The sequence below is a fragment of the Taudactylus pleione genome, unplaced genomic scaffold (assembly GCF_031769625.1).
Source record: "Taudactylus pleione unplaced genomic scaffold, aTauple2 ptg000037l, whole genome shotgun sequence".
NCBI classification, from domain to species: domain Eukaryota; kingdom Metazoa; phylum Chordata; class Amphibia; order Anura; family Myobatrachidae; genus Taudactylus; species Taudactylus pleione.
Window position 1 is genome coordinate 21,838,626 of NW_028284439.1, and position 144,179 is coordinate 21,982,804.

At 43.8% G+C, this 144,179-nt stretch overlaps 1 protein-coding gene across 2 annotated transcripts; it reads left to right on the top strand.

Annotated features, from left to right (window-relative positions):
• Window positions 1–21,635: 21,635 nt before the first annotated feature.
• FXR1 (FMR1 autosomal homolog 1) lies at window positions 21,636–80,579 on the top strand. 2 transcript variants are annotated; one of them, XM_088452447.1, is made up of 17 exons: window positions 21,636–21,782; window positions 40,347–40,399; window positions 40,479–40,572; window positions 43,894–43,965; window positions 52,155–52,303; window positions 53,624–53,717; window positions 57,391–57,507; window positions 57,839–58,009; window positions 67,301–67,379; window positions 67,526–67,635; window positions 67,753–67,839; window positions 67,926–68,133; window positions 73,770–73,973; window positions 74,754–74,954; window positions 77,123–77,203; window positions 77,710–77,801; window positions 79,134–80,579. In XM_088452447.1, the coding sequence occupies exons 1-17, from the start codon at window positions 21,732–21,734 to the stop codon at window positions 79,299–79,301; spliced, it is 2,031 nt and encodes a 676-aa protein (XP_088308573.1). In that variant the 5' UTR covers window positions 21,636–21,731; the 3' UTR covers window positions 79,302–80,579. The 2 variants fall into 2 exon arrangements, with proteins under 2 accessions (XP_088308573.1, XP_088308574.1); XM_088452448.1 differs by lacking the exon at window positions 77,123–77,203.
• Window positions 80,580–144,179: the final 63,600 nt, after the last annotated feature.

Consider the following 144,179-nt stretch of genomic DNA (forward strand, 5'->3'; position numbering starts at 1 on the left):
CTCCACCATCTGTAGGATGCACTGCAGTCAGCATGGCTCCAGATACCTAAGCCAACCTACCAGCACCTTATTGAGTCATTCCCAGCCCATCTAGCTGCTGTCCGTGCTGCACACGGCGGTTACTCTGGCTATTAGCTGGTGGTCATAATAATGTGACTTGACTGTGTCATTTCTTATTGCTGAGAATAGCAGCTATAAGAAATTACAATTATCGTGTCTAAAACCCGATAATTGATAAATATGCACCTTAGCCAAATGTAATTATAAACCCACTGCCCCTTCCAATGCCTGCATGCAGGTTCCCCAACATAACTCAGGGCCTGATTCATTACAGAATGCTATTGCAATCGCGGCTGCGATTACGCATGCAGATCTGCTGCGAAAATATGCTAATGACTGCAATCGCAAACCCATCAGAGACGACCACTACCACTATCTCACATCCGTAATACCTTGCAGTCCTGCATATACATCTGGAACATAGAGTAACATCGGCCCCTCACACACAATTAGGTCAGATCTTACTCAGACATGGCTAACCTTGTCGCACGCAGTGAGTACTCAAACTGCGTATGCCGTCGCAGTGGCTAATTTATGCACGCCCATGCAACGGCGTTCAAATGGACAGGCACGCCTGCGTTTCTCCGAGCACTCCTCCGTCACCACCCCCCAAACAATGACTACCTGTCACTCACTCTGCGCTGGCTTTCCATGTCTGCGTGATCGCAAATGCCGCCCCGCAGTACGCAACAATCGGCCATCTGCAAACACTATCACAATAGTGATCCATTCTGAATCAGGTCCTCAGTTTAGTCATTTCCATGTAACAGTGAGTGTGGTCCATACTTGCCAACTCTCCCTCATTGTCAGGGAGACTCCCTGAAATAGCAGCAATCTCCCTGTCTCCCTGAAGAGTCTACCAATCGCCCTCATTTCACCTTACCCCCATTATGACACTGTTATATAAAAGAAAAAACAGAGATATATACATTCAAATGGGATGATTAATATTATTACACTGCATTGGTTATAAGGCACAATGATCCCTATGGCTACATGTATTTTCTGAGAAGTATCAGTGTGTTTTCATCAACAAGTAGATCTCACTAACTGCTTTGGGGCTCATTTACATGTGGATGTAAATCAGTTTTATGACACGCCTCTCAGATGTAGCAGTACACGCCCACTTTACAGCCGCGCTCATAGGTGCTGCTGTCACAATCTCCCTGAAATGCTTTTTCAAAAGTAGGCAAGTATGGTTTGTTCCAGAGCCATGTGACAGAACTCATCAATTAACATATCATTACCTCTAGTTTATAACACATTTTATTTTTCCAAATTTACAGATTGTCAAAAAGTAATTAAAAGAATTTACAAAATTCAAATATTGTAGGCCTAATTATAAAAGTTCCCATATGACTTTATTAACTAAAAACAATGAATAATGCTTGCAAGAAAATAAATAATGATCTTCAATAATATATATCATAGTTGCCTACTTTTTAAAAAGCATTTCAGGGAGATTGTAAAAGCAACAACTATGAGTGCGCGTTAAAGTGGGCGTGTACTGCTACATCTGAGAGGCGTGTCATAAAACTGATTTGCATCCAAATGTAAATGAGCCCAAAAGCTGTTAGTAGGATCTACTTGTTGACGAAAACACACTGATACTTTTCAGAACATGCATGTAGCCATAGGAATCTTTATGCCTAGTAACCAATGCAGGGAAATTATACTAATGATCCCATTTTAATGTATATAATATGAGATATGGTAAGAACTTACCCTTGTTATCTCTATTTCTACGAAGTCCATAGGGTTCCACAGGATACCTTGGGGTATAGGTGTGACGTCAGTCGCAGGGCACCAAAGAGTTAAGCTTTCAGCCTCCCAGGATGCACTAGGTCCCCCTCCTATACCCCGCCCCCAGGCCAAGGCACCTCAGTTAGTTACCAAGCCATAGGCCGGAGGAGGAGAAGGAAGAGAGAGAACAAAGATCTGGACACATACAAGAATCACATTCTCACCAGAGGGAGACGGAAAACCGGTGACCAGAGCAAAGCCCATCTGCAGCACAGGTGCGACAGGGCGGGAGTCCTGTGGAACCCTATGGACTTCGTAGAAATAGAGATAACAAGGGTAAGTTCTTACCATATCTCATATTTTCTACTTCAGGGTCCATAGGGTATCCACAGGATACCTTGGGGATGTCCCAAAGCAGTATCCTTTAAGGGTGGGGACGCTCCTGTGCAGAAAGGAGAATCCGCCGCCCGAAGGAAGCATCCTGAGAGGCGAAGGTGTCAAACCTGTAATACCTCACGAAGGTATGGACAGAAGACCACGTAGCAGCCTTGCAGATCTGAACTGCCGAGGCACCACGTCAAGCTGCCCACGAAGGACCCACAGACCTAGTGGAATGAGCCTTCAGAGAAGGAGGGACCGGTAGGCCTTCATGAAGATAAGCTTCAGAAATAGCCATACGGATCCAGGCTGCCAAAGTTTGCTTTGAAGCAGGCCAACCCTTTTTACAGAAGCCATAGAGGACAACAAAGCGTCCGACTTCCTAAACAAAGAAGTGTGGTCCACATAAGTCCTTAAGGCCCGCACAACATCCAAAGAGGCCTCACCCACGGAAAGACCCGGTGAGTTAAAGGCCGGAACAACTATTTCCTCGTTAACATGAAACTGGGAAACAACTTTGGGAAGAAACTTGGGCCGAGTGCGGAGCACTGCCCTGTTCCCATGAAAAACCAAGAAAGGGGGTCTACAAGAAAGAGCCCCTAACTCAGAAACACGTCTGGCTGAAGCAACGGCCAGAAGGAAAACAGTCTTAGCTGTTAGCCATTTAATATCCACTGAGCCCAGTGGTTCAAACGGCGGTCCTTGGAGAGCCCTCAGGACCACAGCCAAATCCCAAGGCGCCACAGGTGGAACAAAGGGCGGCTGAATACGGAGAACACCTTGCATAAAGGTGCGCACATCCGGGATTGTAGCAATCCTACGGTGAAACCAGACAGATAGGGCCGAAACCTGTACCTTCAAAGAAACAAGGCGAAGCCCATGATCTAGTCCCGCTTGCAGGAAGGCGAGAATCCGAGACAGACGAAACTCCCGCGGTGCATAACCTCTCGGTCGACACCACTGGAAGAACATATGCCACACGCGATGGTATATCCTCGCGGAAGACGGTTTCCGAGCTCGTAACATGGTACGCACCACAGAGCTGGAAAACCCCCGGGACCTCAGCATGGCCGTCTCAATAGCCACGCCGCCAAAGACAGCCGAGTCAGGTCCGGGTGAAGACAAGGACCCTGAGACAGAATGTCCGGTCGTAGCGGCAACCGCAGAGGACTGTCCACGGACAGACCCTGAAGGTCTGAGAACCAGTGCCGTCTGGGCCACGCGGGAGCTATCAACAGGAGCATCCCTCCTTCCTGTTTGAATTTCCGGACTACCCGTGGAAGAAGGGAGACCGGAGGGAACAGGTATGTGAACCTGAACGTCCACCGGACGGACAGAGCATCCACCAGAGACGCCCCTTCGTCTCTTGTGCGAGACCCGTACACCGGCAACTTGTTGTTGTGCCGGGACGCCATGAGGTCGATTTCTGGAAGACCCCACCTGTCCACCAGTAGTTGAAAAACGTCCGGGTGCAGGGACCATTCCCCTGGATGAACGTCCTGGCGACTTAGAAAGTCCGCCTGCCAATTTAGCACTCCCGGGATGAAGACCGCTGATATGGCCGGAAGATTGCGCTCCGCCCAAACCAGGATCCGAGAGACCTCTACGAGAGCCTCCCGACTGCGAGTTCCTCCTTGCCTGTTTATGTAGGCCACGGTGGTAGCATTGTCCGACTGGACCTGCACCGGGTGACCCTGGAGAAACCGCTGTGCCTGCAGGAGAGCATTGAAGACCGCACGGAGTTCCAAGATATTTATTGGAAGCTCCGCTTCTGTCGGCGTCCACCTGCCCTGGAACAAGTGTGGACCCGAAACTGCTCCCCAGCCCCGAAGACTGGCGTCCGTTGTCAACAGGACCCAATTTGGAACCCAGAACGGACGTCCCTTGTTGAGGTGGGTCGTCTTTAACCACCACGCAAGGGACAGGCGAACCTCCGGGGTGAGCACAATCGTCTGGAACTTCAGAGACTGAGGCAGCCCGTTCCACTTGGACAGGATCAGGTGCTGCAGAGGTCTGGAGTGAAACAGGGCGTATTCCACCATGTCGAACACCGACACCATGGAGCCCAGTAACCTCATCGCCGAGTGTAAGGACACCCGGCGGCTGTGCAGACAACTGCGCACCCTTGACTGTAAAGCAGAGATCTTGTCCTCCGTCACGAAGATCCTTTGCTGTCCCGAGTTCAATAAGGCTCCAAGATGCAGAATCCTCCGAGACGGGATTAGAGTGGACTTCTGCCAGTTGATTAGCCAGCCGTGCCGTTGCAGCAGTGCAATGGTCAGGTCCAAGTGGTGTAACAGGAGCTCTGGAGATCCTGTCACCAATAACAGGTCGTCCAAGTACGGCAACATGCGGACTCCTTGCAGCCGCAGAGAAGCCGCCATGACCGTCATCACCTTGGTGAAACACGTGGTGCTGTCGCCAGGCCAAAAGGTAACGCCCGAAACTGGAAATGGTCGCTGCGGTTGCAAACCGAAAGAACTCTTGATGGCGCAAAAGAATAGGGACATGCAGGTAAGCGTCCTGTATGTCCAATGACACCATGTAGTCCCCAGGTTCCAGCGCCAGAATGATGGACCGTAGGGTCTCCATCCGAAACTTCGGGACCCGCAAAGACTTGTTGAGTGCTTTGAGGTTGAGAATCGGACGATATGACCCATTGGGTTTCTGTACCAAAAATAGATTTGAATAGAAACCCTGGCCCCTCTGGGAGAATGGAACAGGCACTATAACTCCAGCCTGGAGCATAGTGTGCAATACCTTCCGCAGCTCCGTAGCCTTGTTCCGGTCTGATGGTAGACCCGTGGTGAAGAATCGAGCCGGGGGTCTGTGCCGGAAGGAGAGGGCGTACCCGTGAGAGACCACCTCCAGAACCCAAGTGTCTGTCGTAGTGAACGACCAACACCGGGAGAACTGCAGCAGGCGGCCTCCCACCCTGGGATCCCCCAAGGGGAGACCCGGACCGTCAGGCCGCAGGCTTGTCATCTGGCTTGGGGGCCGGACGTCTGGTACTCCATGCCTGTTTCCGGGGCTTGCCCGATTTCTTAGGGCCAGCCTGTCGAGGAAACGACTGTGGTTTGGGCCTGCCCTGGGCCCTAGATGACCGAAAGGACGATGGTCCAGAACCAGAAGGAGCAGCGGCCGACGGGAGACAAGCAGATTTGGCTGCCGCCAGCGTGGCCACAATCTTATCCAGATCCGGACCGAAGAGAACTTCTCCGGTAAACGGCAACGCTTCCAGACCTTTCTTGGATCTGCGTCCGCCTTCCAGGATCGCAGCCACAAGGTGCGACGAGCAGCTACCGCTGCTGAAGAAATTCTAGACACCAGAGTACTAATGTCTAGAGCCGCCTCGTTGATGTAGGTGGCCGAATCACGGAGATTGCCAATCAACTCCGCTTGTTCGGCCGGACAGTCGGATTCAAAAGAAGCCTCTAATGAATCCGCCCAGCGCTCCATCGCTCTGGCAACCCAGCAAATGGCCATAGCCGGCCGTGCTGCCCCCCCTGCAAGGGAATAAGCGGACTTCAGGCAGATTTCTACCTTGCAGTCCGTAGCATCCTTAAGGGAGGACATGGATGGCATCGGCAATGTGGCACTACGGACAAGACGGGTCACGTGAGAATCCACCTGTGGAGGGGATTCACACTTAGCAAAATAATTATCCGCGAACGGATAAGCCACCGCCAGGCGTCTCTGCGGCTGGTATCTTTTGCCAGGTTGTTTCCACGCCTCCTCTAAATGGTCCACCAACTGACCCGAAAGAGGAAAGACTGTGGCATCGCCCTTCACATCTTTGAAAAAGGCATACTTAGATTTAGCCGCTGGGGGAACTTCGTCCTCAATCACCAAGGCTGTGCGGACCGCCCGAATAAGTCCAGGAATATATACTTTGGACTTAGCATCAGCGTCCTTAGTATGGAAAGGTTCCTGATCGTAAGGATCCAGATTCTCCCCATCATCAGACGTCCCTTCGTCATCCTCATAAGGAGCGGACAGAGACGCCACCGGCCTTTTATGAGGCCGCATCACAGACTCCCCTTGCAATACATCCGACAAGTGCTGTAAAGAACTCGTCAGGGAGTTAACCCACGCTGGCTCCTGAGAACCCGGGTGCGGGGAAATAGGGAGACTGTGGGGTACCACCAATTGTCGTGGGAACCCCTGCATGGGTGACGACACCACAGACTGCTGGGACAAACCCATCGGAGTAAACGCGGGCTGCGGAGCTAACTGGCCCACTAAAGCTGTTAACGCCTGAGCGAAACAAGCCCAGGGCGGCTCCTGTACCGGTGCTGTAACCGTAATAGGCCGCGCCATGGACAACACTGCCGGCAAAGGCCCTCCGCGCTACCCTCCCCCTCCGCTAACGGTACTTTGCACGTGGTACACTGTAGCCGGAGGGGAAAATCACTTTCAGACATGATGGCACCACGTATGTGACCTCTCTCACCAATTAAGTATTAAATAGGCGAGAGACCACCCTGCAGCACCGCACCGCAAGGGCTTTAGCAGAAAGAACAGGGACAGTAATAAAGCTGACAGTTTAGTGAAGAATAGTTACAGGCAGCGCTAGCACAGTCACATACAATGCAGAGAAATAACAATTCCTGCACTAACAGCGCTGATCACTCAACTACACAGACACAGGGCCTGGTAGGACACAGCGCTGCATACACAGACCTGAGCCACAGCGGAGGAGAGGTATGCGGGGGGACCCAGACCACGATGCTTCCTTCCAGACTTCCAGCAGCGTTCACCATGCGTTGCAGAGAAGATGGCCGCCGAGGAGCAGAGAGAAGCTGGCCTGGGGGAGGAGCGCTGACACAGGACCAGTCAGCACAGTGCAGAGAGGGCTGTGTGCAGCGGGGGAGGCGCCGGCTGTGAGACAGGGAAGGCGCGCTCCCCTGGCATGCATTTAACCCCTGGGACGCCGCAGCGCTACCGCTCTGCTGCGGTCCGCTGTCCCAGGGGGTAGTGGAAGCGCAGGTTGGTCGCCTGGCTCCACGCTGCAGCCAGTCCCCAGGGAGCCCCCTGCCTGGGGACTTAGGACCATGTGATCAGCGGGGACCCACCGCGGGACCCCGCTGCTTACCTCTGTCCCCCTTGAATCCGGCCATGGTCCGGAGCATCTGGGGTCACCGCTAGCTGTGACCCCAGACGCCCACCAGCATCCCCGGATCAGTACCGGCGTTCTGGTACCGGCGGGGTGTAGGGAAGACAGCATGGACGTCAGGACTGACTGTCCATGCTGTTCATCCAGTTGTGCAGCCACAGCTGCATGAAGAATAAGCTTCAGGGGCTCTTCTAGCCCCCACTCCAACAGGTGCACCCGACTCCGGCCGGGCACCAAACTAAACTGAGGTGCCTTGGCCTGGGGGCGGGGTATAGGAGGGGGACCTAGTGCATCCTGGGAGGCTGAAAGCTTAACTCTTTGGTGCCCTGCGACTGACGTCACACCTATACCCCAAGGTATCCTGTGGATACCCTATGGACCCTGAAGTAGAAAGTTGTTTTTTAATATATATATAATAATTCAGAATGGGGGTAGGGTGCAATCAGGGAGATTACTACACACTTCAAGGAGATTGCAACTATTTCAGGGAGTCTCCCTGACAATCAGGGAGAGTTGGCAAGTACTGTATGTGTTAATGCATTGTTCTCATGAATCAATGGTCAGTATAGAAGGACAGTTTGTAGCATGTCTGTGCAAACTCTTGACAAGTTATGGCACTACACCCAGTATTCTAGAAGAGGCTTTTGAAGAAAACCTCATAGAAAAGGTCAACTTTCGCCAATGGGTATCTGTTGATAGATGCAACCTTGAAACTTTAAAGAAATCGTCAGAAGATTTTATAAATCTATTTTGTGACAGATTGGCTCTCCTAGCCAGACATGATTTTATTGCAAAGCAGTAATCATCATTCATCAATAACTTGAAAGTAAATTTGAAAGGGTCTGAGTATGTAGTAAATTTAGATTTTTTCATAAAATTACACAATTGTTGTACAGGACGAAGCCCAGAGTTACCATTGGGCTAGTGAACATGTCACAATACACCCCTTTGTAGTTTATTACAAGGGAGAGAAAAAGGTGGAACACTTCAGTTTTGTTGTAATATCTCACTGCCTAGAGCAGGGCTTGACAAATTTTTCTAAAACCTACGAGCAAGGATGAAAGTGTAGGAGCCAGACCCCAGCATTACTGAGCACCTATGCCATGGGCAACCAACCCCCATGGCCACACTACTAACGAGGTACCCCAGGTACCCTCCCACAGCCACATTACTGAGCAGCTAACCCTCCTCTCCAGGCAACCAACCCCCAGAAAGGCCACCCCTCCGCAGCCAAAAAAACCCCGGGCAAGCAAAGCCACCGCCGGCAGTGGCCGAACTAGAGAGTGGTTGACCCAGATGCAAGAATATGCTTTGGGCACCCCTCTGCAGTACCCCCAGTAGTGGTCCACTTCTGCAGTGCCCCCAGTAGTAGTCCCACCTCTGCAGTGCCCCCAGTAGTAGTCTCCACTATGCATTGCCCTTAGTTGCGCCCACCTATGCAGTGCCCTAGTAACACCCCCCTCTTATACAGTGCCCCAGTAGTGGTCCCCATATACAGTGCCCCCAGCAGTGGTCCCCCTGTGTAGTGTCCCTTTAATCAGTGCCCCCAGAAGTGGTCACCCCTATGCATTGCCCCCAGTAGCTGTCCCTCTAGTAGTCCCCCCTATACAGTGCCCCCAGTAGTAGTCCCCACTATGCATTGCCCCTAGTAGTGGCCCCACCCTGTACAGTGCCCCAGTAGTGGCCCCCCAGGTACCCTCCCACAGCCACATTACTGAGCAGCTAACCCCCCTCCCCCCTCACGGTCTGCACTACAGGGTCTGGGGGTTGCTGAAATACTGGTCGCCAGGCAACCAAATCTGGTCGCCATGGCGACCTGGCCCCCGGATTTTGTCGAGCCCTGGCCTAGAGCATAACACTGTCGCTGTTTACACCTTCCAAAATAAACTCATTGACTTCTTAAAAACAACATTTCAAAAAATTCCAAAAATATTTTTTATTTCTCTGATGGGTCTGCTGCCCAATACAAAAATAACAAAAACTTCACAAACTTGTGTTGTCACAAGCTAGACTTCGATGTTGAGGCCGAGTGCCATTTTTCGGGCCACAGCGCATGGGAAAGGCCCCTGTGTTGGAGTTGGCGGCTCAGTCAGGAGACTGGCAGCTGGAGCCAGCCTAACATGTCCATATGAGAACCAAATCCTCACACCTCTCCAACTTTATGAATGGGCAGTAGAAAATATATCTCGAATTAATTTGACGTTGACAACACAAGAAGACTATATTGAGTCTGAAACATTTTTGAATGTTTGTTTCAGCCAGTCAGTAACTATTCAGGGAACACAACAGTATCATGCTTTTATACCTGTTGATTCAAGTACATCTAAAATATCTGTGAAAACCTTTTCTAACGGTACAACATCATCTACAGTATTTGTTACAAAGTCTCTAGACAAATTCCAGTTAACACAAATGGCTATATATCCGTTGTGTATAACAAGAAAGAGTGGCTTGCTTATGTGATGGACAAGAATGAAGATGAAGACAAATTAAGAGTGACCTTCCTTCATCCAGCTGGACCTTCACCATCATTTTTCGATCCAAGGAAGCCTCATAGATGTCTTATACAAAGTCGACCCTATAACTCTAACTGGAAGAATTTATGTCATGTCTCCTGATGACACTTTAAAAATCACTGAGGCATTGTCAAACTATCTTCAGCTAACATTGTTGACTGACTAATACTGTACAATGTCAAGTATTTCTATTCAACTTGATTTATATAATTAGACTAATGAAGCCATCAAATCTATTATTACCTATTACTACTTGTAATACACCTGGTTTTTTGAATAAACTACCTTGCTTTAAAATAAATGTTAACTATGAACCCATTATTCTCCCATTTTTAAATTTTGAAAAACATTTAACATTAGTATAGACTATTTCCATAAATGTTTTAAACTTTTTTGTCGACTCACTTTTTGAGATAATCATGATCAAAAATTTCAGTTTGAAATTGTTAAAAGTTTTTCCTCAGAAAGCCTATTGTGTTGTATATCATAGGAAAGGGCATAAAAAACAAACTAAAATGATACCACTCCCACCTCTCTAGCTTAATAAGGAGAGCTGCTATGGTGATTTGAAAATATGCTGGTTGTGCGTTTTTGACACATTTTTGAAAACTTTACATGATATATTTAAATATTTTGTATTTTTATTAGACTTCATATATACTCTCTATATACCAAATTTTAACAAAATCTGAGCTGGTGAGGTAAAATCAGTGTGTTGATTTTATACGGAATGACCCCATGCCATTAGTCACAATAAAACATGGAACACTGATGTATACTCATCATGTCACAGGGTACAGCAATCATGAATCATTCACATAGTACAGCAGATGACCACTGGGCCATTAGGGACGATATGTCGACATTCAATTATGTAGACATTTCTTTAGTGTCTTCATGATGAAAATCGACATGGTCATTGTTGACATTATGAATGTCAACATATAATACCTCACCCGAGAGGTTATATATTTGTACTTGAAAAGCACAGCCCTAACTATTTATTGTAATGTCTCACTAGGTAAGCACTTAGGGCCTGATTCAGACCCTTTCGCTAGGATGCATTCGCACGCAGCCGTCAGCAACCTGAGTATGCAAATCCCGCGATCGCTAGCAAAGTATTAGCACGCCCACTATGTCTTGCTGTGCGATCGCGGTATTTAGATGCGCACCAGCAGACACAAGACGCCCACTTTCCCTTAGTAACATACATCATCTCCAGGAAGTATATTAAGCAATCGGTAACATCAAGTAACATCAGACCCATACGCAGCACTTATGGCTGACCATACCCTACCGCAAGCACTGCGAGTACTGCAGTGTTTAATTCAGCCATGTGACCTGTATGCTGACACTGCGTCTCAATTATGCACGCCCCTGAAATGGCGTTCAGACGCACAGACACGCCTGCGTTCGCACCACCACACCCACATTACCATCGACCAACCCATCACCACCCACAAACGGCCCGTCCGGTCACTCATGCTTGCGGAGCATCTGTGTACAGGGTGCAAACGCTTCCCGATTGCATGGACTAGTTCGCACACTGCGTCTTGCACGCATGCACAGATTGCAAACATTGGCAGGCTACGTAGGAATGCAGCCTAGCGAACGGGTCTGAATCAGGCCCTTAATGCCTTCAGAATGCTGCAATTTTCCAGTTGAATACACATGGATTCTGAAAATGCCTGTCTAATATGACAATGCAGCCTGAAATAAAGTTCTGAAATGTAAGCTCTCACGAGCAGGGACCTCTTCCCTCATGTGCTTCTCTTTACATTTTCTTCTACTCTTTACTCCCCCATAAGTGCACCTTACACATGACTGCCAACTCCCGGCTGCTTATTGTGAGTGCTTTAATCGCTATTGCAGCAATGTATATAAATCGTGTCCTTGTCCTGCACTGTAAGTTACTTGTTTCTTGTTCACTTATTAGTTCTATGTACTATGTAAGGCGCTGTGGAACACTTGTGGCGCCACATAAATAAAGGATAATAATAATAATAGTCAGGAGGTATAACATTGTGTAGGTTTATTTTAGAAACATGAATATTCATTTATGTCTCACAAAGCATATGAACAGAGCATCTTATAACTAATTATAATGAATCACAATATTACAGATATATCTATCATAGTTAAAGACTCCACCATTAGGCACTGAACAGATGAAATATCTTGATGACTACAGAGCTAGATATACAGGTTGAGTCTCCGATATCCGAAATCCTTGGGACCAGGGATATTTTGGATAACGGAATATTCTGTATTTGGGAATATTTGCATATCATAATGAAATATTTTAGGAATGGGATCCTAATATACACTCAGGATGCATTTATGTGTTATATACACCTTATACACACAGTCTGCAGGTAATTTTATACAATATTTTCAATAATTTTGTGGCTCAAAACAAAGTTTGTGTATATACATGAAATTCAGTTATGTTTCATATACACCCTATACACAAAGCCTGAAGGTAATTTTATACAATTTTTTAATAATTTGTCCCTTAGACAAAGTTTGTGTACATTGAATCAAAAATCAAAGGTTTCATTATCTCAGTCAAGCCAAAAAAATTTCGTATTTCGGAATATTTGGATATGGAAGACTCAACCTGTACTGTATATTTCAATGACAATTATAGCAGGTGCACCAAATAACCAAAAGGAAAATATTGGATGGCTGTTCCCAAGGGTAAATTACGAATCCCCTTAAAACTAAGCAAAACTTAGTACACAAAATAAGAGGAGAGCCTAATTATCCAATATTAAAACATGTAATACTACTCACGGTTTTCTAATCAACATTTAATGTTACTAAAATTAGTCACAATATAAAAATCAGGTACATATAATTCCTTTTACAAGTTAAGCTAGTAAACCAAATATAAATTGCAACAGTTACAAACAAGTAGCTAAATATTTGAACTGAACGGTTCACTGTATAAAATCATGTAGAAAATAAAATTTAATTATTTGCGCTTTGTGTAGATTTAAAGCAGCTCAGTTTAAGGTAGTAACCAGATATTGTATGTGAAACGAGCGCTAACTAGAATACTATGTAAAAATGTATCTGCAATGCATGTATTGAAACTAAAAAAAAAAATATATATATATATTATATACAGAAAAAAGAAATAGAAGCTTAAAAGCCGATATTTTCCAAAGGAAACTGTGCAAGTCTCCTTGTTTATGTCTATAGCCCTTTTTGGGGTTTTAAATTAGAGTCCCGGTACAGCATAACAGAATGTTATTGTTATTCCTCGGAGTGCTGTTTTCTGGAGGATCTACCTTTCCCTATTGGACTGGCCCCATCTTACCTCCTGGCATCCGCAGCTGTGTGGTGGTGTAGCAGGTCTTCTTAACAGTGCTGCCGCTGCGTTCTTCCCTGGTGAGTCTGGCTGGTACTAGACACTCGCGGCTATGGATGACGTCACTCGGGGATCTCTTCAGAGGCACGGGGAAGCACTTCTATCTCCAACGCGTTTCGTATCACACTGGATACTTTTTCAATGATGATACAGTATTCAAAGGAGGCCGTATTTATTTAAAATCAAGTGGCAAAAACTTTATTGATTTTGTTAAAAATGGACACATAGGTCCAGAAGTTGAAAACATTTTTGGTAGTAACCTCATGGTTCTGGTTACATGCATTGCTTTATAGTGTGAGTGAGTAAAATAAATTAATGAATGTGATGCAAATATTCTCTGCAGCTAGCTTCAATATAATAATAATTAGTGGGGCTTCAGTAAATATGTGTATTAGGATTATTAAAAGGTTCACAAATATCTAAGAATTTGTATTTAAATGTAAAATCTATGTGCATTAAAAAATTGCATTGTGTTCAAAAAATTATTAACACTATAGGGCTATAAACATAAAAAAGGAGACTTGCACAGTTTCCTTTGGAAAATATCAGCTTTTAAGCTTTTATTTATTTTTTCTGTGTTATATATTTATATATTGCATCGCAGATACATTTTTACATAGTATTCTAATTAGCGCTCGTTTCACACTGTATAAAATCAGACACAAAAGCTGAATATCCTGAATAAACATCTTTCAGAAAGCTCCACTTGCTGTAGAGATATATAGCCTAAGTTGTTATTGCACTACACAGTAAAGTTCTGGGACTATTAAAAGCCTTGGTTCATGTCTAATATGTTAAATAAAATATGAAGCAGTCTCCAAATGTACATACAACTCCAGAGGTATATAGGTGGGTGGTCTGTGAGTATTAATGAGGGCCATGGCAGAGTAGAATGGTAAGCTTGCTGCTGACATATGCCGGCTATGTGCTACTTTACCCTGCTACAGCTCCATCAGCTCCTCATTCCCAGATAACACGCACCAAATAACCACAATTAAAAGTTACTGCAGAGTGGGAATTTAAAGTTCTAAGAAATGCCGATTCCTTGTGCGGGACGTACTAACAGTAGAATGTGGGCCCAAACCTCCGAAAACTGCTATTTTGAAGGATAGCACATCCCCATTTGTATCGAGCTCCGGAAAGTGAAACTCTACGGAGCTTGTAACCGATAGGCAACACCATCTATAGATGGTGTTGCCTATAGAAGCCTATGTGTTCCATTCCAAACAGATCCATTTCTGTCCCCCCTGCGGCTTGCTCATGTGCAGGCCGAGCATGTGCAATAGGACTCCTGGGTCATAAACCCGTAAGTCCTCACAACACAAAAGGACAGCTCTTATCGGAAGTGCTGTCCTTTGTGTAATTATTCATGCATACGGCATTAATAAATGCAACTATGCATGAGATAAGTGTTGGGATTTATCACATAGAATATGGGATGCATGATACATCCCGCCCCTTGTCTGCCAACATTAAGGGACAGATTTAAATGTCAGATGTTCAAAACTGCTGATGATCGGTGGCTTTGAGTGATGTTTTTTAAACTGCAATAATAATTAATACTAACTCAGGCTTGTATTGCATTAATTACTATTGCAATTTGAAAAACATTTGTGAAAGCCGACAATCATAGGTGGTCTTGAAAATCTCCCCACATAAAAAGATTGTTGGGATCCTTAACATTACTAATACAAACATTATGTCAATTTATAAATGACTTGCCATAATAGACATATGTAGACAACAATGCAGAAACCAAGCAGAAATAAGTCTCCATATTCATGTGTACTTTATATACACAGATATAGCAGAAAGAGGGATAGGTTTTAAATATTAGAAGAGGTGCTACCATGCTGAGACTTGCAGTGCCATGCAGTAAATACAATGCTGTTGCAAACTCTTAAGCACTAAAAACACTAAAGGGCATGATTCTGATTGGACACTGCAGTGTGTGTTTGTGACTTTTACCCATATTGCTTCTACAACTTCATACAAGTCCTTCCATTGTGTACATAAGTGCGTCTGCAAGTGCAAGGACTGAAACTTCCACTTTGAGCATCTTTAGACCCAACCATTGGTCACACCATCAAACATTTGCATCAGCCCCATGCTAAGTGCAGTCTCCATCAGAGTATGGCCTCCAATGTAAGCGATTATGTGTCTGACTTTTCAACCACTTCAGTGACATATGCCTGCGACACTTCCATAAGACAGGCCATCCCAGTGCTTCCACATAGCCACCTAACAGGAATGCCCAATACATGTTCAAAGCATTTCTGAGAACGTGTCTCAATTGCAACTGCGACTACGGGGATGATTTATCAAGGATCGCAATTGCAAAGCTGCACACAGGCAGCTTTGCAAATCCGTCCTTGCTATTATGCAAATGCAACAGGAGGTGTATGACACCCCCTGCTGCATTTGCGATCCCAGCACTGCGATGGAGATCGCAGGTTGGGATCACCATAACCGCCATCGGTGGTCAATGGTCGCGATGGTTTACAGCGCTGGGCCACCAGCTATCTGAGTAAGACTCAGCTTACTCAGGCTGGCCCGCTTGCGAGGCCAGGACACTGTGTTGTTCAACGCAGGCCCTGGTCTTGCCACTCCAAGAAAACGGGGTGAACACGTCCCTGTTTCCCGGGAACGCCGGCCACCCCAGCAACGCCCCTTAAATGCCTCTGCCTGTCAAATCAGGCAGAGGCACAGAAGGGGCTGCGTGCGACTACGGGAATCTGCAATCAGCAGTGCACTGCTGAATCAGCCCCATGTGCGCACGGACACATGCGCAGAAGAAACGTTCAACTGAGTACGACATCCACATTTTGTCACTCATAATCAGGCCCTAATGGGAGAAACGCTGTATATAACCACATCAGATGGGTCCCTAACATTACTCATACTGGTAATACTAGCATTTTAAATGCAAGATTTTTGTACTAATATTAGCTAGTTTAGAAATTGGGGAAATGCTAGCCCCTGCTGTACTCTGTGTTTTACTGTATGCAGGGCTGATGTGGCTCAGTAATGTATATACCATCTTGAACATTGTGCTGTGTGTCATCTGAACTTCTAAAAACATTTGTCATTTGTGATATTCCTACAACTCTGAATAGACTGTCTTTTTAAGGACATTTTATTGTAGCTAATAAACATCTTCTAATTTCAAGATGCTTGCATTTACTTGTATCCTGTGATTACCAAATAAAACGCTTATCCGTCTGTTCTGCGGTTGAGCAGTGTCTCCAAGCTCAAACCCTCAGCCTTATACCAAGCGCAGCACTGGACCATAGTTAGCAGCCAGTGGGGAATTAGCTGACATCAATCAGGTGGTGTTGCAACACTGTATCCACACATACAAATGTGTCCTCATACATCTAGGCTGCAGTCGCACTAAAAAGCCCCTCTCAGCGCACCAGGTCCTGTGAGATTCTGCTAGCGCCAGGCGTCTTTTTTTTACAGATAATGTGAGAGCACTGAGGAGGACAGGTAATAATACAATGTAAAAAATATGGTAGTTGCTCAATCAGCTTAATATACTACAGGTGCTTGTAAAGGACGGGGTTTACACTGAACACAGAAAAAAGAAAATTGGCCTCCAGCACACTGCAGATAAATCAAAAATACTTGAATCCTACATGATAATAGAAATTCAGATGTATTGGTTTACATACATTTGTAAATATATGAATAAGCGCTGGGCCGTCGTCAAGGCTCCTCTATACCAGCGTCCCTAAAATTAAGGGGTTCACGTCCGAGAAGCAAGGCACCCCAAAAAATTCCAGCTAAGGACCACCCCCAGGGCATCACACGAAAAGGGGAAAAAAGGTGATAGTGAAGTGTTAAAGGATAGGTGTGTAAAGATAAATCAATAAGTGTTAATGAGATGTAAAAGAATTAAAATGACATAAATAATACACAAACGCATAGAAAAAAGTGAAAAAATATTCTATGTGAATTAAGTGGTGATGCCATGAGCAAGGTCCAGCCAGAACAATCCCGGGGGCCCCACTCCCAAACGCTCACCCCAAAATAATTATTGCTACATAATAGTAGCACCCATTCTGGGTCATATAATAACAAATTGATGTACTGCATAATAACAGTACATGTATGAGCTGAGAGCTAACTTACCTTGGAGGTACCCCAAAAAACTTCCACATGGCACTATAAGGATCAGCACCTCCTCCTAATGCTGACTCCTTTCATGCCTCCAAACTGCAAGCAAAAAATATGGTAGTTGCTCAATCAGCTTAATATACTACAGGTGCTTGTAAAGGGCAGGGTTTACACTGAACACAGAAAAAAGAAAATAGCCCTCCAACACACTGCAGATAAATCAAAAATACTTGAATCCTACATGATAATAGAAATTCAGAGGTATTGGTTTACATACATTTGCAAATATATGAATAAGCGCTGGGCCGTCGTCAAGGCTCCTCTATACCAGCGTCCCTAAAATTAAAGGGTTCACGTCCGAGAAGCAAGGCACCCCACAAAATTCCAGCCAAGGACCACCCCCAGGGCATCACACGAAAAGGGGAAAAAAGGTGATAGTGAAGTGTTAAAGGATAGGTGTGTAAAGATAAATCAATAAGTGTTAATGAGATGTAAAAGAATTAAAATGACATAAATAATACACAAACGCATAGAAAAGTGAAAAAATATTCTATGTGAATTAAGTGGTGATGCCATGAGGGCTGATGTGGCTCAGTAATGTATATACCATCTTGAACATTGTGCTGTGTGTCATCTGAACTTCTAAAAACATTTGTCATTTGTGATGTTCCTACAACTCTGAACTGTGAATAGACTGTCTTTTTAAGGACATTTTATTGTAGCTAATAAACATCTCCTAATTTCAAGATGCTTGCATTTACTTGTATCCTGTGATTACCAAATAAAACGCTTATCCGTCTGTTCTGCGGTTGAGCAGTGTCTCCAAGCTCAAACCCTCAGCCTTATACCAAGCGCAGCACTGGACCATAGTTAGTGGCCAGTGGGGAATTAGCCGACATCAATCAGGTGGTGTTGCAACACTGTATCCACACATACAAATGTGTCCTCATACATCTAGGCATACATCTAGGCTGCAGTCGCACTAAAAAGCCCCTCTCAGCGCACCAGGTCCTGTGAGATTCTGCTAGCGCCAGGCGTCTTTTTTTGCAGATAATGTGAGAGCACTGAGGAGGACAGGTAATAATACAGTGTATGCAGTAATGTGAGGTGACACGGAGTTACAGAGCACTGAGGGGGACAGGTAATAATACAGTATATGCAGTAATGTGAGGTGACACGGAGTTACAGAGCACTGACGGGGACAGGTAATAATAGTGTATGCAGTAATGTGAGGTGGCACGGAGTTACAGAGCACTGAGGGGGACAGGTAATAATACAGTGTATGCAGTAATGTGAGGTGACACGGAGTTACAGAGCACTGAGGGGGACAGGTAATAATACAGTGTATGCAGTAATGTGAGGTGACACGGAGTTACAGAGCACTGAGGGGGACAGGTAATAATACAGTGTATGCAGTAATGTGAGGTGGCACGGAGTTACAGAGCACTGAGGGGACAGGTAATAATACAGTGTATGCAGTAATGTGAGGTGGCACGGAGTTACAGAGCACTGAGGGGGACAGGTAATAATACAGTGTATGCAGTAATGTGAGGTGACACTGAGTTACAGAGCACTGAGGGGGACAGGTAATCATACAGTGTATGCAGTAATGTGAGGTGACACTGAGTTACAGAGCACTGAGGGGGACAGGTAATCATACAGTGTATGCAGTAATGTGAGGTGACACGGAGTTACAGAGCACTGAGGGGGACAGGTAATAATACAGTGTATGCAGTAATGTGAGGTGACACGGAGTTACAGAGCACTGAGGGGGACAGGTAATAATACAGTGTATGCAGTAATGTGAGGTGACACGGAGTTACAGAGCACTGACGGGGACAGGTAATAATACATTGTATGCAGTAATGTGAGGTGGCACAGAGTTACAGAGCACTGAGGGGGACAGGTAATAATACAGTATATGCAGTAACGTAAGGTGGCACGGAGTTACAGAGCACTGACGGGGACAGGTAATAATACAGTGTATGCAGTAACGTAAGGTGGCACGGAGTTACAGAGCACTGAGGGGGACAGGTAATAATACAGTATATGCAGTAATGTGAGGTGGCACGGAGTTACAGAGCACTGAGGGGGACAGGTAATAATACAGTATATGCAGTAATGTGAGGTGGCACGGAGTTACAGAGCACTGAGGGGGACAGGTAATAATACAGTGTATGCAGTAATGTGAGGTGACACAGAGTTACAGAGCACTGACGGGGACAGGTAATCATACAGTGTATGCAGTAATGTGAGGTGACACGGAGTAAAGCCACGTATCCACTTGCAGATTAAACATAGCGATTGAACGATTATGACATCGTAATCGTTCATTAATTGTGCATAAATTGGGCAGTATAATGTCGGAAACGACTAGCGATGCACGCTCCCACTGGTCGTTTCCGACATCAATCATCGCCTGAACATGACGGTCGATTTGCCAATAACGACAGATTGGCCATGTTCAGTGATGAGGGAGGGTGCCTGCACTGAACAACATATCGCTCAGTGTGGGCACCTACAGGATGAGGAACGACTGAACGATTACGATGTCGTAATCGTTCAAACGTTCCTCAGTCAGCAAGTGGATAGGCAGCGGCATTATAGAGCACTGAGGACAGGTAATAATACAGTGTATGCAGTAATGTGAGGTGACAGTTAAGCTGGCCACACATCTAAAGATTATGGGCCCCATTTACAAACTAAGGGAAATACCAGCAGCAATTTTCGTTTAGGATCACTGTGATACAAACGAAAATTGCACTGGTATTTAGTAATATTTACCCCTCCAGCGAGGTCCCGCGAAATCCTCGTTCTCGGTGAGGTCCTCAGCTGGGCTGCTGGCAGCCTAACGCTGCCAGCAACTGGGCTCCAGTGTCATGTGCATGACAGGGAAACCCGGCAGTACCTGGAAGGCTTCTCTGAAGCCGGAAAGGTACTGCCGAATCTCCATTGCCTGCAATGGGGCCTTCATCGCTCTCGCCATCTAAAAGATAGTGAGAGCGATGCTGTAAAACAGCGGTAAGCCAAGATTACCGCTGTTTACTGAATACAGAAAAGCGGCATAACCCCTTTAGCGAGCGCTAAAGGGGTTACTTTTTGTTTGTAAATGGGGCCCTAGCTATCCAACCAGCCAACTACTTGATTGGTTGACATTAAAATCTGGTAACGTATGTGAATAAATGATGATCAGCAATTTGCTCCTAAATATCAAAAAACAGATGAAAATGGTCGTTCAGACAAGTTTGTTAAATGTTTTATCTAAACAATTTGTTCAAGCAACAGTTTTTGTCCATTTTCCGGCGTTTGGGAGCAAATTGCTGATTGTCATTTGCTGTCATACCTTACCAGTTTTCATTCCAACCAAGCAACCAGTTGGCTGGTTGGACAGGTAATCTTTAGATGTGTGGCCAGCTTTACAGGACACTACAGTAACCGCACTCTACCTACCCTCCAAAATGACCTGTTCCATTAGGTACAAACAGAGCCGTAACTAGACTTTAGGATCCCTGTGCCAGAAAGAGCATTGGCTCGCCCCTCATTTTTCAAAGGAACATAATGCACACAAAAAAGGGCCATGCCTTCATGGGGAAGGGCCAGGGAAGAGATAGGGGAGGCCAGGAGATGCTGGGGATGAAATAAGAGTAAGCTACAAGCAGGAATGATAATAAACAGAAATTTGACAGGCCCAAACAGCGCCCCCTGACCTGTGGTGCCCTATGGGATGGCACCGGCAGCACTACCCTAGCTACAGCCCTGGGTACAAAACACTATGCTCCTGGACTTCCCATCTAATTTACGAATGTAGTCATCTGTGTTGAACTAGGTAATTGATGAGAAAGGTGTTTCAGCACAGGTGTCTGCAATCAGAGAGTAAGAGGGAAGTCCAGTAGCAGAGCACTTTTGTACCTAATGGAATGGGTCATGTAGGAGGGTCTGCACTCTATAGTATGACACCAGTTACAAAGACGGAAGTGTGTGTCATACACTGACATGTAGCAGGGCTGTAGGGTGAGTGATGCGATCTCTATTTCGGGCCGGAACACCAGTGGGCTATATTTAGGAGACAGCACATGGACTGTACTTAATGGGAAACTGATGCCCGCCCTACTCTTCCTTTTAGGGCAGAAGATCACATAGAAGATATGGGCCTTCAGCAGGGCCCCCTAACATGTCCCCTCCAGGCTCCCTCCTGTCACACTGCCCTCCTAAGGAGACATCCCGTTACCCGGCGCTGCTGGGTATACCCGCATCCTCCCTCTTTCCTGCTGCTGCAGTGCTGCCCTGTGTGTGCTGAGTGCTCTGCTGCGCCTGCGGTCCCCTCCCCTTCCTCTCCATCTCCCGCCCCCGGCTCTCTCCCTCCCTCCTTGGGTGACGCAGAAACTTTCTAGAAATCCTTCCCATCGCCCTTTGCGTTTCCAACATGGAGGACCTGACGGTGGAAGTGCGCGGCTCTAACGGAGCTTTCTACAAGGTAACACGGGCGCCCAGGCCCAGCCCCGTGGTGACAGGGATCGGGGCCTAGGCCTAGTGAGAGGGACCGGGACATAGGGGGCGGCTAGCGGCTGCAGGCAGGCTGGGATGTGGCAGCACGGATGACGGCCGGAGGAGGCCGCGGCTTTGCGGCGTAGAGGAAGCATTGTCGTGCGGAGCCTGGAAGGTCTCCAAGGGGAGAGGTTTCTGGGCAAGTAACCTGTCGGTGGGCCGTGCTGTTTGTATTGGGAGCACCTGCGTATGGTGGGATTACTGTAGGAACCCTCAGGAGATGTTCCTCGTTGCACACCCTGGTGATCATGTGTTACTGGCTGCATCTGGTGATCAGCACCTTTGCCATTGTCGCTTCCTCTCTGTGCTCTGCCTAGTAGCCCAGTACGTTGCTCCACAGGGCCATTGTGAGAATGAGGCTGCAGACTGCTTCCCCTTTCCTCCTGCGAGGCATGGGCTGCAGACTATTTCATCCCCCGGTGAGGTCGGGTTTGCAAAGTCCTGTAAAATGTGGGGAGTTAGTTTTGGAGGTGATGATGTATTGCCAGTGGCCTCCCTGCATCTCTCAGGGACTTTGGAGTATACAGTTATTGGCAAGATGTATTAATATGGTCTTTATATGCAGCAGTATCACATAATAAGGTATCATATCCATATTAAGCCTGAAACTGTATTTTCCTTACAATGTAAATTATAAAAAGAAACATGATCGTTGCCAATTTCCACTGCATAAAATGACTGCTGATGTACGTTCCCAGTGTACCATTGGGTGCTCTCTGATGCAGCCGTGCTCGGAGACCAGTCAGTTTGTAAACACTAACTTTCCATAATGGTCCTTAAATGCAGACTTGGTTATAGTTAAACAGTGGTTAATAATTAGGAAAACATGCTACTTTTATAACTCAACTATGATTATGTGGACTTTAAAGAGTTTTTGCTCGTTCAGTGTGTGTGCTCAGTAGGACTAGCTGTCTCAGCAGATGTTACCTTATTTTTGTCTGAAGTGTTCAGTATCTATAGCTTTAACAATCAAGCAAACGCGTATAGAACTGTTATATTTGGTACTGTAATTTTCCTTTGTTACTCTTACATTGAAGTGTTACATATTAAGTTCAAAACTAGTAACAGTCCAAGATGGTGATTAGGAACATATCACTGCTAATATGTTACAAGAAAGACCCCTGAAGTATGTTGCCAGGGAGGTGAAAGTTTCAGTACAGGGTATTTCAGCTGTTCCCGTCACTCTCAAATCTCAGGCGCATTGTCAGCTATTTAAAACATGTTAGCCTTTCTATTTATAATCAGGCTTCCCTTCATGTGGTGGTGTATTTAGTTTAATAGATACGTTTCCAAGTTATTTGGAATTAGTAGTGTCTTAATTTGTTTCCAGAGTAACCTGTAGCTTCAATAAGTTTTTTTTCAGAATGACAACTAATATGTTATCCTTTAATATCATATTCTTTTGTGTTATAGGTACACAATTTACTGCCACAGTTTATTCACTTCAACTTGGTTGTAAACCGCATAAAATATCAGTATGTCTTTGGACATTGGGAATAAGTCCACTTGTACTTGGTCGTAACATGAAAACACCAAGCATATAGCATCCTAGTTGGAAGTAGGCTGAAGGGCCCAACTTCATACAATATTTGTTAGGGGTTTTTTATTTTTTTTTCTATCCTAAACACAATATTTTCTTATCTCTTCTGATGGAGGTATAAAATATTTAGGGCTCGCCTACACTGATCAGTTTTTAGTGTGCTTTTTACGCATTAATAAATGCATGAATAGTGCATTAAAAGGGAGTCAAAGAAGTCAGTGGTGTCTTTCTGAAAATGTATATACTGCTCCTTTACAAATGTTATTTTGTAGCTCTCCATGTAATGTATGTGTGTGCTACCAGTACAATAGATTGTTTTAGTAAAAGTATATTTAAAACGTATTATTGAAAATACATGCCTTTTCTTGAATAGCTCCGGGAGCTCATTCCCGACGCTACTCAATTTGCGTTGAATTGAATCGAGCCCAATGAGACCTTGATTCTCAAAAGCAGAATATTTTCTAAAAGTTTTTTTTTTTCCTCTTTATAATACCTTTGACGAAAGACCATTTTAACTGCTGTAGCTTAGCTTTCTGTATTTCAATATAACAGATCTTGTAACGAAGCAGTAACTCCTAACACAAGTGTTATAAATAAGGCATAGGATGGTCTCGATGTTCAATCTAGATGAATAACCACAGGTGCAAGAGCACACTTGACCAGAGATATTTTGGCTAACTGGATACAGCTGGTAAAATAGAAGTTCTTAAAGCTAGATACACACTACCACGATTTTTTTTTTTTTTTTTTCCCGATCGATCAAACTGTACGATTTTTCTGCTAGTGGATGGTCCCAGTATCAGTGCTACACACTAATCATTTTGGTAGAAAATCTGCTGATTTTTCACAGTGTATTTGCATTTGTACACCAACAAGGTGGATGACCTAAAAAGTTTGGATAATTGAAACTGAGCAGTTCTGACCGTTTTATCGACATTGCCTACACCAGGGGTTCCCAACCGCGGTCCTCAAGGCACACTAATAGAGCATACACACGGTCAGATCTGTCAGATGAACGATTTTACCATAGATTTGAATGATTTTTGACTGCATTAAAATGAGTGGAATCGTCCAAGTCTGACTGCAAACACATCAGATGTCAGATACTGTTATCTGTCCATTGGGAACGCTCATCGTTCAAATCGTTCATCTGACAGATATGTCAGATTTTCCTTCAGACATGAACGATTGAACGACTTTTTAAATCGTTATAGTTCAGATCTGAAGAAAAATCTGACCGTGTATATGCACCATTACAGTCAAGGTTTTGAGGATAGCCATACTGGAGCACAGGTTACTTAATTAGTACCTCAGTTATTTTTATATAACCATCTGTGCTCAAGCCTGGATATCACCAAAACCAGGACTATTAGTGTGCCTTGAGGACCGAGGTTGGGAATCACTGGCCTACACACTACACCAAAAAACAGCCCAATCACCCTATAATTGGCATATCAGCCAGATTGTATAGTGTGTACCTAGCTAATGTTTAGATATTTGGTTTTGCCCATATCTTTTCTATATTGTGTTGAGACCTTTCAGCATTCTAGTTCTGCTTTTACATCACTGGTCATTTGCATAACAAATTTAAGTGCAAATGTAGATGCCCACTCATTTTATACGTTATGCATCTTTACAATATGGCCCATCTGGTGGCTGTATCACCAAAATGTCACCAATGTCCGCAATTCAACAGCTTTTACATTTGTGCAATGAACCATTTACCTTGTGTCTGTTTTTGCAATATACTTCCAGTTGATGCATGTTCAGGTAATAACTTTTGTTTTTGCCAGTGAAAGCAGACTGCACTAAGCAGTTTGAATTTTCTCAACTACAGTGAGAGCCATGTCCAATACTTTATACTGATTAGCTGTCCCATTGTTATTACCTGCGTTAACACTGGTTTGTGGCATACAGTATTATGACTGTTTTTAATGCAACAAAATGTAGGCCTGCTTCCTAACAAAGTTTTTTTTATTTTTTTCTTTTGTTCACCTAAACTGAAAATTCCTTGACTGACCTTTTAATGGACCATTAAGACTTTGCTGATCTACTTTGTAGTCCACACTGTTTCTAGTTGTGTTGGGCTCCTTTCATAATGACAACACAACCGCTAGGTTCATGACTTACATAATGTACATGTTCAGTGTTACTGTGCAACGCTGAGTAGTGTCAATGCCAGTTTATCTGAAATAATTCTGTAAATCTGAAAGCTGGACAGTGGCATTATTAGAACAGAAGATGAAGGGAAAAATAGAAGGATTATCCTTTACTGCATTTTATTTCAGATAAAATATCTCTTTGAATGAAACTAGTGAGGGCAGTAACGTTTTCATTTTTTGGGATGGTAAAATGTACTTTGCTAAAATAGTGTTGTTTTTTTTTTATCTCATGGAGCATACACACGGTCAGATTTTTCGTTTGAACGATTTTTTTTTTTTGAACGATATCTGAAGAAAAAGAGCGATATCTGACATGTCTGCAGTCAGATTTCGTTCTAACAAACGTGAACGCGCATCGTTCATCGTCCATCGTTCATGCTTGTACACATGAACGATTTTTTCATCAGATTTGAACGACTGAACGATTTTTAAAATCGTTATCGTTCAAATCTGATGAAAAATCTGACCGTGTGTATGCACCATTAACGTTGAAGTTTACTAAAGTTCTGTTGCTGGTATTTAAATCCTTGACTTAGATTTTCAACTGTTGCTCCGTTTGTGCGCGCATAGCCGCAGGGAGACACGTTTCTGCTCGCAGCCTCCTGAGGTTGTGAGCAGAAATGTGCAAGGAGTTGGCACTTTGGATGCCCAAACTCTTTGCTCGGCTAAACCCAGTGCTGTGGGTCATGCACATGCGGCATGGGTGCCTGAACAGAGCAACAGTTGTGTTGTTTCGTCATGTGCCCAGTAGTTTAGGCGCATATAATTTATTATTATTTTTTTTTCCATTGGTTTGTCTGTCCGGTTATGCATTCGGATACCCCTGCACAGATTGGGATGAAACCAATGCAAGGTGGTCCAGTTGGATCCTGGCCAGGTTTCAGTAGGGTTAGGGTCCTGGTCGGTCCTCCCGTTGGTGTATGCTGGGCAGAACTTTGACCCAGGGAGCCGTTCCAGGCCTTGCACTGGATGGATTTTGATGAACACTTCAGAGGGGTGGCAATTGGCCTGGGATGCCTAATGGAGTGGTTGGGGTGCCGGTCGGACTTCATGGTGGAGTGCGCCGGCCAGAGCTTGACTCATGGGTGTTTTGGAAGAGCTGCTAATTATTTTTTAAATGTTGACAGTTACATCCAATTCAGTGATAACTTAATAACTTGAAGATTTAAACCTGGGCAACGCCGGTACTTCACAGTTCTCTAATATCTTGATGGACTTATAGGCGGCATTTCAGTTTTGTCGCTACTGTCTAAAGTGAAAAGGAGCTATAATTTGTTTTGGCTGCACTTATCGCAAATTTCTACTAGCACACTCCTGAGATGCATCCAGAAATCTGCGTAAAGTAGGGCTTTGGGGCTGGTCGTCTGTTCCAGGAGCACCTTAACTGCCGCACACCTGGCGCTTAGCACAGGAGAACGTGCTTAATTAGCTAACCTCATGAATTAGGGTGCGAATATGTGACATTCAATGAGCAGCGCGGGGCTGGTTGCACAAACAATTGAACAGCGTTTGGTCACTTTAGGCAGGAGCTGTTAAACAAATAAATTGCCCCATTGAGAGTTTTGTGCTTTGCCCACCATGCACTTACTTTCACCCATCTGCAGCAGGCTTCATTTTACGCTGGAAATTCTTCTCTAACATGATGGACTAGGCCAGGGATGGGGAACCCCCTGCCTGGGGGCCGTATAAGGCCCACGGAATCATTTGGTCTGGCCCTCTGAGCTTTTTTCTGCTAGCCTCGTCTGGCACCCTGCCTTGAATGGCGAACTGCAGCCAGAATCTATGCATCAATGCCGCCTGGAGCGCCCTTAGGGCGCTTCAGACGGTCACAGCACTGCTCTTACAGCTCCCTGGAGCATCCTCAGGATGCTCTGGGCATTGGTTGTAATCATCGGCGATTGTGGCCCTGCCCCCGTGTGATGTCACACAGAGGCGCGGTCTGCACTGAGCCCGCAAATAATGTTATATATATCAAAATGGCCCTCTGCAGAAAAAAGGTTCCCACCCCTGGACTAGGCTAACCTAGTAAACTTGTTTTTAACATCACTCTTTCCTGTCTGGGGTGTTGCTTTCTACTCTGGTCTGCATCTCAGCAGTTTGTTGCATCAGCTGAGTGTGCTAGAAGCACCAGAGAGCAACATCTCAGACAGAAAAGAGGGACTGTAGGGGTTGTGACAGGTGGGGTTGTGACAGGTGCAGGGTGCTAGAAATGTGTGATAAGTACTGGTTTTGGGCACCCAAACTGCTGTTCGGGTGCTCTATCCAGGACTTTAAACTGGTTTAACCACTTTACGAGGCTAAATTCTGTCTCTTTGGGTGTGACATGTGCGATAAATCATGGGCACCCAAAAACAATTGAATATCGCCCCCCAATCTCCTATCAGGAGACGGGAGATAGTGAATCGTCCCCTTGGAATGCATCAGTGGTCTGCATCTTCAGTTCTGTACAAGATTTACTGAACATGCCTAGAATTTTGCTTAGTAATCCTTCATATAGATATGTATGGAATTAGACAGAAAATTAATTGTGGTCTTTCTAGCACTTGGTGTGAGGCCATGATCATGTCAGCCCATGAGAAAGAGTGTGCAGCCTATGTTGCTATTTGTTTGGAAGGCATTCTACCTTCATAGAAGTGAAATAAACTTTGTAGTGGGGGTTATTCTTCAAGGGGACCTGTGGATATAGGGTTGAGTGGTAATGTTACTGGGAAATCTATTGCCTCTAGTCGTGTAGGGGGTAATTTTACAGTGATGACCTCTGGACAATGGGGCAAGGTGCTTGATACCCTGAGAAATATATATATATTTTTTTCAAATTTGTTTTTGACCTTCATTTGATGTCCCTTTTGGAAAAAAAAACTTTGGTAATTGGAACACAGACTGCCAGCCAGGCCTTATTGTCCAACCTCACTAATGCTCTTGTGGCTGAATGGATGTGAATCCCTGTAGCCAATTTCCAAAATGTAATGAAAAGCCCTCCCAGAACAGTTGAGACTGTTATAGCAGCAAAGGGGACCAACGACTTATAGAATCCCTGTGTTTAGCAAGAAGCTGTTCAATAAGCACATATTAGTGTGCTGTTCACATGTCCACATACCTTTGCCCATGTGTTACACACACGCGTGAATGGTGTTAGAAGTTCTGTTATAAAAGCCAACTTGTATTTTAGGTGTAGTAGTCTGCTTAATCGAAACATTTTAGTCAAAGTACTTTCAATTTAATCCCTACGGCTCAATTCAATTCAGCGTGAATTGAATATCGCCAGGAAGGAGCTCCACCTGAAGGATTTCTTCTCGTACCCCTCCTGTGGTGCGAGCAGAAATCCGACAACTCCTGACGCGATGCTGTTTTCTGACCTTAGTGCGGTGTAAACAGCATTGTGGCAGGCGCTTAAGTCGGAGAATTCCGGTTCTCACGACTAAACACCATGTTTAAGGTGCGAGAACAGGCATTCTCTGACGCAACAGTGCGCAAAATGTAATAGCTCCGGGAGCTCCTTCCCGGCGCTATTCAATTCGCGTTGAATTGAGCCCCTAGTACTTAAATATATATGTATGTGCGAACATAATTCTGCATGTGATCAATATATCCAGTATTGTTCTGGATGTGCAAAACCTACATTTAATTTTAAAGTACATTTCTGAAAAGCTTTTTAATTAAAAAATATGTTTTTATTAAACTTCATGGGTCATTGCAAGTGTGTAAATTTTTTTTTTTTTTTTTTTATTCCTACCTAAATGGAAAAGCGAAAACTGGATCTACCTAAATGACTTACTAAGCAAAACACAAACATTTCTTAATGTTCGATATCCCACTCTTTGGTGAAAGTGCAACTGTCACCATTGCTTAAATGATTCATCCATCTTATTTTGTATGTAATCACTGAGCCCTCCAAACCATCATTCACTAATTGACAGTCCCAGTGTTGTTATTAATAGCGCCTGGACTGTTAGTCACTGTATGACGCTATGGAGGTAAGCCAGCTTTGTTTGTAACTGCTCATCTCCCTGACTAGTTACCTTTGTCAGTGTGGTAAATATTAGCAGTGCTAGGAGCGGTTACAGTGAGCTGACACGTGCACACCTTAACAATTGCAACTAGACAAGTTGCTTGACCTTAGTTTTTTATTTCCCAAGAGCACATCAATCTCTGCTATTCTTTTGGGTTTGGGTTTTCCTGCTAATCATTTTCTGCTCTTCTTAATTACTGAATTAGCGTGCGCATGGCATTCTGGAGTATATGCGCAGGCGACAAAAGTGCACGTAGGGAAACCTAGTTCTCTCCTGAGCGTTATTTGGCTGATATCTGCAAGTGCAGGGGGGGGCTGATAATCAGTCCCCTCTGACCCACGGTCCACTTCACTACATGTGGGGGAGGGGTGAAGCCCCATGGTGGTGGGGGCAATGCAAACGTGGCGGGCTCTATTGGCAATGGGGGTTGGAACAGGTTATGTAATGCCCCACAAAAAAAATATTGGCACTGGGGACATAGAGGGATTTTAAAATGGCTAAAAAAAAATAACGCTGGTCGCTAAGGTTGCAGGGAAGGGTGTGTGCAAAAACGAGGATCTATTACACTGGGGATGATGGAGGTTATACCACTTGAGGGGTGGAGGGGTAATGCTGATGGAGAGCATTTGCAACTGGGTGTGATCTATTGCCAGTGGCAGTGGGAGGTGTAATTTTAGTATGGGGGGCCTCTGGACACAGGGTACGAGGCACTCCCTAGATATATATATATTTTTTTAAATAAAATATTTAAATATATATTTAAATATATATTTAAAAATAGTTTCTAAACTTTAATAAATAAAGGCAATTTCTGACCAGTTTTGAGGGCAATATTTGTGAAGTGGTTAAAGTGGACTTGTCATGCAATTATGCTTTTATCTGTGTGTGAATACTGGGCAGCATTCCAGTTGTAGCTATTCAACACCTCCTTAAGGTGGCCATATACTGGACGATTTTTAACACTATTTCGGCAGTTTCTACAGGTTGGACAGACCAATCGTTTGAAAATAGTTGTATTTTGAGTCTTCTGCGACCCCCGATGCGTGTCCCCGCCATCGTGTAGTTGGATCGCAGATCAGATAGTTTTGCAGAGAGATCTCAACTGGTCATGTACGATGTGATACACTTCTATGCATCTTATCCTATGATCTTAAAGATCAAGCGTACAACATTTGACCACATCTTATGAAGAATTCCAAGGGAAGAATTTCAAGGGAAATCGTACAACTGATCTTACCAACTTTGAATCTCAGTGTATGGGGGCCTTTAACTTGTGAGTAAATGCCCTTCTGGTCACTAGTCACACCAGGACATGCTTGACTAAAGGAGCTCATACATCAACAATCAGTTGGCCAATTTTGCAGACAATTGGTGTATGGGCTGCATAATTCTACTAGTGGATACAGCTGCCTGGCATTTTGTGTGCCTTTTGGTATGTACTGATGTAGTGAATCGGTAACTCAAACTTGGCTGTGCTGTTTTACAAACAGTGAACAATATTGCTTTATGACTGCGTAACTTGTGGGCACGATTCAATTAAACGTGAAAGTGAATAGCGCTAGGAATGAGCTCCTGGAGCTATTCAATGCTGCGTGATGTTAGGTCGGGGAAGGCTCGTTCTCGCGCCTTAAACTGGCATTCTCCGACTAAACTTCCCGGCGCGATGCTGTTTTCCCGGCGCTAAGTGCAGAACACAGCATTGCGCCTGGACTTTTGTCGGATTTCTGCTCGCATCCATGGAGGGATGCGAGAAAAAATCCTTAGTCTGGCTTAGCAGCGCAAATTAACTTAATAGCTCCGGGAGCTGATTCCTGGCGCTATTCACTTCGCGTTGAATAGAATCGTGCCCAGTGAATCCATGTGGCAGAAGTAGAGTGTGAGAAGACCCATTAGTTAAAGATTGCACTTCTGATAGCCGTCACATTATAATTGTTTTGTTTTTTTAATTACAGGCGAACATTTATTTTATAAAGCTACATAGGGCCAGATTCAATTAGCTGCGAAAAGCCGTGGCTTTGCGAACGATTTTCCTTAGACAAAAATCGGCAACAAGTTTTCACCATCTCAGAGCAGGTGAAAAGTTCTGCAAAATCCCTATTTTAAGTAGAGATGAGCGGGTCCTGTTTTCTGAGAACCGGACCCACCAGAGCTTTGCTATTCGGGCCGGGATCCTAGTCCAGCTCAGGTTTTCCTTTCTAACTCTGATTCCAAAAAGAGGCAAAACATCATCATCCCGCTGTCGAATTCTCCTGGGTTTTGGATTGTGTATATGTCCCTCCCCGCGGTGATTGGTGCTATTTGCTTGCTGAGTCCTGGACTGTGCTTCGTCCAAGGGGGGGGGCTGTATTGTCCAATACAGGGGCGTGCAATGCTGGACTGTGTTGTCCAATACAGGGGTGCACAGTGCTGGGATTTGTTGTCCAATCCTGGCAGGGTGTGCTGTTCTCTGTCCAAGGGGGCTCTGTTATTTATCATTGCTTTGCTAATCCAGGGGTCTGGTGTGTTGTCCAAAAAAAAAAAACTGTTTAAAAGAAATTAAATGTTAATACAAATATTTTCTTTTGTGCTGTACCCCACACTGTGATGCTGTATGCTGTACCCCCCACCCCTGTGTGTACAAAACACTGACGCTGCTGGCCAATATTGTGAGTGATGCTGTTGGTTCAGCGTACTGCAGTGTGTAATTTGTAAAGTATTGAGTGACGCTGTCAGTCAGTTATACCGCAGTGTAATATTTATTCATACAAAATATTGTGACACTGTAGAAACGCAGTGTAATATTCAACACGTATTGTGACACTAAGTGGTAGGGCAGTATTTAATTCATAAAAAATAGTGACACTGTAGGTCATTGATACCGCAGTGTAATATTTAAATTGGTGCAAATTGACGTGTTTGCTGTACCCCACTACGTTCGTGTTTGTTGATATGGAGAATGATCAGTTGAGAGCAGGAACCACATACTAGCACTGAAGCTGCTGCCAGTGCCACCAGTCATGATGATACTAGTCCGTCTACTAAAGCCGATACCCAAGGGCATACAGGGCATAAGTCAGGACAAGGATAGGCTAAGGCCTTGGCCTTTATGACTGGTGGTTCTGCTTCTTATGATGATGTAAGCCTTTCTCCTTGTAGACATTTCAAAAAAATGAAAATCGTTAAGGCACAGGAACCAACTGTGCGCTCAGAAATGTCTCAAATCCCTGAGGAGAGTCTGTTTGTCAGTGGGTGTCATGTGTGAGCCTGACCTTTCCAAAACTGTACTCGGAGGAGCCTCCTTCCACCGCAAATGTGGGGATGAGCAGCACAAGTCAACATAGAAACAGGATGCTTCTGTGGAAGTGCTCCAGGATGAGGACGATATTTGTGTAGCTGACGCTAATAAGTATGATGAGGATGTTTTGTGTACATCAGGCCCCAGTGGAAACAGTTGTTGCCCATGATGAGGAAAAGCCCATTGTCATGCCTGGGCATAAAACGAAAAATTGCACTTATGTTTGGAAGAATTTCTACCCAAATCTGGACAACAATTGTCAAGCCATCTGTACACATTGTCATGCCAGAGTAAGTAGAGGTAGGCACCTTAACCATCTAGGAACATCCTCCCTGTTACTTCATCTACAGCGCATCCATCCAACATCTTTGCAAAATTCTGAGACTTTGGCTAAAAAAGTAACAACAAGCAGTCCAGCATCAGCTAGCTCCCTTCTCTCTACTACAGTGGTCGGGGAACAGGGGTAAATTACTCCATTTGGGGTAAAACTGAAATTCCTCTGGGTAATGGACGGACAGCCAGGCATGCATATCAATCATTTCTTGCCCGGCTGTCCGTCCATTACCCCTAGGAATGGAGGTCACTGGCGCCAGGTGCAGCAGCGCACCTGCTGCACCCGGCGTCAGTGACCTCGAGCCTGGCGCCGCAGGGAGGCTCTAAGCCGGATGCCTGCTGAGATGTTATTACCAGTGGGCGCCCGGCTCCTTTCCTGCAGTGCCGCGTTAGCCGGAGGCTGGAGTACTCTTCAGAACTCCAGCTTCCAGCTCTCTCCATGCGCACTATGGGAGAGACGTGATGACTTCTCTCCCATAGTTCTGAGGAGCAGCCGGGCGGACAGGATGGCGGCAAATGCAGGAGTGGGGATTAAAGCAATTTTTTTTTTTTTGTACAAGCAGTACTACAGGGGCATAACTATGGACACTGCTACAGGGGCATAACTATGGGGGCACTACTATAGGATTTCTTCCCTTTCAAATCAAGGGTGTAACGTCGGCATATCTAAATATATTTTTGGGTAAAAGGTAAAGTTCCCTGACCCCTGCTCTACTAGATCCAAGCACCTGGCATCTTCACCACCAACACCTTCATCAACAATATCCTCCGTCATGATCGGAACTAGTCTTGCATCCAATTTGATAAGGCTAACTCAGTCCTTCCCTATCCTGGATTTCTCAGAAGAGTCCTTGGAGCGATACGCCTGCTGCTGCTGCTGGGTGTGGATCTTCATCCCAGAAGGGGACCAGGAAGACTACTAGTAGTTAAAAAAACAATTGACTGTTAATTCTTTGCAAGGGGGAGCAAGTATGACGGTAGTCATCCAGTTGCACAGTGGATCACTGATGCCATAACATCTATGCTGGTATTAATTGTGTGTCCGATATCAGGACATTAGTGCAGTGGGTTTTAGACAGTTAATTGAGGTCCTGTGTCCTTGCTACCAAATTTATTATTATTATTTATTAACAGTTTCTTATATAGCGCAGCATATTCCGTTGCGCTTTACAATTGGAAACATTTATAGAACAAAACAGGGTAATAACAGAAAGACATAGAGGTAAGAGGGGCCCTGCTTGCAAGCTTACAATCAAATCCCGTCTAGGATCAGATGCAAAGAGCTATTAGTAAGGAAATTGTCTGCTCAAGCGGCACGTGATGCAGCGATGGCTCCTCCTTCAGTTTTTCCAGCAAGTGCGGCTGCCAGGATCAAAAACTAAACTTTCCCAAAAAAAAGACACACTAGTGATGCAGATGAGTCAACACAGCCAAGTTTTAATATCTGGTCGGGGCCAAAAAAATTGTCTACAATTAATGAGACCTCTACCGTGACTCCATCTGATATGGTCACCATTCAAAGATTGGTTGAGGACTATTTTAATAATAGCGTCCAAGTAGGCATGTCAGATAGACCGTTTCACTACTGGCAGGAAAAAAAAGGCAATTTGGAGGGCCTTACAAACTGGCTTTGCTTTACTTGAGCTGCCCTCCCTCCATTGTGTACTCGGAGTTTTCAGCGATCTGCGTAGGAGCCTACTTCCTGAAAATGTGAAAAAATGATCATCAAAATGAACTACAAATTTCACGAGTAAGACCACCAATTGAATCGAAAAATTACAGAGGCACCTGAGGCTGTAATGGGGAATTAAAGCAGGGACGAATTTAATATTGCAAACCAATCGCTTTAGCCGCAATTGGCAATCCCTGTCGCTGAAGTGATTGGTTTGTTAAACTGTATATGTCCTGTTTACTACATACAACATAAGGGTGGGTGGAAAGGCCAAAGGACAATTCCATCTTGTGCCTCTTTTCTTTGCATTACAGTGCCTTGCAAAAGTATTCACTCCCCCTTTGAATTTTTCATGTTTTGTTGCCTCACAACCTGGAACTAAAATGGATTGTTTGAAGGTGTGCATCATTTAATTCACAGAACATGCCTAAAACTGTGAAGTTGTTTTTATTTTTTTATTGTGAATCAAACATTTAGGACAACATAACAGAAAACTTAACTATTGACCCACCTAAAGTCAGTACTTTGTCGAGCCACCTTTTGCGGCAATTACAGCTGCAAGTCGCTCTGGATAAGTCTCTCTATGAGCTTGCCACATCTTGCCCCTGGAATTTTTGCCCATTCTTCAAGGCATAACTGCTCCAGCTCCTTCATGTTGGATGGTTTCCGATTGTGAACAGCAATTTTCAAGTCTGACCACACATTTTCAATTAGATCAAGAACTGGACTTTGACTAGGCCATTCCAACACATTTAAAGGTTTCCCCTTAAACCACTCGAGTGTTGTTTTAGCAGTATGCTTCGGGTCATTGTCTTACTGGAAGGTGAACCTCCGTCCCTGTCTCAAATCACAGGCAGACTGAAACAGTTTTTGCTCAAGAATATCCCTGTATTTAGCACCATCCATCTTTCCCTTGACTCGAATCAGTTTTCCAGTCCCTGCTGCTGAAAAACATTCCCACAGCATGATGCTGCCACCACCATGTTTCACTGTGGGGATGGTGTTCTTGGGGTGATGGGATGTGTTGGGTTTGCACCAGACATAGCATTTTCCTTGGTGGCCGAAAAGTTACATTTTAGTTTCATCTGACCAGAGCACCTTCCTCAATACATTTGGGGAGTCACCCACATGCCTTTTGGCAAACTCAAATTGTGTCTTCTTAGTGATAAAAATAAGTAATAGCTTTTGTTTGGCCACTCTTCCACTCTATGGAGTGTACGGCTTATTGTGGTCACATGCACAGATAAACCAGTCTCTGCTGTGGAACTTTGCAGCTCCTTCAGGGTTACCCTTTGGTCTCTGTGCTGCCTCTCTAATTAATGTCCTCTTTGCCCGGTCTGTGAGTTTTGGTAGGCGGCCCTCTCTTGGCAGGTTTGTTGTGGTACCATGTTCTTTCCATTTGATGATAATGATGATGGATTTGATGGTGCTCCGGGGGATCATCAAAGATTTGGATATTTTTTTTATAACCCAACCCAGAATTGTACTTCTCAACAACTTTGTCCCTGACTTGTTTGGAGAGCTCCTTGGTCTTCATGGTGTGATGCCTCTTGCTTAGTGGTGTTGCAGCCTCTGGGGCCTTTCAGAAAAGGTGTGTTTATACTGACAGATCATGTGACGCTTAGATTTCACACAGGTGGATTTTCACTAATTGAGCGGAATTCAATTCTCTCCAGCCCCTATCGCGCCCGACGGAGCTATTATATTCTTGCTCCTGTCGGGCGGGATCAGCTGCCAAGTGCTACATTTCAGCTCGTAGCCCCTGGGGCATGAGAGCTGAAATGTGCGAAAAGTGAGATGTTTCGGCGCCCAAACATCACTTTTCGCAATCGCGCCCAGCACTTTGGTCGGGTTTAGCTGCTTTACGCGGCTAAACCTGACCTCTATGGGTGCGATCAGCGTGAAATTCTGGCACAATTGAATAGCGGCCAGCGATCTCCTGTCACTTTAGACGGGAGATGCGGGCCGCGAAATCAATTGAATTCCGCCCATTATGTGACTTCTGAAGGTAATGGGCTGCACCAGAACTTTTGAGGGGCTTCATAGCAAAGGAGGTGATTACTAATGCACATTTGTTTTGTAAAAACCAAATCCAGATCCAAAACCTTAAAGGAGTTACAGATCCAAAACGCGAGAGTAGAAATGTTGGCATTTGGTTCAGAATCCCTTGCCTCACCCCAATGACAAATTGGGCAAAAAACATTTGTTAGTTGGCTTAATTTAGACAATAATGACATGTAATTTTTGGGATGAAAAAATTGTTGAAAAATGGATTTAAAGTAGTGGGTCTGGTTCTTTTGTGGGGGTGTATGCAAGTGGCAGCACAAGATGATATTTTTTTTCTACCATTTTTTAAAAGTGCACTTTTTTGACTCAAATATGCTTGTACCCATTTTAATGTACCCCTAATTTAACTGCAGCATTTATTTTGGCAACAAAAATGTTTATCCATTTCCCTAGATGTTTTGATAGGAATCAGATCAGGGCTCTTAGAAGGCCATGTCAGAATAGTCCAATGCTTTTGTTATTATCAATTCTCGGGTGCTTTTAGCTGTGTGTTTTGGGTCATTATTGTGTTGGAGGACCCATGACCTGCGATTGAAACAGCGATTTATGATACTGGGCAGTATGTTTTGTTCCAGAATTCCTTGCTAGTCTTGATTTTGTTGTGCCCTGCACAGGTTCAAGGCACCCTCTGCCAATACAGCAAAGCAGTCCCAAAACCTAACTGAGCCTTGTTCTTGTTTCACAGCATGTATGGTGGTGGTTTCTTTGAAAGCTTTATTTTTTCGTCTGTGAACATAGAACTGATGTGACTTGCCAAAAGTCTCTCTAGTTTTGACTTACCTGTCCAAAGGACATTCTCCCAGAAGCATTGTGGCTCGCCAATATGCATTTTTGCAAATTCCAGTCTGGCTTCTGTATGTTTTATCAAAAGTGAAGTCATTCTGGGTTTTCCATGAAGCCCACTGTTGTCATAAATCGTCAGATTGTGCGATCAGACACTGAACTTGTCAGCTTGTATCTCTTCGGACGTTTTCCTTGGCTCCTTTTCTACTGTACTCACTTCCCTTCTGTTTAATCTGTGGTCTGTTTTCCTCCTGCAGCCACATCTTGGCTACAGTCCCATGAACTTTTATCTTGATATTTGCAACTGTAGTCACAGGAACATCAAGCTGCTTGGAGATGGTCTTATAGCCATCATCTTTAACATGCATTTTCTTTCTGATCTTCTTTTAACTCTCTCTTCTTTAGCTTTCTCTGGTCCATGTTCAGTGAGGTGCACACGATGATCCCAAGCATCAGAGTGACTGGCTACTTTTCTATTTAAATAGACTTAATGACTGATTAGGGTCATTCAATGTCAAGTGGATCAATTATGAAGATAGTCTCCACCTAACTATCTCCAATTTTGATAAGTTTACATAAAGATTGGCGTATATGTCAGACTAACATTGGGAAAATTTTAGTTTACAATATGCAATAGTAGCTACACTATGTCCCTCAAAGTGGGGGGGCGGGTGCAACTGTGACAGACCCTGCTGTGCTCAATCAGAAGTGTTCAGGTTATTGCTGTAGTAGTTGTAGGAGAGTAAAAGTTGTGTAAGTAGACATGTCTGTACAACTTTTGCCACTGATTTAAAAAAAAAAAAAAAAAAAACCCCAGTCCTAAGACTTGCATGCTTTAACTTTTCACAGTATGGGGGCAATTAAAATGTATTTTGGGTGCCCCAGCGCAATTCAACTGCTTTCAATTCAACGCGCGCGATTCAAAATCACTGGGTTTAGCTGCATCTAGCAGCTAACACCGTCTCAAGTCCTGCTTTGGGTGCCCAAACAGCCAACTTATTGCACGTTTCTACTCGCCACCCCGAGAGGCTGCAAGCAGAAATGTGTTCAGTCGTGGTTATTCGCACACGAACAGAGCCGCAATTGAATTGCTTCATCGGGCACCCAAAAGAAATAGCCACTTGAATTGTCCGCTATAAGGCCAAACTAGGCAAAAAAAAAAATTATCGCATAAAGCTTAATCTGAAATTCAGCTGCCTATATCTCCAAAGGAAAACATTTTAGTATATCATGCATTGTTGTACCTTCGATGGTTATCACCGGTGGAAAACCACCGATGGCTATCCCTAGAACAGACACTAGAAGACAAGTCTAAACTTGCCAGTTGCATGGTTAGTGCAAGAAGGGTTCAACTGCCGTACTCAATATTTTTTTTTTTTTTTTTTTCTACTCCTGTTCCCAAATGCTTCCCAAAATGAAACTTTTTATACCAAAGAGATTGTATTTAAAGGCCCCCGCACACTGTACGACTTCTTAAACAATAGGCCATTTTCGACCGATTGGAACGACACATTGTTTGAAAAGTGCCATGTGTTGGCATAACTATGCCGATGCGCGCTTTCGCTGTCGTTGATCGTGATCGCTGATTTCTTGAACATGCAGAAATATCTCCACCTGTCTTTCACAATTTGGCACACATCGTTTCATGTGTATGAATATCATGCCATCTATATTGTTTGATCGTTTGTGCAATTGTTCTATGTGTATGCACAATATAGTTTGTCTGGGAGTCTTCAGGAGTTAAAGGAAATTTGCTAACAAGATTGGATCTTTACCTATATCGTACCGTGTGTACCCAGCTTTAGTGTATAACATACTTTGGGCGGAATTCAATTGTTTTTAGCCCTCCCGATCTCCCGTCTAAAGTGATGGGAGATTGCAGGGCGATATTTAATTGATGATCGCGCCCATAGAGGTCGGGTTTAGCCGTGTAAAGCGGCTACCCCCGACCAAAGTGCTGGACTCGACCACGAAAGTGCAGTTTGGGTCTCTCTTCGCCCATTTCAGCTCACACCCCCCTGGGGATGCAAACTCAAATGGTACGCCGGCAGCTGATTGCGCCAGACAGGAGCAACAATTGAATAGCTCCGTCAGGTGCGAAGGGAGCTGGAAACATATTGAATTCCACTCTTTTATGTTGAAGAAAAAATTAAACCTACCTTTTTTTTTTTTTTTTTTAAATGTAGAAGTCAATATTTAAATATAAAACTATTTATGAAAACTATGGTCCCTTAGCTTCAAAACAAGACCAACATGATAGTTCTACCACAATTAGAAGCAAAGTTATGATTTTTTAGTTGACCTTGTCATGTTTTCAACCCTGTAGCATGAACACAGTGTATCACTGAGGGCTAAAATTTTGTCCTCTTTTATCCTACCAAATTTCATGAAAATCTGAGACTGTCAGGTAGAAGAGTAACATGTTTTGTGGTGATTTGGCATGTAACGACCCTATAGTTTGTACCCAACTTTAGATTGGAAACCTTTTCTTAACTTCACGTATATTACTTCTTTAAGGAGGTCCTAAGGACATGTCTGAAAACATTAGTAACTCTCAGGTTCTCCCTTCCCTAAAATAGGTCCTCTTATTCTACAAAGCACAATGTAAGGTTAACTACTTATTTTATATTTGAAACAAAATTCTATTTTCAGGGATTCATCAAAGATGTCCATGAAGATTCGCTCACAGTTGTTTTTGAAAACAAGTAAGTATACTCATTGATGGCTTAAATGCTGCTTCTTCTGTGTGTGTATTACTAATGTGCCGATGCTTATATTCATCAGCTGGCAGCCAGAACGTCAGGTTCCATTCCATGAAGTTAGAATGCCGCCCCTACCTGATATCAAGAAGGAAATTACTGAAGGGGATGAGGTTGAGGTAAATTTTATATAATGTATTCTTTGCTTTGTTGGTTAAGTAACTGTAATGAATACCAATTTTTTTTTCTTAAAACACGCAAATTGTGTGTATAAGTTTAAAGTAACATTGTTTATGATGAAGCCTGTGAGTGGGATGCGATATCTACTTGAGACTATATGGGGGGATTGTTTCTTGGGTGCTTGTCAGAGCAAATCAAATGTCGCTGAGATCAGCGCTGGGTTTAGCAACACAAAGTGGCTAAACCCAACTAAAGTCCATGTTAGGGCGCCCAAACTATGGACTTTTTGCACATTTCTGCTCACCACCTAAGGTGGCGACGAGCAGAAATGTGTGCAGCCATGGCTATGGGCATCCAAACGACAGAACAATTGAATTGCTGCCAGCGGGCGCCATCATGTGGCATGCACGAGAAAACAATTGAATCTCCCCCCTTTGGGGGGCAGTGCAATTTATTCTGGATATTATAGCTCCTGTTTAAATTTACCTGGAGTTATTCAATAAATTTTGGCTACCAGCCCTGAGGCTGCACTTATTGAGCATTTCTGTTCTTGCCAAACAGGGTTGTGAGCAGAAATCTGTGTAAGGAAGGGCTTTGGGGCGGGAGTGAGCTGCAGTTAAAGTGCATTAGGATGCAAGAATGTGGTGTCAAGATAATCGCGGGGCCGGTTGCGCAAACAATTAGCTCTCATGCAGTTTAGATGGGAACTATAAACTATTGAATTGCTCCCTATGAAGGGCAAGGGAAATCGAACAGACCTATAGCTTCCTGAGGGGGAAGAAAAGAAAAAGCATGCCTCCTCCATTACTGATAGCCTTGTCTGCACTGTTCACTGCTTCCCTGAAGTTGATCAGAAGCACCCCACATACCAGGTGATATGTCATCTGTGTTGGCGAGCTAGTGCCTGATTTTAATGTAAACTTCCCCAACTATGTCATACACTGCCAGATTAAATGTTTGTCAGACCGACAGACATTTTATCTGGCACAATATAGAATATGAGTCTGTGTTAAGGATTGAAAACACAAATTGAATTTAAATAATTAGAAAACTGTATTACATAATAACACATATACCTATGACTCACAATGTATCAATAATAAAAATACACAACATTGGTTTACAATGTATCTGGATCCACATCATACTAGATATGCAATTCAATAATACTTGTTTAGTACTAAGCATACAGGTGATCTAATTATACTTAAAATCAGTTAGTACATGGGGGCTAAAGATCCATTTCCTAATTACGCCCTCCAGCTTTTATATAAAACAATGGTTAGCACTTCTGTAGGAGACCCGTATATGCCCAATATCGTGGGAATAAGAAACCAGCTGCTGCCGCACTGTGAAAGTCACTCGCCGGGGCCAGCAAGTCACGGCGAGTGTCACAACCTGTAGTCCTGCTCCTGTAATATCACTGGCTGTAAGCCGGAAAATCACGTCACTGCAATTAGCGGTGCCTGTGATCCTGATGCCCGTATATTGCTGACCATAGGCCGGACCCTCAAGTCATGGCAACGGAGGAACTGTGACCTCAGCCGAAGCAGATTCCCACCGCAGGAGGGTGGCCAGGTCACAATGGTGAGTTCAGCTAGGCAGAAGCTGGCGAGGTGTAGCAGGAATATTAAGCGAAGAGCAGGATAGATTGCAGTCTCAAAAAATCAAAACCTTCTCTTTATTTTATCTGGCAGCCTGACATCCTGCAGATATCACAGGCAGGGCCGGCTCCAGGCATGCTCCGTGCGTGCAGCCGCACAGGGGCGCCGGGGTTTGGCTGTAGAAGGTCCCCGCCCTCCACCCACCTGCTTTTATGCTCAGGGGAGGGCGCAGTGAGTGAAGGAGCGGAGCACAGGATGGCACTGGCTACCGAGGCACCTAGCACCGTCCCTGATCACAGGCATACACTGTGAGATCTCAGTGTATTGGCCCCATTATCTGCGCTCGGCCCCTAGGGAGGAGATATTTCCCTGGATGATCCGGCATGTCCGACCAAACAATATTTTAGCATTGGTTGGCCACACAAAGTACAATTATCGGGGCGATCTGCCGATATAGGGGGCAAATCAGCCCGATAGTTGTACGGTGTATGCCCAACAATAGTGACGTTTCAGGGAAGATGATGAACACTTTTTTTTGGAAACTGTCTTGAGTATTTATAGCAGTGACAGCGGCATTGTTAGTATCTGAATGCAGAGGCTGTGCCATAAGGTGTTTAGCAGGTGTTCATCAGTGTGTTCCTTGCATATACTTGTCTCCACAGTGCGCACAACTGCTGCAGTGTCTAAATATCTATAACCATTTTTATAGGTTCTACTTTTGGTGGGACTAGTGAACTACATAGATTGTTTCATGGCTTGTGTACTAGTGATTTTGATATGAGAACCAGTTTGTGTTTTTGACCACTAGTTAGGGGTCATTGATGATGGACCGGGGCAAGAATATTTATAAACCTATGTTTTGTGGTGGTCCACAAGGATCAATTATTCCTAAATAATTTTCCATGCACACAGCATCCAATGGTCAAAATCCACAACAAAGCTCAAATTCGAATGGAGCAATCTGTCTGGCTATTGCCGATTTAGTCATCGGTTCCTTGAAACGAGGACATTTTAGTTGACCTAAAGTCACATTTCATAATGCCTACTGCTGATTTGCTGATCATATAAGTTTAACCAGGCTATTCCAAGTGTTCTATGAGTGGTCTGCTATCCTTGCCCTCACATTCTTCAATACAGTTGACAAGTATATAATGGCTTGCACAAACAGGCCTTCACCATGTTACGTGGTCCTGGCTGCTTTCACTGCTCTGCTGGCACTGTAAATAGAATCTGTTGAAAGTTAGAGATCAACAATACTCAGGCATTGAAAAGTTCATCCAGCGTTCGCAGTTTAACTTAATGTATTACAGGTGCAGGGAAAGTTCTCTTATCTCTAAGCCCTAATGTGCATGCTTTAACACAAGGCCAAATGTATGGAAATACAAGACTGAATGTTTGCAAGAATTACAAGGAGTGAACTAATAGTGTATAAATCTTCAGTCCTGCATGTGTGTAATTTATATATATCAACCATACTAAGATGCTGGTCCATATTGGTTAATATAGTTCTATCTTTCCTTATGCAAATTATATAACAGTTGCCAGGATATTGTTATGAATTTGTGGACGACTGCCATTCTTGTAGAATTATTTATTTATAAATGTCATTTTTAAAAATAACAGATTTTTAATTTAAGAACTGTGGTTTGGTTTCAGTGATCAAATTAGAACAACATTTTACTATAGAAATTTTATGATGTTTTAATTTTAACATAGGTTTACTCCAGAGCTAATGACCAAGAGCCTTGTGGATGGTGGCTTGCTAAAGTTCGAATGATGAAAGGAGAGGTATGCCATTGTATAGATGTGTTTAGGCTAATCCTGTACATGTAAATTGTCACTTGTGCTGCTATCTTTAGACACTGCATGCACCTCTACACTTGTGATACATTCACTTATATGGTGTAAGAATAATGATTATAGTGCTTTTCTTCAGCGATATCCAGTTAGAGGAAAGAAAACCTATTACACAGCTAACTTGGGCGCACCCTAATGGCTACAGTGGGTAAATATAAAATACAAGATACCCACAGAATCATCAAGAGTTGTTCATTTTACCCACAGGCATACCAGACGATGCAACAATCTGGGACGCACTACATTGGTTACAATGAGTGGGATAAGCAATACATGGAGATATGATCCTGTCATTGCTTTAGGTTTTTGGTGACTCAGTATTGCGTGACCCATAGATTAAGAAGGTTAACTTGTTAAAATGTGTATAGTGTTCATTTTAAGCACCTGTGACAACCCATGCAGTTCCTCTTTCCTGCATGGGGTGTTGATCTCTGCTCTGGTGCTTCTAGCACACTCTTGTCTATATCTAAATCGTATGTTGCATCGGCTGAGTGTCCTAGAAGCACCAAAGAGCAACACTCCAGGCAGGAAAGAGAAACTGCATGGATTGTGACAGGTGCAGGGTGTTAGAATGAACACTGTACACTGCAGTGCATGGGTTTTATGAAATGTGTATGTGTACATGTTTAAACCCTTAAGTAGGATGTTTTTGCTTTTAAAAGCATTACCCTCTGAAATGTTTGGCTTAAACAAGCCGGGAAATAAACCTCACACACTAAAGAACTATCCTTTTGCCTATACAACAGCGTACATAAACCATGTGTTATGGATCGATCCAAATTTGAAACCTTTACATCATAAGACTCTTCCAGTCATTAGTAGTAAGCTGGCGTTGCTTCATGGCCCAGGCTAAGCCTCTTTTCCATTCCTGCAGAACAGCTGCAATTTCTTAACTCATTACTTGTGCCTTGAAAAAGGCTTTTTTTTTCAACTGAAAATTACATAGTTTTTTTGGTGGTTTGTTTTTCAAGCTCACCTCAGTCTGCCATTCACCTTTGTATCATTTAAAATTAAAATATGTAGACCTCAATCAGCCATAACATTAAATCCATTGACAGGTGAAGCGAATAACAATGGCAACTGTCAAGTGACAGGTTCATGGGCGACCAAGGCTCATTGATGTGAGTGGGGAGCGAAGGTTAGCCCATCTGGTCCTATCCCACAGAAGAGTTACTGTTGCACAAATTTCTGAAAAAGCCAATGCTGACTATGGGGGAGATTTTAAACTTGACGAGATGTTGAATAGCTCCTGGAAGGAGTTACTGGAGCGATTCAATTCACCGCACTGTAAGCCTGACTAAAGGATTTCTTCTCGCACCCTCTTGAGGGTGCTAGCAGGAATCCAACTAAAGTGCCGGCCACGATGCTGTTTTTCATGGCTCTGACAGCCTTGTGGCTGGCACTTTAAGTCTCTATAACAGGTATTCTCAGACTAAACTCCCAGCTGTAGGTGCGCTAAACTGCATTATCTGACTTATGTGGCTTTAGTCGGACTTAACAGCTTGGTAAATTGTCCAACTTCTAACTCCTCTGCTTTAAGAACTGAGTGTTCACTTGCTGCTTAATATATCCCACCCCTTGGCATGTGTCATTGTAACAATATCAATGTTGTTCATTTCACCTGTCAGTGGTTTTAATGTTGTGGCTGATTGTTGTATCAATATGTGTTTCTTAAATTCAATTTCTACTTCAGGGTCCATAGGGTATCCACAGGATACCTTGGGGTATAGGTGTGACGTCAGTCGCAGGGCACCAAAGAGTTAAGCTTTCAGCCTCCCAGGATGCACTAGGTCCCCCTCCTATACCCCGCCCCCGAGCCAAGGCACCTCAGTTTAGTTTGGTGCCCGGCCGGAGTCGGGTGCACCTGTTGGAGTGGGGGCTAGAAGAGCCCCTGAAGCTTATTCTTCATGCAGCTGTGGCTGCACAACTGGATGAACAGCATGGACAGTCAGTCCTGACGTCCATGCTGTCTTCCCTACACCCCGCCGGTACCAGAACGCCGGTACTGATCCGGGGATGCTGGTGGGCGTCTGGGGTCACAGCTAGCGGTGACCCCAGATGCTCCGGACCATGGCCGGATTCAAGGGGGACAGAGGTAAGCAGCGGGGTCCCGCGGTGGGTCCCCGCTGATCACATGGTCCTAAGTCCCCAGGCAGGGGGCTCCCTGGGGACTGGCTGCAGCGTGGAGCCAGGCGACCAACCTGCGCTTCCACTACCCCCTGGGACAGCGGACCGCAGCAGAGCGGTAGCGCTGCGGCGTCCCAGGGGTTAAATGCATGCCAGGGGAGCGCGCCTTCCCTGTCTCACAGCCGGCGCCTCCCCCGCTGCACACAGCCCTCTCTGCATGCTGCCGACTGGTCCTGTGGCAGCGCTCCTCCCCCAGGCCAGCCTCCTCTCTGCTCCTCGGCGGCCATCTTCTCCAGAACGCATGGTGAACGCTGCTGGAAGCGCTGGAAGGAAGCATCGTGGTCTGGGTCCCCCCGCATACCTCTCCTCCGCTGTGGTCAGGTCTGTGTATGCAGCGCTGTGTCCTACCAGGCCCTGTGTCTGTGTAGTTGAGTGATCAGCGCTGTTAGTGCAGGAATTGTTATTTTTCTGCATTGTATGTGACTGTGCTAGCGCTGCTGCCTGTAATCTTTTCTCTCTAAACTGTCAGCTTTATTACTGTCCCTGTTCTTTCTGCTAAAGCCCTTGCGGTGCGGTGCTGCAGGGTGGTCTCTCGCCTATTTAATACTTAATTGGTGAGAGAGGTCACATACGTGGTGCCATCATGTCTGAAAGTGATTTTCCCCTCCGGCTACAGTGTACCACGTGCAAAGTACCGTTAGCGGAGGGGGAAGGTAGCGCGGAGGGCCTTTGCCGGCAGTGTTTGTCCATGGCGCGGCCTATTACGGTTACAGCACCGGTACAGGAGCCGCCCTGGGCTTGTTTCGCTCAGGCGTTAACAGCTTTAGTGGGCCAGTTAGCTCCGCAGCCCGCGTTTACTCCGATGGGTTTGTCCCAGCAGTCTGTGGTGTCGTCACCCATGCAGGGGTTCCCACGACAATTGGTGGTACCCCACAGTCTCCCTATTTCCCCGCTCCCGGGTTCTCAGGAGCCAGCGTGGGTTAACTCCCTGACGAGTTCTGTACAGCACTTGTCGGATGTGTTGCAAGGGGAGTCTGTGATGCGGTCTCATAAAAGGCCGGTGGCGTCTCTGTCCGCTCCTTATGAGGATGACGAAGGGACGTCTGATGATGGGGAGATTCTAGATCCTTACGATCAGGAACCTCTCCATACTAAGGACGCTGATGCTAAGTCCAAAGTATATATTCCTGGACTTATTCGGGCGGTCCGCACAGCCTTGGTGATTGAGGACGAAGTTCCCCCAGCGGCTAAATCTAAGTATGCCTTTTTCAAAGATGTGAAGGGCGATGCCACAGTCTTTCCTCTTTCGGGTCAGTTGGTGGACCATTTAGAGGAGGCGTGGAAACAACCTGGCAAAAGATACCAGCCGCAGAGACGCCTGGCGGTGGCTTATCCGTTCGCGGATAATTATTTTGCGAAGTGGGAATCCCCTCCACAGGTGGATTCTCACGTGACCCGTCTTGTCCGTAGTGCCACATTGCCGATGCCATCCATGTCCTCCCTTAAGGATGCTACGGACCGCAAGGTAGAAATCTGCCTGAAGTCCGCTTATTCCCTTGCAGGGGGGGCAGCACGGCCGGCTATGGCCATTTGCTGGGTTGCCAGAGCGATGGAGCGCTGGGCGGATTCATTAGAGGCTTCTTTTGAATCCGACTGTCCGGCCGATCAGGCGGAGTTGATTGGCAATCTCCGTGATTCGGCCACCTACATCAACGAGGCGGCTCTAGACATTAGTACTCTGGTGTCTAGAATTTCTTCAGCAGCGGTAGCTGCTCGTCGCACCTTGTGGCTGCGATCCTGGAAGGCGGACGCAGATTCCAAGAAAGGTCTGGAAGCGTTGCCGTTTACCGGAGAAGTTCTCTTCGGTCCGGATCTGGATAAGATTGTGGCCACGCTGGCGGCAGCCAAATCTGCCTGTCTCCCGTCGGCCGCTGCTCCTTCTGGTTCGGGACCATCGTCCTTTCGGTCATCTAGGGCCCAGGGCAGGCCCAAACCACAGTCGTTTCCTCGACAGGCTGGCCCTAAGAAATCGGTCAAGCCCCGGAAGCAGGCATGGAGTACCAGACGTCCGGCCCCCAAGCCAGATGGCAAGCCTGCGGCCTGACGGTCCGGGCCTCCCTTTGGGGGATCCCAGGGTGGGAGGCCGCCTGCTACAGTTCGCCCAGTGTTGGTCGACTACTACGACAGACACTTGGGTTCTGGAGGTGGTTTCCCACGGATACGCCCTCTCCTTCCGGCACAGACCCCCGGCTCGCTTCTTCACCACGGGTCTCCCATCAGACCGGAACAAGGCTACGGAGCTGCGGAAGGTATTGCACACTATGCTCCAGGCTGGAGTTATAGTGGCGGTTCCATTCTCCCAGAGGGGCCAGGGTTTCTATTCAAATCTATTTTTGGTACAGAAACCCAATGGGTCATATCGTCCGATTCTCAACCTCAAAGCACTCAACAAGTCTTTGCGGGTCCCGAAGTTTCGGATGGAGACCCTACGGTCCATCATTCTGGCGCTGGAACCTGGGGACTACTTGGTGTCATTGGACATACAGGACGCTTACCTGCATGTCCCTATTCTTTGGCGCCATCAACAGTTCCTCAGGTTTGCAATCAGCAGCGACCACTTCCAGTTTCGGGCGTTACCTTTTGGCCTGGCAACAGCACCACGTGTTTTCACCAAGGTGATGGCGGTCATGGCGGCTTCTCTGCGGCTGCAGGGAGTCCGCATGTTGCCGTATTTGGACGACCTGTTATTGGTGGCAGGATCTCCAGAGCTCCTGTTACGCCACTTGGACCTGACCATTGCACTGCTGCAACGGCACGGCTGGCTAATCAACTGGCAGAAGTCCACTCTAATCCCGTCTCGGAGGATTCTGCATCTTGGAGCCTTATTGGACTCGGGACAGCAAAGGATCTTCGTGACGGAGGACAAGATCTCTGCTTTACAGTCAAGGGTGCGCAGTTGTCTGCACAGCCGCCGGGTGTCCTTACACTCGGCGATGAGGTTACTGGGCTCCATGGTGTCGGTGTTCGACATGGTGGAATACGCCCAGTTTCACTCCAGACCTCTGCAGCACCTGATCCTGTCCAAGTGGAACGGGCTGACTCAGTCTCTGAAGTCCCAGACGATTGTGCTCACCCAGGAGGTTCGCCTGTCCCTTACGTGGTGGTTACAGACGACCCACCTCAACAAGGGACGTCCGTTCTGGGTTCCAAATTGGGTCCTGTTGACAACGGACGCCAGTCTTCGGGGCTGGGGAGCAGTTTCGGGTCCACACTTGTTCCAGGGCAGGTGGACGCCGACAGAAGCGGAGCTTCCAATAAATATCTTGGAACTCCGTGCGGTCTTCAATGCTCTCCAGCAGGCACAGCGGTTTCTCCAGGGTCGCCCGGTGCAGGTCCAGTCGGACAACGCTACCACCGTGGCCTACATAAACAGGCAAGGAGGAACTCGCAGTCGGGCGGCTCTCGTAGAGGTCTCTCGGATCCTGGTTTGGGCGGAGCGCAATCTTCCGGCCATATCAGCGGTTTTCATCCCGGGAGTGCTCAATTGGGAGGCGGACTTTCTAAGTCGCCAGGACGTTCATCCGGGGGAATGGTCCCTGCACCCGGACGTTTTTCAACTACTGGTGGACAGGTGGGGTCTTCCAGAAATCGACCTCATGGCGTCCCGGCACAACAACAAGTTGCCGGTGTACGGGTCTCGCACAAGAGACGAAGGGGCGTCTCTGGTGGATGCTCTGTCCGTCCGGTGGACGTTCCGGTTCGCATACCTGTTCCCTCCGGTCTCCCTTCTTCCACGGGTAATCCGGAAATTCAAACAGGAAGGAGGGACGCTCCTGTTGATAGCTCCCGCGTGGCCCAGACGGCACTGGTTCTCAGACCTTCAGGGTCTGTCCGTGGACATTCCTCTGCGGTTGCCGCTACGACCGGACCTTCTGTCTCAGGGTCCTTGCCTTCACCCGGACCTAACTCGGCTGTCTTTGACGGCGTGGCTGTTGAGACGGCCATGCTGAGGTCCCGGGGGTTTTCCAGCTCTGTGGTGCGTACCATGTTACGAGCTCGGAAACCGTCTTCCGTGAGGATATACCATCGCGTGTGGCATACGTTCTTCCAGTGGTGTCGACCGAGAGGTTATGCACCGCGGGAGTTTCGTCTGTCTCGGATTCTCGCCTTCCTGCAAGCGGGACTAGATCATGGGCTTCGCCTTGCTTCTTTGAAGGTACAGGTTTCGGCCCTATCTGTCTGGTTTCACCGTAGGATTGCTACAATCCCGGATGTGCGCACCTTTATGCAGGGTGTTCTCCGCATTCAGCCGCCCTTTGTTCCACCTGTGGCGCCTTGGGATTTGGCTGTGGTCCTGAGGGCTCTCCAAGGACCGCCGTTTGAACCACTGGGCTCAGTGGATCTTAAATGGCTAACAGCTAAGACTGTTTTCCTTCTGGCCATTGCTTCGGCCAGACGTGTTTCTGAGTTAGGGGCTCTTTCTTGTAGACCCCCTTTCTTGGTTTTTTATGGGAACAGGGCAGTGCTCCGCACTCGGCCCGAGTTTCTTCCCAAAGTTGTTTCCCAGTTTCATATTAACGAGGAAATAGTTGTTCCGGCCTTTAACTCACCGGGTCTTTCCGTGGGTGAGGCCTCTTTGGATGTTGTGCGGGCCTTAAGGACTTATGTTGACCGCACTTCTTCGTTTAGGAAGTCGGACGCTTTGTTTGTCCTCTTTGGCTTCCGTAAAAAGGGTTGGCCTGCTTCAAAGCAAACTTTGGCAGCCTGGATCCGTATGGCTATTTCTGAAGCTTATCTTCATGAAGGCCTACCGGTCCCTCCTTCTCTGAAGGCTCATTCCACTAGGTCTGTGGGTCCTTCGTGGGCAGCTCGACGTGGTGCCTCGGCAGTTCAGATCTGCAAGGCTGCTACGTGGTCTTCTGTCCATACCTTCGTGAGGTATTACAGGTTTGACACCTTCGCCTCTCAGGATGCTTCCTTCGGGCGGCGGATTCTCCTTTCTGCACAGGAGCGTCCCCACCCTTAAAGGATACTGCTTTGGGACATCCCCAAGGTATCCTGTGGATACCCTATGGACCCTGAAGTAGAAAATATGAGATATGGTAAGAACTTACCCTTGTTATCTCTATTTCTACGAAGTCCATAGGGTTCCACAGGACTCCCGCCCTGTCGCACCTGTGCTGCAGATGGGCTTTGCTCTGGTCACCGGTTTTCCGTCTCCCTCTGGTGAGAATGTGATTCTTGTATGTGTCCAGATCTTTGTTCTCTCTCTTCCTTCTCCTCCTCCGGCCTATGGCTTGGTAACTAACTGAGGTGCCTTGGCTCGGGGGCGGGGTATAGGAGGGGGACCTAGTGCATCCTGGGAGGCTGAAAGCTTAACTCTTTGGTGCCCTGCGACTGACGTCACACCTATACCCCAAGGTATCCTGTGGAACCCTATGGACTTCGTAGAAATAGAGATAACAAGGGTAAGTTCTTACCATATCTCATATTATGTGAATAGATTTGGTCCTTCAAAATGAGTAAAGAATGGATGTAGGGTTTTTGTATTAACGCCAATTTATATTACATGTGATAAGTCCTAGAACTAAATTCGGTTATCTTATTTGTAGTGGATTATAGGTTTTTTTTTTTTTTTTTTCCAATCCCTTGCACTAACTAAATAGTGTTGCTTAGTGTGATCATAAGAGAGGCTCTTTAGCATTGAGGCATTCCTTGTAGAAGTGGCTGTATTATAAGCGAGTATGAGCATAGCACTTAATGCTCATATCCACTTGTGTCATGCTCTTTGGCCTGGCACATCCCACTGCTGCCAAGCCTCAGAGCAGATCTGTCTATAATGCAATTTAGCGAGGACTGTTACTCACGTTTAGGTCATCTAATGCAGCAATGTGACACACAGCAATCTAGTGTAGTAACAATTTATTCTAACTATATAAATGTGTTAATTGCAACTTGGATGTCTTCATTGTTTGTTTTTGCCTCCCCCTTAGTTTTATGTAATTGAATATGCTGCTTGTGATGCGACCTACAATGAAATTGTCACGTTTGAGCGGCTTCGGCCTGTAAACCAGAACAAGCCCGTGACCAAGAATTCTTTCTTTAAATGCATGGTGGATGTTCCTGAGGACCTGAGAGAAGCGTGAGTTGTCACTCTACTAACTAACCCCCACCCTGTTCATTCTATAGTACAGGTTGAGTCTCCCATATCCAAAATGCTTGGGACCAGGGGTATTTTGGATAACGGAATATTCCGTATTTTGGAATATTTGCATTTCATAATGAAGTATCTTGGGAATAGGACCCCAATATACACACAGAATGCATTTATGTGTTATATATACCTTATACATACAGCCTGCAGGTCATTTTATACAATATTTTCAATAATTTTGTGGTTTAAGCAAAGTTTGTGTACATATATGAAATTCATTTGTTTCATATACACCTTCTACACACAGCCTGAAGGTTATTTTATACTGTATTTTTAATAATTTGTCCCTTAGACAAAGTTTGTGTACATTGAACCATCAAAAATCAAAGGTTTCATTATCTCAGTCATGCTAAAATTATTCCGTATTTCGGAATATTTGGATATGGGAGACTCAACCTGTATATACAATTAAGAAATGAATTGTTATAAACTTATGATCAAGTAAAAAAATAAACTAGTTATATATATATACATACATACATACATACATACATACATACATACATTTATATTTATAAATAATATGGGCTAGATTCAAATCAATGAGAATTGAATAGCAGCAGGATGGAGCTGCCGGAGCTATTGCATTCAGCGCACTGTTTTGTTGGAGAATGCCAGTTCTCGCGCCTTAAACATGGTGTTTAGTCGTGAGAACAGTCATTTAACGACTAAACTGCCCATCGAGATACTGCTTCCGTGGCGCTAAGGGCAGAAAACCCCAGGAGGGATGTGAGAAGATATCCTTAGCCAGGGTTAACAGCGCACTTAATTGAACAGTTTCGGGAGCTCCTTCCTGGCGCTATTCAATTTGCGTTGAATTGAATTCAGCCCTATGAGAGGTTATTGTCCATGGTTAGATTTATTGGAATGTTCTTTGTCTCCGTCTCATTCTGTATCCCTCTCCCTCTCTTAAATGTTAAAATTATGTACACATTCTAATCCCCCAGTAACAGTAATTTGTATAACTTCTTTTCATTGGAAATCTTTTATTTTTTTTGTGAAGTGGTGCTGGAAATGCTACAGTAGATATATCATTTTTTTTTTTTTTTTCTTCCAGATTAATAGTGCTTTTTGGTCTTGATTTACTTATTGTTTCTGATTTTACATAGGCCAGTCATAAATCAGCATTTGTCTACGAAGTGTTATTTTTTTTTTGGGATGTGTTAATTTTTGTATCTGATGCTTATTTTGGGCATCTGAGTACAGTTAAATAGCATGTATTAAGAATGCCCTTTGTTTCTAATGCAGGTGTGCTAGTGAGAGTGTACATAAAGAATTCAAGAAAGCCGTAGGAGCATGTCGAGTATATTTTCACACAGAATCCAATCAACTAATTATACTGGTAAGAAATTGTGTTGATATAAATTTTTGAAGTTGATTTTCTTTCTGCCAGTTTAAAATAAAAGCCAGAGTTGGATGTTAAAGGTAGATCGTGTTTGGTACTGAAATAGTTTCATTACATTTTGTGCATTGGATATAAGTGGATACGTAGTGATGGCAATAGATTAAAAAGAGAGCACTTGTAGTTGATACACATTTGCTTATTGAGTAGTAGTCACTTGTCACTTTAATGGGACAATTCAATTAGTAGCGACATACGGGTGAATCCGTCAATGTGCCGTTGTGTTTTTGAATTCCGGCAAAAGCAGCAACTCTTCTGCACTGCACAAATCATTAAGTCCAGGGTATCTGGGGGAACTACCATTGTTATGGGACTCATGAGGGTCAATTCAATTAAATGTGATGTTGAATAGCTCAGGGAATGAGTTCCTGGAGTTATTCAATTGTCCCCGTCATGCCCTGCACTTAAGTCCAGAAGATGCAGTTTTCTCTATCCTCAATGCTGGGGGACAGTGGACCATGGGGTTGTAGCTGGGACTGCAGGAGCTGGCGCTTAAATTAAACCTGTAGCTTTAACCCTATGCGCCTCCTTGCTGCAACCCCATGTCAGTGTAAATTAAGTGCCTGAGGAGTTCGGCATGGATTGGGGCTGCTCTGCAGCCCAAGGTAGATAGACACTTTTGAAGTTGTACTGACATCATGGGGTTGCAGAGGGGAGGAGCTTATGGTTAAAGCTACAGGTTTAATTTAAGTGCCAGCTCCTGCAGTCCCAGCTACAACCCCATGGTCCAGTATCCCCCCGCATGACCCGGAGAAAAGGATTCAACGGTAAGTACCCAAAAATCCTCTTTTCTGCACCTCATGCCGGGTGTTCAGATGCGGTAACCTGCATTCTCAGTCTTAAGTGCCAGCCACGATGCTGTTAGCGAACTTGTTAAGCCTGAAACTAACATCTCTGCACTAGTTTAGTCTTATTTCTGTTCTCATCTTAGGTAAGGTGCAAGCAGAAATCCTCTAATCGTGATTTAATAGTGTGGCCAATTGAATAGCTCCGGGAACTTATTCCCGACGCTCTTCAACATTGAATTTAATTGAATTTCCCCCATTGAGGATAGAATATAACTCTTGGCACGCTGTGTCCTCCTGCCTTTGTGCACTTAGTTCAAGGGGGATTAATGAGTCCTGTTTGGCCTGAAGCTCTTCTAATGTAAGGGAAAAGGGGACCAGATGGTTATACATTTTTTTTTTTATGAGAACCAGATATTTAAGACAAAAGTACTGTATCAGTCTGACAAATATGCGGTTCTGCTGAAGGTCACTAGAGTTATGTATTGAAGACAAAAACAAGGGAGAGAAAGGTATCTCTGTTTTTGGTGCACTCTTGTCTGTTTAAAATTTAACTTTAAAATGTGCAAAATTATATTTCTGGTCACTGGGAGAGCGTTATTTTCTCCCTGGCAATGTTCCTACACCCGAAAGTCCTAGGGGTATATTTACTAAATTGAGAGGTTTTTTTTAGAAATGGAGATGTTGCCTATAGCAAACAATCAGATTCTACTTAACATTTAACTAGTCCAGGGGTCAGGGAACTTTTTTTTTTTACCTTTTACCCCAAAATATATTTAGATACGCTGACGTTACCCCCTTGATTTGAAAGGAAGGAAATCCTATAGTAGTGCCCCTGTAGTGCCGCTTGTACAAAAAAAAAAAAAAACACCTCAATCCCCGCTCCTGCATCTGCCGCCGTCCTGTCCGCCCGGCTGCTCCTTGGAACTATGTGAGAGACGTCATGACGTCTCTCCCATAGTGCGCATGGAGAGAGCCGGAAGCTGGAGTTCAGAAGAGAACTCCAGACTCTGGCTAACGCGGCGCTGCAGGGAAGGAGCCGGGCGCCCGCTGGTAATATCTCAGCGGGCTTCCGGCTTAGGACCTCCCTGCGGCGCAGCCGGGCATGCATATGAATATGCATGTCCGGCTGTCTGTCCATTACCCCCAGGATTTTAATTTTTACCCCATCTGGGGTAATTTACCCCTGTTCCCCGACCACTGTTCTAGAATATAATAGCTAGAATCTCCACTTCTAAAAACTATCTCACTTTTGTAAATTTACCCCCTAGGATGTAGTTACTTTTATTGCAATGGGAAAGCAGGGATTCAGACCTCCATTAGTAGGTTTTCCCTGTGGAGGACTGCCCACCTGGGAACTCCCAATTGTTGGGCTTGTCTGCTTAGCTTTTTGGAACACTTGTTGCCTGGGTGAGAGATAATGGCAGCAGAACTATAAGTCTCAGAAAGGATTGAGTTTTTCCTTCCCTATTTGATCAAGAAACTGGATGGTGATCCTTTTGACCTGTTCTGAACCAGAAATTCCTAAACATTCTGTTCAGGGTTGATAAGTACAATAAGTAGTCAATGACGTCCATCAACAGCATGGTTTAAAAAATGTGGTGTCAATGAACATCAAGGACGCGCACTTACATGTTCCAGTCTGAGCGTGTCGTCATGATTATTCGGGTTTGCTGTTCCGTCCCATCACTTTATTTTTCAGTCCTTTATCTTGGCCACAGCCAGGGTTGGCTTTTTTTTTTTTTCTATTTATTGGGTTTTTCCAAATTACAAAAGAATACAGATACAAATACTACAGACCGCTATTCATTAGGATAATGTCCAATCTAAAGAGACATACCCAAATTAGCGTAATAGATCCATACATGGTTATAGCATCAATATAGTGAAATAATTAACAGACTTGAATAATAACCTGTTAAAAACCTGGGATGCATGAAAATGGGGATAAATGCATGTAATGAAAATTAATATTGACACAAGTCCTGGGCATTTCATTATAAGTATATAGGACAACTGTAAGGCTCAGAGCTGGGTAACGTTTACTTGGATGGGGGAAGCATTAGAGCTGAGTTAATTATCTGGGACTAAATGCAGCTTTTGGCTAAAAAAAATACTTTAAAGATCTCCTTGGATAGATCATTTTATATGCTAACTACAAGAATGAATAAGAAGGAATGTATCCTGTATTTGTAGAAGATGGACTGGCAAAGTACTGCATTTTTCTCAAACTTTAGAATTTGAAACTTCAACATACAGAATATTTGAATTCTGTTTTTTTGTTAACCTAGCAATGTTTATTTTGTAGATTAATATTTTGAACAATTACCAAAGCTGGAATTTGTGATTTCACATCAAGCTACTGCAAGATGCATGTGTCTTGAGTACTCATATAAAGGTCTGTAGATGATGGTCATTCATATACACAATGACCATCCTCTTCCAGGCAGCTGCGGGTGCCACTGGCCAGGAGTCGGGCCGCGAACCCCTCCCTGCGTCGGCCTCTGCGTGTGTACGAGCGTTCGGCTGATCGCCCATACACACTTGCCGATGGACAGATTATCTGCAGATATATCTGTACATCGGCTGTGCAGCACAGCCGACGTGATATGTCTGTGAACGACATCCTTCACCAGATGTATTGGCCGATCAATTGATTGGTCAATATATCTGTCAGTGTGTACCCAGCTTAAAATGTATGACTGCAGTTTTGACGATCTCTAGTTTGAGTGGTTGAATTTTATGCACATGGTATAGTTTCATTGTTTACTGCTTTAGCAGTTTAGAGGCACTATTAATGTCGTGTTTTTTCTTTTACCTCTTTGAAGTCTGCTAGTGAGGCAACAGTGAAGCGAGTAAATATACTGAGTGACATGCATCTACGCAGTATTCGCACAAAGCTAATGCTTATGTCAAGGAATGAAGAGGCAACCAAGCATTTAGAAGTAAGTTTGATTTCAATTATATGCCATCGGATAATTAAAAAGTAACTGATTTTTTTTTTTTTTTTTTCCCTTTCATGGTTTATTACTGATGTGTATCTGACTGAAACTTACCCATTGAGCAAATGCAACCACTGCAATGTCAGTGGGTAGAGTTGGATATTAAGAAATCACTTGTGTTCCATTTCATGAAGCATATTTCTTTCTATAATAAACTGAGTGCCTGCTAGTAATGTGCTTAAACAACACTTATGCATTTTGTTATAGTACATATATGTGACATTTTATTAGCACTTAAACAGTGCCAATATCTCTAATATGCATATGTTTCTAGTGTACAAAGCAACTTGCAGCAGCATTTCATGAAGAGTTCATTGTTAGAGAAGATTTAATGGGACTGGCAATAGGCACACATGGAAATAACATCCAGCAAGCCAGGAAGGTTCCAGGAATTACCGCTATCGAATTAGAGGAAGATAGTGGAACATTTCGAATCTACGGAGAGGTTAGTCCCATTTTTGTAAATTCTTGGGTTGCTGCCATATAATCAATAACTAATGTTTTATAGATTTTTAAAAGCCTGTCTGAATTCATTTTTATTTTTTGTTCTCTTGATATACTGTGATTAGGGAAGCCAATCCCTGGATTGGGATCGGTGGGATCCCGGGGGTTAGAGCCCAAAAGTCGGAGTTTTAAATTCCGGGACTGGTGCCTCCAATCCCTGGAATTTCGGGTTTAACTTTGTGGCCTCTGCGACAGGCTCCTGCGCAGCTTTCTTCAGCCCAGGCAGCGCTGAGCACTAGTTCCGACTGCTCATATACTTCCCCTCTGCCTTCTATGACTGTCTGACGTCATAGGGGTCTCGCTACGCAGCCTCACGCCAGCCTACAGCAGCGTCCACCCCGCAGGATTAGGTGTGGAGTCTGTTGTGGGTGGCAAAGTGAAGGCAAAAACTCTGCCTGAGCTTGAGGACTGGAGTGACTTTGAGAGGACCATGGTGGGAGTCAGGGCCCTGCACTCTGCAAAATTGCTGTGTTTGTAATTCTTCTGGTTGAGGATGAGTCAATGTGTGACTGTGTCAGATGCACAAGTTCTTATCAGTGTGGGCCCGGGGGGGGGGGGGGGGTGAGGGCTGGACTAGCTGGCAGTAGCCATGAAAGTTTTTAGATCTATAATTTTTCGGAATCTGTATGAAATACGGCCGGCGGTTCGATTCCCGGCAATTGCAGCCCGACAGCGCTGGAAATCCCGATCGTCCTCAGGTAAGTAATAACCAACTTAACCTAACCCTCCTTAGGGGTGCCTAGCCCTAACCTCCCCTTCCCCCCTGCCTAACCCTAAGTCCCCCCGTGTTGCCTAACCCTCTAATCCCCCCCCCCGCAGCTGGCTGCTCGCGACGCCAGGCATCCCTACGATCCGGGTGCCTGTATCCCGGCGTCTGGAAAATGAAAATAGACGCCTGTCATGTAACCCACACCGGGTTGAAGCAGTCGGGAAGCCGGCTGTCGGGATCACGTCAGCCGGTTTCCCGATTGCATCCCAACCTTTCTCCTTCATCCACTAGGGGACACTGGAGGCTTCAAGACAGTGGGGGTATAGTGCTAAGTGGGAGCTGGCACTTTACATTTTTTTTGAAGTGTGACGGGCTGAAAAGCCCCCCCACCCCCTCTCCCCCCCCAGCTCCAAGAACAGTCTTAGTTCGTGCCAGAGAGGAGTAGAACGTGTATTACACACCTCAGGGTTTGCAACTGATTCCAAATGCAAATGTCACACCTAGAATCAACTCCAGACCTTTTACCTCTTTCCCCCCCTCCCCCCGTTACCCTCAGACCTCCAATCTCCAACCGGAGAATATGCCAGATTTAGAAGAAGGTGAATATGCTCCAAATTTGCCTAAAGAACTCCTCCAGGAGGAGTCTGAGCTGGTATCCGAGGGGACAGAGGCTTTAATTTCTGCAATCCAACAGGTATTGCAGATACAAGAGGAGGACACAGGTCCTGCTCGACAGTCTTTCTTTCTAAAGAAACAAAGACAGACCTTTGCTTTTCCGGTCTCTAAAGAGCTGGATTCTCTTCTAACGTCCGCTTGGGATATCTGGTTAAAAAATTTCAAATTTCCCAGCGGTTATTATCCTTTTTTTATCCTTTTCCGGCAGATAACAGAAAATCTTGTGAGACTCCCCCCTACAGTAGCTCCATCAGTATCGCGGCTGTCTAAGAACACTACGCTACCAGTTCCTGGGGCCACGTCTTTGAAAGGCACATCTGACAGGAGATAGGAAAACACTCTCAAGTTCATTTACACAGCTGCAGGGGTGACTCTGCCTTCTGCGATTGTAAGCTGCTGGACTAACAAAGCTATTGAGCTTTGGGCAAAACAATTGGATGATGGAATGAGAGAGATCAGGTGCCGGTGGAAGAACTTATTCCGTTAGCAGAGCATATAGGTGAAGCTGTGGCATACATTGGAGAAGCGTCCAAAGACGTTTGCAATATCGCCACCAGAACTTCAGCTTTTGCAGCACGTAGGGTGCTGTGGCTTAAACATTGGCAGGCGGACGCAGAATCAAAGAAAGCTGTGGAAACACTTCCGCTCCAAATAACACACTTCCCGTGAATGGAACTAGATAAGTAGATTTTCCTCCTGTAGCTTGTGAAATCTACTTATCTTCCTTCTGCAGCAGCTCCTCCCCCTAGAAGACCTTACTCGCGACCCTGGTTTCGGTCCTGTCATGCTCCAGAGGAGGACCATCAACTTTCCGTGGTTCCAGAGGTCAGGGCAGAGTGGCAACAACAATCTCTACTCAACAGGAGGTTAAGTCCACTACCAAGCCTAGTGCATGACGGACCCCAGAGTGGGAGCGCGAGTCTCCGGGACTTCAGAGAAGTATGGACGGAATCTTGTACGGATGCTTGGGTCCGAGAACTCATCACTCGGGGATACAAGCTCGACTTTGTTTCAACCTCCTCCTCTGTTTTTTACCACAGCTTTGCCAGTTTCCAACGACAGTGTCGTTTTACAGCAAGCTATAGACAAGCTTCTGTCCACCAGATTAGTGGTCCACGTTCCCGGAAATCAGACTGGACAAGGTTTTTACTCCAGTCTTTTTGTAGTTCCGAAGCCAGACTGTTCAGTCAGACCTATTCTGAACTTGAAGGATCTCAATCCCTACCTAAGGGTTTTCCAGTTCAAGATGGGAGTCCCTTCAGTCAGTGATTGTGGGCCTAGTGGAAGGCGAATTTTATGGTGTCTCTAGATGTCAAGGACGCCTACCTTCACACCCCTATCTGGCCGCCTCACTTGGCGTTTCTGAGATTTGCAGTTCGGAACTTAGACTTCCAGTTTCAGGTCTTACCCTTCGGCTTATCATCAGCCCCCAGGGTATTCACAAAGGTCATGGCTGTGATGATGAGTATCCTTCGGAAATGGGATCACTATTATTCCTTACCTGGACTATCTTCTGCTGAAGGCCCATTCCAGGGACCAATTGCTGCAGAACATCAGAGTCTCACAACCTTCTCATTAGTCATGGGTGGATCCTGAATGTGCCCAAAAGAGCCGGAGCACTGTGGGCTGTCTCCAGCCCTGTTGGATTTTATTTTTTTGTTTTTATTAATTTTAAAACATGTTATTAATGAGGACGGGCAAGCTGATTTCTGCGACAGCCTGCCTGCTATGAGGGAGCCGCCAGGGGGGCACCGCCACGACTACTTCTGCCGGTGCCCTAACAAGGAAACCCTATGAGACCTCAGTGAGGCCCACCACAACAGACAATGCAGCTTGGGTCGGGGGGGATGGGGGGGGGAGTGGATCGGAGCTTCCTACAGACGGCCATTTTTAGCGCTCTACGTATACAGGCACTACCTGTCTCCTTGCCTCTCTCGTCAATTAGCACGCTCAGCACAAGGAGCGGCGCCATTTTACCGTTGTCGGAAGGCTGGGACGCGGGTGCTGCAGGCTCTGCTGTATTGCCGCTGTCGCAGGGGAGCCAGATAAAACGTAGGGGTTTTTAAGCCCCATTCCGGTGGGAGTTTGTCTGTGACATTGCTCCTCTCATTCTAATCCTGTCTCCATTAACTGTTCTGTTGCGTCAGGCTGTTTGACTTCAGGCTTTGTGTGTTTTGAGTGCATAAATGGCAGCTAAAGCAGCAGAAATTACCTCTCAAATATTGTTTGCTTGCTCTAAATGCAAGAAGAAATTTACACATGCACGCTCAGAGGACTCTTACCTATGCAAAGCGTGTGATTCAGAACCCTCTCTTGCTCATCAGGGTGTGAATATCCCTCCATCCTGGATGCAGACTTTTACAGGGGTTATGGCGGATTTAACTTCTGAGTTAGCTGCCTCCAGAAGGGAAAGGGAGGCTGCTTGTACTTCCCATCCCTCTTTTTTAGCTAATGAAGGGGCTCAGGGTTTAACCCGTTCAGTCGATAGTTTGGCTCAGATGATGAGTTCCAGACCATCAAATTTCGGCATTAACCAACAGGCCAGGATGCGAACGCTTCCCCTGGTTCTCCAGTCAGAGGAAGAATCGGATGATGATTCTTTACAGAAAGAGGAGGAAGGGGAAATGCTAGAGGAGTGGAGGCATTGATCCTCGCCGTTCGTGAGGTCCTTCATGTATCTGATACAGAAGTTTAGGAATCAGTGGACGCAGACCTGTTCGTTAAGAAACTTTAAATCCACTGTTACCTTTCCTGTTTCCCTAAAATTAGATTAACAGATGGTGGCTGCCTGGAAGCAACCAAAATTTTCCACTTTTGTGCCGTTTTCTGTCTCTGTATCCATTTCCTCTAGAGAATCAGAGTAAACGGGAAAATCCTCTGCCAGTGGACTCTTCAGTCTCTCGCCTTACTAAGAAGACCACCCTACCAAGCTACGACCTTGAAAGAAGGATCCGAACGCAAGATGGAAATCACTCTTAAGTTAATCTACATAGCAGCAGGAGCCCTACTTAGACAGTGGCCCTAGTTGGCTGTTGGATCAACAAGGCGGTAGAAAAGTGGGCTGAGCAGCTAGCGGAGGGTCTACGATCTAATACCCCTAGATCGGAGCTCAGCAACCTTGCAGAACATATACAGGGATCTGCAGTATACCTGAGAGAGGCTTTGCGCGACATTGGCGAGGTAGGCTCCAGGATTTCGGCCTCAGCAGCCGCTCGTCAATCTCTGTGGTTACGCTTCTGGCAGGCGGATGTGGAATCAAAGCGGGCTGTGGAAGGGCTTCCGTTTACTGGTGACATCCTGTTCGGGCCCGAGCTAGACAAATGTATTTCTTTAGCCACGGTGACATGGTCTTCTGGATATCAGATGTGTATCTGCACATCCCCATTTGGAAACCCATCAAGCGTTTCTTCGCTTTGCGATTCAGGATTCCCATTACCAGTTTCAGGCCCTGCAGTTTGGCCTATCATCTGCTCCCAGGGTCTTCACCAAGGTAATGGTGGTAATTGTCAATCTTTGCTCACAAGGCGTAAACCTTGTTCCATACTTGGTAGACCTGCTAATTAAAGCCTTGTCGATGGAAAGTCTAATGGATCATGTAGCTCTGACGCACAAGTACCTCATTTAACACGGCTGGATCATCACTTTCCAGAAGTCTCAGTTGATACCATCTCAACATCTTCAGTTTCTGGGGATTATTTTGGATACTGTCTTACTGTGAATTTTTCTTCCACTGGACAAGCCCCAGGCTATCCGGGAATTGGTCCGGTTAGTCCTAAAATCCAAGCGTGTATCAATACAGACTTTTTTAGTGAAGATGGTTGCGTCCTTCGAAGCCATCCAATTCTGCAGGTTTCACTACAGGATGTGCCAGCTGGATCTGTTGTCAAAATGGTCCGGGTCTCATCTGCAGATGCATCATCTGGTAACTCTGTCCTGTCTCCGCAGACTCGTCTCCCTGCTTTGGTGGCTCAAAATGGACCACCCGCTGGAAGGGCATTAGTTAACCATCTGGACGCTATTGACCACGGATGCCAGCCTCCGTGGTTAGGGAGCAGTAACCTTGAACAACTAATTCCAGGGATGTTGGACACGTCTCTTTTCAATCAATGTCCTGGAACTCTGAGCTGTCTATTACGCTCTACTCGCAGCGGCTCCCCTGCTGCAGGGTACGCCAGTTCAGGCTCAGTCGGACAACGCCACAGCTGTGGTGTATATCATTCGCCAAGGAGGGACTTGCAGCCGCATGGCACTGCGAGAGGCAAGACCTTCTCAAATGGGCAGAAAGAAAGGTCCCAACTATCTCAGCAGTTTTCATCACGGGAGTGGACAACTAGATTACCTCAGACGGCAGGATGTACATCCGGGAGAATGGGCTCTTCATCCCGAGGTCTTCTGGCGGCTGGTGTTCAGGTGGAGCGAACCACAGATAGACCTCATGGCCTCCAGGAACGATCACCAACTACCTCTGTATTGCTCCAGGATGAGGGAACCCAGGGCAGTAGGAGCATACGCGTTGTTTCTGCCCTGGCTGTCGAGACAGCCTTTTTAGGGAGTCGGGGTATTCTGCGTAAGGTGATTCCTACCATGCTTCTGGCTCGTAAGCCGGTCACCTCGGCACAATACCATAGAATTTGGAAATCCTGTGTGTCCTGGTGTGAGTCGCGTGGTTCTTCCACATCTTCCTTCCATTTACCTTGCCGCCTTTTCCTACAAAGAGGCTTGGATGCTGGACTTCGGTTGGGTTCCCTCAATGTGCAGGTTTCTGCTTGATCAGTTTTCTTTCAGTGTCTGGCGCTGCTTCCAGAGGTTAAGACCTTCCTACAAAGGGGTGCTTCAAGTTCAGCACCCCTTTGTTCCGCCTACTTCCCCATGGGACCTTAACCTTGTACTTTTTCTTTTTTCAGTCCATGCTCTTCGAACCCTTAGATGAAGTAGAATTGAAATTTCTTACCTGGAAATTGGTCCTGTTGCTGGCACTTGCTTCAGCTAGACATGTCTCAGAACTGAGAGCTCTTTCTTGCTGATCTCCTTATTTGGTGTTTCATGATGACCGAGCGTTCTTGCGGACTTGTATGTCCTTTTTGCCTAAGGTTGTGTCGGCTTTCGACATAAATCATCTTATTGTGGTTCTGACACTAAAGGATTCATCCAGAGCTTCGCACCCCTCTGGATGTGGTGCATGTTCTCCGAGTTTATGTGACTCGCACTGAAGGGATCCGTAAATCTGATGCCCTTTTCGTCCTTTATGATGCAGCAAAACGGGGTTGGCCGGCATCAAAACAGACCTTAGTGAGATGGATTCACCTGACTGTCAGGCTTATTTGTCCAATTCTCTACCCCCCGCCTGTATCCATTGCTGCGCATTCTACACGCTCTTGGGTGCGCACAGGGGGGCCTCCACTTCTCAACTTTGTTGGGCGACTACTTAGTCCTCCCTGCATACTTTTGTGAAGATTTATCGGTTTGATACCTATTGCGGCCTCTGATTCTAGTTTTGACCATAGAGTGTTGCAAGTTTCTCAGCGCTCTCCCTCACATGATGGGGTCTTTGGGATGTCCCCAGTGTCATAGCTCCAGTGTCCCCTAGTGGATGATGGAGAAAACTGGATTTTGGTACTTAATGGTAAATCTGATTCCACAGGGGAAATTGGACGCCCTCCCAGCGCTGCTTGTCTGTTTTTGTTCAGTTAGCTGTTGCTGTTTTTTCTGCACCTACTTGCTGCAGTTTGTTGATTATGGTGTGACTGCCGGTATGACGCGCGCAGTGTGTTTGGCTCTCCGCTGTGCTCCTTATTCTTCCTTAGTTTCTCATTCTCCTTTTCAGTACGGTGCTTCCTCAATCTCCTTTCGGGCTCAGTTTTTTTGACTGAGACTGATGGGGCTAGAGGGGGAGGAGCCAGTCACAGTTTTACAATTCTTAAAGTGCCAGGCTCTGCTCGACCCACGTCTATACCCCAGTGTCATAGCTCCAGTGTCCCCTGTGGAATTGGAGATGGATTTACCAGAAAGTCAGGTTTTTTTTCTTTTTTTTTTTTCTTCTGTGAGGCTGAGGACCTATTTTCATTGATCAACTGAATCGGGGGATTGAGATTTTTTAAATCCCGAATCCTGGGATTGAAAAAATTAGGCAAAATTTGCTTCCCTAGCTATGATTATTTTTGTCCACCTGTACTATGAGAGTGCTGTTTTTGAGACTTTATGGTCAGGCTACTTTACTCTTCAAATGACCTATAAGACCTGATAGATTGCAGTGATAAAATGTGCTTTGCATTAACATTTAATTTAGTGTTGCAGTAAAACCATTAAATTAGTAAGCTTTTAGGCAGGATAATTAATGGCAATTACATGCAGTTCATGAAAATGTCTGTACGCGCAGTGTTCTCCCCAGCCTGTTTTTTCAGGCAGTCCGTCCAGCAAGAAACCAACGCACCAATGCGTCCTTGTCAGCGGTCACCTATTGGCGGCGCGCCCTGTACGGATGCCGGATGGAAGTTGGCACTGTGATGTTGCCTCAGCTCGCATTTCAGCTGCGTCACAGGGCAGGGCAGCGTCAGGCTGGAGGGAAGAGATCCCTCCCCCTAAATAAAAGTAAAGATGCGCTTGTCAGACGCTGCGCAATGAAGAGTGGTCCTCCTGCGTCCACTCTCTCTAGTCTGTGTAGCCAGTAAGTAGGGACAGTATCTGGCTGCTGTTAATAAAATAAATATTAACATTTACAATGCATTTGTTCAGTATCTGGGCACATAAAAATGTATTTGTGTCTGTGACAAAGCAATTAGGTATTATCTGGGTACTTAAATGTATTTGTGTCTGTGACAAAGCAATTGTATCTGGGCCCCCACTCGGCTACTTCTTGATGCCACCTGGCTGGAAAAATTGAGTAAATGAGTGATTACAGCCCTAAAAAAAACATTTTTTGGACAGGTTTTATACAAACACTTTTATTTCATATTTGTTTATTAATCTGGGTGGATTCTATAGAGTATTTTTACTTAAGGAAAGACATTCCTCCAACTCTGCACTATTTTGCCATCGGGAGGGATGCGCTTCTCTAATACAGTAGAAATTAACTTGCACTTAAGTAGACTTGTTCTGCAAAAATACAGATTTGGTTGATTAGTGATCGATTTTAGGGGCTATTAACAGCGAAGTCTCAGAAATGCAATCTTTGCTTTTTGACCTATATGTGATCCCTTCAGGACAATATCTAAAGATATGGGTGGGGCTTTAGCTGTTTGTATTGAGTAGGGAGGTGATCCTGAACTTCTTGCATTGAAAAGTCTTGTTAACATTTCGCATTATGGGGGCGATTCGTTTCAGCGGGAATTGAATTGTGCTGGGAAGTTAGTCCCGGAGCTATTCAATTCAGCGTGCTATTTAGTCCGACACAAATTTAAGTCGGATAATGCAGGTTCTCTTGACTTAACCTGGGTGTTTAGCCGGAGAATGCCGGTTTTCGCAACTAAAGTGCCGGCTGCGAGGGTGTTAGTGCCACGCTAAGCTAGAAAACAGCCTTGTGTCCAGCACTTTAGGCACTCCGGAGGGTGCGAGAAGAAACCCCTTTAGTCAACCATAACAGAGCACTGAATTGAATAGCTCCAAGACCACCTTCCTGGTGCTATTTAACTCCTGCAGAATTGAATCGCCCCCTGTATTCCATTTTCTTTTTTAACCCTGTCAATCGAACATGTATAGGCTCCCTCCAGTAATGAAATTCTTTAGTGCCTGTTAAAATTTGGCTTTTGTGACATATGTGCTACATTTCCCTTTTGCAGTAAGTTTGGATGCATGTTAAGCAGTTAAGTGAATTGTGAGCACACACGTTTACCAATTTGCGGTTTCTCTTAGAGTGCAGAAGCGGTAAAGAAGGCACGGAGTTATTTGGAGTTTGTGGAAGATTTCATTCAGGTTCCCAGAAACCTTGTTGGTAAGATTTTTCTTTGTATCCAATTTTCATTTATTGTGCTGGTGTGTTAACACTGCCGAGCTACCAAATAAATTGGAGTAGACTGTATTCTATTTCAGAGCTATGACTTGATATTCTAATATCCATTTTCTATTATGTTTATGCAGGAAAAGTTATTGGCAAGAATGGAAAAGTCATCCAAGAAATTGTAGACAAATCTGGAGTAGTGCGAGTGAGGATTGAAGGGGACAATGAAACAAAGTTACCTCGTGAAGATGTGAGTCTGCACTTGACAGATGAGCCTATTTCTTTATAACTATTTGTCTCTCCTAAATTGAGTCCATTTTGGGTGGTTTATACGTATATGGAAACTGTCACTATTTTATTTCTACAGGGTATGGTTCCATTCGTCTTTGTGGGAACAAAGGAAAGCATTGGAAATGTCCAAGTCCTCCTTGAATATCATATAGCTTACCTAAAAGTGAGTGAACAATTTTTTTTCTTTACCCACAAGTTTTTATGGTAGTCTGTAAGTGAAAATAACTTAATACCATTTACAAACTTCAGGAGGTAGAGCAGTTAAGACTGGAAAGACTTCAGATAGATGAACAACTTCGTCAGATTGGCATGGGTTTCCGGCCATCTTCAAGCAGAGGAACAGAAAAGGAGAAGGGTTATGCAACTGATGAAAGTACTGCTTCATCTGTCCGTGGAAGCAGGTCCTATAGTGGAAGGGGCCGAGGTCGTAGGGGCCCAAATTATACATCTGGTTATGGTATGAGGTTTTTTTTGCATTTTTAGATATAAAATAAAAACTGCAATCTTAAAGGGAAGTACTTGTGGTAATGTTGCAGTGATATAAGATTTCCACTTAAACTGCAAAAGCTATTTGTGCCTGGAAGTACAGGGTTTATTTTGACACCTTTTCTGTGATCGTGCTGATGCCATTTTGTTACTAGCAATGCAGGACTGAGGCCAGAGTAGCAGCTTAGGGCCTGATTCAGAGATGGTTGCTAATTTGATCGCAGCTTCAATTTCGCTCGGAATGCAGTTGCGAAAATATGCTAATGGTTCTAAAGCTTATCCGAGCATAGGGTTCCCATGGCTGCCTTCTCATCCGCTTCCGATATCACCAGTGTAAATAATGGTTAACATCGACCAGCCATACAGCCCTGTCTCAAATACAGCGACTCACCTGCCAGATGTTTAAACGGTAAGACACACTTGTGTGTGTGTGTGTGTGTTTGACCATCCCCCAGTTACTTCCCCCAAATGCTATCTGTCACTCATTCTGTGAGCCAGTAATCGCAAGACAATGGCAGCGTGTGTGCAGTGCGACTTTGACGTACACTATTTTTTATGGGCTTTCCCTCTTAACCAAGGCCGCCGGAGGTATTTCCAGGGCTGTCCTCAGCCATTTGTTTCTTCATTTATATTTACTTCTGTTTTTTTATCTTCAACAAGCAGACTGCTGGCTGTGCCAGTCTGCTTGCATCGTAGGAGCCAAAGCTGCCTGCGGCTTGTGTCCAGGTCCCCACATGCCTACCGCTCACTGGCTGGCTATCACAGTGGTATGTATTTCCAACTCTCCTTAGCAGGAGGGTTGGGTGCACTAGAAGTTGCGGATTCAAAGCAGCCATGTGTGAGAATACTGGAGACCAGCTGTAAAAGCGCCAGGTTCCCTTGTCCTGTGCCTCCAGGTTCCCGACCAGACAAGGTCCGGGAGTCCTTGGCCCGTTCCGGAAGTAGCACGCTGCTGCATATTTCCGCCCAGGCACTCTGCCCGTTCCTGCTATTGCAGACACAGCCGTTGCTACACAGGCAGGACATATAATTGGACTCTGGCTATGTAAAATACTAGCACCGGTAGTCACATGGTACCTTTATCGTTCCAGCCCAGGCACTCTACATGCCTGCCATAGCGTATATAGCCACTGCTATAGCGGCGGAACATATAGCTTAGTACTCCAGCTATGTAAGTACTAGCGCCGGGTCCTATGGTGCAGAGGGGCGGGGCTTTGTGGCGGCTCACTAAACTGCGCTGGGAGTTTTCCTTGTAGGAGTTCCTGCATACTACCGCTGGGGGTAATAGTAATATACTGTACTAATATAATTACCCCTCTCACCTGTTATCTCTTAAGCGTTAAGGCTGAAGTAACCCAGGACTATATGCAGTGCATTAGTAGGTAGTCTCCATTCCCATGGGACTGGGAGATATTGATTAGCCTCTCTGACCAGAATGCCTGCTATATGCCAGTGCTGCAGGCAGATATGCATAGTGACTATTTCACACTGCAGTACGAGTTCCACAGATACTGAGTGCAGTCTATGGCAGTTTGCACAGTGGTTAGAATGGTCCCAGTGGTCTTTACAACACATAGCAACTTACTTTGGGGCATCTCTAGCCATGTTCTGATACACACGCTGTCTGGGGTGTATATACCAAGAGACTTTTTTTTTTTTTTTTTTTTTATTATAAGGATTATAGCCTAGGGCCAGGTTGATAACCATATATGTGGGCTCCAAGGGGCACACTTACTCAATGTTCAGTAAGGCACAACAAAAGGTGTAATGGTTAGCATTGCTACCTCACACTGAGGTTGTGGGTTCTATTCCACCTTGGCCCTAACTGTGTGGAGTTTGTATATTCTCCCTGTGCTTGCGTGGGGTCCTCCAGTTTTCGTCCTACAAAACCAAATGAGTTGTAATACAGCCTCATAGATCGATTCTCGTCTTTTGGCCAAGATCAAGTATATGATCTGTTATCAGATTAATATCTGTTGTGCCCTCTTTCTAGAACGGAGGCAGGAAACCCATGTTAGTACACATTATTGTATGACAACCACGTTAAACAATGCTGCGGTTGTGAGTTCAGGTTTACCTGGGTAAATAGGGTTGCGGTAGGATAGCTCTGCTTAGCATGATCTCTCCCTACTGATAAGAGATGCATCCTCATGATTGAACTCTTATCTCTCACCCAACACATAGATGAGTCGGGAGATTGCCTTGTCGTATATATCCATATATCTATAATTGTACATCCCCTGTAGAGTACTCTCAAGTTATGGGACTGTGACGTTTGGGTCTCTCCCTAATCCAGTTTATTTAGCCTGAGAGTTCTTCTTGCCTCCCTTTGTCCTTGTGCTGTTGTGATTCTGCGAGTTATGAACTGTGGCCCCTTAGTGGGACCATAGATGTCTCCACTAACAGCTTTACAAATTTTTTTCACAGGGACAACTTCACAGTAGTTCAGGGTCTCCAGGATCAAGAGGTAGAGGGTTAGAGTCTAACACCAGTTATGGAAATTATTGGTACTTTTACCTGCAGCTGCTGATGTCTGCAATATTGACGAGAGGTCAGTAGAATCCAAAATGAGTCCATAAGACTCCTGGTCATTCACAGGTAAGGAGCTTGCTCTACATCCCTAGGCAGGCACACGTGACACAGATCCCTTTTACAAGGGTAACAAGCTCACAGTGTGACATCGCACCTATGACATAGCACCTAGGTGACTGTAAAGCAGACTTCTGTCCTTATAAGGTATCCCTTTTCTCATCAGTTCCTACATTAGACATTTCCTTATACTTCAATGTTTGCCCTGTCCTGGCGACCAGAACCTACTGCATCAGATTACTCCTCTAGTTTCTATTCCCCTAGGTCAGATAGACCTGGTCAGACTAGATAAGGTTTTTTCCTTTTTTGTATCCGTTTTAGATCTCCTTATGGTGTTGTATCCATTATAAGGATAAAGCATAATTATCCATATTAGACTTGCATATCTTAGAAGATAGGTCTTCTCTATAGTACTTATGCATCCATGGTCCTATATAAGCAGTTATCTTCCTTCCTGGAATTATACACATTGTCAGCCGTACACTGTGTGGCTTGGATCATTCTGCCAGCATTCCAGTTCAGTGCTCCCTGATAGGGTGCATGTGGCACATGATGACTGTGACAGCCATGGTAGCAAGTCCACTATCCTTGCTTAGCTTCATCTTCTTTCCAGGGTGTCATTCTCCACCTGGGGGGACAAGTTTTCTCTGTCAAATAATCGTTCTTTATTTTTTCTGCAATTCTGTGCTAAGGTGTTTAAACAAAGCCTCGATGTGGCAGGGCAGTTCAACTCTCTTCTTAGTGAAGTGAGCACAAAGTGTTGATTTTAGGTGGCAGCTATTGGTTTACTGTCTGTTCCAATTTCATTGAATTAGATGAAAAAACAAGGAAGAGTGTCTCTTATTTTGGTTCACCTCCCCTGGATTGCTCTATTTTGTATACCTCGTTGGCGCAATCTCTTAGCGCGTTCGGCTGTTTACCAAAAGGTTGGTGGTTCAGGGCAATCCAGGGACGTGCTAAATGTTTGTTACTATGTGACAGGAGGGTTCTGCCTGGTATAAAATCATATACAGTACATCTGACTGCACTTACGGGGCAGCTGGCTTGTTTTACAAATTCACTGTTCAGTTACTTGATTAAAGATTTACTGAATGCAGCTGGTCGGTATTTTTTTTTTTTTTACAAACTGCCCTCTAGTTCGCTGTTTCATAGTGCAGGATTCCTTAAGCTTCCTCCATATATCTGGCCTGCTTGGAGTTCTTTGTCACTCCATTTGAGGTTTGATTAGCATTTTTTGGTGCTCTCTGGGGACAGGTGTATTATCCTAGATGACAGGTGTCGCCATCATCAATCAGTTATGGGACATGTGTTCCTAGTTAGTGTATTCTAATTGGTGTTTACCACTTAGTCCATGTCTTTTCCCTGATAACCGGTGGATCAGGCTCTCCACCTCAATCTTCCTAGTTACTCTGGTTTGAATTTGCGGAGTGTGGTGCAGAATTTTCTGGTTGTTTTTGCAAGCAACCCGTGCCTGTTCTATCTCCAGGTTTGGTTCATAGTCCGTGCATTACTACTCTCGTGCAGCTGTGGTTGTGAGGAGCTAGGATTGTCTGATATCTGCTTTTCCTACTTGTCTTGGAAAATTGCCATTGATAGCGATTCTTAGCCCATCTCATTGCAGGTCCACTCTCATTGTCTGCCACAACGTGGGTCAGTTGTTCCGGCTTGTCGTTTTCTTCCTGGTCTACTGGACTTTTGCAGGAAGTTCTTGAGTTCACTTACATTTAGTTACCTTCTTAGTTCCTCCTCCTTCGTGAGGAAACTTCAACCAGTGATATTTCCTATTCATCCTCTCTAAATCCTTCATTTGAATGAGCCTGTGATTCTAGCTTAGGTGGATCTCTAGATGGTCCTGGCCGACAGTTCCGCGATTGGCTCTTGCTTTCGATCGGTAAGGTCAGAGCTTGCGGTCCATTCTTTCACTCTACATTCTTGTCCCAGCAATCAGGATATGCTTAGCCAGCCTCCTTGTATCAGGGTGGCCTTCCTCGATGGTTCATCCTTAAAGCTACATCTTCTGGATGTGGTGTAAGTTTTTTTTTTTTTTTTTTTTTTTTCTTGCTTCCTGTTTTTATATTGCTGAGACTCAGTGTTTTCAGTTGGGTTTTCAGAGGCAGTCTGCAAAAACGTGCTTCTGCCTTTTGGCTTGCCATGTGGCTGTTCTGTGCACAGTTCATGCTTCTGTTCTGTTCTAACATTCGTTTTGTGGCAACCCCTTTTGTTCTTTTGGTCGCAAAGTTCTACATGCTTCTCAGCGCCTACCTACCCTGGAGTATACACAATGGGAACTTCCCAAAGCTGACTTCCCATCACTCCAAGTGAATGAAGGAGAAAATAGGATTTTGGTACTTACCGATAAATCCCTTTCTCCGAATCCATAGGGGACACTGGACGCCCTCCCGGCGCTGTTCCTTGTTGCACTGCTCCTCTGGTGGTTTTTCAGCTGCATTTAGTATGTCTGCAGCCTGTTTGTTTCATGTCGATGTCTTCACCGGTTTTGGTCTTCGACGTTTCTTAGTTGGTTCCTCCTTGTGTCTCCTCTTCTGTTGCTCTTCTATCCGTCTCCGCTCGGCCTTGGTTAATCTTAACTTGGCTCGGGTGGGGTATAGAGGGGGAGGAACCAGCTACAATTCTGAAGAAATTTAAAGTGCCAGGCTCCACTCATCACTCGTCTATACCCATTGTGTATACTCCAGTGTCCCCATGGATTCGGAGAAAGGGATTTATCGGTAAGTACCAAAATCCTATTTTCCCTCTTTGGTTCTCTCTCTTCGACCTTGGTTATTTCTCCATTTTGTTCTATAATCCCCTTGCTGTACCTATTCTCCCCTCAATCTGATTCTTTTCACCAATGCACACATCTCTGACTCAGGCCCCTAGTCAGCATGTGGTCATGAATTGACATACTGTGGTTGGGAACTTTAGCAGCAGTTATAAATATTCAGCAAAAGATCTTGTTATGGTACAAACCTACAAACCTTCTTTAAGCACACCTTCTTTTTTTTTTTTATAATAAAGGTACAAACTCTGAACTTTCCAACCCATCTGAGACTGAATCCGAAAGAAAAGACGAATTGAGTGACTGGTCTCTAGCTGGCGAAGATGACAGAGAAAATCGCCAACAGAGAGATAGCCGGAGGCGTCCTGGAGGAAGAGGTCGTAGTGGATCTGCTGGTCGAGGACGTGGAGGATCTAGAGGTGGCAAGTCTTCTATCAGCTCTGGTACATCTATTAAATCAAATGTATCTTCATATAAAAGATCTACTATCTGGGACACCATAAATGAAGTTCATGCACACACAGTATAAAAATAGTCAGACTATTACTGCTAATCTACCTCTGCTGGAAAAAAAAGTCAATGTAAGAATGTCCACATATTTTTAGTTTGTGTGTGATTTTTGTAGAAGTTTTATAATGTCAAATTCATCTCCTTAAGTCTATGCCCTTGTATTATTTAGAAACTGCTGTCCCCTTAATATAGCCTATCCCCAAAGGACATGTACAGTCTACCATCATATTTAGTGGATGTTTACACTTGAGTACTGGAAACCATACCCAACAGATTTCATCCACCTGATTTTGTGACTGGAGTGTGTAGGTAAGGTTGGGCTGCCATTTTATAGTAGCCCTAGCCAATTCATACTAACCTTATACAACAATTGTTAAAGTTACAGTTTAAATAATTGAAACATTTTATATAGTGCATATTATATATAGGATAAAAGGCATAGTTCGTTGGGCACGTACGCACTCACACTATTATGATTTTATAGTAACATTTTGATGGCATTAATGTGCTGGACTAATTACATTTGAAACTGGGCATATGGGAAAAGTTGGCTCATAGCAACCTGACAGATTTTAACTTTTTTTTTTTTTTTTTCTTTTGCGGTAAACCAAATGAACACCTAACATCTAGTAGTTTTGAACGCCACCATCTTGTCAATTTGTACCAGTTTGTGTAAACAGAAACAGTTAACCTTAAACCTGTGTCTTTCTCAGTGCTCAAAGATCCAGACAGCAACCCATACAGCTTGCTTGATAACACAGAATCAGACCAGACAGTTGATACTGATGCAAGTGAATCTCACCACAGCACTAACCGCCGCAGGCGATCACGCAGGAGGAGGACGGATGAAGATGCATCTCTAATGGATGGAATGACAGAATCTGACAATGCATCTGTTAATGAAAATGGTTTGGGTATGTTTTTATGGTAGAAAAACGATTATAGTTAATAGACTTCCAGACTTTGAGTCTGTATATTCATGTTTTTATGACTGATTCCAGTGGGAGATTTTGTAAGCCCTAAAGCAGTGGTTCTAAACCCCAGTACTCAAGTACCAGGAACAGGCCATGTTTTGTGGACTTCCTTAATCACGCACAGGTGATTTAATATATTCTGCTGGATCAGTAATTATTCCACCTGCTGCAACAACTGAAATCCTCAAAACATAACCTGTTGGGAAAACTTTGAGATTGAGGCACCACTTCTCTAAAGTGTTTGGCACACCAGTGCTACCACCATATTGGTATGTTTTACATAGAAAGCATCACTGTTACCAACTTACAGGGGTAAATGTAAAAATAGACTGTTGAATGTAGGCAACAGCAAGTTCCATGTGAGATTACCCGATGGTTTAAAGTAGCAGTCATTTAAAAGGCTAAATCAACCTGGCTTTGCCTTTTTAAAATGACTGCTAGTCTTTATTTCTAAATATCTGAGTAGAACACTGTTTAGAGTGGCTGGAATAAAACTATTGGTTCACAGTGTTTTTTTTTTTTTTTGTGAGAATGGGTTCATTTATTTAGGTAAGAGGTAGGCAGCCAACTAGTTGGCTTGCAGATAATACCAGGAATTGTATCTCTAAAACCGCAGTTTGTCTGCCTCCTTAACTCATGACTTAATAGTGCTGGTGGATAAATTGTTTGACACTTCAAACTTGCTGTTTTCAATGAATATGAATTACAGGTCTAAAAACACAGGTCATGGCTAAAAGTATGTATACTCACGAATGTAACATCCATATGTTCTTGAATGTTGAACAGTACTGAGGTTGGGTACTGGTGTTGAGGCTGGCTTGCAGTCGGTGATCCATTTCAACCCAAATGTGGTTAATGGGGTTGCACAGGCCGGTCAAAGTATTTCTCTTCACAGGCCGGTCAAAGTATTCCAACTCAACTTTTTTTTTTTTTTTTGTTAAACTTTACTTTCATGACCATGTCTACTTGCACAAATGGTGATGGGTCTTCTCAAAAAAACAGTTGCTTTAAGGTTGGAAGAACACTATTCTCTATACTGTCATTGTTTCCCATCATGCTAACTAAGAGGCCCATGCCAAACAATGCAAAAACAGCCCCAGACCATTATTTGCCCTCCACCAAACTTTACAGTTGACATTACACATGTGGACGGATAGTGTCCTAGCAAACCCAGGTTTGTGTCCGTCGGACACATTCCAGAGGACACTCTGGCGCCTGCTTGTCTTTCAAAACCTAATGCTGGGCATGCATCAGATAAAATGTCTTTCAGACCGATAAACCTTTTTTCTGACAGCCTGTACCAGGTAGAAATCTGTCCATACAATGTGAGATATTTGCACCATGTATGGTCCACGATATCTGCATTTCTTTCCTGAGGAAGAGGCATTGCTCCGTTTTCTCCCCTGTGAAGTAAGTAACATGAAATGCTGGTTGGTTGGCCAGGGGCAGCATACGCTGGCTAATGTGGCCGACTAGCAATTAAATTTATCACATCTGTCAAACATGCTGGATGTTTCGGCATGTCCAACAGACTGATTTAGTGTATTTCCGCAACAGCTACAAATTATCTGGCCGATCCACCGATATAATGTATGCCCAGCATAAGTAATGAAGCTCCTGATAAACAGTTCTTGTTCTGACTTTGATTCCAAGCAGTTTTGTCCTTGGTTCCAGCAATCACTACAGAGTTGCCTATTATTACTTGATCCTGTTGTGCAAAGTTGTGTGTCCTACAACTTTGCTGCTGTTAGAGGCTTCCACTTGCAAAAGCACTTTCAGTTGACCTAAGCAACTCTAGCCAAGCAAAAATCTAATAAACTGAAGTTTGAAAGAAGGCATCCTATCATTGTGCTACATTAATTCTACTTCTAATGTTTTATTATGGAGATTGCACCTGTTAGCAATGTGTGTGGCTGAAACGGCCAAATACTAATTAAAAGGTGTGTGCACATACTTTTGGCTACATAGTGAAAGACTAATTCTAGGTGTTATAAATAAAAGTAAAATCTGTTCTAAAATGAAATGCTTATGCCTTAGGTTTAAGGTACTTGCCTTTAAAAAAAAAAAAAAAAGAGTAGTTAAGTTTTTGATGCACTTTACTATTGCAGATGATAGTGAACAAAAACCCCAGCGACGCAATCGTAGCCGCAGGCGTCGCTTCAGGGGTCAGGCAGAAGATAGACAGCCAGGTAACACTGAAGTGGGTGGGGTTATTGGTTATTAATCTGCATGGGGATGCACTGCTTTTTATTTTCAGGTGTTGCAGTGATGTGCAATGGAAAGGTTTTAATGTCTTTGTTTTGATTTCAAAATCTTGCTTCCTTTTGACGACTGTGGTCTGATTACTAAAAGACTTAATTTACAGCAGTGTGATGATTTAAAAATCGTCCTTAGCTTGCCACCTTGTTTTGCTTTATTTTGAAATAACCTTAAATACTAATAGTAATATTTTAATTATCAACACGTTAAAATAAGCAGAGACTATTTAATGAGCGTTTTTGTATGGATTGAGTATAACACACGGACTTGCACACTTTGTTTGCATTGCTAAGTTGCGCTTTGAGTTGTTTCTCTGTAGATTTTGTTTGTTACTTCTGTCAAGTGTGGCGTCTGGCTGAGTGGTGGTTGTTATGGATGGTGGAGACCACATCTAGCCCACCTGTTGAATAGTTCTGTTGTGTTCTCCCTTTTACAGTTACAGTGGCAGACTATATATCTAGAGCGGAGTCTCAAAGTCGACAAAGAAACCTCCCTAAAGAAACGTTGGCTAAAGGCAAAAAAGAAAAGGTAAGCTTGGATGCTTCTCGGTTGTTTTTGTCCGTTACTTTTGTCAATTGTGGCGTATGGCTGAGTAGTGGTTGTTATGGATAGTGGAGACGACATTTTGAAGATCTATCGACAAGTATGTTATTTGCTAGAACTTTAAATCCTACCTCACTTTTATTAAGTCAGAGTCTAGCTTTACTCCTTTCTTTATTACTTTTTGCCCAAAAAACAAAAACAAATTATTCACATGTTGAAATTTGGCGATTTAGGTTTAGTACATATCACACTATTATAGGGGAGGTTGATAATTTCCATGGATTGTAGGACTCTGACAAGCCTTATTCAACACTAAGGACGTCTTGAAAGGATTATTACAGACTAGTGATCCACCCCAGCTATGCATTGGAGCAATTTTTAATTTACGGACTTGTTTTTTTTTTTTTTTTTTTGTAAAGAGGACTTGTAAGATATTTTTGTAGATGACATTAGTCGTTTTGACATGACATGCAAAAGGCCCATGCAAAGTTGTCCATGAGAAACAGTCTTACATTTTTGTAGCAGTAAATAAGGCTTATATACATTTTTCTGGAGAAACTGGATAATATGCATCAATCTTTACATGGTATAAAATAAAGTCCATCGCACTGTTTAAGCCAAGAAAAGCGCTCAGACGTCCGTTTTTTTATTGACTTGCTTCACTAAAACAGTCGCTGCTCTTTTCCCTTTTGTCATACATGAACGTGTCATACACCTGAACCTTTCTCGACAAATGCTCTATAGAATAGTGAAAACTGCATCAAAATCATTTCAGTGGTTCTTGAGATATACCTGAACAGACAGACAGATGCTTACCAGGGACATTATTTTATACTATGTACAGATCTGCAATTTAACATAATTGCAACCCAGTAACGCCAGTGAGTTAAACCTTATGTTCTCTGGCATTATTTGACGATGACAATCTGCCCTAGTTTACCCCCGTGCTTTGCTTTATTTTAGTTAATAATATGTCAATTATAAACAAAGAAAATAAGCAAAAGTTATTTAATGAGCATTTTTGTATGGACATAACCTAATCACACACTGTTTGCATTGATAACATTTTGAGTTGTTTCTCTGTAATGTTTTGGACTAGTTTTACATGTGATTTTAGTTTGCATTATAAATGTTTCAAGGTTTTTTTTTTTTTTTCTTTCCTTTTTGTTTTGGCATCTGTCTTCCCTGTTCAAGTGTACTGTTTTGTGATATAATTGATCATTTGGAAATGCCTCCATTTAGTTAGTTCTGAAAGTAATATGAGGATCTGGTGTTAATTTCATTTTATTTGCTACCTCTGAAATCTCCATTTTACAGGTAAAGGATGTAATTGAAGAACACGGACCTTCAGAAAAGGTCATAAACGGGCCACGTGGGTCCTCTAGTGACAGTGCTTCAAAGTCACAGACAACAGCCCCAGAAAGAAACTCTGCAAGCTGTCAAGATGGAAGCAACCCAGAAGCCATACTGAATGGGGTGTCCTAAATGGAGTTTCCTAGTTTACAGTTCCTTTACATTACATTTACAATAGTGCTTGTACAAGCTTGCCAAAGATAGATTAAGGATCGCCAGTCTTTACACCACACTTTCAGTTCCTCCATTTGGAATAAAGAAAGGGGAGGGATCCTGATAAACATGTAAAATATAAGTTGATACCTACTGTGTTCTAAATACATCATCAGATGTGCCTTGAGATAGTATACGAAACATTAAAGAAGAAAAAAAAAAAAAGAAAAAAGTGCTGGCTATAGGAAATGTTTTTTGTTTCAAATATGGCATTGAATTGGGGGGAGGGATCCTGCATAATATTCATTCTGAAAGCATTAGCTGCTTTTTGTTACATTTTTAATAATATGCAACCACTTCTTCACCTGAGGAAACTAGAAAAATGCAGTCTAAAGTATTTTGCACTGAACTGTAACTTCTCCATTGGTTAGGTCTGGAAACTGGTCGTTTTAATACATGTTTGTTATTTTTGGATTTTTTTTTTTTTTTTTTACTTTTTTTTTTGTTTTGTTTTTTTAAATGAAAAAGCTGTATGGAGGAATACTGCAGACCACTGGAACACAGACAAATACTCATCTGCAGCTACTGGCAGTGACTGTTCTTCATTGGAGCTTTGTTTGGTTTATTTATTAAACTGTACAGTATTTAAAAATCAAACATTGCTATAAACACTAAACCGAACGTAGTCATGTCCACAAAGACATAATCCTAACTACTGAAAAGATCAATTTCCAGAATGTTTCTCCTGTATAAAAAACTGCATATGTTAGTCCTTAGTATGGTATTTTTATTTTTGTTTTGGTTGTTTGATGTGCAATATGTTTTTGTATGCAGGTAGTAAAAAAAACAAAAAAAAGAAAAGAAAAAAACAAAAAAAAATAAAATAAAACTTTGATCTTCCATTTTTTTGATTATCAGCCTAGTTTCCTATGGGGTAAATGCAAAAGAATTGTTAACCCTTTCAGTGCATGCATGTTCTGCAGCGGGAAGGTTAATGTGTGTACTTACATAATGACATTTGATTTCTATGGGTAAATACAATTGAGCTGTTTTGAAATTTAAGTGCTCTGTTAAACTTCCAAGAAGTAGGAGTTAACAAAGCAGTATGATTCCTTTTTGTACTAGACATATTTCCTGGATTTACATCAAGTGTCAGAATTTATAGCCTGATGTTGGACACACATATTGGAGGCCGAAGTACTTAACTGGACAGAAATCCATGAAATAAACAACTTTCCAGCACATACTTTTCAAGCATATCTTGTCTGCTTCTTTCATTTCTCCCATTCCTCACACCACCTTTGTTTGCCTTACATCCGTTCCTTTTTATCTGAATTGCTTGTTAAGCAGTATAGCCTCCAGCTGTTGTAAGCTTCACAACAAGACCACCTAAAAGCTCTGCAAAGTATGTCATTCTGTCATTCATGCTGATCTATTGTGTGTATTTCCTATTCCAAACTGATTATGCCAGGTACAGATGTTTCCTCATACACTATTGTCGCAGTCCCGCCAAACAGCCCCTCTCGTCATGCCAGGTCCCTTGCGACTCAGATTGCGCCGAGCATTTTTTTTTTTTTTTTTTGCTTGACTGCAAGTCTTAGCCGCAATGCAACAAAACCGCATAACAAGACCACTGATTAATTTGATATGTGACACTTGTACATCTGTGTGTGATTGAATCTGTATGCGGAGTGCTACGATGCAGCGGCCGTGTTTTTGTTTTCTCTTTTAAATGAGCCAAGTTCTGTTGTTCTTCATCTGTACATATTTAAAACTAATTCCCATGTGGTTAAAGTTGCAGCCTGGCATCCCTGGTACAGATTGAGTGGTGTTTTACTGCGTCTGCTCTGTGAATGAGACACAAATTTAAAGAAAGTTGCTCCGCTCACTTAAGCCAAGTGTCTTGTGTCACATGGCATATTGAGGCTAGGTGTATGAGGACACTTCTGTATTAGCAGTAATCCTAGATGTGTGTGGCAGTAATTAGGGTATGGATGATCTATTTGTACGTAGGCTTTATTCCACTATACCAAAATAAATGTTTACAAGCGCATACTGCCTAGACACAATGAAATTTAGCCATTTTGTGTACTGAATCTGATTTTATGAACATGCAATCTAGCAATTCATTTAGAAGGAAGGACCTCGATGTGGACAAATGTTTCTGCATTGGTTGCTGGCCTGGTTACTAGTGACATGCTGTGTTCTATTAAAGCTTCTATTAAATCTTGGTTCCATTTTCTAATTTAGATGTGCAGGAACACGTTGGACAATTATTTGGCCCAGAGTGTACTGTATTTTCATATTTGCATTTATCACATAAGTGGGAGGTGTCTTGTTTATAAATAGATTGAAATGGTAGAAAATCTGGTTATGGATGTTCTTCTCCCTAATTTAGAATACCATAATTAATCCACAGAATATACAATCTTGTATGGACAAAATCTTTAGGGGGGGGGGGTGGGGGAAGAAACATGCTTGAAAACTATGCATAAAAAAACTGGTTAAACGCAGTAGACCATCAGTTTAACAAAGCTAAGCATTAATGTGAACATACTAGGTTAACATTAACACAAAGCTACTACTTGTCAAAAAGTTGTATGCACAGACCTATTTGTGAGTTTTTGTTTTCTTGTTTTGTTTTTGGGACTATGTGCTAAGGCATGTTTTATCAAGCTTTACATCTGTGCATTGATTGCATAATATAAACTAATACTATAATACTAATTCTCTGAATTGCATCTGTACAAAAATAAACATTTTCACCTCATTATTTTTTAAAGAACTATTTAACTTTTAGCCCATTTTATGAAAAACTCCTCGATGCGTTGTGGTGTTATATTGTTTTCTGTATTCCAGAAAAGTAGAATCAAACTTTGTGGCTATATTGAGCAGTAAGACCTTGGTGACATGTCAACCAATGTGTTCTATATTAAAGCATTTGAGAGCCTGTGTTAACTTAGTATCCTACGTTGTGTGACTGGAACCAATGAATGAATATAGCTTAGAAGGCATCAATATTGATGTATAAATTGAAATGAAGACTACATTGGCAAATACATTGTTTATAAATTTCCTTGCAGCAACATTACAAATACAAGAGTAGAACTCTGTGACTTAATGGGCATGATTTTGGTCCCTGTGAAAAACTTCTGTAATCTGTGTGTAGTTAATCAGAGGAAATATCACTGAAAAGAGTAGAACTAACTACTTCAATATAGTTATCAATACAAAAACTAGGTTATTACTAAATCTGTACAGTGTAACACAGAGGATAATAAAGCAAAGGGGAGGGACAAATAGAAGAAATTGCATCTGCTCTTGTTACGTAAAGAGAGGGCAATAAAAAACTGTCAAATGGGTGCCTTGATTTTAATTTTATTTTCCAAATCACAATATTTTAAAATGCTAGTACAAAATACTTTAAATTAAATTGTTAACTTTGAATTTCAACAATTTTATTGTGCACCTTTTATTGTAAGTCTCATCCTTTTATATGTACCATTTGTGCTTACCTTTTTCAGATTGCTATTAATGACTGACAATTCTGCAGATTTTCCAATGTTATGTGATTACCATGGCAACAATAGTAGCATACTGTAGTGAGCAGAGGATCGTTGGAACTTCTATTTGAGCTTTAGTTGTGCTATGACCTCTTCCTTGTTCCCCTCTCCGATCTGCTGAGAGTTGTGTGAGCCTGTGCCTGGCAGCCATTCTCAAGTGGTATTAGATTCAGTTCTCAAAAGCTTGCATTAAATCAGTGGTTCCCAAATTTTCTTTAATCAACCTAGAGCATCAGCATATTTTTCACAGCATCCCTAGCTCAAAAGTTTCTTATTGAGACACTCAGCAAAAATATTAAATTAAGTAAATTGTTTAACTGTCATCCTTTGGTTCAGTTATGTGATGTTGGACAGGGTTGTGCTTGTGTTTATCACTTTGACCATAAAAATAATTTGATTTGGTCCTGGACCACCAACTCGTGGCAACCCTGGAAGTGCCCTGCAGCACGCGAGGGAGCCATGGAAATCAGTTTGGGAACCACTGGTTTAAGTGCTATGAAAGCTGTTCTACGTGTCCAAGAGATCTTGATTTCGGCAGGACTCCTGTTTCCTGATACACAGCATTTTAAAACACCTGTTTGGCATTCTTTAACTTTTTGGAGCTGTCCTGTGGTTTCTGCTGTTCATCAGAAAAACTGAGGTATGCAGGTAGCAAGATCAATCTTTTCGATGGTTGCACCATATTTAGAGCAGTTTGCTTAGATGGTTTTGCAACTGAAACATTAAGTGTACAAATTCTACCTAAGCTATTAATGATCCCTTACTATTAAAATATGAATAGGACAAATGGCAAAACATCATTATGTATAGTGTTAATAAAAGCCCTGAGCCCTTCTCAAATTTTGCTGTGCAGCAACATGCAACCATGATGGATTTAACTTTAATGAATCAACTTATGGATAATGTGGCAAAAGAAAATCCAACCACTTGTCAAAAGTGTTTAGTAACAAACTGAAAATAAGTGATTGCATTAGATTTTAGCCCTCAAATTAATACTTGGCATAACCACCTTTTGGCAGCAATTCTAGCTTTGAGTCTCTTCGTTTAAGAGTCTATCAGTTGTTCAAGCTTCTTTAAGTTTTGATGGTGAACATTATAGGACAGCAACATATGCTTTGGTCATTGTCCTGTTGGAAGATAAATATTTGAAGTCCAATCGCTCTTGTAGGCTGCGGATTTAAATTTTGGTCTCGTACTATAGAACAGTGTTGGCTAACCTTGACACTCCAGCTGTTATGGAACTACATAACCCAGTATGCACTGCTACAGTTTTGCTATTAGGGCATGCTAAAACTGTGGCAGGGCATGCTGGGATATATAGTTCCACAACAGCTGGAGTGTCAAGGTTAGCCAACACTGCTATAGAATCATCTTCAACATGGTAATATCTCTAACGTGTCTTTGTGCAGACTGTAGCTGGGCTTTCTTCTTGCCACCTTCCTGTACAACCTAGATTTATGAAGCACATTGTACAATGCATATTTACAGACACCCATCTCTGTCTTGGAAAACAAACTCTGCTAAAGTTGTCATTGGTCTCCCTTACTACTGCATTTCTCACCAGGTCACTGCATTTCGGAGAACATCTTGTTATAGGCAGAGCTTCATATTTTTTTTATGATGGACTTAACTGGCTCAGGGAATATTCAGTGCCTAGGACAGTGGTTCCCAACCTTGGGTTGGTAGTCTGGGACCTAGTCAAATTATTTATGGTCAGTAGGATAGGCAAAACCAGTGCTTGCGGCTACCAATCAGAAATATTGTACCAACAGAAGCACAACCCCATAACTGAGCCTTAGGATGACAGATGAGCACAATTAATATTTTTTCTGAATTTCTCAATAAATGTTTGGCATAAGGGTGCTATGAAAAATATGCTGGTAGTCTAGGGCGCTATGATTCAAGAAAGTTTGGGAACCACTGGCGTATTACATATTCTTGTACCATTTTCCTGATTGGTACTTGTCAATGACCTTATCCCAGTTCTGCTTAGAATGTTTTTTTTTTGTCTTCATTTTGTTGTCTTTAAATGGAAAATGTTCCAACTACCTGGGGGAGCTCACAGATGCAGATGTATTTCTTCTGCAATCCTGTGACACACCTTATCCGCACACTGGTGGGTTCCAATTAACTAGTTACATGACTTGTGGTGAAATTTGGTTACTTCAGAGGAAATTTAATATAAATATAGCTAGAGGAAGAATACAAATGCAGTTGTTTACAATGTTTTGATTTTAGATAAGTTTTTGGTACATTATTGAATACTTTGTATTGATTAGTGAGTATAAATGTAAGTCCATTATGGTTCTATGTTGTAAAAGCCTACAGGCGTGATTACCTTTTCTTTATTTTTTTATAGACACTGTATCTGCTTAAATAGATAATGGAGGTTATGCAGCGTTCGATACATAGGGGATAATGGAAATGGCTGCAGCAATACTCTGATGTTTCAATGATTACATAAGTAACAGAAATGTAGAAAATTCCATATAATTCAGTAACTTGGAGTCTGTGTTCCCGATAACAGCTGTTCCCCACAAGTGTAGTATAAGACATGTTAATTGGCCATTTGTTGTATTTTAGGCAGCTTCAGGTTTAATAGTTAGCATTTCCTTGTGGTATTAGTCATCTACAACATAAAGGAGATAAAATTGTTTTAAACATGTTTACTAGCATGCGGCAAATCATAGTAACTATTAGACAAAAACATTAGTCTAAATATAATAACTTAAAATACTTTTATAACTTTTGTGAACATATGAAAAAATTAACAGGAAGTGCTCATAGGTTGTGTAGGAATAGCCCATGCATACTGTTACGTGTCTCACACAGCAGACCACGATGCCTTTATGCCTGAACAAAGGGGCCTGGTTCAGATGTGGAAGGTATTGCACAGCTGCAGGGAAGTGGCTGTGCAATACCGATCAACTAATTTGCAAATGCAGCAGGAGGTCTCTAGGAAATAGACACCTCCTACATGCATCTGTGATCCGAGTGCAGCTTACGTAGACGCTGACTTGGATCACTGGTCATGATGGTTACTGCTCTGGCCAGGCTGCGTAAGATGAAGACTACTCAGCTTGGCCAGATCCTGCTGCGTAAGATGAAGACTACTCAGGCCGCTTGCGGAGCCAAAAAATGGGTACTACAATGCAGACCCTAGCCTCATCGCTCTCAGGAAACTGATGTCATGCCCTCTATTCCAGGAATGCAGCCTGATGGCCCCAAACGGCCGCAGCTTGTAAATCAGGCTGTGGTTCAGGGGGCGCTGTGATCATAGGACCTGTTCTACACACGTAAAACAGATTGTGTAATGGTTAGCATTACTGTCTCACAGTGCTGAGGTCATGGGTTCCCACGAAGGCCCTAGCTGTGTGGAGTGTGTATATTCTCCCTCTGCTGGTGTGGGTTTCCGTCCACACTCCAAAAATATACTGGTAGGTTAATTGGCTCCCAACAAAAAATTAGACCTCGTGGGGTATGTGCATGTGATAAGGAACACGGATCTATTTATCAATCAGTGAAAAGTGTGGAGAAGTGAACTAGTGGAGTAGCTGCCCATAGTAACCAATCCGCTACCTATTATTTTATAGACTGTACTTGATAAATGCTCACAGCAAGGTAGTGTTGCACACCGGCGCACGGATACGTGTTCCTCAAAATATTGTAATAATTTCTTACATACGCTTTAATGCTTTTTCAAGCAGTCATATTCCTCCAAGAGATATTGACCCCCACAAAAAATAAGAAAAACATATAGTATAATACTGTTTCAGAAATAAAGTATTTTAAATGATGCCAAGTATTGTGCTCACATATAGACTGTAAAAATGTGCATATATCACCATATCCTAGGCATTTCTTTTGTTGAAGCTTTGTATTTCTTCAGTATTCATTTTAGGATCTTAAAGAAGACTATAATAGTGCAATATTGTTTTTGAAGCAATAAAACACATTTATTAAACATCACACTCACATTGAAAAATAAAACATCAGGCATATATCACCATATCCATGGTAGCAGCAGATAGAATGTTATCCCTTCAACTGGAAAATATAAAGGTTGGAGTCTCCAAGTCCTGGAAACCTGTTTGCGCCAATCCTCAGAAAAAGGAGACTGCCACACCACCACCACCACCACCACCGATAAGTCCTGTAGAAAACCTCAGCTTAACGCGTTTCAGACACTAAATGGTCCTTCAGAAGCTACTTGAAAGCTGATTGGTTGCTATGGGCAACTTATCCACTGGTTCATTTCTCCACAATTTTCACTGCTTGATAAATAGACCCCATGGATAGTAAGCTCCACTGGGGCAAGGACTGATGTGAATGGCCAAAATATTCTCTGTAAAGAGCTGTGGAATATGTATGCGCTATATAAATAACTGATAAATAATACATACATGCACACACACCCTTGAGACTGCCCGATCACTGTGGCCAGCAGTGATTGAGCCGGAGCTGCTGTTTCTAGTGCAGACTCTGCTGCTCTGAAGGCGACAGGAGGGAGAACTGATGCTGTTGAGCTTCCCAACTACTGCTGGCCCCAGTGATCAGGGCAACAGAAGCAGTGTCTACAGTTTCAGGATGGGGTGCCGCTGACTGCCTGTTAACTGCTGGCTATAGTGATCGGGACACATCAGCAGAGCTCTGATACAGTCATGGCTGCTCTGTAGCCATGCCAGGTGGGTGGGCTGCTTGATCACTGCTGTCAGCAGTGATCGGGACACATCGGAGATGGTGCAAGGGGGCCAGGAGGTCCATCTGATATAGGCAGCTGCCTAGTAGGCATTTCTGACTGGCCACATCTGATGCGACCGTGTTAGGAAGAACCCAGTCTGGCATGGTCACATTTAATGTAACCATACTAGTCAAGTGGTTAAACAGCTAATATTTACATAATGTGATAATTTAAAAAAATTGAATCAACAATTTTCGGGACATTTTTGAAAAAAATAGTTTTATGTTTTAAAAATAAAAAACTTCACTGTATTAGTGTTAATATATTTTCACATACATTATATACTGTATAGCCATATAATAATTGCAGAAAGTTTGTAAGCACGCAGTGGAAGCCTGGGCATGCAGCCCAACTGCTCCCAGATGGGATAACCCTAGAAGGAGAGGGCCAGCCGGCAGGAACGAAGTAAGTATGGGAGCTGGCAATATACAAGAACATACTGTATATTTCTATAAACATAGTGTACAGCCATGGCCAAAAGTTTTGAGAATGACACAAGTATTGGTTTACACAAAGTCTGCTGCTTCAATTTTTATGATAGCAATTTGCATATACTCCAGAATGTCATAAAGAGTGGTCAGATGAATTGCAATTAATTCCAAAGTCCCTCTTTGCCATGACAATGAACTTTATCCCAAAAACAACACTTCCACTGCATTTTAGCGCAGCCAAAAAAGGACCAGCTGTGAGTGATTCTCTCGTTAAAACAGGTGATGGTGTTGAGGACAAGGCTGGAGATCACTCTGTCATGCTGATTGAGTTAGAATAACAGACTGGAAGCTTTAAAAGGAGTGTGGAGCTTGAAATCATTGTTCTTCCTCTGTTAACCATGGTTACCTGCAAGGAAACACGTGCAGTCATCATTGCTTTGCACAAAAAGGGCTTCACATGCAAGGATATTGCTGCTAGTAAGATTGCACCTAAATTAACCATTTATCGGATCATCAAGAACTTCAAGGAGAGAGGTTCAATAGTTGTGCCAGGCCCGTCTCCTAAAGTTATTTCAGCTGTGGTATTGGGGCACCACCAGTGCAGAGCTTGCTCAGGAATGGCAGCAGGCAGGTGTGAGTGCATCTTTATGCACAGTGAGGTGAAGACTTTTGGAGGATGGCCTGGTGTCAAGAAGGGCAGCAAAGAAGCCACTTCTCTCCAGGAAAAACATCAGGGACAGACTGATATTCTGCAAAAGGTACAGGGATTGGACTGCTGAGGAGTGGGGTAAAGTTATTTTCGCTGATGAATCCCCTTTCAGATTGTTTGGGGCATCTGGAAAAATGCTTGTCCAGAGAAGGAAGGGTGAGCGCTACCATCAGTCCTGTGTCATGCCAACAGTAAAGCACCCTGAGACCATTCATGTGTGGAGTTGCTTCTCAGCCAAGAGAGTGGGCTCACTCACAATTTTGCCTAAGAACACAGCCATGAATAAAGAATGGTACCAAAACATCCTCCAAGAACAACTTATTCCTACCATCCAAGAACAGTTTGGGGAAGAACAATGCCTTTCCCAGAATGATGGAGCACCTTGCCATAAGACAAAAGTGACAACTAAGTGGCTTGGGGAACAAAACATCTACATTTTGGATCCATGGCCAGGAAACTCCCCAGACCTTAATCCCATTGAGAACTTGCGGTCAATCCTCAAGAGGCGGGTGGACAAACAAAAACCCACAAATTCTGACAAACTCCAAGCATTGATTAGGCAATAATGGGCGGCAAAAAGTCCTGCAAGAGACCATAACAGCAGCTGAGGTGATGCCTGGGAGAGGGGCCACTGGGTGGGCGTAACACTAGGCTACCCAAACACTGTGGCCAGCAGTGATCAGGGCACTGGGCAGAGCAGCAGTTACCATGAACCACACCTGCACTGAAGCTGCCAGGTAATGCTTGATCACTGTGGCCACAGTGATCGGGACACAGGGTGATGCTGTGCCTACCATGAGCCACTGCTTCTCTGAAGCGCCAGGTAGGGAGTGTCTTTGAAGTGCCTAATCACTGTGGCCACAGTGATCGGGACACACTGTGGACAGAGACGCTGCAGCACTGCGGAGTTGGGTGGTGTGTTTCGGGGCGTGCTTGATCACTGTGGACAGAACAAGGAGGAATTGAAGAGAGCGAGAAAAACACAGGCCCTCATTCAGAGCCACTCGCTAGCGGCAGTACGCTCGTTCCGAGCGATGTTCGCACATCTGCGCATGCGTACGGATCGTTATACGCATGCGCGAACCAGTCAGTGCGGCCGAAATTCATGTGCTCGCAATATAGCGAATGCCTGCTATTTTGAGTGACAGAATGAGGCATATGTGGGTGGTAACAGGGGAAGGTGCTTGAAAACGGGGAGTGGAGATCAGAACGCAGGCGTGCTTAAAGGTCAAAACGGGCGTTTTATGTGTGTGCATAATTAATACAGCAGCGTCATTGACCACGTCACTGGGTTATTTTATAGCCAGAACTGCTTGCAAGATTGTGGTAGCAAAAACCAACCACAAGAATAGCGAGCAGTTCATACGCTGGTCGATGTACTCGATTAATCTAATAAATAGCGGACATGACGTATGGTGCGACCGGCCAGGGGGCGTTTTTAACAAATAAACGAGCGTATGTTTTGCTCGCTCGTTCAGACTTAGAGGTGTGAACAGACTGCAATTTGCGAACGGATCATTTGAATAGCCACCCCTTGTTTTTGAACGAACGACCGCAAATAGCGAACGGCTCTGAATCAGGCCCACAGTTCGCTAACAACAATTTGTTAAACTTAAACAACGAGAATAAAAAGTAGATGTGATAAATAGTTTTTAAGCAGTTTTGAAACTGCTGGCTTTACAAAAGCAAACACCGTGTGGACAATCAGAAGGTAATACACTTTTAATGAAGGGAATCATTTTGTATTGCTGAAGGAATTTTTCATTAATACTCTTACAGAGATAACATTATTTTATTACTATAATTGGGTGCAAAAATAATGTTTCATTGATAGAGCAATAATATGTATTTATATTAGAGACAATATTAATTGTTAATTGGTGTTAAAAATTATATTAATGACAGAGTCAACATTTATTATGGGGCATATTCAATTGGGGGCGAGAAAAGCAAAATTCCTGCACCTGCGAGGTTTTTAACACCAATTAACAATTAATATTGGCTCTTTACTATAAACACATATTATTGCTCTATCAAATTAAGAAATTGGAAGTTTCGAATTAGCTTACTTAGTCCTTAATTACTTACCTACTGCAGCGCTGTCTTCTTCATCCAGTGTCGGAAGCTGGGTCTTCTGCAGCAGGGTGAGTATGTCAGTGTGTGAGTGTTTGTAAGTGTGTATGAGTGTGTGTGTGTGTGAGAACCCAGGTGTATGTGTGACCCGTTGGAATGGGCGCTGGGAGAACTACACCTCAGAGCAGCCCTTGCCCCTCCCAGCAGCCCCTGGAGCCTCCCAGCAGCCTCCTCTCCAGTGAGAAGATATAGGGGAGGTGCAGAATTTTTTTTTTTTTATGCGGAGCAGATTTTTTAGAGCTGAAAACCCTGCGACCACTTTTTTTTAATTGGATTCTCGCGGGTATCGGGAGTGCGCATACTCATGTTAATCCAAAATTGAGCACAAGGTTTTTTTTTCCGCTAAACCTCGCGCCCAATTGAATATGCCTCTATAAATGGAGCCTCCTTGATAATGTCATTTTTTTTAACACCAATTAATATTACCTTTAATATAACTGATGTATAATGTAGTTATCTTAATGAAATTAAATATTGAAATATATTAATAAAATAATATTGCCCCTTCAAAAGTATTTTTATATTATTAGTGTTATCTTTCTCCTTCTGCAGTACATAATGATTGCCTTTCGATAAAAGTGAACTGGGAGTACCCACCTTCTGATTGCTACATCGATGTGGTTGTTTTGCGGTGAGTTATTCCCGGCAGTTTGGAGCAAACAGCCAGTGGTAAGGCAATTTAAGCTAGGGATGTGCGCTGACCCTCGTGTTTTGGTTTTGGATCTGGATCTCCCCTGGTTTTGGATCTGGATTTGTTTTGCCAAAACCTCACCTCCGTGTTTTGTTTTTTGTTTTTGTTTTTGGATTTGGACTTTTTCTTAAAAAAATCATAAAAACAGCTAAAATCACATAAAATGGGCCTGTTTTTGTTCCTATAGTAATATTATCCTCAATAACATTTATTTCCACTAATTTCCAATCAATTTTGACCACCTCACAGCTCACTATATTGTTTTCATCCAGTTTAGGCCCAATATTTGCACCAAGCTAGCTGGCTGACTAAGCTATGCGGCAGTAGTGGGCAACACAAACACGTGGCAGTTCAACTTCCAACAGGAAACAAATGGTTTTATTATGCAAGAGAGGCCTGAGGGAGTTGGAGTATGCATGTAGTTGAAGGCAGGGACAGGAAAGGTTTGGTAGTAAATTTTATATCATTTTTTTATTCCGAAGTAAATTTATGAGGGAGAAGGAGGGGAGGATGCATTTACAAAAAAATGTTTTACTCACATCAGTACTTGCCCCAGAAGAATCCTTGAGCGCCATGCCTGCTGCTGGGAGTGGATTTTTTCATCCCAGAAGGAGACCAGGAAGACTTCTAGTAGTGCATTCCACATGGAAATGCATTTCCCAACCTGTACATGGACAATGAATAAACGTTTGCTAGTGTATACATATATATGCACTAGCAAATGTTTATTCATTTATTGAAATTAATCACATGTCATCCAGTCATGTGGTATAAATACCCACACTACTCACTCACTGGAAACGGCGTTGGTGCTGGGAGTTGAGAACTACTTAGAAGACATTCACAGAGACTCCATCAATTGTGCTTATTGGAGGTATGCTGGATTTTTAGATAACAAGTTTTAAAGTCCAGACCTCTTTTACTTGCTTTTTTGGAAATTTTTCCTGCATATTTTACTGCTCCGTCTCTCCATCCTGTTGTTATCTGGACTATGTTTATGAATCTTTATATTAAGAACCAGGTCGTACTATTGGTACTTTTAAAATTATTTTATTTGGAATAAAATACATCTTCTAACATCATTTTGAGATCAATTACGCACGTCTTTGAGCTTAAAAGAAACCTTTATATGCGAATCCCTACCATGATTTATGTGAGTTGGAGTGCGTCTCAACATTATTCCTACAACACATGGTGGAGTAAAGATACCTTTATAAGTATTCCGCACACTTGACTAAAGTGAGTCTCTGGTATGCTATATTCCATCGTTTAGTGGTGGTGAGGATCTGTCCAAACCTTTGGGGATACTACCTCACTTCTTCATTTTTCACCCACCGAATAGGGGAAATTAACTATCTGAATTGACAACATTACTACTAGAGATGTGCGCCGACCCACATGTTTTGGTTTTGGATCTGGATTAGTTTTGCCAAAACCTCACCTCCGTGTTTTGTTTTCGTGTTTTGGTTTTGGATCTGGATTTTTTCTTAAAAAATTAAAAAAACAGCTAAAATCACATAAAATGGGCCTTTTTTTTTTTGTTCTTACAGTATTAATAACCTCAATAACATTTATTTCCACTCATTTCCAGTCAATTTTGACCACCTCACAGCTCACAACATTGATTTGTTCATCTTGGTTAGGCCCAAAATTTGCACCAAGATAGCTGGCTGACTAAACTAAGCTGCAGCAGTGGGCGGCACAAACATGTGGCAGTTCAACTTCAAACATGGCACATCAGGAAACACTTTTATTATTCAAGAGAGGCCTTAGGGAGTTGGAGTATGTATGAAGTTGAAGGTAGGGACAGGAAGGGTTGAATTTTGTTTTTTGATTCAAAAGAAAATTTATGAGGGAGAATGGGAGGGGAGGAGGCATTTACAAAAAAATGTGAGTACATTTACATCAGTCCTTGCCACAGAGGAATCCTTGAGCATGGCTGCTGCTGCTGGGAGTTGATTTTCTCATCCCGGAAGGGGACCAGGAAGAGTGCTTTCCAAAAAAAAAAATAAACAATTGACTTAAATAATGCTTTGCAAATCTTCTATAAAGGCATTTCCCAACCTGTACAGGGACATAAAAAAAACATAGTTAGTGGCCTTCAAACTGCCGTTGTTCCCACTGTCCACTTAACCATATGAGATATGTGAACAAGTGGAACAGAGCAGCAAATGCAACATTTTTCAGATTTAAGGTTTAAGTCTTATGTTGTGTCTTTCTTGGGAATTCTTTCTTGAGTGCCATGCCTGCTTGCTGGGAGTAAATTTTTTTCATCCCAGAAGGGGACCAGGAAGCGTGCTTTCCAAAAATAAATAAACAATTGACTTAAATAATCCTTTGCAAACCTTCTGTTCTGTAACGGAATTTCCCAACCTGTACTAGGACATTAAAAAAAACAGAGTTAGTTAGTGGCCTTCAAATTGCCATTGTTCCCACTGTCCACTTCTTAGATATGTGAATATGTTAGAATGTAGAAGGTCAAAAATTGGGTGGACCACACATGGCTGTTTGATCAACCATGGCGACTGGATTAGTGTCATAAGGAAGAGGAGGCTGCAAACTGGGTGTCATGTTATGAGTTGGCCATATGGGGTATGTTGCTGTTAAGGGATCAGGCTGGTTATCAGTGGACACATTATTATAGTTGTTGGTATTTTGGGTTGCCATCTCCCGAAGGGTGTTTACCAACAGACAGAGACTTCCTACCTATCAGTTCAGGCATAGACACTTCCTGAGGAACAGAGCTCTGTTCTCTGGAGGGAAGCCAAATAGGTGGGAGCCCCTGTTCCAATATCTGAAGCTCTTATATCTCCACATCATCTATTATAGATGGAAAAAAATGTCATCAGGGACATCCAACTCCTCTTTCTGTACCCTGCTCACCCTTTTTGGAAAGGAAGTCCAGGATGGATGGTTTCGAAGAAGAAGGCCTAGCAACAGATGGTAATGGTCATTATCAAGACCTGGTCCCCCCAGTGTGTGTAGTCTGGGAGGTATTGGTTGGCATGCAGGCAGCGGAATAACAAAGACCTCCATGTTGTCTCTGCTTACTATTCCATATTTAAGTTTGCAATTCAGGTAGGAATAAAGTGGGCTACAGAACACAGTGACAGACTCACTGGATGTCTTAGTGCATTCAGGCCAAATACGATCCATGAATCCTCTGAAAGATTCCGGACAGATGAATCCTTTGCTTGTAATAATCTTTGGTAATTCCTGGCAAAAATGGGTGTTATAGCCAGACACTTTGAAGGCTGTAACTCTGCACTGCTTTATAGAAACCATGTGAATGAAACCTTTCCACACTGCAGAACATGATGGAGAAATCCCTTGAAGTTCAGCACCTAGAGCATCTTTTTTCATGTTCTCTGAGGCCTCTCCTGACTTTTGTTTACATTTTTAAATAGAACAGTTTTAGAATTTAGGATGTCGACTCTATATAGATTTGTATATAAATATAGGCTTTAGTTTTTTAGAGCACACAACTTTATAAGCTGTTAGGATAACATTTCTGCTATGTTTAAGATTTAAAAAACAACTTTTTGTAACCCAATAACTTACATAAAAAAGTTTTCATTGCAATATTCATGCAGCCCCTTGACAGACAGCAGCACAGCACCCCTGCGCACCTACGCCGATGACAGTGACAGCCAGGTGTGGCTGACATGCACACAATAACAATTGTTTATTTATTATTTTGGGCAGCAGCCCCTTGACAGACAGCAGCACAGAACACCTACGCCGATGACAGTGACAGCCAGGTGTGGCTGACATGCTCCAGAACTTGGGCCCAGAGCACAGATTAATCACGACTGGAGTCAGGCAGCAGCACTAGGTTGTAACTTGCGTTGCTGGCTGGATCTTGTGCGGTACTGCAGTTAAGCCTAACACGCATGCACACACACACACACAGAAAAATATAAAAGACACTTTGATTTTTTTTTGACTATATATATATATTTTTTTGAATCCAGAACTTGGGCCCAGATGGACACAGCACCAGCCAAGATGTATCTGCACCAGCCCAGATGGACACAGCAGACAGCAAAGCACCAGCCCAGAATGGATGAGCAACACCAGCCCAGGACACAGCAGATAGCACAGACAGCCCAGATGGATCAGCAACAGCCCAGATGGACACAGCAGACAGCACAGTGACAGCACCAGCCCAGAATGGATCAACACCAGCCCAGGACACAGCAGACAGCAGCAGCACCTCTCCCAGCCCTACACTACCCACCCTCCCTGTTCAGTGAAATGGTGTCCATCGTGTGGTCCCTTATATACTACATTGATCATAGAGATGAAAGCTCGCGAACTGTGAGATTCAGACTATAGTTTTGCCTCGGTTTGGGATCAGAGTCAGGCAAAAAAAATTAAGCCTGCTTGGATCCAACTCGGATCTGCTAAATTTGGGTGGATTCGTATCTCAGAGATCCGAACCCGCTCATCTCTAATTACTACACATTGCTCCTTGATATATTTTTTCTTTTTTTCATTTTATTGACTATCATCGAAACACTGAATTGCTGCATGTAACACTCCATGGTATAAGTATATTTTTGCCTATATGAGATCGATCTTTTTAATACAATCATTGTGATATTTTGTCTAAGTACATAAAGATATTTGTTTCGCCTTTGATCCTTTCCACTCCATATTTCTATGCAATATCATTCTACCTGTTGTTTGGGCAGGTTCCTGTGAAAAGGATTGGGCTGATATTTATTTAACTAAATTATCTTGCGCCAAAATCACTATTCTTATATATTCTTTTACACATTAAAAAAAACATAGTTAGTGGCCTCAAAGTGCCACTTAAACAGCACAGATATGTGGACAAGCATAAGATCTATGATTTAAGGCAGGGATAGCCAACCTTGGTCCTTGAGAGCTACCAACAGTGCGTGTTTTCCAGGTCTCACAGAATCACAAATGTAATAATTAACTCCACCTGTGGATCATTTCAAATGTGTTACTGAGTAATGAATACACCTGTGCACCAGCTGGGTGGTCTGGAAAATGTGAACTGTTAGTAGCTCTCGGAGACCAAGGTTGGCTACCCCTGATTTAAGGCCTTATGGTTGTGTCTTTCATGAGAATCCTGCGCCTGCATCTGCGGCTAGGAGTGGATTTTCATCCCAGAAGGGGACCAGGAAGAGTGCTTTCCAAAAACAATTGACTGTTAAATAATCCTTTGCAAACCTTCTGAAAAAGCATTTCCCAACCTGTACAGGGATATAAAAAAACATAGTTAGTGGCCTTCAGTTCAAACTGCCATTGTACCCACTGTCCACTTACCCGGAGCAGGTACTGTATTGGGGACACGCGGAACAGAGTAGCCAATGCAACATTTAAGGTTTAAGTTTTACGTTGTGTCTTGAGAGCCATGCCTGCTGCTGGGAGTGGATTTTCATCCCAAAAGGGATGAAGACATTGTTTTTTTCTTCCCAATGGACACAGATCTGAAGAGATGTAAATAACTACTGACAGGAAAAAGAGGCAATTTGGAGGCCCTTACACAAAACTGCATTTGCTTTACTTGAGCTGCCCACCTTCCAGTGTGTACAGCTGGGAACCTTGTCAGTGATCGCCCTGAGACTACTTCCCCAAAATGTGGAAAAGATGATGTCCATCTAAATTAACTACAAATTCTACGAGAAATACCTTTACCATCAATTCTGTGCAAAAATTACAGAGGCACCTCTAATGGGGGATTCCAGCGGGGACAAATTAATATTGTGTGAAGAAGATGATGTATACATCACCCCAGATTATACCATCACCCAAGCCTATATCATCATCCCATCCTATCTTGTGTATAAATTACAGCTGCGCTCCCTGTTAGATTGTCCACTTTAGTGGATGTGAGCTCCATTTTAGTCCATATCATCATCACACCCCCTACACATCTTCTGACCTGGGCTACAGGAGGAGCAGCTGCACTCTGGAATACGGTTGCATGGAGTTGCCCCTCTGTCTCACTGAAATTCAGGTAGTGGGGCCATGGATAGGGAGTAGGGACACTATAATCAGAAAATGCAGTTTTAGCTGCTTTAATTCATTCTTTAAACCATATCCTCTATTTTCATCTTTGAAAATGTTTATGCAAATCTCAGCAGAGGCATTTGTGATGCCATGGCTAACGCGCGCACACACACAGAAAAAAAACACATTGATTAATAATATTGGGGGAGGGCACTTGGGAGGGAGAGCACCTGAAGGAGGCACCAGCCTCTTCATAAACGACACAGGCAGCACCCCTGACACACACACAAAAAAACACATTGATTAATTATTTTTGGGGGGGCACTTGGGAGGGAGAGCAGCCGAACGAGGCACCAGCCTCTTGATAAACGTTACCCCTGCACAGCTACGTTGCTGGTGATAAATGTGGCTTACTCGCACACACATAAAAAACACATTGATTGTTTTATTGATTGATTGATTAATAATTTTTTGGGGGGGGGCACTTGGGAGGGAGAGCACTTTTGTCGGCACTTGGGAGAGAGAGCTCCCGAACGAGGCACCAGCCTCTTGATAAAAGACACAGGCAGCACCCCTGCACAGCTACGTTGCTGGTGATAAGTGTGGCTAATGTGCACACACCCACACAAGAAAACACATTGATTGATTAATCATTTCTTAGGGGGCACTTGGGAGGTAGAGCACCCAAACGAGGCACCAGCCTATTGATAAATGACACAGGCAGCACCCCTGACACACACACACAAAAAAACACATTGATTGATTAATAAAAAAATTTGGGGCACTTGGGGGGGAGAGCACCCCTGAACGAGGCAGCAACCCCTTGATAAACAGACAGCACCCCTGTGCAGCTCACACACAGAAAAAAAATGTCTTTAATTTTTTCACACTGGGGGTGAAGAGCACCCCTGATGAACAGAGCACCCCCTGTACAACACAGCAGCACCCCTTATGGACTGCAGTGACACAGGAGCCACTGAAACCCCCCTCTTCTGTCGGCAGCAGAGCTCCTAATATAGAGACAGAGTAATACAGGCACAGTACAGCACAGCAGCCAGCCCTAGAATGGACTAGAGTGGACAACAGCCAGACAGCCCCTAAGCAGCAGCCAGCCTCTGACAAGTGACAACAGTAGCCAACCCCTTAAACACAGTCAGCAACAGCACAGCACAGCACAGCACAACCCCTTCCCTCCTTCCTCTTCACTCCACAGCGGGAATGAAAATGGCGGCGATCGCGAGACCTTTTATACAATCCAAAACCCACGAGATTTCGACAGCGGGATGATGATGTTTTGCCTCGTTTTGAGAAAACCCGAGCCAACTTGTATCTGACTCAGATCACCTATACTCGGGTGGGTTCGGATCTCTGAAATCCGAACCCGCTCATCTCTAATTTAAACCCACTACTGGCGGGTTTAAATGAAAACTGCTGATTAGTAAATCCAACAGTTTGGAGGTGAAAACTACTGGCGTTGGGCAGCGGGTTGAAAATGCTACCAAGAGGAAAGAAGGTGATAGCGCAAACTGTGTTATACTATTTATGGAGATAATGGATAAACATATTATATGAGTTATCTATCTATTATTGACAGTATTTATTTTTTAACATGCAATGTTGATTCTATTCATTTTTATTAAATATATGTTTTTTACATACATCTGCCTTCTGATAAGTTAATTAAGTGTAATCCCTTAGACACACTGTTTATCCATTCTCTCCATAAATAGTATAACACAGTTTGCGCTATCACCTTCTTTCCTTTTGATATACTTGCCAAGTGACCACTGTGCTATTGATAGCAGCAGCTCATTCCCAGTTTATTACAGATTTAACAAGTTTTACCTGTCTACCACATAACATTGGTGACTGCCTAGCATGGTCATTCTGTTATAGTATTGAAATTGCCACCAAACCTGACCTTTTACTAAATCTTCCCCTAAGATTGTAGAGATTAAAATCTCAGTGAAAAAAGGTCTTAATGCAAGGGTAAAAATCATGCTTTTTAAACCATCCCCTAGGAGGATACTAGTACATTTAAAATGTATAAGAGCTGCCATTATGAGAAGGTACATTTTGCATGTGAATGTGTTATCTGAAGACTAGGCGACTGCTCGGCCAAGTCCTTGTGCATTACTGCCAAAGAGGCTCTCACTGATCTGATAGAAAGTGCCTCATTTTCGGAAACAGGTTGCCCTGCACTGATATAAGCATGGCAAAATATTTAAGTAATCCATCTAGCTATAGTCTGCTTGCATTCTGGTCACCCTTTCTTGTGGACATCATAGAGGACAAAAATATCCATCCTGCAGCCATTATAAATTATATGTACATAGCCTTGACAACATCCAGAGAGTGAAGAGATCCCTCTGCCTCTAAATACCTGCAAGTATTAATGCCACACTCACTATTTCTGCTTCCTCCACTAAGGGGCACAGGAACAATGCTGGGTATAGTCTGGAGAGGAGAGTCTGGGCACCAAACAGTTAATTGAAAATACCCACAAGCCCACGTTCCTCTCCTCTATACCCCACCCCCAGCCACCGACAGCCAGCTTGAGTTTGGTGAAGGCAGGAGCTGGGCACCATTTTTAGGGGGGCTGCTTTAGGTGGTCCCCTGCAATGACTTTATTTATTTGTCTTTATTTTGTACTTGAGTGAGCAGTGAGGCATCCTATAGGACACCCACATTGCCGCGCCAATGCCCCAGCACCAGTGGCCGCAGCACTGGCGACTGGGTAAGCGACGCGGACTTCAGACCACCGAGAGCCGCTTGTTCGTGGCTGTTACCACTGATGTTGGAGACCACCGGAGGTATTGGCAGTGGGGGCTCCTGGTCTCCCGCACTTTCCCCTAGACCACCAGGGCAGTTTATGGAGCAGGGTGCTGCTTAATAGCAGCAGCGGCCATTGTCTCCAGGGTCCAGCCAGATGGGCAAGGTGGGTGCTCCCTGTTAGCCCCTCCCCCAACACTGGAGTGCGCTTTCCCTCCATAGCCAGCAAACCCCAGTCAGGATCCTCTCCTCTCTGAACGCTGAGCAGCCATTTTCTCACATCATGGAGAGAATCTGGACTCTGATCTCCTCTAATAACCTTCTCCCAGCAGCTGTGTTATGCACATTTAACTCCTTCCTGCTACATTGGCTGGTTTGTTGAGCACTATTGCCCACATTTCTTGCATTGAGCGGTCTGTTTGCATGTGAGTTTTGTACTTCTCTCTGTCTGTGTACCTGCTGTAGTTACTGGTCACCTGGGGAACATCCCTTTCAGGGGAGAGTACAGCTCTCAGTAAATTTACATATTATATACTAGCACTTTGAGACCCTTTTTGCTACACATAACCTTATTTATTGGGGATTTCTGCGAGTCTCAGAATGTCCAGATATAAGACTCCCAAGGAGGTGGGTACTACAGTGATTTGCACCTGTAAAACATGTGTCAGCGCCATTTCTCCTCAGGACCCGGAGCAGGAAGGCCTTTGTGTCAGTTGCTTTATGGCCCTGCAGCAGGCGACTTCAGCTGCAGAATCCAGTCAACCGGCTTGGGCGTCCAAGTTAACACAGGTAATTTCTAGGGGTGAGCGGGTTCGGATTTCTGAAATCCGAACCCCCCGAGCCCCCCGATCCGAGGCCGATCCGAGTCAGGCTCGACTTTTCCCGCCTGACTCGGATCGGAAATCGAGGCAAAACGTCATCATCCCGCCATCCGGGTCTCGCGGGTTTTGGATTCTATATAAGGTACCCGCGTCAGCGCTATTTTCTCACTCGGCTGTGGACAGTGAAGAGGGAGGGTGGGAGTTAGGGCTGGCTGGGCTGTGTAGTGCAGTGTAGTGTCGTGCTGTGCTGTGCTGCGCTGTGCTGCTGTTGTCCATAGGGGCTGTGTCCACTCCAAAGTCCTGTGCAGTGTCCCAGTCCTAAAGGGGTGCTCTGTCCATCAGGTGTGCTCCCCCCAAGTGCAAAAAAATAAATATTTTTTCTGTGTTTGTGAATTGTGTGCGCAGTAGCCGCACGTGCATCAACAAAGTAGCGCCAAGCGTGCGCCTGTGTCATAGGTAATGGGCCAGCTGGCTTGTCCGTTAAAGGGTGCTGTAACCCCCAAAGGGCACTCCAAACAAATTAAAAAAATATTTTCTGTGTTTGTGAATTGTGTGCACTGTGGCTGCATGTGCATCAACAAAGGAGCAGCGCCAAGCGTGCGCCTGTGTCCCATAAGTAAAGGGTCAGCTGGCAACAATTGACCCTCCAACAGTCCTTAGCGAGGAGGATGAAGTACGACAGCAGTCATCCTGAAGCAAAACATATAACTGAGGCCTTGACTGCTATGTTGGTGTTAGACGTGCGTCAGGTATCCGCCATTAGTGCAGTAGGATTTAGACAATTGATGGAGGTAGTCTGTCGCCGGTTCCAAATCCCATCTGGATTCCACCTCCATCCTCAAAGCAGCAGCGACAAGCATGCGTCTGTCTGTTAAAGGGTGGTGTAACCCCCAAAGTGCGCTCCACAAAAAATAAAAAATTCTTTTTTTTCTGTCTTTGTGAAATGTGTGGGTTGTAGCCGCACCTGCATCCTCAAATAAGCAGCGCCAAGCGTGCGTCTGTCTGTTAAAGGGTGGTGTAATCCTCAAAGTGCGCTCCACAAACAGTAAAAAAATTCTTCTTTTTTTTCTGTCTTTGTGAATTGTGTGCACTGTAGCTGCATGTGCATCAACAAAGGAGCAGCATCAAGCGTGCGCCTGTGTCCCATAAGTCTGTTAAAGGGTGGTGTAACCCCCAAAGTGCTCCAAAAAATAAAAAACATTTTTTTCTGTGTTTGTGACTTGTGTGCGATGTAGCCACACGTGCATCACCACAGTAGCAGCGCCAAGCGTGCGTCTGTGTCATAAGTCAAGGGCCGGTTTGGACATCTGGTCCGGACTGAAGGACGTGCCAACAATTTCTGACAAGTCTACTGTCACTGCATATGATACTGTCCTCAAAGCAGCAGCAACAAGCATGCGTCTGTCTGTTAAAGGGTGGTGTAACCCCCAAAGTGCGCTCCAACCAAAATAAAATAATCTTTTTTTCTGTGACCCTCCAACAGTCCTTAGCGAGGAGGATGAAGTATGACAGCAGTCATCCTGAAGCAAAACGTATAACTGAGGCCTTGACTGCTATGTTGGTGTTAGACGTGCGTCCGGTATCTGCCATTAGTGCAGTAGGATTTAGACAATTGATGGAGGTAGTGTGTCCCCGGTTCCAAATCCCATCTAGATTCCACCTGCATCCTCTAAGCAGCAGCAACAAGCGTGCGTCTGTCTGTTAAAGGGTGGTGTAACCCCCAAAGTGCGCTCCACAAAAAATAAAAAATTCTTCTTTTTTTTCTGTTTTTGTGAATTGTGTGGGCTGTAGCCACACCTGCATCCTCAAAGCAGCAGCGCCAAGCGTGCGTCTGTCTGTTAAATGGGTGGTGTAACCCTCAAAGTGCGCTCCACAAACAATAAAAAAATTCTTTTTTTTTCTGTCTTTGTGAATTGTGTGGGCTGTAGCCGCACCTGCATCCTCAAAGCAGCAGCGACAAGTGTGCATCTGTCTGTTAAAGGGTGGTGTAACCCTCAAAGTGCGCTCCACAAAAAATAAAAAAATCTTTTTTTTCTGTCTTTGTGAATTGTGTGCACTGTAGCTGCATGTGCATCAACAAAGGAGCAGCGCCAAGCGTGCGCCTGTGTCCCATAAGTCTGTTAAAGGGTGGTGTAACCCCCAAAGTGCTCCAAAAAATAAAAAACATTTATTTTTCTGTGTTTGTGACTTGTGTGCGATGTAGCCACACGTGCATCAACACAGTAGCAGCGCCAAGCGTGCGCCTGTGTCATAAGTCAAGGGCCGGTTTGGACATCTGGTCTGGACTGAAGGACGTGCCAACAATTTCTGACAAGTCTACTGTCACTGCATATGATACTGTCCTCAAAGCAGCAGCGACAAGCATGCGTCTGTCTGTTAAAGGGTGGTGTTACCCCCAAAGTGCGCTCCAACCAAAATAAAATAATCTTCTTTTTTTCTGTGACCCTCCAACAGTCCTTAGCGAGGAGGATGAAGTATGACAGCAGTCATCCTGAAGCAAAACGTATAACTGAGGCCTTGACTGCTATGTTGGTGTTAGACGTGCGTCCGGTATCCGCCATTAGTGCAGTAGGATTTAGACAATTGATGGAGGTAGTGTGTCCCCGGTTCCAAATCCCATCTAGATTCCACCTGCATCCTCAAAGCAGCAGCGACAAGCATGCGTCTGTCTGTTAAAGGGTGGTGTAACCTCCAAAGTGCGCTCCACAAAAAATAAAAAATTCTTCTTTTTTTCCTGTCTTTGTGAAAAGTGTGAGCTGTAGCTGCACCTGCATCCTCAAAGCAGCAGCGCAAAGCGTGCGTCTGTCTGTTAAAGGGTGGTGTAATCCTCAAAGTGCGCTCCACAAACAGTAAAAAAATTCTTCTTTTTTTTCTGTTTTTGTGAATTGTGTGGGCTGTAGCCGCACCTGCATCCTCAAAGCAGCAGCGCCAAGCGTGCATCTGTCTGTTAAAAGGGTGGTGTAACCTTCAAAGTGCGCTCCACAAACAATAAAAAAATTATTCTTTTATTTTTCTGTCTTTGTGAATTGTGTGGGCTGTAGCCGCACCTGCATCCTCAAAGCAGCAGCAACAAGCGTGCGTCTGTCTGTTAAAGGGTGGTGTAACCCTCAAAGTGCGCTCCACAAAAAATAAAAAATTCTTTTTTTTCTGTCTTTGTGAATTGTGTGCACTGTAGCTGCATGTGCATCAACAAAGGAGCAGCGCCAAGCGTGCGCCTGTGTCCCATAAGTCTGTTAAAGGGTGGTGTAACCCCCAAAGTGCTCCAAAAAATAAAAAAAAAATTTTTTCTGTTTGTGACTTGTGTGCGATGTAGCCACACGTGCATCAACACAGTAGCAGCGCTAAGCGTGCGCCTGTGTCATAAGTCAAGGGCCGGTTTGGACATCTGGTCTGGACTGAAGGACGTGCCAACAATTTCTGACAAGTCTACTGTCACTGCATATGATACTGTCCTCAAAGCAGCAGCGACAAGCATGCGTCTGTCTGTTAAAGGGTGGTGTTACCCATAAAAAGTGCGCTCCAACCAAAATAAAATAATCTTCTTTTTTTCTGTGACCCTCCAACAGTCTTTAGCGAGGAGGATGAAGTATGACAGCAGTCATCCTGAAGCAAAACGTATAACTGAGGCCTTGACTGCTATGTTGGTGTTAGACGTGCGTCCGGTATCTGCCATTAGTGCAGTAGGATTTAGACAATTGATGGAGGTAGTGTGTCCCCGGTTCCAAATCCCATCTAGATTCCACCTGCATCCTCAAAGCAGCAGCGTCAAGCGTGCATCTGTCTGTTAAAGGGTGGTGTAACCCCCAAAGTGCGCTCCACAAAAAATAAAAAATTCATCTTTTTTTTCTGTCTTTGTGAAATGTGTGGGCTGTAGCTGCACCTGCATCCTCAAAGCAGCAGCGCCAAGTGTGCGTCTGTCTGTTAAAGGGTGGTGTAAGCCTCAAAGTGTGCTCCACAAACAATAAAAAAATTCTTCTTTTTTTTTCTGTCTTTGTGAATTGTGTGGGCTGTAGCCGCACCTGCATCCTCAAAGCAGCAGCAGCAAGCGTGTGTCTGTCTGTTAAAGGGTCATGTAACCCTCAAAGTGCGCTCCACAAAAAATAAAAAATTCTTTTTTTTCTGTCTTTGTGAATTGTGTGCACTGTAGCTGCATGTGCATCAACAAAGGAGCAGCGCCAAGCGTGCGCCTGTGTCCCATAAGTCTGTTAAAGGGTGGTGTAACCCCCAAAGTGCTCCAAAAAATAAAAAACATTTTTTTCTCTGTGTTTGTGACTTGTGTGCGATGTAGCCACACGTGCATCAACACAGTAGCAGCGCCAAGCGTGCGCCTGTGTCATAAGTCAAGGGCCGGTTTGGACATCTGGTCTGGACTGAAGGACGTGCCAACAATTTCTGACAAGTCTACTGTCACTGCATATTATTATTATTATTATCCTTTATTTATATGGCGCCACAAGGGTTCCGCAGCGCCTGACAGAGTACAGAAACAAATGAGCACACAAGACAACAGCTATTAACAGTACAGACAATGCAGTGCAAGTACATGATTTATATACATTGCTGCATAACACCTAAATAAGCAGCAGGGTGTCAGTAATCAGTTTTAGGTGCCATTGTGAATGAAAGTAAAAGTAAGGCAAGAAGAAGCACGTGAGGAAAGAGGGCCCTGCTCGCGAGAGCTTACATTCTGAGGGGAGGGTCAGACAAACAGGGGTGACACAGATGGGCTAGATAGTGAGGAAGGAGCATAGAGTAGTGGGTTAGGATGAGCGCTGGAAAGCATTGAGGAAGAAATGGGTCTTGATGGCCCATTTGAAAATTAAGAGCCAGGAAGCCAAGTGATGGAGGAATTTTGCAGGAGCAGTGGTGTCAGAGGGGTAAATCCAGGGTTTGGTGATGGCTAGGAGAATCCAGGCATTGAAGATGAAGTGCTCATGAACGGAGACCAGTTTATTATAGACAAAACTGGCTTTCCAGAGGGAACAGGAGAGAGGGACAGAGTTAAGAGGTGAGAGGAGAATGAGATTATTAGGGTTGATGCAGTGTGGAGGTGATACTGATCTAGAGAAGGGGAATAAGGGGAATGAGGATACTGTCCTCAAAGCAGCAGCGACAAGCATGCGTCTGTCTGTTAAAGGGTGGTGTTACCCCCAAAGTGCGCTCCAACCAAAATAAAATAATCTTATTTTTTTCTGTGTGTGTGTGTGAAATGTATGCACAGTAGCCGCACCTGCATCTTCAAAGCAGCAGCGACAAGCGTGCGTCTGTCTGTTAAAGGGTGGTGTAACCCTCAAAGTGCGCTCCACAAAAAATAAAAAATTCTTTTTTTTCTGTCTTTGTGAATTGTGTGGGCTGTAGCCGCACCTGCATCCTCAAAGCAGCAGCGACAAGCATGCGTCTGTCTGTTAAAGGATTACATCGATGACAGCATCCAAGTAGGCATGTCAGACAGTCCGTACCTGTACTGGCAGCAAAAAGAGGCAATTTGGAGGCCCCTGGACAAACTGGCTCTATTTTACCTGAGTTGCCCACCCTCCAGTGTGTACTACGAAAGAGTGTTAGTGCAGCCGGGAACCTTGTCAGCGAAAGGCGTAGGAGGTTGCTTCCACAAAATGTGGAGAAGATGATGTTCATAAAAATGAATTATCAACTCTTCCAGGGAGACCAGCCTCCAGAACGTACAGAGGGACCTGTGGTTGTGGATTCCAGCGGGGACGAATTAATACTCTGTGAGGATGAGGATGTACACAACACTGAAGAGGGTGAGGAATCGGTGGATGAGGAGGATGAGGACGACATCTTGCCTCCGTAGAGCCAGTTTGTGCAGGGACAGATTAATTGCCAGGTTGTTTTGTGGGGGCCCAAATGAACCAATCATTTCAGCCACAGTCGTGTGGCAGACCCTGGCGCTGAAATGATTGGTTTGTTAAAGTGTGCATGTCCTGTTTATACAACATAAGGGTGGGTGGGAGGGCCCAAGGACAATTCCATCTTGCACCTCTTTTTTTTCTTTGCATTATGTACTGTTTGGGGCCTAGTTTTTCAAACTGCCATCCTGTCTGCCACTGCAGTGTCACTCCTAGATGGACCACGTGTTTGTGCCACCCACTCGTGTCGCTTAGCATAGTCATCCAGCTACCTCAGTGCAACCTTTTGGACATAAAAACACTATTGTGAGGTGTTCAGAATAGACTGGAAATGAGTGGAAATTAAGGTTATTGAGGTTAATAATAGCATAGGAGCAGAAAAACCCACAAATTCTGTGATTTTAGCTGTTTTTATGCTTTTAAAAAAAAAAAAAATACAGATCCAAAACACAAAACCCAGAACCCAAAACACGGAAGGGTGGTTTTGGCAAAACCAATCTAGATCCAAAACACAAAGAAAGATCCAGATCCAAAACCAAAACACAAAACATGAAAAGTGGCCGGTGCACACCCCTAGTAATTTCACAGTTTGTAGACTGGTTGGAAGCTTCAGTGCCCCCTGTCCCTACCGCTGTGCCGCAACTTCCTATGGCGGAGCTACCTTGGATGTAACCATTTCCCCTGTCAGTCCAGAGTTTAGCTCAGGTGTCCGCATCTTTTCAGCAGATGCTAGAAAAAGATAGGTCTCCAAAACGCATGCCTGCTCTGCACAAAAGTTCTATACCTCTATCTGGCGGAGGTTCAGAGTCTGAAGTATCCTCAGATGGGGAGGTGAGTGCTTCTATTACCTCTGACATTGAGACGTCTTCAGTCCCCAGTAGATGTAGTGGCTCTCATCAGAGCAGTAAAATCTATTGCACTGGTTGAGGACTCTGAACAGCCTCCTAAATCCAGGGAACCTGTATTTAAAAGACAGAAGAAGGCAATAACTGAATTCCCTTCTTCAGCACAGCTAGAAGACCTTCTAGCAGAGGCGTGGACCCACCCTAATAGGGGTTTTGAAGTTTCTAAGGGCATTGCTACCTTTTACCCTCTCCCAACAGTGGAAATCTCCTCCCCCAGTGGACGTCCATATTACTCGTCTTATTAGGTCATCCCTTCTTCCCATTCCTAACACTGCATCTACAGATAGGAAGCTAGAAAATTTCCTCAAGTCCATTTATGTTAATGGTCTGGCTCGTCCAGCCCTTTCATCTGCTTGGGTGGCTAAAGCTTTCAGCTGCTAGGCGGATGCTTTAGAGGATGGACTCACTTCAGGCACTCACAGGGAAGACTTGGTAGCTTTTGTTGGGCATTTTAGAGAGGCAGCATCCTATCTCTCCGAAGTGGCCACTGGTTTAGGAATTTTAACCTCTAAGGCAGAGGTTCCCAAACATGATCCTGAAGGCTCCCCAACAGTTCAGGTTTTAGAGATATCCATGTTTGATCACAGGTGACTTAATTAGTACCTCAGTCAATTTAATTTAACCACCTGTGCTCAACCATGGATATCTCTAAAACCTGAACTGTTGGGGAGCCTTGAGGACTGCAAATGGGAACCTCTGCTCTAAGGTGTCGACTTCTGCGGTGGCAGCCAGAAAAGTGGTCTGGATGTGCACCTGGAGGGCAGACACGTCATCCAAAAAGGTGCTGGAAGCCCTTCCATATTCTGGAGACATTCTATTCAGACCTGAACTGGACAAGATTGTGGCCACTCTAGCAACTTCTAAGTCCTCTTTCTTACCATCAGTGGCCACACTCAGACCTAGGACTTCAATCTCTTGTTCTTTTAGTCTGCAGGGCAAAGGAAGAGGTCAACCATTTCCCAGAAGCCAGGGTTCAGTATCCAAAGGCTTCAAGCCCTGGGGTAAGCAGCCCTGGTCACGAGATGTCCAGCTGCAAAGCCAGTGGACAAGCCTGCTGAATGACGGGGTGGGCTTCCTCCCGGGGGACCTCAGGTTGGGAGGCTGGCTTCTTTGCTTTTCAGCAGTGTGGATGCGGACCACCTCAGACTCCTGGTTCAGAGGCATCATGTCTCAGGGCTGTGCTTCAACATATCAACAGCTTCTGCCATCCCATTTTTTTCCACTGGCCTACCCACACAGCCTGGAAAGGCAGAAGCTCTTGAAGAGTCTATTTGTTTTCTACTGGCCTCAGAGAGGGCTGGGCTTTTATGCCAATTTGTTTCTGTTACAAAAGCTGGATGGCTCATTTCATCCCATTCTCAACTTGAAACACTTGAACGGGTTCCTTATGATTCCCAATTTCAGCATGGAGTTCCTGCAGACCAACATTCTAGCTCTAGAGCCAGGGCACTTTATGGCATCATTGTTTATCCAGGATGCCTATTTGTATATTTCTATCCAAGCAAGTTATCAATGCTTTCTCAGGCTTGCAGTACAGACCAGCCATTATCAGTTTCAGGCCACACCCAGACCTAGGACTTCAATCTCTTGTTCTTTTACTCCGCAGGGCAAAGGAAGAGGTCAACCATTTCCCAGAGGCTGGTCTGTCCATGGCCCCTCATGTGTTCACAAAGGTCATGGCGGTAATGGCATCACATCTTCACTGCATGTGTGTCAGGATCTTGCCCTACCTGGATGACTTGCTTCTCCTGGCCAAGTCTCTGACAATTCTCTAAGGTCATATCCATCTGACTGCGGAGCTCTTGTAGTCACACAGGTGGCTAATCAATTGGTGGAAATTCACTGTAACTCCTTCTCAGGAGATGCTCCACTTGGGAGCCTTGTTGGATTCCAGAACTCATAGAGTCTTCCTCCTGTCAGACAAGATTGTGGGCCTGCAAACCAGAATCTGCACCTTTCTAAGCCAGCATCGAGTGTATATACATTCTTGTATGCAAAGTCTAGGTTATCTGGTCTCCATCTTCGACATGGTGGAGTACGGTCAGTTCCATTCCCAGGCCTCTTCAGTTATTCATTCTGAAATGATGGATCAAGTCTCGCGTGAGCCTCAAGGCACAGACTCTCATTCTTCACCACGAGGTTCTTCTCTCCCTACTGTGGTGGCTCCAATGCTCACTCCTGGACAGGGGCTACCCTTTTTGGATCCATGACTGGGTCTTACAACTGATTAAAACCTTCAGGGGCGGAGGACGGTGACCTGTTATAAAACCTTCCAGGGTCGTTGGACACTTCTGGAGAGCCAGATGTCTAGCAATATCCAGGAACTCTGTGCCATATACAGGCTCTGTGCTAGGCACATAAACTTCTTCAAGGATGTCCGGTAAAGGTACAATCAAACAATGCAACCACAGTACTTATATAAACCACCAGGATGGTACTCGCAGTCACAGAGCCATGAAGGAAGTCAGCCACATTCTCCGCTGGGCAGAGCATCATCTTTCAGCACTGTCCACAGTCTTCATCCCCGGGGTCCAAAATTGGGAAGTGGACTTCTTACGCTGCCAGGACTTTCATGTAGGTGAGTGTGCATTTTAAACTGCTAGTAGGTTGTAGGGGCCTTCCGGACATAGACATTATGGCATCTTGTCAAAATTATCAGCTACCAAGATACTGCTCCCACACCAGGGATCCTGACGCTCTCCTGGTAGATGCCCTGGTGGTTTCTTGGAACTTCCCTCTGATTTACATTTTCGATGATCCCTTTAGTTCTCTGCAAGTTCAAGCTGGAGGGAAGCATGATGATCCTGGTGGTGTCGGATTGGCCACGGCAAGTGTGGTGCGCAGACCTGATGGGTCTCTCCATAGGCGCAGCACTGTGTCTCCCTCTGCAACCGAATCTTCTGTTACAGGGTCCTTGCTTCCATCCGGATCTGGTTTGTCTCGCTTTTATGGGATGGCTCTTGAGACATCAATCTTAAGAACGAAATGGTTCTCCAGAAGAGTAATTTGGACAATGCTGAAAGCTAGGAAGCCTTCTTCAGCAAGAATCTATCACCAGGTTTGGCGTACCTATTTTTCTTGGTGTGCAACCAGGGGTTTTAACTCCAGGTCCTGTCGCCTATCCCGTATCCTTTCCTTCCTGAGACAGGTCTGGACTCTGGCTCTCTTCCTTGAAGGTCCAGGTTTCAGCTTTCTCTGTTCTCTTACAGAGACAGATTGCACTGTTACCAGATGTACGGACCTTCTTCCTGGGAGTTCTCCACATTCAACCACCATTTGTGTCACCTCTGGCTCCCTGGGACCTGTCCCTGTTTCCCCGGGCTTTCCAGTCGGCTACCTTTGAACCATTACAGACAATTGAATTATGCTGGCTTATGTGGAAAAGTTTTTCTTATAACCATTGCATCGGCCTGGAGGGTGTTGGATTTCAGCGCCCTCTCCTGTTGCTCCTCATTTCTAATTTTTAATTTCTAATTTTTCATTTAGACAGGGCTGTGCTGCGGATTTGTCTGGGTTATCTTCCCAAGGTGGTATCACGCTTTCACATTAATCAAGAAATTGTGGTACCTGCTTTCCATTTTTCCAATTCTTCTCAGCTAGAAGCCTCCTTAGATGTGGTGAGGGCTCTCCAGCTTTATGTGAAAAGGACCAGAGATATTCACGTCAGATTCTCTGTTCATCCTGTATGATGTTTACCTTTGAACCATTACAGACGATTGTATTATACTGGCTTACGTGGAAAAGTTTTCCTTATAACCATTGCATCGGCCTGGAGGGTGTTGGATTTCAGCGCCCTCTCCTGTTGCTCCCCATTTCTAATTTTTCATTTAGACAGGGCTGTGCTGCGGATTCGTCTGGGTTATCTTCCCAAGGTGGTATCACGCTTTCACATTAATCAAGAAATTGTGGTACCTGCTTTCCATTTTTCCAATTCTTCTCAGCTAGAAGCCTCCTTAGATGTGGTGAGGGCTCTCCAGATTTATGTGAAAAGGACCAGATATATTCACAAGTCAGATTCTCTGTTCGTCCTGTATGATGTTCACAAGAGGGGCTGGCCAGCTACCAAACACACATTGGCCCACTGGCTCTGTTTCACCTTGGCGAACCTTCTTGGCCCTGCCGTGGTGATATCCCTTCCACCTGGTCAGTGGGGACTTCTTGGGCAGCATGCAGCGGGGCCTCTGCAGAACAGCTCTGTGAGACTGCCATGTTGTCATCTGCTCATACATTCATCAGATTTTATGCGTTTGACACATATGCATCTTCGAAAGCCGCCTTCAGATGTACTGTACTCACTGAAGCTCAGGAACATCTCCTTCCATAGGAGGACAGCTTTGGGACATTCCAGTATTGTCCCTGTGCCCCCTAGTGGAAGAAGAAGAAAAGGAGACTTATGTTGCTTACCTGTTAAGTCTGTTTCTTCAACTCCATAGAGGGCACAGGGCGCCCACCCTGATGCACCTGACTGACGCGGTGTGTTTCCTGGGTGACCAGTCTGGCTGTACTCTTAACTGTATGTATGGTTCTGTGTGTGACTGTCCTTTTTCTCCTCTGCCTCGCTCCTGCCATGGACTTGCAAACAAAATTGCCTGCCGGTGGCTAGGGGTATAGAGGAGAGGAGCCTGGGCTTGTGGGTATTTTCAAATAACTGTTCGGTGCCCAGACTCTTCTCTCCAGGCTATACCCAGAGTTGTCCCTGTGCCCTCTATGAAGTCGAAGAAAGAGACTTAATGGGTTAGCAACATAAGTCTCCTTATGATGATTTAGATGGAATTTCCACTTTGGGCTGACAAGAAGATTGGGACTACAAAACATTTAGATCTTCATGAAAGATAAATAGAAAAGAGATATGTAGACCTACAAAACAGCTCAAAAACATTTTTAGCTGTAATTCAAAGCCAAAGGAAATGTTAAAATCTGAAGAATGTTCCAAGGTAACATGTTAACTTCTACAAACAATGCCTTTGAATCCCTTGTCTTTCAGCAGTACTGCTCAACTGTGTGGTTCAATGAGATGACATCATGTCATCATCTGGTTAACTACATTTTTTCACAGTCAAGTGACCTTTCCCATCCTTTTTATAAGAAATAAGCATATCATTGCGAGTATAAACACGATGTGGAGCCGAGTATTGCATATACTCGTTTGCAGCATATACTCTGGAATAATGGAGGTGCAAAACATTGGAAATGCTCAAAGAGCACACAGGTGTTCTGAGAGGAATGTGGGGGGGTATTTTTTTAAAGTGATCGGATTTATCAAAAGAATGATCAGTTATTATATTAAAATATTCCCGAACAATTAGATGACTATGAAATGCTTCAGAGAAGAAACATCATTGGCCCTGATTAGGTGCATAAAGCAAAACTATTGTAATCACCTCGGAGTGGAGGGTACCTATAACTAGCAGAAAATGGCCTCTAGGTTAGCATAAATAAAGCTATCAACAAATGGGACGGTATTATAGATCAATATGGCAATTCCCCTTTATTTGCAGGGGGCTGAGGCAATTTGAGTGAAAAGTCAGCATTGTAGACAGGTGTGAGCACCTGAAAGATGAGTGTCCTGAATCAGTACACTGTCCGCCCCCTCTCTATAACAGGGCTGTGGAATTAGCATTAGACCATTGACAATAATATATAATATTTTTAGATCCATGGTTATCTAAACCATGGTTGAGAAGGAGGGGGGGGCAGAGTAAAGGAAAGAAACAGCAAGGACAACCCTGCAGGGAAGGAGGGAGGGGCAAAATAGATAGAGATGCCAGAAGTTGGAAGATAGAGTTTAAAGAAGAAAAAAAGACTAAAGAGGCTAAAACCCTGAATACGCCAAACTGTAATGAAATGTATTATAAACGTGGAAAGTAAGTATCAAGTTTGTGTGCTGGGGGAAGAAGGTGGCAGAGCACCAGAGACAGTCCGGGAGAGACCCAGCTCAAGGGCATAAGAGAATAGAACAGTGAATGGAGAGAATATATAAAGGAGGGTGGGGGGAATGGTCATTCTGAAAATGAGAGACAAACCAACATATAGGGAAAGTCAGGATGTAAACATTTGAATATAACCTCAATAAATATCTGTCAAATGACAAACATCAGCGGTATACCATAGTCAGTGATCACTAGTCCAAAAACTGAACAAGGAGAACAGTGATGTCTCAACACACAAAAGGAGAAAGCACCTGAGCAGATGGCTTGCATTGGCTGGAGAAGGCAGGCCCAAAACAGAAAGGCCAGAATCTATTGTGTGGCCATTCTAAAACGTGAGGAACTAGTGAAGGGTGATAAAACATGAGCTAAACATCATGAAACAAATAGTAGGTCCTAGGGCATGCACAGAGAGATTTAAATATGGAAAACTTTATGCAACATAATATAATATAAAGTTCAAACGAGACCAAATTGAAAGGGGCCAGCAAGTGCATAAGCGCTAAAGAAGAGGTAAGCAAAACCAAAACTTTATAACCAGGCAGTAATCCTGAGAAGATCTTAGGGGGGTGTCAAGTGACATGAGTCCCAGTGTCTCACCCCAGACCATTGAGGGGCCAGTGGTTTAGGCCTTTGTGGTTAAGGAGATGACAAAGGGCCCCAGAAGGGGGGCTCTGGCAGAATGTCCAGCTTAGAAAGGACCTCCTGAACTTGGGCCAAGGTCTATACCTGATAGTTGGAGGTTGTCATGATAATTTGGAGTTGAAGTAGACCCCCAACAATATCTGATATTATATCTTGGAATATTTGTAAATTAAGATCTTTATATTAGATAAAGTTGTAATATCTATTAACAGACATTATTTTCTCCTTGTTATAAAAGTAGTGAAGACGGACTATGATGTCTCTAAGAGGCAGGTTAGGCTTCAGGCTAGCGAGTTTAGCCTGGGCAACAGCATGGATAGCAAAAGCCTACACAGATCTATGTAAATAAATGCTGGTGGGAACCGCAAGGTTTTTCAAGTTCATTCCCAGCCCTAGACTTGGGTGTCTTGGAGAAGGGGTAGTCCTTTATGGGGGGTTCCCATCTCCCCAGATATACCAGGTCTGGGCTGTTTATTATGGGATGCTTTGGCAGGGGAACACCATGCAGCATGTCCCTCGGCTGTGGCATTACACCACCGCTAGTTAGAGCCAAGTGCTGGTTGTGGATAAAATGGGGGACCTCTATACTTTTTGTCCCCCATATTTCCACAACCAGGACCAGCTCACAGAGCCTGGTATTTGTTGATGAAAATACGGGGGACCCCTATGTCATTATCCCCGCTTATTTTTACAACCAGGACTGGCTCACACAGCCTCACACCTTTCTATATTATCTTTTAGGAATGTATAGGTTGAGCTCTGTCATCCTGGCCTTACACCCACAAATCCGTCATGGTTCTCTCTGGTCCAGATCAGATCCAACAATTACTCCATTTATTGAGGACTGCCACCACCACCATCCCTCTCTTTGGAAGGCAGAAGATAGCATGGGTGGAGGCACTGCCAAGAAGAGAGTCATTGTGAAAGGCCCATAGTTAATACAGTGTTTTGTAACACTATCATCCATCAAGCTGAGACATTAGCAGCTGAGCAGGTGTTACTTTTTGGTGAAACTACATGCAGGACTGTGCATAGACCTTTACTACAATTTACTTTCTCCAAATCACCAGCATGGGGGCAACCCACTGGATTAGCTTTCTTGACAACAGAAGTACAAGGTGAATACATAGCACTTGGTAATGACAAAATGGAGGAAAGGATGTCAAGCAGCTTTCACTGGAGTGGTAACAACTATGGGAAGCTCCCTTATTAACTATGCTCCTACTTTGCAAACTTACAGTGCACCTATATTATTGTGAGTACTATTAACCATGTTCTGTCTCCCACCATTATTATTATTTCAGGTCTCTTAATATTTTCCTTTCAAATAGACCTTCAAATAGCACTGTATAGTCATGCCTGGGAACACCTCCATTACTTTAAATAGCAAAGCAGTGACTCCTTTTAAACTTAAAAGAGGAGAGGGGAGATGAAAGTGCTGATCAGAGAAGGGAGGTGACAGAGGCCATTAAGAAAGGAGAAGGGAAGAGCAAAGCCAAGCAGAGAGGGCCAGTGACAGAAGCCAATAAGAAAAGGAGAGGGGAGGGCAAAGAGTTGATCATAGAGGGGTGGTGACAGAAGCCAATAAGAAAGGGGTGGACAGAGGCAAAGAGTCAATCACAGGGTAGGGAAGGGAGGGAATTAAAGAGGTAAGAAGTGAATGTAATCAATCTGATAGGAAAGGGGAGGTGATAGAAGATGATCACAGAGGAGGGGAGGGCCGGAGGGGAGGCAATCTGGGCATCTTGAGGAGCATGATATGTAGAAACGGATCTCAGATCTGTAACTTATTTAGGATATAGAGCAAACAAACCGAGATAAAACTAACAGCTGGTTGTCATACTGTGTAGTACCCCATGAATTCCGGAACTCTGGATGGTGCCCTCTCTCTATTTTGGCACCTGGGGCTCATACTCCACTGGAACCACCCTCGCTACTCCCCTGTTTACATCATTATCATTTATTCATATGGTGACAATTTAAGATTCCATGCCACCTGACATAATCATGCAGAAATTAAAAATATGAAAACCGTATTTATAATAACAAGATCATGTTTACAGTTGAGCAAAGTATGTACTGGTCCTGTTTACATTTATAATGTTGACAAGACCTAGGATAACCGGAATGCTGGCAACGGGATGTTGTTAAGTGTGAAGTGCTCTTTAAAGCATTTCATTAGCTCCGGCAGTATAACTGTAACTGTAAATATGATGATTAATATTAAAATTAAATTAAACAGTTTAAAAATTACATTGCTGATAAATACAATATATATTGTTTTAAATGTAGTTCTTGTGACAGCTCTCTAAGTTTAGTATACTGAGAGACCTTAACATTTCAAAATTGCAATTACACAATGTACAGTATTTACAAGTTTCCCACTTGGATGGACTCTGCTCCCCTGCACTGCTCCAGAGCAGCTACACAGATGAAGTAGACCATCCAGAATACAAGCTACAGTTAGGTGGCCTTCAGTCAAAGGCACTTTACTTTTATCAGTGTTGCGTAACTTGGAAGGACAGCATGTCCTGCCAAAGAGTAAGCTGGAACTTATAGTTATAAAATTGCTGGAGCCATAGGTTGCACTGGTTAACAGCCAGCCACATAATACACTTAGGGCCACGTGTAATAGGGAGCGGCATTCTGAAACTACTGAGACTTTGGCGAGTTAGCAGTCAAATTTAAAGTGGCAATCATAAGGCAAAAACATTGCTGCTTTAACTTTGACTGCTAATTCGCTGAAATCTAAGCAGTTTCAGAATTTCACACACTATCATATTTGCCCAGTAGTGTCTGATGCTCTTGGATTACAAATGGAATGCTAATGCTAATGAGTCTATATGCTCATCGTCAGTGCCGGATTGAGGGCCACATGGGCCTGGAGCTGAAAATGACCAAGGGCCTATTATGAGAAGCAGAGGTGTGGGTGTGGCCAGTGCAATGTGGGCATGTATACCTCTATACTCTCAGCCCCAATGTCTCCCTAAATATAAATGGAAAAATTGGTGTTTACTTATTTGCGCCAAACCGGCAGCTTGGGTACGGTATCCTAAAGTTAAAGGTATCTGTCTCCCCAATGTTTGAATAGACAAAGAAAAGAGTAAGATACCAGAACCTGGTACCAATTATAACAAACAACAAATGGTACTCATCTTAAATGTCTTAATTAATGTCTTTTCCTTAATTGTTTCTCCAAGGAATGGTGAGGTGTGATAAATCACAACATGTAAAAAGAAAATAATAATAATATCTAGTGCAGATCGTCATATAACTCCACAATAATAGTTGAACTGTATGTAATTATAATATGGTGGTACCTAAATAAAAGTCCTTAGGACCATACCTCATAAAATAATTTGCTTTTATGCAGCAAAAAAGTGACATATATCACATTTATTATCACATTTATTAATTGCACAAATAGACAAAATATAAAAACATCAAATTTGATCCAATAAAAGAGACAAACTAGCCCAAGATGTATAATGGGATTCCTTATACATAAATATGGTACATCATCACAGGTGAAGTTGGCCTCCTACCAGAATCAGGTTAAACAGATGCATGTAACAAACTGGAAATATACATCAAGTCATCCAAAGGAATCTGGGATTTGTAGTTTCTCATCTGACTAGAGATGTAACATAGTAATCAGGTCTGTCTTAGCTTGCTATCCTCCGTGTAAGTGTTAAAAGAATCTTCATTATTGCTGTTAAAAATAAATAGTCATAAAACAACGTTATTATAAAACATATAAGAATGATCATATATACAAAGAATTAAATTAGTCTAAAATAACACTTTATTTCAAAATCCTTATTGATACCATTAAGCTGTAATGTTTTTAATGAATAAATAAAACATCTCTGTTTTAGCTACTTCTTGGACAAGATTATTAGTTCTCCAATTGGCTTTTACTTGTTTTAACACCCCAAATTCTTTGATCTCCCCAACATCCTTATTATGTATCATTTTAAAGTGGGACGACAATGCATGGGTGTCCAAGCCTTTCTTAATATTGCGGAGATGCTCCGCTAATCTGATTCTGAGTGGTCTTGACGTCCTTCCAATATAATATTTATTACATTTATATCCTATGTAATATATAACATTTTTTGAATAGCATGTAGCGAACTCTTCAATTTTTTTCTTGATTCCATTAATTGTTACTTCTACACATTTCTTTCACCCTTTACTAAGTTGCATATAGTACACGCCCCACATCTCTGAAAACCCTTAGTTAGAGTTCTTCCATTGATTTTCGGAGGTGAGAGGGCACTTATGGTGATCTTATCCTTGATGATTTTTGCCCTCCTATAAATAATTTTAGGTCTTTCTGGAAGAAGGGGTTTAAGAATCTTGCAAAACAGACCAATGATTTTTCATAATACGTTCAATTTGTTTATATTGGGAATTATAATCTGTAATAAATGCTAAATTAAACCCTTCATCGGCCTTTTGAGTTTGTTTCTTCTGGGTAAGTAATGTATCTCTATCGAGTTCTGTACATCGTTCCATTGCTAACTGTACCTTGTCCTTCTTATACCACTCTTATCAAATTTCTTTATCATATTACTCGCTTGTTCCTTAAAAAATTTGTATTCCATACAATTTCTGTTAAGCCTCTGTAACTGGCTATTCGGGATTGAGTCCAACCAATTTGAATGATGACAACTCATGGCCTCTGAAAATGTTCCTGAATCTGTTGGCTTTGCATAATTTTGTGTCATAAGCTGACCTTTTTGCACGTGAATAGTTAAATCTAAAAAAATTGATTGTAAAATCACTAATTTCAAAAGTTAATTTAATGTTAAAAGTATTCTCATTTAAACAATTACAAAATTCATCCAAGGCTTGTAGGCCACCTCTCCAGATTAAAATAATATCATCAATATATCTTGCCCATGACACCAGATTCGCCCCAAATTTAGTGTTATTACACACATATTGGGTATCACACATACCCATGAAAATATTTGCATAGCCCATGGCTGTCCTGACTTTCTGGAGGTAAATATGATCCTTAAAATGAAAATAATTATTTTCTAAAATAAAATTAATCCCTTTTTAATAAAAACTCTTTTAAAACTGTTGTATATTCACTTTCTTCACTTTCTTCTAAAAACATGGAAACTGCTTCAAGTCCTATTTCATGCTTGATAATAGTGTATAACAAACATATATCAGCAGTAATCAATAAATAATCTTCCTCCCAATTTATCTCATTCAATAAATTGAAAACATCAAGGGTGTCTTTAAAATGGGATTTAGTTTTCAAAACTAGTGGCTGTAAAAAGTAGTCTATAAACTCAGAGAGATTAGCAGTAACTGAATTGACTCCCGACACAATTGGTCTACCGGGGGGATGATTTACGTCCTTATGGACTTTAGGTAGAATGTATAATACAGGTATTGCCAGTTCATTATTAATGATAAATTTAGATTCTATTTCAGTTATCGCTGATTTTCCCCGTATTCTTTAACAAAAGTTGATAAATTGTCTAAAATTCATTTTGTGGGATTTATCTCGGTCCATTAGGACAACTCCCCCCCCTTTATCTGCCAATTTCACTATCACGTCAGTATATTTCTTTAAGTTTTTAAGGGCTTCATTTTCTTTCTTTGTGAAGTTGTATTTTACTTTGCTCTTGTGTAACTTCTCTAGATCTTTTTGTATCAATTCATTGAACATCTCCACAAAATTACCCCTCATATAAGTGGGGTAAAAGACCGATCGCAGTCTAAATGAAGTCAAGGCACTAGGTTCTTCAAGTATTATAGAATCTGTGTCTGTCTTTAAGGCAAAAAACCTTTTTAATGAAAGTTTAAACACATATTTTTGTAGGTCCACATAAACTTTAAATTTGTTCATGTGGCTCGTCGGTGCGAATTTCAAGCCTTTTTCTAAGATGGAAATTTCACATGGATTTAGTGCATAGCTACTCAGATTGAAAATTTTCACTTAATTTTTTTCATTTATTTCCATTGAAATATCACTTTCTAGATTTTTATAATCATTCCTTTTCAATTTGTGCTTTTTTTTTCTTCCTCCCTGCCCTCTTCCCCCTGAGTTCACTAGATGCAATTAAAAAAATGTGATATATTACACAGGATGTAACTGTAATAAATATTATATTGGAAGGACCTCAAGACCGCTCAGAATCAGATTAGTGGAGCATCTCCGGAATATTAAGAAAGGCTTGGACACCCATGCATTGTCGTCGCACTTTAAAATGATACATAATAAGGATGTTGGGGAGATCAAAGAATTTGGGCCGTTAAAACAAGTAAAAGCCAATTGGATAACTAATAATCTTGTCCAAGAATTAACTAAAACAGAGATGTTTTATTTATTCATTAAAAACATTACAGCCTGATGGTATCAATAAGGATTTTGAAATAAAGCGGTTTTTAGACTAATTTAATTCTTTGTATATATAATCATTCTTATATGTTTTATATATATATATATATATATGTTTGGATGACTTGATGTATATTTCCGGTTACTCCAGGCTCAAAACGGAAGCTAAAACTACAGGTCCTAGACTCCTTTGAGCCAAATGACGCTTACTTCCGGTATTTACAACGGCGATAGCGCGACATCACTTCCGGGATGGAGAAGCATCATCCAGAGATAAACACTGTGATTTTTGGACCTCCAGTTCACTCAATTTCGGTCCAGAAAGTTCCCTATTGGTGGGACTGACCAGGAAAGTGGGATTATGTAGTACACGTGTACTTGTTTACATCCGTCACCGGAAGTGGAGTGCGCAAAGACTTTCTGTTTTCAAAACATGGGATAATTTGCTGCATATGTTTGATTGTTTTTTATATAAGGTTAGAATCATGTTTGTTACATATGAAATTATATTTAGAAAATGAAAAGTTAATTGTATTTTGATGTGGAGATATGTATGGAATTGTAATGGAGATGGCTCCTCCCAGAGATCAGGTCTTGATTGAAAGGGGTATTTAAGGAGCCCACAGTTCAGCCTCCCCTCATTCCTTGACAAAGACCCTTAATTGGTCGAAACGCGTTGGCAGCAGAGGGATACCACAGGACCTATCCAGAGCCGGTGTGAGACTGATGAGGACTAACAGCTGAGGTTTTAACATGGGTTGGAAAAATCTGTTCAGTTTGTTACATGCATCTGTTTGACCTGATTCTGGTAGGAGGCCAACTTCACCTGTGATGATGATGTACCATATTTATGTATAAGGAAGCCCATTGTACATCTTGGGCTAGTTTGTCTCTTTTATTGGATCAAATTTGATGTTTTTATATTTTGTCTATTTGTGCAATTAATAAATGTGATATATGTCACTTTATACTGCATAAAAGCAAATTATTTTATGAGGTATGGTCCTAAGGACTTTTCTTTAGGTACCACCATATTCTAATTACATACTGTTCAACTATTATTGTGGAGTTATATGACGATCTGCACTAGATATTATTTTATTCTTTTTACATGTTCTGATTTATCACACCTCACCATTCCTTGGAGAAACAATTAAGGAAAATACATTAATGATACATTTAAGATAAGTACCATTTGTTGTGGGTTATAACTGGCACCAGGGTCTGGTACCGTACTCTTTTCTTTGTCTCCCTAAATATGTAAAAGAAAATAAATGCTTCATTTTGTGAGGTAAATAGAAATACAATTTTATTACTTATGATTTATGGCTGACCGTGTGGAGAGCAGATGGTCAGTCAACATCTTGTTGTCATGAAAATGGGCCTATTTTTATATGGAGGCCTGGAGCTGAAGCTCCATCCACCTCATTGTTAATCTGGCCCTGCACATCCTAATGTGTACGTGTCCCCCTCACACACTATTTTCATGCACTATGGGCCAGTACTGTGTGTTCACTAACAGGCAGAATTTTACAGCCAGACTCTAGGGTAAATTTACTAAGATGGGAGTTCTATTTAAAAAGTGATGTTGACCATAGCAACCAATCAGATTTTACTTCTAATTTATCTAGCACCTTCTAGAAGATAATACATGGAATCTGATTGATTGCTATGGGCAACATCACTTCTTAATAGAACTCCCATCTTAGTTAACTAGGAGTGGAGCCCAGCAGAGCCATAATAAAATCCCATGATGGGGACCTAGGCAAGATAATGTTTTGGGGCCACCTATTCTGATTAAGGCATATCCCTATTTATTTACATTATGTGTGTCTCAAACATTACTTCTCCTCTTGAAAACTGGAAAACTGGGTAGTAATGCTTCAGAGGCAGGATGTGAGCAGAAAACAAATGGAGAATATGGCTTCTGGTTGTTTTTTCTCTCACACTCCATGTCCACAGCCATTTTAGAAGTGGCAGACTGAGATGTTCTGCCACTTAGATACAATTTAAACATTCTCTGCAAGAGTTACATGTCAGTTTGTGCTGCATTTGCTATTCTCCACCCCTAACCAGCTCATATCCACATCCTATACCAGTGTCAAATGCTGGATTTCTAGAGGGGGGTTACCAATTGCTTGATTTTAGAGCGAGTGTGGCCAGTCCATGAAAGGGCATATTTAGCACTTAACCAGCTTTAATATGTGTCATACATAATGTATTACAGATAGGCCCAGCTAATTTGCTGCTCCATATGCCGTAGCGCGCCATGCATCTCACGCCACACAGTATGCCTTGAGTCATGCTACACAGAATGTTTCACAATGTTCTGGTAGCGTAGCACTGGAAAAAAGTCATAACGTGTAATACAACTTTTTGTCCACCAGGTATCACTTTTCCTAAACTTCACAGCGCATGCGTCAGATTTCCAGTGCATTTTCTGTATCACCGTCCAATGATTGACTGACAGAAGCTGTGATTCGGTACACTGTAGTACAGAGTTTTCCTCATGGAATCAGATCTGTAGAAGACTGTCTACATTAAGTGTGTGAGTCCTGTACTTTTCATAAAAATATTTCAAATGCATGCACAGGTCTGTATTACAAACTGACTGTGCATTTTAAGCCACACACTTGTGGCACTGTTGGCACATCAGCACTGTAGTGGTTGCCAGCTCCGGGGGTTGAACATGGGATCTCCGGTGCATGCCCAGTGGAGCCACTCCATATGCCATGTAGCACCCTGCTAGTCACGCTACAGTATGCTGTGGTTTATGGAGTCTCATAGTACTGCACATGCCCAGTGGAGCCGGTTGGGAGTCACACACAGTGCATCTCAGACACTATAGTCATTTCATGACTTTAGAAACTAGTAGTGGGCTCTGTTTGAAAGAGGGGCCTCTGTATTACAAACTGACTGTGCGTTTTAAGCCACACACTTGCAGCATTGTCAGCACATCAGCGCTGTGGTGGCTACCAGCTCTGGGGGTTGAACATGGGATCTCTGGTGCATGCCCACTGGAGCCACTTCATATGCCATGTAGCGCCCTGCTAGTTGCGCTATGCTATGGCGTATGAAGTCTCATAGTACTGTGCATGCCCAGTGGAGCCAGTCAGGAGTCACACACAGTGCATCCCAGACATAGATACTATAGTGATTTCATGACTTTAGAAACTAGTAGTGGACTCTTTTTGAAAGAGGGGTCTTGGTATTACAAACTGACTGTGTTTTAAGCCACACACTAGTGTCAATGTCGGCACTGTCCCAGACTTAGACACTATAGTGATTTCATGACTTAGAAACTAGTAGTGGGGTCTGAGTGAAAGAGAGGTCTCTGTATTACAAACAGACTGTGAGTTTTAAGCCGCACACTTGTGGCAATGTCAGCATGTCAGATCTGTGGTGGCTGCCAGCTCAGGGGGTTGCACATGGGATCTCGCGCTGCTTGTGAGATCCCATGCATGCCTAGTGGAGCTTGTGCAACATGTTGCTACTCGACACATAGCCGGATGTGCCGGTCAATGTGGCACTACAGAATAATTTAATGTCCTGTGCATGCGTGCGCTCCAATGCGTAAATATCCAGCATCATGCATTGTGCGCCTTGCGTGCTGCTAGTACTGTATATTTTAGAAAATGGCTGTGAGGCAGCAGCCATATTCTAGGATGGTGTTGGAGATCCTCCTTGAGTGGAGGGATCGGCCACTTCTTAGCAATGCTGAGAAACGCCGGGCATTTGTAAATGCACTGCATGATATCCTGGCCCAAGTAGACAGGGATAGATCAATCCAGTCACTACAGTGCCGGTTAGTGACCTGGTGAGGGGGAATGCCCCACGGCTACAGAGGCTCAGACAGTGCATTATGCGTAGTAAGTACAGTATTACTGTACAGTTAAATTAGTTCAGTAAAGGCAATGAGGATCCTCAATAGCGCCATTATTGTGTGACATAACATGAATGGGTGTGGATTACCAGAACAACAGTCAATAAGTCGACCCACTAAAGATCGATATGTACAAAGGTCGACAGTTACAAATGGTCGACAGGGTTAAAAGGTAGACACATTTAAAAAAAAATGTTTTTTAGTACTAATCTTCAGCATAACCTTACATTTTATCATTATGGTGCCAAATGCAGCATGGCCCTGTGCTACACGCCCCCCCCCCCCACCATCAATCGTCATTAACGACATTGGCAAGTGTGGATGCATTTGCCGATGTTGCCAGGCCTGCCACTAACGATGTCGCCAGGTACAGTACACACATCATTAAGTGTGTACCCAGCTTTAGTGTGTCGATTAGCACTGAGGAAAGTTATGTCTGCAGCACATGAATGAGCATGCTGCAGACATACAGTAACATGAATAAGCTTTGTGTACCATAAACTGTAGAGTGATTGGTACACACTAAACCAGCATTTTTCAACCGCTGTGCCATGGCACACTAACGGTCTTTAAGTGTGCCACCGGAAAAGATAACTGTGAGCTCCTACTGTATCTCTGTTCCCATAAGGTTAGGTAAGTCTTTTGTGGGGGCTGGGGCAATACTTGAGTTTTATTTTATGTCTTTTTTTTGAGCCAATGTTTTTGATTTGTTTCCAATGTCTTTGATTTTTTATCCCTGTGCTGGAGCCGTGTTGTACCTCTGCCCTGCCTGGTCATACTGTAGATTGTGTTCCAATTGTTGTCAGACAAGCAGGGTGCTACATAGCATATGGAGCTGCTCCAAAGGGCATATGCCGGAGATCCCATGTGCAACCCCTGGAGCTGGCAGCCACCACAGCGCCACCGACGTACCGATAGTGCCGCAAGTGTGCATCTTAAAATGCACAAACAGTTTGTAATATAGAGACTCCTCTTTCAAACAGAGTCCACTACTAGTTTCTAAAGTCATGAAATCACTATAGTATCTAAATCTGGGATCACTGTGTGTGACTCCCGACCGGCTCCACTGGGCATGTGCAGTACTATGAGAGAATATACTCCACATCATAGTGTGACTAGAAGGGCACTACATGGTGTATGGAGCGGCTCCACTGGGGATGCGCCAAAGATCCCATGTTCAACCCCCGGAGCTGGCAACCACTATAGCGCCGATGTCCCGACAGTGCCGCAAGTGTGCGTCTTAAAATGCACAATCGGTTTGAATTCCAGATACTTCTCTTTCACTCAAACCCCACTACTAGTTTCTAAGTCATGAAATCACTATAGTGTCTAAGTCTGGGACAGCACCGACAGTGCCGACATTAATGCAAGTGTGCATCATAAAACGCAGTCAGTTTGTAATCCAGAGACCCCTCTTTTACTCAGACCCCACTACTACTTTCTACATGGTGTATGCAGCGCCGCACACCACTTTCTTGAGCACACAATGCATCAGCAGTACAGTGGCATAAAATAGATTAGCAATGCCAGGTGGTATGAAGTTGTGGACAATGGACTGAGTTTAGTAGGCTTTGATAACAATACTGAACTTCAATTGCTCGGTTTCTATGTAATGCTGGGAGTGCGTCTTTTTGGTCAACACAGATACCTGTATAAATGACAGAACTCACACACCACCAAGTGATTTCTTTATAATCCTGTAGTGAACATTAAAAAACATAAAAAATTGTTCTTTTCCAGGTCACGAACCCGGGACAAGCACTGTGCAAGGCGCTCACCCAAAGCTCTAGCCCACAAACACTAGCCGTACCAAGAGCCACACCTGTCGTGTATGTGATGTGACGTCTGCGAATTACAGTAGGCAATGTGTACAATGTCAATAGCAGGCTCATCCATGTGCACACCACCCACCCGCTACTGTTTTTAATAATAAAAAAATGTGTCTTCCTTTCAAAATATTCTACTAGTACATATATATACAGAACCCCACCATTAGAGAATAATTCATCCCATCTCATTGAAAGCTGTGCATGAGTCTCATTAATCTACTGTCTTGGTTATACCATCATAAGAACATGGCAATTACACTACTGTACAGTTATGTATGTGTACTGATTTGCGTCCTGTTCTAAGAGCTTATGTGATATTAAAAAGATTGGTTGTGCGAACATGCAATATGCAAATACACTGCGTGAATGTAATATCCATCCAATTTAACAGTATGGTATTAAGTAGTACAAATTTCATCAGTGGAGCACTCGCCACCAGCGGTTAAGCGGTGTATTACATGCCGTGGCTTATCTTTCATTGTAGAATACCACGGTATGCCAAAGTACAGCCATCAAGTAATGTTTAATGGTGTGACACAGAGGCCTGAATGGCGCGCTATGAGCAACAAACTAGCTGGGCCCATCTGTATGTGTCAGAATTTCAGCATGAACAGGACCAGTGTTCACACTATGCCATTAAATGTGGCAGTAGGGCCATCCTGCTTGAGCTGAAAGTTTTTATCATTTCATGTTGACACCATTCCAGTGCATTGGAGCAAGTCTGGGAGTCTGGGGGAGCCGCAGAAGAACCTAGCACTGGCGTGGGCATAAATGTAAGTATTGGTCTTGTCATGCACTGGATAGTGTATTATTATATGGAATTAACCCTATTGATGGTATGGATTCCTACCTATCTATACACTCTAAAATTGTCGCTGTTTAGCATTATGAGTCGCACAAGAAATAATTGCTTTCAGACTTTGATTGTGGTTTGAAAGCACAAAAAGTTATTATTCACCATAAAAACAGATAGTTACACGCTGTGATCTAAATACAATTAGCGCAAACAAATTATACAGACACAAGGTACAGTCGTTACATACGCACACGCTTAACCCAGATCCCGGCATCAAAGATGAAACCTCCATCAACAGCAAAGCAAGAAGACTGGCATCTAGTTTCAGAGAACCCACATATATACTCTTACAGAGTTAGGCAATACAATAGAACAGTTTGGCATCATTCCATTGGTTCTTCTTCCTGGTTCTTCTGCTACAGTACAGTTCATAGGTCAGTTCGCATGGTCACAATCCAGCATCCAACAGCTCTTTGTGTCCATTTTCCCGCTGCATAATAAATCTAGGCTGGCTGCATTTACAGGATACATTTCAATGCCTAATTCTCTATGATCCATAACTTGCAGACACAGGCTGCGATTTCTTCCCCCGATGGAACCGGAAATCTGCAAAGACACAGTAGTTTAGAATGACACCATACACCGTCTACTTATCATGCACTAAACCTTAGATATCAAATAACATGTATTTCACAACATTACTGATAATGAATAAAACCTTAAATATTAACCTTAATGCTAGGGAACCTTTTTATGTAAGTATGCAGTGTGTAAGTATTGGGGTATTGAGAAAAGATGCTAGCGTTGTGCGACTACGTGTTTTGTGGAGTACACCGTGGTACGTGTTTTGCAGGGTTGTTCATATATGTTTTAGTAACTGTCTGCATTTATATAATGAGGACTTTTAACATCTTTCCATTGCGTGGGAATCCCACAACGCTAAATAATAGCATCGCTGTATGTACTTATAATGTGTGAGATTCACTAAAATGGGGCTGGGCGGCCAGTCGCAAAATGGCGTCTTGTTGCCATTCGCAAAATGGCGTTGTGCAGATTTAAATTTAAACAGATTGTGTCTCAGCCAATTATCCAGCTTTGACAATGGTCTATAGCAGTTCACCCCTAATAATGCATGTTTTCCAGGTCTCCTAGTTGGTGCACAGGTGTATTTTTTACTGGCTAATACGTGTAAAAGATCCACAGGTGGTGCTAATTATATTTATGATACTGAGAAGGACATGCAGCACTAGTAAAACTCTATACATTTCAATTGTGGTCATGGTGTGGGTTGGGGAGGGCGTATCCAGGCAACCAGAACCCCCCTGCATTTGCCTATGTTTACATTATCATAGACCCCTGCAGTAGAATACAGATAATGCCTACTGACCATTATACAGTATAGAGACCATCCTAGCAGTCTCTAGTAAGGAAAACCTAACGCATGTTTAGTCTCAATGTTAACACAGGGTTCTCAAGTACTTTCCTTGTGCAAAGGCAGGAACTCACCTTGATTTCACCAACCCAGTCTGTCTCTGGAGTGGCATCCAAAACTGTACAGAGGGACCTTTAGTTGATTTTTGAACAGCACAAGATATATACTCCAATTGGAGTATATAAGATACACAAGGGTGTGAAGAACAATTTAATTAATTATGCAAACTTGGTAAATGGGTAGGAGGGTGAATAGGGGGAAGATTAATATAGTCTCAAAAATGGTAGCCTGGGGTAACAAATAGAGGTAAGGAAGAAATGATTGATCCGGTGTGCTAAGAGTGGTTCATCTCAAGATTCTCTTCCGTAGGGCAAACATTCTGCCAAACATGCTATACATGCTTGCAAAACAACCCAAGTAAAGCAGCAGCCTGTGCAGCGGCCAGTATCATAATTTAACATGTTACCTAAAGTAAGAAATCTAGAATACTGATGTGTCTGCATACACTGTTGCTCAAGTCTCGGCTAGCTAGTCTCAGTGTGCCAGATCCTAGATGACTCAGTTACGCAGAGTGTCTTTCTTGCTGAAAATGTGAATCTTATTTGCATAAATAAAACAACTGGAAATGACAAAACTACTTTGGTAGACTACACTGATCAATTTGATATGATACATTTTTACATCTGTGCGTGAATGAGTCTGAATCTGTTTACCAAATACTACGATGTGGTGACCGTTGCTTTTTTTTAATGCTGTGCTACATCTGCAACTTTGTACATGTTTAAAATAGAGATGAGCGGTTCGGATTCTGTGGAATTCAAACTGCTCTGAACCATGGGGATCCGAGTCCACCCGAGCCGCGGCTGACTTGGCCGCACCTGACTCGGATCCCACTTCAAGGCCGAACGTCATCCTCCTGATTTTGGATTCTCGCACGAGTTGGTTTCTATATAAGGTGTCGCGACAGGGACACGGCGCCATTTCACTTGCATGCTGCGCACTGCTCTGCTCATTAAAGTGGCTGTGTCCAGGCTCACAAGTAGTTTTGCTGGTAAAGTGACTGTAAGGGGTATACAGCACGATGATGTATGCTGCGCTGCTCTGCTGATATGGATACCTAATTAAAACCTCTATTCAATCCTGTCTATACCTTCTAAAATCCTGCCTATAAGTTCTAAAATTGTCGCTATTTAGCATAATGAGTCTCACAGTAAATAAATGCTTTCAGACTTTGAATGTCATTCCAAAGCACAAAAAGTTATTATTCAATATAAAAACAGATGGTTACATGCTGTGATCTAAAGACAATTAGTGCAAATAAATCATACAGACCCAAGGAACAGTTGTTATATACGCACGCGCTCTGGGCCCAGATACCGGCATCAGCATTAGAAACCTCCGTCAATAGCACAGCAAGAAGACTCCAGACTGGGGTCAGAGGGCCTGATTCAGACCCGCTCGCGAGCAATATGCCCAGTGCAAATGTGCGTGACGGAGCCAGCTCCGTCGTGGGCATGCGTGAGATCCGGATAGCGAAGGGCAAACCGTCGCTGTGGGTCTCGTACCAAAGGGGGCATGCTGTCGATGTTGAGTGACAGCATGCCCCCTTTGGTGGGTGGGCCGGGGGCATGGCTGCCTAGATGGAGGCGTTCCCATGGGAACACCTACCGTCTGGGGCTGGCTCCACTGACATCACAAGTGATGTCAGTGGGAGTGCTTTCAGCTCTGTTAGAGCCGAAAGCACTCCAGGGCTTGTGGCAATGAGACCCTACCACAATGGTCTCGTCGCAAGCCCGATGGTTGCGATGGTCTTGACCATCACGACCATCATCATGGCCGCTCGTTATAGCTGTGGGTGGTCACCCACAGCTTTGCGAGCGGCCAGGAGGCCGTTCTGAAAAACTAGAGGGCCGGCCCTGATTCAGAGTGAGTGCTCTGTCAGAGCATCCGGCTCTGAATCATGCCCAGAGAGCGCATATATATACTCTTACAGGGATAGGCAATACAATAGACAAGTTTGACATGATTCCATTGGTTTGTCTTAAAGGTGCTTCTTTTACAGGATAGTTCATAGGTCAATTCGAATGGACACAAACAGCCTCTAACGACCCTTTGTGTCCTTTTTCCCGCTGCATGCTAATCTAAGCTGCTAACATTACAGAGTACATTTTAATGTTTTAACTCTCTATAGTCCATAGTTTGCAGATGCATGTTGCAATCTTCTCACCAATGATACCGGAAATCTGTGGAGACACAGTGGATCAGTACAACACCAAACACGGTCTGCTTACCATGTACTAAACCTTAGTTATCAAATAACCTTTATTACACAACATTAATAATTACTGCATAAATCTTGGATATTACACTTTAATGCTAGGGAACCTTTTATGTAAGTGTGCAGTATGTAAGTATTGGGGAATTGTGAAAAGACGCTAGTTAGCATTGTGCGACTATGTGTTTTGTGGAGTACACCATGGTACGTGTTTTGCAGGGATAATCATTCTATATGTTTTAATGATTGTCTGTATTTGTTTGGTGAGGACCTTAAACTTCTTTCTATTGAGTGGGAATCGCACAACGCTAAATAATAGCGTCGTCCTATGTACTTATAATGGCGAGTTTCACTAAAATGGTGCTGGGCGTCCAGTCACAAAATGGCGTCTCATTGCCATTCGCAAAATGGCGTAATCCCGATCTAATTTTACACTGATCCTGTCTCAGCCAACTATCCGGCTTCGACAGTCCACCCTTTGATAGCAAACAACATGCTATCTTACTCTGATTTTAAAATTAATTTAGGCTTACATTATGACATATTATTTAATGTTATATTATGGGATGGCACAAGGTGGTTCTTAATCCATCAATAATGTGTCTCTAGGAGGGGACATAAAACTACCCCTATACGCACACCGCGGATCTTGCAAGATCATGGGAAAGATGTGGGGATGCACCAATCCTATAAAAGAAGTCTTGAGGGGGAATAGGGACTTACATTATTTAAGATGTTTTAAAATAACATTTTAATAATACATTTTATGCATGTCTAAATCTTATACATTATACGACGGTACCTTCTAGTTCAGGGTTGTAATGCAGTTCTACATTTACCTCAGTATTCACATTGTTACTACTGACCACCATCATAATTTCATTCTTCCGGTTTATCTTATCTTTACATTTTCCACATTTCAACACAGTAGGAACACACCTGACACATAAGCCAATTACTATGATGACAACCAGTATGAGGATCAGGAGTTTACCTATGCTTGCAATCATTTTCTGGACCCACTCTCCTAGACTTGAGAACCATTTCACTGGGTTCAACCATGAAACCCATTCCTCTACCTTCTCCTCTACTTCAGCCACTGAAGCATTATGGTTCTTTCGAAATTCCCATTTCAGCTGCAGAATTTCATCCATCTTCCGATCTATTACCTCCTTGGGATCGCTGGTATCATTTGTAATGTAAGTGCAACACTTTACTCCAAATTGGGTGGCCAAAGTTACGCAATACCCTCCGGTGACAGCTGTTAAATAATTTAACACTAGTCTATGTTGCACCAGTTCTTTCTTGTATGCTTGCAATTCCCTACCTGTATACCTGAATGTGTCATCATACATCTCAGTGATATTATCTATCAATTTAGCAAGGTCTTGGATATATCTAAAATTTAGTGTACCCCGAGCGATCCTGGTGGGATCCAGTGCTACCAAAACTTGAAAGCCAGTTGTCTCACTAATTAACTGAATGGCTTTATGCACGTCAGCAGGTATCATATTTCTTTTGCCTCTGTGTTCATACTGTGTGTGAAGATATGGTGATGGTGTGTTTTTTTATGAATACCAAGCATTTCACCATGTGTGAGGGTCATAACCTCTGGGACTACTCTTCCCAGGTAACACAAACCTTCGGAACTCAGAGAGCCACTTATACGCTTTCCTTCCACATATAAAATATACATCATTGGGGAGAACATAAGGAATAGTATGCATCATGATGATCAAACACATTTCCATCACAAATGATCCTATCTCAGGTTCTCCCATCTGGCAAATACATGTTTCTGGTTGTATAACCTTAACACAGTACCCTTCTGATATTCTAGGAATCATTTCTTTGGTGTTACTCAGTGTATATTTATACCGGAAGTGTCTTCCACCTGACCTAATTTTGTATACCAGTTCATAATTCATAGGCTCACGGTCAGGTCTTTGTGAGAAGGTCATCGTCTGGTTATTCCCAGTCACTTCCCAACTTCCTGGTTCATTGGAGTTGGTGATGTTTAAACATATACGTGTTTTATCTGCCTGGTACTGGTGGAGTTTAAAATGGGGTGGTTTGGTATTAAGAAATTTTCCATCCAGTGTCTTCCCTTTTTGCAATTCTAAAATTTCAGAGATATTTAATGGGAATGGCACTAATCCTACATTATGTTGTCCTTGGGGCACGTGAGAGCACACCCAACAGTTGGTTTGGTTCAAAATTTTGCCCACCATGGTGTGATAATCCTCTAAAGGATACCCACCCCAATACTGGTTATACACTTAGGTTGACACTGTTGGATGCATCTCTCATTGACTACAGACCCACAGAACTCATACATACAGCAATCCTCAGACGATAGACCTTCACACTGTCTCCGAGTATCCAAAATAGCAGATCTCTTAACAATTACAGTACTATGATTGGTCAGACACTCCCCTTATTGGCATAGCACTCCTCCTCTCGTCTCTACTCCATAAATACTGTCATTAGCTCCCATCTCCTCTATCGGTCCCCCGTCAAAGAAACTCAAGATCCCCGAACAAACCAGGATGATGGAAACTCTGGAAGAGAATACAAAAATTAACACAGCAGACCAGTCCATTGCTGTAGCAAGGACCTGCAAATTTCTTTAGTTCAGATATCTCACTGCAACCTTTTAATTCTCCCGGATCAAGCACCCAATCAACGGGTCCACGTTATCAGCCTTGTCTCCGCCTTGTCTCTCCAATGGTTGGTTGACCTTCTTGCAGTGAGTGGAATGGACTCAGGTATCTCTCTTGGCCACCTTCAAAGATGTGGTACTCATCAGCAACACCTGATATGGACCTTCCCAACGATCAGTCAAACAACCTGAACGCAAGAAATTTCTGATCATATTTTCCAGGTTCAACATCATGACAGTTTGTTTCAGACATATCATGGGACAACAATTTCAGTTTCTGCTGTTGCTGTTTTAACTGTTTACTCATTGTTAAAAGATACCTTACAGTTACCTTGTTGTTACCTTTCAAATCTTCCTGCGGACTTATAATCAAATGAGGTTGTCTACCAAACAGTATTTCAAAGGGGGACAGATAGAGAGGGGGTCTAGGAGTGGTCCTTATGCTATGTAGGACCAACGGTAATGCTTCTGGCCATCCTAGTCCAGTCTCTGCCATGATCTTACTTAATTTATTTTTAATAGTACCGTTCATCCTTGGCACTGGCTTGCGGCCGGTAGGTGGTAAGAAGTCGACTATTAATACTTATCAGTTTACACATATTTTTAAAAACATCACCTGTGAAATGTGTACTTCTATAACTCTCAATAATTTTGGGGATATCGTATCTGCACACAAACTCCTGAACAATTTTCTTGGCAGTGAATGCAGCAGTATTAGTGGCAGCTGGGTATGCCTCAACCCAATTGGAAAACACATCAGTACACACTAATACAAACTTGAGATTCCTGCAGGGTGGTAATTGGATTAAATCAATTTGTGTTATCTGAAAAGGTCCGTCAGTCAGAAGAATGTGGGATGGTTCGGTAGGGATCGTTTTCCCAATGTTTTTCCTCAAGCAAGTCACACAGGACATTGCTCTCTTTTCCGCTTGAGAAGAAAAACCTGGTGCGCACCAGTATGCTCTCACCAATTTACACATACCTTGCTTTCCCAGATGAGTCAGACTGTGTGCTGCCTCAGCCAGGCTTGGGTAGTATGCCTTGGGAGCCACTGGCTCACCCTGTCCGTCTTTCCAGAGTCCAGAGGACTCTTGCCCACATCCCTTGGACCTCCAGACTGCCTTTCCTGGATAGAACACAAATTTAGCATCTCAATTAATTTCAGCATATCAATTGTTTGAAAAGTCATGATTTGTTCAGTTGGTACATTCATGTTTAACCCTGCTGCCCATTTTGCAGCTTCGACTGCCCTGTTGTTGCCCAGTGACACCGGATCATCCTCACATGTATGGGCTTTACATGTAATTACTTCCACTGCCTTTGGCAATTGTATTGCTGTTAGTAGTCCTTTTATATGTTTGGAATGTGCAATTAGTGTGCCTGCTGCTGTCATAAATTTTCTCAGATGCCATAAGGCACCAAAATCGTGTACTACCCCGAAGGCGTACCTAGAGTCAGTGTAGATATTAGCAGATTTACCTTCCACTAATTCACATGCTCTGTTTAGAGCCACCAGTTCCACCACTTGGGCTGAGTGTGGTGGGCCTAAAGGTTCAGCTTCTATAACTTCCTCATCATTTACCACAGCATAACCTGTACCTAACTCTCCAGTGTCAGTTTGTCTATGACAAATCCCATCCATGTAAAATGTCACATCTGCATTTTCTAAAGGTGTATCCCGTATGTCAGGTCTTGCAGTAAAGGTTTGATTCAGATATTCCATTCAATCATGTGCATCAATATACTTGTAGAACTCACCTGTTGCCAGCGGCTCACCTCTCTCCACCCTTTGTGCATCATGTTGCACATATGGTAAATACGTAGCTGGATTTAACGTACTGCACCTTTTGATGGTGATGTTTGCAAGTGCTATTAAGGCTAGTTCCCATTTTGTGAACCTAGCTGAGGAGACATGTCTGGTTTGGGCAGAGTTTAGCAAAGCAGATACAGGATGGGGAGTATAGACAATCATATCATGGCCTAGTACCACATCCTCACTCTTATTGACAAATAGAGCAGTTGCTGCTACACTTCTTAAACACGTTGGAAGTGATCTTGCCACAGTGTCCAATTGTGCACTGTAGTATGCTATGGGTCTACTGGCATCACCATGTTTTTGTGTGAGGACACCTGCTGCACAACCATCAGCTTCCGTACAATACAAATCAAAAGGTTTTTCATAATCAGGTATTCCCAATGCAGGTGCTCTTGTCAGACTATTCTTAAGATTAAGGAAAACCTACTCTGATTCCTCTGTGTGTATGACATGATCGGGCTTTGAGGAAGAGACTAAGGACCTCATTCAGAGGTGGTCACTAGAAAAGATTGCTCGCTCTGAATGAGGGCGGGTGCTTCTTTTTTTTTTTGGTGCGGCCTCCTGGTCACAAGCTAAGCTGTGGGTGATCACCATTGTGACCATCGGGGCTTATGACCAGACCATAAGGTTGGGTCTGGGCACTCGCAAGGCCCAGGGAGCTTTCTGCTCTGATGTAGCAGGAAGGTCCCCACTGACATCACTGATGATGTCAGTGCAGCCACCCACAAAATGGTAGACATTCCGTTTTGGAAACCAACCCCCCGGCCCGCCTACAAAAAGGGGCGAGCTGTCGATCAACATCGACAGCCACCCCTTTTGTAGTGAGCTCCGGAGCAAGAGAGTTTCTCTCTCACTCCCAGGCTTGCGCACTCGCATTGTGGCCGCTGCGCGTGCGCAGGGCTACCCATCGACCAGGTTGCGAGCACATCAGTGCTTGCGATCGGGTCTGAATGACCCCCTAAGTCCTGTAATGGCAAGGCCAAAATAGAAAAACCTGGGATCCACATTCTGCAGTATCCACACATAGAAGGTACGAATTTGCTGTTGGTTCTGCGGCAGTGTCATGTTCTGTATGGCCTGGATTCTGTCATTTGTGAGATGTCGTAACCCCTGAGTTAGGCAGTGTCCCAAATATTTAACCCAGGACTGGCATGGCTGTAGTTTGTCCTTAGCAACCTTGTGTCCTGTTTGCGAGAGATGAGGCAACAAAAGTTTAGTATCATTTAAACATGACATAAATTAATCAGAACATAACAACAAATTGTCCACATATTGTATTAGAACAGATCCATTGGCAGGTTGAAAATATTGTAAACAGTCGGGAGAAGATACTGGGGCTGTCTATGAAACCCTGGGGAAATCGTGTCCATGTGTATTGTACACCCCTGTATGTGAAGGCGAATAGGTACTGACAGTCAGGATGAAGAGGTACAGAGAAGAAAGCCAAACATAGTTCAATGACAGTGAAATGGGTTGCATTGGGTGGGATCTGCATAAGAATGACAGCTGGATTTGGCACTATGGGAAATTGGCTCTCTACCACCTTATCAACCCCTCTAAGGTCTTGTACCAGCCTATAACCCCTCCCACCACCCTTCTTTATAGGAAGGATGGGACTGTTGGCTACACTTGCTGTACGAACTAAAATTCCCTGCTGTAACAATCGCTCAATTATGGGATACGCCCCTAATTCTACCTCCTGTTTTAATGGGTACTGGGGAATTTTAGGAGCTTGCCTACCACTTTTTAGATTTACCATTACGGGACTTACATTTGCCATTAATCCAGTGTCCTGTCCATCCTTGGTCCAAAGTGAATCTGGAATTTGGGATAGCATTTGATCTACCTGAGATGGAATTTCACCTAAACCAGTAGAGTGATACATTATCCTTTAGGGAGTGTCCAACATATCCCTCACCTCGTGCGCAACTCTCTCTGGGATATCTAGAAGTATACCATCAGGGGTACAATATATGACACATCCCATCTTACATAACAAATCCCTTCCCAGTAGGTTAGTAGGAGCCGCTGCTGCCAGGAGGAAAGAATGCCTGGTATGCAATGACCCGATAGTGACCTCTGTGGATTTTATTAAAGGATAATGTTGCACTTTACCCGTTACACCCATTGCTGGTACCGTCTCGCTGGTTAACTGTAAGTTAGCGGGAGATTTATGACCTGGTTGCCCCTGTGTCTACAGGAAAAGGTTATTTAGTACCAGCTACATCAACCATCATCACCGGTACTTCCCTAGTACTTCCCATTAACCTGACTGATCTGTAGACTACAGGTATGACCTGACCCCGAGCATTGACTGTCACATTCCAATACAGCATTTACGGCCACAATTGGAGCTGGTGACTGTTGTAGGTTTCCTGTACTCTGTGTATATCTCTTATGGGGATATCCAGGTACTCCCTGGTTAGGGGGTCCTACCTTCTTCACCCTACAGTTCCTACTTACATGTCCCACTTGGTTGCAGTTAAAGCACCTTAGTGAGTGGGGTGGGTGAAAGGATTGCTGTGTGGGTTAAGCAGAAGGTAAAGATGGTGGGTGTGGGTAAGGATATTGAGGGAAATATGGTGGTTGTGGATAGTATGGGTTTTGTGGCTGTGTGTGATAAGTGAGGTAGGGTTGTGTTTGAGGTGGTGCAGGATTGGTGAGGACATGTAGATGTGCAGGTGCATGTGTGTCTGTTGGCTGTGATGTTATAGTCATTCCTTCTAGAGCTTGAATACTAACAGCCATTAGCTTCTCGCTCTGGGTCTCTCTCTTTTTAAGGATGTTCTTATCGTGTTCAATAGCGGATTCTGTGAGGGTGTCTACAGTGACTCCCCTCCAGCCAGGTTGTGCAGTCTGAACTCGGGTCTTTAGGTTCTCTTTTAAACCATCCATAAGTACAGTGACGATCATTCCCCTGTGATGAGTGCTATCTTTAATATCCTCTAACCCAGTGTACTGGGTGATAGCCTGCAGAGCTCGGTTAAAATAATCCTCTGCAGATTCACTCTCTTTTTGTTTTATGGTGAAAATTTTGCTCCAGTTAACTACTACTAGAAAATATACACCCAATTGAGGTATAATGCGGGAAATGTTACCTTGGCTAATTTCATCTGTTAAGGGAACATCTCCATCCAGTACACAATCTGTGATAAACTTTGTCACGTCGGTATTGTGTGGAAGACAAGCCCTTAATACCACTTGCCAATCTTTATTGGTTGGCTCGTGAGCACTACCCAAATTTTTCAAAAATCTTTGGCATTTGGCTAATTCCTTTTTAGGATCGGTGGAAATCATTCATTATGGAATTTAGCTCTGTTCTTTTCCAAGGACAATGCATTGCTACCTCCCTTGTGGGCACTACACCATTCGCATCCGCATTCCCATTCGGAACCGTTATTGTCCAGATGGGATGCAGACCGGCCGCACTGCTACTTTTGACCTTGTTACCTGGCTGCGGATTTAGTCTATTACTGCTACGTATAGGGTTAACAACTTCCTCTACGTTTGCAGTGGATGTTAACCCTTCCTGTACTATCACTGATGAAAATGGCGGCACCACTTGTGCTTGTTGTGGTGGATCATCTAACATGTGTACAGCATGGGAAATGGCAGACATAACAATAGACTCATCATCCGCATCATAAACATTTTCTTTATGATTACTTAAGAGAGAGTACAAATACTTGTTACATTTGTATGGCAATGCCTTCCGCAACTCTACCTTGCTGTACATGCGAGCTTTCTCATGGCGCGCATGCACCGCAGTTTAGTGCTGCGTGTGTACTCTCCGGTAACGTGCTCATGACGCTAGTTTGCATCGCATGCACACCTTTAAGCCACGCATCCCCCTCACACTGCCATAATTTTAAACACTCGTCATATTTTACATTTTTCATTCGAGAGTGCACCATACAGAAGCTATCTCGGACATTGTTCTATACCTCCTTACCAAAGCTGCCAATTCTGGGAAACGGTCTAACACTCTTCATCGTCATTTTAAACCATACATCACAGTATCTAATTGCATAAGAACCGTACTTAGTATGCATAATATGGCGTGCCGACCCAAGCGGCGCTTCCAACAGCAGCACATCATCTAACATCTGTACCGTTTGCTTGGCCCCCATCTGGGAGAACCCTAAGCTTTTTAATAGAGAGTTAAACTGGTGAAAGACAGTCAAGATACTTTCACTTACGTGCGGACGATATTAACAGGATGTGCCCACACACCTATGGAAGAAAAACCAGGCTGCTTCCATGCATCTAATCCCTTTTTGACTACCTTTCAACTGCTAGCATGTAGGTATTCCAATAACACCTACCCTTTTCAGTGATTTCGTTCACCCTCTACCCAGTTCACAATCACAATTTAGCCTAAACTGTGCGGATCAATTACAATGCTCAAATAACCCTAACTGATCACTAAATACTGTAATCACATTGGGAGCCGAACCTACAACAAAGACAACAACTACACCTGCTTATGTGTTAGAACGGTATCTACTACCGAGCTACTAGGTCGACCCTTGCGCCTAGTCCTTAAGGGTCCTATGATTCCCTTAACTAGGGAACTGTTGTCCCTACCAACAAATACTCACTGTTACACAACCTTTTCCTGCGCAGAAAAATACACGTTTTCCCAGACTATAGCAACACTGATCATTATATTTACAACAATGCTATCTATCAATATCACCGTGCAGTCTCAATTGCTTTGTTTAAAGCACGTGGCAGCAATACAGGAAATACATATACGCTATTGTGCGACTAGTCGCATACACAATAATGCGACTTCCCCTTTTTAACACAAAAATACTATCGATGAAGGAAAACAAAGTGTTTCCTTCCTCGTCCCTGGATTCTCAATCAGCACACCTAAAACCACAATAACAAGTAGCGGACTCTCAGCAACAAAGTGGTAGCAGATTTCGAAGGCACAATGCGTTCTCCTGCTATGGCGCCTCCCTTTTGCTGAGAGATCGCTACCAAGTGTTACCAAGTGACTGGTAGTGTGATTAACACTACGAGCCCCCAACTATGGATACCTAATTAAAACCTCTATGCAATCCTGTCTATACCTTCTAAAATTGTCGCTATTTAGCCTGAGTCGCACAGTAAATAAATGCTTTCAGACTTTGAATGTGGTTCCAAAGCACAAAAAGTTATTATTAAATATAAAAACAGATGGTTACATGCTGTGATCTAAAGACAATTAGCGCAAATAAATCACACAGACCCAAGGTACAGTTGTTATATACACACGCGCTCTGGGTTCAGATACCGGCATCAGCATTAGAAACCTCCATCAACAGCACAGCAAGAAGACTCCAGTCTGGGGTCAGAGAGTGCACATATATACTCTTACAGGCATAGGCAATAGACAAGTTTGACATTCCTTTGGTTCTTCTTAAAGGTGCTTCTGTTACAGGATAGTTCATAGGTCAATTCAATGGACACAGCCTCTAACAACCCTTTGTGACCTTTTTCCCGCTGCATGCTAATCTAAGCTGCTAACATTACAGAGTACATTTTAATGTTTTAACTCTCTATAGTCCATAGTTTGCAGACGCATGTTGCGATCTTCTCACCGATGATACCGGAAATCTGTGGAGACACAGTGGATCAGTACAACATCAAACATGGTCTGCTTACCATGTACTAAACCTTAGATATCAAATAACCTTTATTATACAACATTAATAATTACTGCATAAACCTTGGATATTACACTTTAATGCTAGGGAACCTTTTATGTAAGTGTGCAGTGTGTAAGTATTGGGGAATTGGGAAAAGACGCTAGTTAGATACTTTGTGTGACTATGTGTTTTGTGGAGTACACCATGGTACGTGTTTTGCAGGGATAATCATTTTATATGTTTTAATGACTGTCTGTATTTGTTTGGTGAGGACCTTTAACTTCTTTCTATTGCGTGGGAATCGCACGATGCTAAATAATAGCATCGCCCTATGTACTTATAATGGCGAGTTTCACTAAAATGGCGCTGGGCAGCCAGTCACAAAATGGCATTTCATTGCCATTCGCAAAATGGCGTCGCCCTGATCTAATTTTACATCAATCCTGTCTCAGCCAATTATTCGGTTTCGACACTGATTATAGTGGCTGTGTCCAGACTCATAAGTGGCTGTGTGTACAAGGCATGTTGATGCATGCTGTGCTGTACTCATGCCCATCTGCTCCAGTGTAAAAAAAAGGTAAAATAATATCTTTTCAAAAAGTTTAAAAGTTTTTGGAGCTGTACCCCACTGTGTATACAAACACCGTGATTCTTAGATCCGTAGCCCACTGTGTATACAAGCACTGTGACTCCTTGGTCCATAGCCCACTGTGTATACAAGCACTGTGACTCCTTGGGCTGTACCCCACTGTGTATACAAACACTGTGACTCCTTGGGCCGTCACCCACTGTACATACAAGCACTGTGACTCTTTGGTCCGTAGCCCACTCTGTATACAAGCACTGTGACTCCTTGGGCTGTACCCCACTGTGTATACAAGTACTGTGACTCCTTTTGCCGTAGCCCACTGCGTGTTCATAGCACACAAGTACTGTGACAAGTTAACGCAAGAAAAGTTTAATTTTTTTAATTTTTAAAAACTTTTTTAAAGTTTTTTTTAAATAGTGAAAAAAAAAAATGTTTTTTGTGTGCTGTACCCCTCTGTGTACTGTATACAAGTACTGTGACTCTGCATGTCCTTTTTAATATCCAGTGGAGCATCTGCTCCAGGCACTTGCTCCTGCCAGGGCGCTAGAGATCAGCCATATGGCGAAGGGCAGAGCACCTGCTGAGATGAGCCTGCAGCACATAAAGAGATCAGTGCCTTCAGACGGGGGAATGGTGTGGGCGGAGTGACACTTGGTATGGATGCACTGATCTCTTTACTTTATGTTCTTCAGGTTCAGCCCATTGGCAGGTGATTCCCCCCCCCCCAGTTGAATAGCTGTTCTCAGGTTTCCTGCAGCAGTAAGGAGGGGGGTGGGAGTAGATCTGTCTAATGCTGGGTATGCACTGGCCGATATATTGGGCGATCAATTGATCAGCCAATTTATTGTGGCCCCGCCAGCCAGTGTGTACAGATGATATGTCTGTGAACAACGTCGTTTACAGACATATCGCATTGGCTGTGCTGCACAACCAATGAACAAATATGTCTTCACACATATCTGTCCATCGGCAAGTGTGTACGGGCGATCAGCCGATCACTGGTACACAGAGCTGCAGAGGGGGAGTGGAGCCGCGAGCGGGTACTACTTACCCGGGTCCGGCACAGCTCCCCATCCACAGCAGCATAGCACGAGCTGCTATGTGCTGAGTTGCACTGGGAGAGTGTCCAAGGCTGCTAAAGCAGCAACCCGAGCAGTCTCCTATGCACATAGTGCCCCCCTCCCCAGCGCACAGCGCCAGGTGGCAAAAGTTTTTTTTAAGGGAGCGTGGCCACGCCTCCCACGATTAGGCCACACCCCCTACCCACCCTCAGTCCGGCCCGACCCGCTGCAGCATGCAGATGATGGTTGTTCAGTGTGTGTGAACGTTCATCATCTGCAGATATATCTGCCAGGTGTGTACCCACCTTAAGGGGGAGTATCTGTGTGTTTGAAGGGAGGGGAGCTTTGTTAAGTGGAAGAGCTGTGTGTGTATGAGTGTGTGCGGGGGTTGGTCTGTGTGAGGAGGGGAGATCTTTGTGAGGGGGAGAACTGTGTATGTGTGTGAAGGGGGGGATCTGAGTGAGGGGGAAGCGCTGTGTGTGTGAGGGGAGGCTGAGGGCCTAATTCAGACCCGCTCGCAAGCGGGTCGATGTTGGCCCAGTGCGCATGCACACGATGGACCCGGCTCCATCGTGCGCATGCGCGAGACCCAGATTGCGACGGTTGCTATGGGTCTCGCTACAAAGGGGGCGTGCTGTCGATGGTGAGTGACAGCATGCCCCCTTTGGAGGGCGTGGCTGTCCAGACGGAGGTGTTCCCATGGGAATGCCTACCGTCTGGGGCCGGCCCCACTGACATCACAAGTGATGTCAGTGGGAGTGCTTTGGGCTCTGATAGAGCCAAAAGCACTCCAGGGCTTGCGGCAAAGAGGCCCTACCACAAGGGTCTCGTCGCAAGCCCGATGGTCACGATGGCCATCTTTTTGGCCGCTTGTTATAGCTGTGGGTGGTCACCCACAGCTATGCGAGCGGCCAGGAGGCTGCTCTAAAATTAGGAAGGACGGCCCTGATTCAGAGCGAGCGCTCTGTCAAAGCATCCGGCTCTGAATCAGGGCCTGAGTGTGAGGGGAGTGCTGTGTAAGGGGAGGTAAGCTGTGTAAGGGGGAGAGCTGTGGTGAGGTCTGGATGAGGGGGATCATTGTGTGCATTTGAGGGGAGTAGATATGTGTGAGAAGGGGGGAGATCTGAGTGAGGAGAGCTGTTTGAGAAATTTATACACTGTATATATTTATATATACATTAATATGTAGCCCTGAGGCTGTATTTTGTGTAGGGCCCTGTGGGATCTTAATCCGGCTCTGGGACTGAACAGAATGGAGGAATGGGTGGAGCCACGGCAATAACAAAGAGGAAGGAGGCGGCGGTGGAATTACTTT

Coding starts and splice junctions, on each gene's coding strand:
- FXR1 (XM_088452447.1), top strand. CDS start 21,732: ATGGAGGACCTGACGGTGGAAGTGCGCGGCTCTAACGGAGCTTTCTAC. Junction 53,718..57,390: donor CCAATCAACTAATTATACTG/GTAAGAAATTGT, acceptor ACCTCTTTGAAG/TCTGCTAGTGAGGCAACAGT. Junction 67,840..67,925: donor ATCATATAGCTTACCTAAAA/GTGAGTGAACAA, acceptor TACAAACTTCAG/GAGGTAGAGCAGTTAAGACT.